Genomic DNA, 105,952 nt, shown 5'->3' with positions numbered 1-105,952 from the left:
GATAAATACAAGCGATTTCCAGGTTGAACCAGAAAATGAACAGGATAGGAAAAGTTGTGGTAAAAGTTTCCATCATTTTGTATTATAAAAGCATGAGAGCTTATCTGATATGCCAAATAATCAAGATAATAAACAGAATCCTTTGAATACGCTATTTCATTAGTATCATCGATCCACAATAGGATCAACAATTGACAGGAAACATTTAATCAAATAACCGTAGACGATTAATAAGTTGAGTTTTCAGAATAGGAATCTAATTATCACCGTCATTATAATTATCAAACTAATTATCTTTTAACGATGAATTTATTATTACAACTAATTACAAGAGTTTATCTCTATTCCAATTAGACTCTAAATCAGGGAAAAAAATTCTTTCATCTTTTTATTGATAATCATTATCATGGAAAACACTTATCCACCTTAGATATAATAGTCAACAATAACGATTGATGATTATGAGCAATATTTTTTTTGTACTCTTCAATCTCACTAACAATTAAATGTTACAATTGTCAAAGCTAATACATATAATGATGATGATAAAATTGTGACATTAATAACAACGAAAAGTAAAAGTCAATCAACTCTTAATTGTAATTGTTTGTAATGATAACAATGATAATAATAAAGGTTAAAAGTCAATTGTCAATGGTTAACGTTAAGAAGGTGAAATAATGAATGTTAATGTGAGTGGAAAGTGGCAGAGACTCATGAGAATACCATGATAAAAACAATAGAAACTGAAACAATAGTTGGATTGGAATCACTATGAAGATGATGAGATAAAAAAATTGGATAAAATTAACAAAATTGCGACTTGAATGATAAAATGGGAAAGGTGAGATTCTATCAACTCTTTACAATAAGACATAGGTAAAAGTTCACGTAAGGCTACCTCCATTATTCATGGCGGATATTCATTGAGTTGGAACTTTAATCATCGTCAAAATTTGGTTATTAATTTCACCAAAAAAAAAATAACGATTAGCTATTATGAATTTCGGTTAGAATCACAAATAAAATCAGCAGTCAACTAGGGACAGAATTTTCCATCTTTATCACGATCATGAATAGTTCGAATCGGTTATGGATGTGAGTTGAGTAGCCCGATAATTTAGTAGTTAGATAATTTGGTATTTAACTATCCACTCTGAGAATTCAATGTTCTGAATTACATTGGCTGATTCAATTTGTCCTAAAATTTTAATCGTCCACTGAATAAACTTTAATGAAATTTTCGATCAATTTTTCTGAAATTGAAAGTTTGCAAAATTAGTTAATTACATTCGCAATTAGCAATTTAACTTGTAATTTCCTTCTTCCAAAAGTAAACTCAATAGCAATTAACGAAGGTTTTTTTCAATTCAATTTACTTCCTATTGTTGCAAGTTTAAAATCTCTGAGCTTCATCATCAGTACCGTTGAATTCAATGATTATCATTATCATTGTGAGAAATGAAAATCTTTTTTATTGTTCTGAATACGATAAAAAAAAGCATCAATAATAACTGAGTTTAAACAATTTCAGGGGAAACTGAATCAACCAAAGAGAATGGAAAAATTAAGTCAACAAACAATTTTATACTTCGAAAATCCATTTCCTGAATCGTTGGAAACTGGTGTTACCTATTTTTTTTTTGCTTTACTATCCAAGTGATTTATCATCAATAACAAACGGTTTTTGCTACTGAAAATTGTAGTAGTAGGTTAGGGAATCATGAAAGAGGAAGAAAAATGATGAAGGAAAAGAAAATCATGATCATTAAACCAATGATATGATTAATTTCATCAAAAGGTAGATATGAGAATCAACTTGATGAGAGAGATTATTGAGAACTTGTTGATTGGCATATTGAAAATAATAATATTACACTTGGGTGGGGTTTATTTTCTTGATGATAATAATTATCGTAATCAGCTGATTACATCATAAAGATTAAGCATTGAATTTGTGTTATTATTACTACAATTTCTGATGAAAGCAAAAAAAATTGGTTATGTATTATTAATAATAACTAATGCAGTTTTATATATAACTTGGTTCGAGATATTATCTTTACTTGACCGTTATAAATGACCACGAGTTGTGAAACAAGATAAATAACTTTAGTCTAAGGTATATTTCGTATGATAATCATTAAGGATAAACTAATGTTAATGATTATGGTGACAGTATAATAATGGTAATGATATTGGGATTGATAATAGTTAGATAATAAAATATTAATACATTGAAGATGATCATCTTTCTGTTTGAACAAAAACTACTTATATACTATTAAAGGCTTGATAATATTCAGAGAGTTCATTTGTTTGTTTCAATGGTCAAGCTGAAATGATTAGGATGTTAATGGTTTGTCTTTACTTTTTTTTATACTCTGACTAAATGGACAATCAGCATTTATCAAAGTGTCACTAACAGTTTGATGATATTTTTATATTATTTTTTTCAATGATTTTCGAGTACAAAATCGGAGCTTTTCAGATCTCTAAATAAGCTAAACTTTTTTAGTCTTTCTCAGGCTATAACTATCTTGGAATTATCATGAAAAAATGTTAAGCCAGAGGATTGAGGATGAAATTGAAGTGACCAACAGCAAGAAAGAAAAATGAGAGAGAAAGAGATAAAGTGCAGATTCTGATAGTAAATATTTTGAAATGATCACAAAAAAAAATAAGAATGATCTGAGAAAGAATGAACATGATGATGACCAAGAACAAGATGATGATGATACCAATGATAAATTCTGTTTGTTGAATCCCGCCTTTTTTTGCTTTAGCAAAATGGTTGTGGAAAATAAAGGAAAAAAACAAGAATCAACAACAAGGGAGAAGAGATGGAAAAACAAGCAAAACATTTTCATTGTTTGTTTGTATTAGGATGTTGATGAACATGATGCGATTTTGGGAATTCTGATCATCTAAGATCATTTATGATTCCTGTTGACTTCAATTAAATCTGTCCAACAGTAAATAGACATATCAAAACCAAAAAAAACAATGATTACAAATTATGATAATGGTGAATCAAGAGACTCACCAAGAGCAATTGCTGATTTTATCCATAAAAACTCATTTCATTCTCAACTTATTTTGAGAAAAAAAAACTGAAATAGTCTTTTATCGTCTGAACAACACTGCCAGAGAAAAACAAAATTCATTTGATTTTATAAAAAAACGGCCCAATTAAGTACTTAAATTAAATCATGTCAATTCTTTGATTTGATTTAAAGCAAAAGATCATCAAAAAGATATCAATCTGACTTCGAATTAATGTTCAGACCTGGGTTTACGAAATGAATACAATACAATGTATAATTTAAATAGATAATTAGTTTCTATTTCTCCTAGTGTTTAATAAAACAAATTAAGGTATTGTAATCAGTGTCCATCATGATGGTTAATAATACATTTATTGTATTATAATAGTAAAAAAATGATTAGTTGATAATGTTGATTAAATAAATTCAAATGAAAACCAAACAAACTGAGTATCTAATTATTAACAAAATGAGATAGTGAAATTTTCAAGTTCAATGATAAACTATTGATATTTAAGGTAAGAAGTGAATTAACTGTGAGTTTGTAATCACTATTTAGATAATGAGTATTTTAATTAATGAAAATATTAACAGAAAACTTTGTTATCTTTTTTTTTGTTTCAAGCTTCATGATAGTTATTTATTTTCAACAAAAGACTCAAAATCTGTGAGAATCTGAATTCAAATGAATATAAAGCGGTAATAATTCATGATAAAAAGGGAGATATAAACCTTTTAATTGGATGAGCTTAATGATAACCCTTTGCATAAATAAACTTGCAGTTTATTACTAGAAACATGAAAATTTCCTCTGAAAATCAAGACTGTTGTTATAATTATGAATGGATTAAATTGTTATAATAATATTACAAAATTTATCGTTCGCATTTGTATCATCGTTCACGTTTTATACTGTCATTTTCTAGGATTAAATATGAATTTCTTTTCGTAAATATCTTCCATCTTTCATTAGAACTTCAATTAAATAAGAACAATAAAGATAAAGATTATGAGAATCGATGGATTTCCAAAACTAAGAGCTTATATTAATACAGAATCATGAGAAATATGGAGAAAAATGTCTCATATGATCATCACTCTGATGGATTGGAAGGAGAGATGAAAAATTCTCACCAATTCATCTACTTATTCTTATGTTTTTACTGCATCTTCCATGATAAACATGAGAATTTTGATTCTTCTTATGAATAGTAATCACCATTTGGATTATTATGAGTTCTTCCATTACTATTATTATTATCGTCACAAGACAAAAGATGATTTAGACGTGATAAATTGAGAAATATGATGCAGATGAAGGTACAAGATGAGGTGATTCTGGATAGTTTTTTTTCTGTTTCAGAAAAAAAGTGAGAGATTCGAAACAAGAAAAAATGATCAATGGAAGATAATAATGTATTCTGAGCAATTTGACACAAATAGTTACAAATATGTTTTTTTCACAGATTCTATTTACTTCCTACCTCTACTCTTCATCTTATCCTTTATCTCATCTTTTATGCCTCTCATACAAGCGTCATCATTATAATCTCTCTCTCTCTCTCTCTCCTTTTTACGCCTCCTTCTAATAGTTTCTTCATTATAAAACTATTCACAGGAATAAATGATGCTGTCAGTCAATGGGAATGGTAACAAATCAATTCAATAGCTAATGGACTGAGAATTGAGATTATATTCAAAAAAGAGAGAAGCGGGAGACGATCGAAAAGGATAAAATGTTTCGTCTTAGAAATGGGGAGAGAGGAAATAATGACGATATCATCAAAATGATCACCATTATCATGATAATAATGTATGTAAATCATGATGAAATTCTGATGATGTCGAATCCTGACAAAACTGATACTATTTATATGTAAACAGACAATAAATAAATAGAGAGAGAGAGAGAGAGAAATATGAGATAAAAAATTCATTCACAATGAGAAACATTCAAAATCTGTGACAATATAATTTTACTCAACTGAATTTCATGATAGCAAATTCATAGTTCCAACAAATTCAATAAAATCGATTCATTTCCATGCTCAATAAATATCAATTATTAAAATTACTGTAGCGAATGGAAAAGATGATAAATCATCTAATGATTTTAATTTGATTAAATGATTAAGTTTATTGTAATATATAAAAAGAAATATTCTTTCAATACTTTTCACTATAAACGGTAAATAAAACAATGAATAAGAAAATGAGTGAACATTAATAAGTAAAATAAAGTTACCATGGTGAAATTTTACTATATAATGAAGAGTGAAATCTAATACTAAGCAAGATAATATTATTTATTGGAAAGGAGGAAAACAATAGTAAGTGGAGGAACTGATATAAATTCTGTGATATTATCGATAAAAATACAATAGAAGAGGAGAAAATTTTGAATAAAGATAAATTTTCAATGTATTATTATCATGATGAACATAATATAAAACAAATGATTAGGTTGTTTGATAAGTTGAAAAATTTGTTCAGGAAAATTCTATCAACACTATTGGCGAAATTGAATTAAATCATAAAGATGGGAAATCACCAAAGGTATGAATGTGAGTGTGAGACGGAGAGAGAGAGAGAGTTTGATATAAATTCATACATGAAATTTTATCGATATGCAATTGTGAATGGGTTGAAGAAGGTAAGAAAATGGAGCAAAGAAAAGATGACATCAGAAAAAAGATTGAAGATAAAATTGGATCAAAAACAGAATAAGATTGAGAGAAAGATGATTTTGATGGTGTGTTGGAAGGATGATGAAGGTTGATGATATGAATGAGGTTAAAACTGGCGAAAAAAGGTAGTTGGATAAGGTTATTTGAGGAATTTCAATAAAACATCAACATCCTTGCACGATGGTTTATTTGATTGATGTAGTCCATTGGTGATGAGTGTTGGGAGTGTATGTGTGTGTGTTTATGTGAACTGGGTTGAGAAGATGATGAGCTTGATAGAAATTGATGAAGAGGAGTTATTCTTTCTATCTCTTCCTCAATCTATTTCTATATTAAATTCGATGAAAAGTGGAAAGGAAACTGGTGAAAAAAGAGCATGAGACTGGATATTTCAGTAAATCTGTAATACAATTTACAGTGATTACGTTACGATTCCTACTTTGCAATATTCTGAACACTTTCAGGGTGGACTCGAGTTGAATTTATTTTCTCAAATGCATTTCGTAAGGTAACATTTTATTGAAAGGTAAGATGGTTGAGGATAAACCAGAATTTTCGCTCCCTTGGAAGAAATAAAGTTGATATCATGGTAATAATTTGATGGATTCATTTGACTCAAATTTTTCTCATCTCTGAAGACGAAGAAAAATTTGTAGTAATTTATTGGAATTTTAGATTTTTTCTCTCCATCTTCCCTTTGATGGTCATCTTTTTCTGTTCATTAGATGACAAACTCAGTCATGGGCATGAAAGATACTTGTGATTACTTGTGATAAGTTTCAAATGAAATCTGACAGAGATTGAAAATTCATGAGAATGTCAGATAAATGATAGATAATTTATATGAGGAAGATGAGAAGAAGAAAAAAATCTGAAAGTAATGATATTTTTGTGATGACCAATTGTTTTTCCTTCTCATGTTTAAAATGTATTAATATAAACTCAGGAGAATGAGCAAAGTTTTCATCAAGAATTTACAAAGAGATTGAAAATCATTTCTTCCTGATTCCTTGATAAAGATCAACTGTTGTACTTAAGACACTACATGGTGTTTCATTGGTTATGTTCTTGTTCATTAACATGATTGTTAGAAACGGTGGGTTTTGTTGCAGGGTAAAGGATGATAGCAAGGGAGATAGAAATTGAGAAAAAAAAGGTTGTCAAGGTAACAAAGTGTAGTTTTGTAGGTTATTTTTTTGTCTATCAACCGGAAAGATTTGGTTGGATGGGTTATTCTTTGTACTTTAAATTGAAACCTTATTGAAGACTGATTGTGAGAAAGTTGAAATTAAGATGAAGATGAACAGGAAAAAGACGAAAACGGAAACAGAATAGATGGATGATTAACACTGACTTTGATAGTGAACAGTTTCAGAATTTTCATTGATACAAGACGATTTTACTTTACGATAATCATGAAATAATTTTTTCCAATTCTTCATCATGAGTATTAACATTTCCACCATGATCAATACACCAACTTAATCTGTATCTTTCTCTCTCTTTCTCTCTTAATTTATCAATTGTTGTCAAGTTTAAGGTAGTAAGCTTATGTTTTACCTCCCTGAGATTCCCACTCTCACTTTCTCACTCTGCCTTTCTCTCTCTCTATCTCATACTCAATACTTCATTTCTATATACAAGTATTAACCTGGAGATTCAAATCAAATTGGTAGTAAATCAATTGAAAAGAATTTAAAAAAAGAGAGAGAATCAGTAAAAGTTACATCTTTTAATTGCAAATGATTATCGGAGATAATTGTTTGCATTTCAATAGGTTTCGGGGCTTTACCTAAATATATTGCAATTTTATCGTCTTACTGAACAGTTCAAATTTTTTGTTTGGTTCTCGAAAAAAGACAACAAACTTGAAATGATAAAATAAACAATATAAATGTAATATGAAATAATATCGAGTCCGTTTATGATTAACATTTGACTTTTACAGGTAAACAAATTGAAATAATATTTTCCAATTGATGTTGTTTAAGTGAAACCTTACAATACATTCACTCAATTGACTATCGATAGAAAATGAAAATAACCAATTGGAACATGATGTTCATGGTGAGAGAGAGAGAAAAATATGAACATTGAATGAAAAGTTATCATAGAAAAAAAGAGAGGAGAAAAAAAATGAAAAGAAAAATCTTAAAGATATTTACTATTTTCCAAGAATTATTTTTCTTATTCTTCTTGAAATTGGAAAATAATCTTTCAAGTTCATGATAGATATTCTATTGTTTCCTGGTTTTCTTTATTTCTTTTTTGTTTCTTCTTTTTTTAGATCAATTTTTATGTGAATTGTGAAAACTTTACAAGAATAGAGAAAAACTCAAACAATTATTGAGCAAACAAGCTAAGAATTGAATTTGAAGAGCAAAATGCTTGATAATTGATAAAATCCTGATCAATTTTCTTCACTAAGATGAAAAGAAATGTATCATTTTTTCACCGAATGGGAGCAAACATTAGATAATATTGGAGTTTTTTTCTTAAGCAAATACAAACAAACGATTGTGTAAATATAAATGAATGAATAATGTGTTTAAAAAAATATTTAAATTGTTTTTCGAGCTTACCTGAGGTCGATGAGTTAAAAATTGTTTCTGACTTGAGGCTGGTACACCTTGTGATGCTCCCATTCCACCACCAACATTACCTCCTCCTCCTTGTTGTTGACCACTGGCCAATGCTCTACACGTTGATCCCACAGAGCCACCTCTTTCTAATAAGGGTCGTCTCAGAGTAGCATAGTGACCAACATGGGTTATTAATGTTTCATCTTGATCATCCCTTGAACATCCCAATGGCATTGATCCCATTGACCCTCCATGTCCACCACAATTGATTAGTTCACCTGGATTATTCATCATGAGGCTCCCACTACCTCCACTAACTAAACCACCCGAATCGTAAGTAACTAGACCTGAAGGTACACTTAGTCCACCACCTAAATTAGAGACACTTGTTAAGGTTCCAATTGATTGTTGATGTTGAAATTGTGAACGATGATGTTGATGAGAATGTTGTTGTTGGTGTTGTTGGTGTTGGTGTTGTTGGTGTTTCGGTACACTATTAACACCCACATTGGCACTTGCACTACAAACACTGTTACTAATTAGGCTACTTCCATGCAAGGCTGAATCAACAGGATTTTGTCCTGTTTGTTGATGATGATGATGATGTAGTAATAGTTGCTGTTGTTGTTGTTGTTGTTGTTGTAAATGTTGAAATGATGAGGCAGTTGATGTTGAAGCACCAACACCAACAGTTCCGGTCACTGATGAAGGTACAATGGATACTGTTGTAGGGGCATTTGTTGATGTTAACATGTTATTATTGTTATTGTTATTTATATTCACACTATTATTATTACTAATATTATTACTCGTATTATTATTATTGGTTGTGGTTGTGGTTGTTGTATTAGCGTTAGTAACATTGAAATTATTTGTATGATGACCACCAGCGCCACTCAAACTGATTGATTGGTCACCCGATGAGTGATGAATTGCTTCAGCTGCAGTGGTACATCCCGCCGCTGCTGCAGCAGCAGCGGCTGCCGCTTCAACCAATTTACGTCTTTTCTCTTCAGCCGCTTTGGCTAATTGTTGGAAACGATTCTTTCTCATAGATATACGTTTACCAATATAACCAACAGCCGCATATTCAAGTAAAGCGGCAAAAACCATAACGAAACAAGTCCCAAGGAAAACGTCGATACTTTTAACATAAGATATTTTTGGTAACTGGGAGTTTGTGCTTGACATTAAGGTGGTCATGGTTAAAACGGTTATTACACCCAAATGGACACGAGCTGGAGTTGCGTTACGGTGAAGCCAAAATGATACCCAACTGATGATCACAATTAAACTTGCTGGAACATAGATTTGTATCATATAATAGCCCATACTACGAATCAACTGGATCTCACACATGAGACGAGAATAGTTTCCTAAGAATAGAAGAATTGAAAAGAAAAGAAAAATATTAAAATTCAATTGAGATAATCAATGGAAGATATTTGTTGAAATCAAACAACACATCTTATATAACTCTATTGATCAAATTAGTATAGTGATTAATTAAACTTGAATCTCAATTAATTGAGTTGAAAGGTGTGATGTTTGTTTTTTTAATGAATTGAGGGAGAAACAAGTTGTTCAAATAGTTTGTAGAGTAATTGTAATTATCGTTGATTAAGGGATTTTAAATTGAACTTGTTGGTCTAATAGATGTTGACTTTTTTTATATAATCCAATGGATTGAGTAAGTGATTAATGTTTACACTGAAGGTTATCGAGTATTGAAAATAGGCAAATGATGGTCAGTAATTTGTTTTAATTGGTCCACTTACCTGTACTTAAATGTACATATTTCCAGCTTTGACGTTTACTGGCAATTGAAAATTGAGGAAGCATTAGATTACTATCAATTCTAACAGCATTTTCATCAACCCAATTGTAAATAATGTCCGTCATTGAATATCCATCTACAAATGAGAAGATAAATAGCAAACAAGTACAGTTAATTGGTGATCAGTAAAGGTAATTAAGTTAATCATTGGGAAAGATAATTGAAATTCACTTACAACTCTCAATTTCAATGTTACATTTTTGTCTGTCCATTGGAAAATATTGTAAATTCATTGGACAACTTGCAGTTACCGTTAACCTATTGGATAATTTGGAAAGAGAGAGAGAGAGAAAAGTGGGATAAAATAAGTTATTCTATTCTTGTTTGCAGATTAAGAAAGAAAGTGGTCATTCAGGGGATTAAGAGGATTAAGAGGGAGCATAAAAAAAATAATATAAATAATAATTTTCTTTTACCTGATACTCCGAAACACTTGACCATCATGACTTATCCGTAAGAAGGTATTTTTGGTTGTGGCCTCGTGGAAATAGGCTTGTTTTTCATTAGCAAAAAAAGTGTCCGGTACCCAAATTTTATCGGCTACTTCAGCACCAACCGGTATCTGTGAGATACCTGGTCTTGCTTTGAAGGAAAGTCGAGGATCTTTCCAAATTTGACGAAAATAAAAATCAGTTGTAAAATCCATTTGAACTTCCGATACTGAGCTAATTGTTAATATGTGCATGGTAACACCAACTTTAACTGGTGGACCACCATAATTGGGTCGTACTCTTTTATCATAACCACTTGAGAAAAATGAATCCAATATTTGGGTTATATTTAAGCCGATATCACGTCTAAAATTTAGGGGAGAAAAATAAACAAAATTTAGAACAAAATTTTACAGAATTTATCATCATAGTTATCATATTGGAAGAGGAACAGATTGAGAAAATGAAAACATTACAATGGAATATGAGGAGACAAATATTTGAATATATTAATCAATCAGTGAGCAGAATTGAATTGTAGTTGATGTGTATAAGAAATGTAACTTATTGGTTATTGAACTAATGATCGTTTTTTTGATTAATGGTGATGATTGTTAGGTAATTGATTGTCATTTATTGAAGGTAATCACTGATAGAGAGGGAGAAAGGTATCAAAAGATTAGATAACTTACCCTTCATCGTAATTATATGGTTGGTCACCTTGATATCCACTGTTGTAGGCTTGCCAATCGTGAGCAAAGCCTGAGGGTATCATGAGCAGAGTTAAAGATAATAATGATAGACAACACAATGAACAGTGAACAATCATCAACGAGATCGGCATCAACATTGACACAATTGTTATCATCATCATCATATCGGATGGGTCTGTGGGTAACTTTTAGGCACATTGATTTGTCTCTTCACATCTAACAGATAAGAAAAATTTAGACAAATAGAATATCAAACGAGAGATGAATAATCCGGGTGAAGAATAGAAAAAAAAAGAAAAGACTGATGAAAATCAACAGAAGAACAAAATTAACAGAGAAAGAGAACAAATCACAAGATTAAAGAATAAGAAGAAAAAAAAAGGAACACAATCAACAATTGTTTCTGTTTTTCTGTACAATTTATGATATAACAGCAATTAGAGAGAAGGAGTGAGAGAGAAAACGAGAGAGAACGAGAGAGAAATGAAATCACATTAGGAAGATGGAAGCTAAAGATGAAGCTTCTGGAGAGAAAGGAGAGAAAGGAGAGAAAGATGAAGATGATGATGATTCTTTTTTAGGTTCACCACTGGTTAACAGTAAATATCGACTGAGATGATCAAAAGTAAACGAAAACTCGAAGAGAAGAGAAGATGAAAAAGAGAGAGAGAGAGAGAGAAGATAAGTAAAAGAGAGACTGAGTAAACCGAATTAACTCCAGAAGAGAAAAATTATTTTTCGAAAGCAAAAAAAATTCTCTTCTATTTGTGAGTAGAAGAGAAAACTTTTTGGCGCATTTTTCGAATATTTTCTTCTTTTCGACTCATTTTACCGCGCTTTTTTCTAATCCATTCACAGATTCTTCGAATCAATAATCAGCCTCTTCTAAAGCAAACTAATCCAGATATTTGTCTATCATGTGATTTAAGTCCATAGACATCATGAAACAATCAGATACTAACATGAACAATAGAAAATTCAAATTCAATATTATCATCAACTCGGAAATTTCCGAATAAAATATTAGACCAAGTTTACTTTATATTTGTAATGGAAAAACGGGAAACTTTTCTACAGGGCATTTCACCATGTTTCCAACAAGTTTTTCTTTTCAGTTTTTTTCAGTATTCAGATCTTTTTTTCCGATTGGAAACTCTCCTTCACTTGTTATTCTTGACATTTTTTGTCAGAATAAAAATCAAACGTTTAGTTTGGAAAAAGAACAAAATGAGGCGCCACTGGTAAGACAAAATTCGAAAAAAATTTTAATTTTTTTTCTTTTGCCGGTTTTTAAATTTCTCTTTGGGTTTTCCTGCTCTTCTCTTTTTTTTTGTCACTTTTTCTGTCAGCTGATGATGACAATTTTATTTCTTATTTTTTATCACCATTTAGATGATTAAGAGAAAAGTATAAAGGTTAGTGGAGAATGTGATGATTGTTTCATTTGGTTTCTTTTCTTCCTCACTCACGTTTACCTTTAACCCTTTTTCCAATTTTCACCTTTGAGTTTACCTTTTGTCTCTCTCTCTCCTTGACTTAACCTTTGTAAGTGTTGATTTTAATTTTCTTTTTCATTTTCCATTGTAATTTTGTTAACTGTTTCTAGTTAATTGTTTGCTGATTGTTTTGTTTAAATAATTTTCTTCAACAGAATCAACAACATCTCTGGTTTTTGGTGAGAACTGTTTTACTCTCAATCTTCATGTATAAACCTTCATTGTTTTGGTTTTCCCTCCTTTTTACTGGCTTTCTGATTGTATTACCTTTCTCATCTTCTTCTGAGGATAATGATGATGGTGATTTTAATTCCAATTCAGAGGAATCTACTCAAGTAGAGGAAACATTTAATTCTGGTAAAGAGTTTATCAAGTCAACCATTGCTGCTGTTATCAATGAGATTAAATTTTCAAAGTTAAAGAGTCAACATAAAAAGATTGACAGTATTGATTATGATGGTGGTGATAAAATTGATTCTGGATCGTCTTTTGCAATTACCGATTCTGAGAAGGAAAAAATTACCTGGCTCGCTTTTCATAAAGTATTTGGTTCAATTGTGGATTCTCTTGAAAAGTCAATACTTGGAGAAGCGATTGATATTCTTCCTCATCTTACCTTGAGCTCTCCTTGTCTATCAACACTTTATCAACTTCTAAGTGCAATGAAACAGCAAAAATCATGGGTATTCAAGAGTATGTTCACTAATGTTCATTTTATTGGTCTCTTTTCACTTTTACATCTATTTAATTCTGTCATTATGTCTGTGTCTATGTACTTGTATAGTGATGGATGCTACTGGTCGGCCATTTTCAGCTGGACTGATGGACGGAACCATAACTGACTTTGGATCCTTTGACCAGTGTATTGGACTTCACATTCCATTAGTTTTCAATTCTGTTGGTGGAGTAGATAAAATGAATTCAGCTTATAAACCAAATGAGATGAAACAAATTCGTGGGCAATATTGTATGGTTCAATATAACGTCTTTCTACCTCCCAGGCCCAAACATTTAAATCTACAGACACGAATTTTCAATTTCACAAACACACCAATCGAGGGAACGGTAAGTTGTAACAATCGAAAGTATTATTATTATAACATTGAATATTTATTTTTCTCTTTTGTCCATTACAGTTTCTCGAAGATATTTCAAACCTTATTCATGTTTGTTACGAGCGTGTTGGTCGAGTTGGTATTTGTATGCCCTCTTCGTGCTCAAAAGATGATCTTGAACAGATTATCGATTATTGTAAGAGTTTTCGATTTCGATTTTATTGAATAATTCTCGCTAATTTTAAGTCTTTATCTTCCCTTTTTGTAGCTTTGAAAGATGTACACATGCATGCGAATGTTTCTCATTGTGAGGTTGAGAGAAATTTTCAATTCGATGGACTTCAGATAATCATTTTAACGGTTTTTGGATGTCTTTCTTTCTTTACTTTACTTGGAACCATGTTTGATATTATTAGCTCAAGAACTATTGAACTATCCGATTCAGTAGAAAAAGTTAAAATTCGATCATTTTCAGCTGTACGCTCTGATCAATTATTCTATTCATTTCTGATTTCCTTTTCGATCCCTCGAAATTTATCAATGCTACTTGACACTCGAACCAGAAAGGGTTCTCTTGATGCCATCAATGGAATACGAGTTATCTCCATGTCTTGGATTGTCTATACTCACACTTACCTGATACCAATTAAGGAAACTTTCGCTTTTGCTCGTAGTTACATTTTCGCTGTTGAAAGTTTTCTATTTCAATTTATTCTCAATGGTTGGGTTCTAGTTGATACCTTTTTCTGTATCGGTGCTTTACTCGCAATCTACACTACCCTTGGATCATTACACCGATCAGGTCGTATCAATGTTCTCGAAATGATTCTGAACCGTTTTATCCGTTTCTCTCCTTCCGTTTGGTTTACTTTGGCTCTTCTATTTTTAATACCTGCCATCGGCTCTGGTCCATTATGGTCCGAATATTTTGATTATCAACTTGATAAGTGTAACAATTACTGGTGGGGTACAGTTTTCTTCATCAACAATTGGTTTCCTGAGGCTAAAATCTGTATGCTTCATACTTGGTATATTGCTGCTGATATGCAATTGTATCTTGTTTGCATTTTATCATTAATTGTATTCTACAAGTAAGTTGACCAATCAATAGCAACATTTAACATATTTTGATCAATTTCAATTTCTGCTTTCTTAATCTTTATTCATAGGTATGGATCCAAAGCCTTATGGTTACCCTATGGATTGATTTTCATCTCCATGATTACCGTTTTTTCATTCACTTATTTCCAATCAGCTGCTCCAACTGTTATTTACAATTCACCGTCCGAAGTGATTACCGATGGCGCTGCCCTTTCAATTTATACTCCAACCTACATTCATCTTGGTCCATATTGTGTAGGTCTTATTGCTGGATTTCTTATTTATTATAAGAGGAATATGGTCATTCCATTTTCCATTTGCTTGACCTGTTGGATACTCTCAATCTCTGGTCTTGTTACCATTTTATTTTATACTTACACTTGGAATATCGGAAATGAGTGGACACCGCTATCAGCCGGTTTCTATGCAACTTTCCATCGAACCTGTTGGTCAATTTGTATCGCCTGGATTATATTTGCTTGTGTCACTGATAATGGAGGTAAGAGCTCATAAAATGATGAGAATATTAAAATTTCAAAGTTTCATGATGATTTATCCAATTTTTCAATCTTTTTCAATTACAGGTATGATCAATACTTTTCTTTCCTGGAAAGGATTTGTCCCACTGGCAAAATTAAGTTTCATGATTTATTTGTTACACTTTCCAATTCTATGGTGGAGATATGCATATCTCCGTGAAAGACTTGCTTTTGGTCATTATACTATGGTAATTAGTATTTTATTATTCAATTGATTGAATATAAATTGATTTTTTCTTTTTCTTTCTTTATTAACAGTTATGTGAATTCATTGTCAATTTTACGTTAAGCTCATTTGCAGCTCTTTTGGCTCATCTGGTTGTTGAAGCTCCAGCATCTCATCTGTATAAATTGTTCATTCAAAAGCATCTCGAATGGTCAAGGATGAAAATAACACGAAAAGAGAGTAAACAAGCTCCAAATCCCGATACTCTTATTGCTTTCAAATCCTAGTCTGGAAACGGAAATTTCTCCAAATGATAACTACAAACACACAAATCAATTATCTTTATTCAAATCACTCTATTTTTTTATATACTTTTTTAACCACAAATTCTTTGACCATTTACCTGTCATGTACAATTCAAATTGTTGTAAAATACTTTGCATTTAATTGTTTTTAGAAATTTATTATTGTTCCTTAACCTTTTATAGTCAAAAGTTGATCTTTTGTTAATTTGTTTTGTTTTCATATTCATTTTAAATCAACTACTCTCATTCCAAGTGGAAACCAAAAAATTTCATCACAATTAAAACACTCAGACTCTGAACGAACCAGATCTCCAATAATGTTAATAGATGGCAGCTTATGATCCAATTCAAAAGATAATTGCATGATCGTCACCTCCACAAGCCTGATTACTGGTTAATCGAAATCTCTTCGTGACAATTGTTTCATAAATAATTGAATGTGAGGTGATATTGTTCATTTTGTTTCTCAATATGAAAAGAGGTAAAGTTTTTATTTTATTTTACTTTTTTCTCTGTTAATATTTTTTTTTATTTATTAATATTCAAATTGATTCGCTAAGGATAAAAGTTTGAGTGATTTTTCATGTAACGATTGAGCGTACCCATGTAAACCCTTCTCAGCGTAAATTGTTGCCAACGATGAATAAGGTTCAGGAAAATTGGAATCCAATTCAATGCTTCGTTGAAGTAAATTAATCGCCTGACTGGTTAAACCTTTTTTACTGTTACATGGTATTAATATATTAATAGTGTGTGTTGGATAATGTAAAGGTAACGCCGAGGAAGACAAGAGAAGAAAAAAAAATGAGAAAGAAAAAAATTCGAATCAAAAAATTTGATAAATTAACATAATATGGAAATTAATTATTTCCGGTTAATGATTGTTGATGATTTATGATCCAGAGTTTCATGATAACTTTCATGTTAATTTGAATTCTCTCAGTTTCTGATTACAATTGAACTCTATCAACTCGATGTAAAGATATTCTCTCTCTCAATCTTGACCCAGTTTCCAGTTATAAGATTGAATTATATGATAATTAAATCAATTGATTATCACGCATCATCATCTTAATTGTCTATTAACAGTAATTGAATCAGTAATTATCTCCTGAGCCTTTTGTTATTGATTATTAATTAGCTTATCCATTGAGTTATTATTTTCATCATTGGTCTTATTTATTTCTGATCTATTTTCCTGTTAATCTGTATAAATGTATTTCTATTTTTATTGTTGATAAAATAGGATGAGGGATAATGATGAGGATGAGAAATACTCGTGAGCAGAAAAAATATAAAATCTATTATCTTATCTTTCTTATTAATATCATTTAATTTAGCAATTGTTATGATTTACACCCGTTGATTGTTTAATCTGATTTACACTCAAACTTATCCTCAAGATAAATCTGATTTACTGTTAATACACTTGGATGATGATGATGATGATGATGATAAACTGTATCAATGATGATTATCATTTGTATCTTATATATTATGTGATGATAATGTTGATGAGATATGATGATGATAGTAATTGATGTTGATATTATTATTTTTTGCTTCTTTTATTGGATAAATATTGTATATCATTAATAGTCTATTCTTATTATTGAATTTTCTGCTTTCGCATCAGCTGATTAACTGATGATTATTTATTAACATTTCTAATGAAACCTTGAGATTGATTGTTTCTAATATCATGATGATTATTATTATTCTGATGACCACAAGTTTCATTCTTACCTGTATATACATGCGAGATTAAAATGAGCTTTTGGATGGTATGGATTAATTTTAAGAGCTTGGATTAAGTGATATTCAGCTTCTTCCGGATCAGGTAACAGGGTAGCTAAATTGTTCCAAGAGCTCTCATGGGTTGGCCATAGTCTATTTCCAATTGATAAAATTACAATAAGAAATTGGAGTGAAATTAAATTTTCGAAATGTTCATTTGTTGAATTCAGTTGTTATTCAATTTCCATGATGAAACTCACCTTAATGCTTCACGATAATGATAAACTGCAGCCTCGTTGTTTCCTATGTCTTTCTGTAAGTTTGCATAATTGTAATGCATTTTTGCATTCTCAGGGGCAGCCAATAGTCCAGCTCTGTGTAATGGTCAAGGGTCATGAATATTAGAGGTCAAAAGGGTCAAATCTGAAATGTATTCTTACGTGAAAAGTGAGGCTCGATTTTGCCATAGACAATTTTGAGAAATTGTTTTCACCATGAAAGCAATTAGGACACTATGGAAAGCAATTGTAAGCCACTTTGATAGATTAACCTGATTAAATCTTGATCTAGTTTGAATCTGTTGTTTAATCAGATCATATCCCGCTATGATTAGCAAGCTAAATCCGACACTAGATCCATGGTGTGGTTGATTGAATTGGAAGAATTGAAAGAGAAAAAAATTTGATTAGTTTCTTACTTAGTAAATGAAGAATGTGAATAATTGTTAACCATTTTCAATGAATTTTCAGTTAATCAGTTACACGATTAAATCTCAATCTGTATGATTGATGTCTCACTACAGTTTCCAAGTTAATCATATTATCATGAGAATAATCAATTGATTACTTCAATTTGTATCATGTTTAATCACTGAATAAATTATCAGCTGATTAGAGAAACCGTTTGTTATCATTAGCAAACAATTAACTAGCAATTAATTATTGAAACATTGTTACAGCAAAAGTCAATCATTTGAAAGCAAATCAAACTGGTTGACAATAATAATGATGATCATCATGAGCATCAATTAGTAATTGTTTGATTTAATCAAAAACACAATTACAATTACAATTAAAACTTTTACATTGGTTATTTTTTTTTTATCTCCCTACTAATCTGGATTTACATACAATAATTAAAGTCAATTTAAAGTAATTACAATAATGATAATTTTACTATCTTCGTGGTTATAAGTTAATTGCTAATCGTAATCTGAAATTAGTGATCAAATTGGTGATTACTGGTTTATATTGTTAACTATCAGTTAATTCAGTAAATTTCATGATGACTGTCATGATGGAGATGATGATGATAATGGTAATGATATTATTCAATGGTAAATGTAAATTACTTTAATCATGCAAGGAGAAAATAATTTACACACAAATACATCGAGGTTCCAGTTGGATTTTCACCTTAATTGCAGTTAATTTGAATGTCAAGGGATTGATTTGAGAACGATTCATAAGCTATTAATATTTTAGAATAGTTGACAAGATAAAATTCGCAAAAAAATCGAGCAGATTCAGAAAGGTTCAGAATGTAAGGGAAAAAATCTAAATTCAGATAACGGAGATTCATTCATGTTACATTGTTTAATCTTCCACTTGAATTGGTTCCGTTATTTTCACCATCTAACCGGTGAAAGTTAATTAACTCACTCGAGTCCAGCATCGAGTTTATTTAAAAACTATTAACTATTTTTCGAGTGACCATTGACTCTTTAAACATAAAACTTTTTAATGTCTGTTGAAAATCAACTGACCATAAGAGGGAAAGGTCACTTTGATTCACCCTGACATTTTATTTTCCATGTTAAACTGTAATTCATTATTTTTTCTCAAATTTTGAATTTCGAATTTGCCATTTTTTTCTCACTTTACTCAGTCTCTCTTTCTCTCTCTCTCTCTCTCTCTCTCTCTCTCTCTTTTACGCTTTTTCTCTCTTTCTCTCTCATCCTGCATTTTAAACTGATGTTCATCTACCTTCATGAAGTAAGTTAATCATATTGCATGTTGCACATCTCTTATCATGCATGAGTCAAATGGTTATCATCAAATTACATGATGATGATGGGGGAATATTTTTCATGAGAAAACCTCCTCCCACCTCTTGATAAACTGTATCTCCCACCCTCTAAACGATAATATGTAATTTTCAATAATATTACCGATATTCTTGAAAAAATCTTGTTGCGTGTTAAATAATGCTCGATATGCTTCAAGTGGGAGTGAAATAATAATTGGTTATCATCATGATAAGTGAAAAGTATTGGAAACAAATATAGACAATTTTTTTGTATCGAACGGCTCTCTCTCTCTCTCTCTAGTCATTCATGTTACCATGAAACTATTGACCACTCTTAAAGTGATGATCAGCATGAAGATGATGATGTATCTTCATGATAACTTGTGAAACTATTAATACATTACAAGTTTTTTAACAAGCAAACTGGTGAGGTTGATAATGATTTGGGTTGTTGTTAAAATTTTCACTTTAAATTGTTGCGAACTGATTTATTTTGTTTTTTCTCTTACCTTGGTAAATATAATATACGTTCAGCGACAACAAAACCAACGGTCACCAAAAGGTTCGAGGCGGGAAGATAAGGTAATATCATGAAGCATAAGCCCATGAAAATAACTTCATGATGATCAGATCTATTGGTTTGTATTAATTGATTGCTATTTACATTGGTCAGTGAAGGTGGTGATGGTGTTGGTGGTGGACTCGGTGTTGGGCTTGATGTAAACTCCATCACCATGCAATTACATGTGGTTGATGAGGATGAATTTTTCATATATGATTTTCTAGTATTTTGTGAAAATGTTTTATCAAAAATAAGAATTGATTTTACTTCCGGGTTAACCTTTGGTCTAAACCAAGAACAAGATTGGGTTAGAATAAATTTTCCGCTTATAATAATGATTCCAATGGTGGAGATGAAAGTGACCAGTGTCTCCAAGTTTCGCCCGTCAATTAGATCGTTGACCAAAGGTATACTTCCCAATTGCCAATCATAAGATAAACGTGATGGACACAAAAGTAGACGAAAGTTGAAAGCACAAAGGTAAGAATAAGTCAAGAATCTATTTGTGGTTGGATTGAAGAGAGAAAAAAATTTTCAAAACAAAATTCGAAAAGAAAAAAGTTAATTTTTTATCCAATTTGATCTCAATTAGTTTCCTAATTCTGTGATAAACTTGCCTTGTTAACATGGAATTTGAAAAAGAAGCGGGATTATCTTGCCGAGAAAAAATTGGTAGAGTTCCATGTAACATTGAGATTCGAAACCAAAGTAAGGCTAAAGTCTAAAGAAATTCGAAGAGAATGAAAAAGAAGAGAAAAAGATTAAAAAAGAATGAAAATAAAATAAAATTCGAAAATGATTAAACTTTGTTGATAATCTTTTTCTTATTATCAAAGTTTCCATGTTTATCTTTGGAATCATGGTGTTCATGAGTTAGCTAAGTTCCAGATTAGAAGAAAATTAAACAATATTTTCTTTCATTTTCTCTCTATTTATTTGAAAGGAAGGGAAAAAAAAGTTCATTCTCTCGAATTTGTGAAAATTATTCTTGACCAGAAGACTCGTAGGAGAAGGTTATGAGTTTGATTGATGATTCAATAATGACACCAAAAGCTCAATCAATATATTGTCATGCTGATGATAATATTGTTCAGATGAGATTGATATTTGGGTGACAATAAGCTAACAAACATACAGGGTTAACATGGTGACAGGGAATGCAAAAAAAAACTCCATCATCATGACAAAAGAAATGACTGAGTATGAAAAAAAGCTAATACATGTAATAATAATACGAAAAGTATATATATTAATCTGTATTCTAGAAGGAGCAAAAAAAGTTGCAATATCATAAATTTCGAGTGGATATTAAATGTAATAACATGAAATCTATTTACATGTGTTGATAATTTTTGTGGAGGGTGGGAAAAGATTGAGAGAGTGGATGGAAATTGTGACAAGGAAAATGTTTCAATGCTGAAATCATTATCTTCATCATGTTAGGAGGAGGAGGAGGCTGAGGATAAATGATGATGATGAGTTACCATTAGATTGAGTATGAAAAGGTATCAATTTTCAGGGAAAAAAAGTTTTCAAAATATTTACCATGATCGTAGGTATTAATATTGGTCCATATAACCAGGGATTGAAAGATGATGATGATGATGATGTGGAGGAGGTTGATGATGATGAGGATGATGTTGATGGTGTTGGAGATGATGATCGCGATGATGATGAGGAAGATGAATAATTTGATTTACTTTCAGTGTAATAAATTGATGAAGATAAATTTCCATCAGGTTGATTACAATAGGACAAGTTGATTCTGTTTTTTTCAAAGGAACAAAAAAAAGTGTGAAAAAAAGTTCAGCTTCTGAGCTACATGAGCTTTAATGTTTAGTCATCAACAAGAAAAAGAAAAGGGTCAAAGGTGAGAAAATTATTCATATGCAAAAATAAGTTGAGGTTATTGAAAATTCTGGACTTTGTTGTAGTTATTCAGTTGATCATGGTAATGACAAAGATCTTTGGTGTTTCCATTGTTTTTGGAAAAGCAAAATCATGTTAATTCAGAGAAACATGGGAAACATTTACATGGAATCCGAATAATATGAGACAAAGTCATGATGTTCGAAGTGTCAAGCTGTTTATCATACATATTTATCTCCTTCAGAATTCAAGACCAGCCTTTGAACTTTTTTTTGTTCGAAATGCTAACAAGATGCTCTCCAGAAGGAATATTTTCTACTTTCAAACTTCAGTCAACTTTTATTCTTATGTTTTATTTGAATCTTCGTACATCATAAAGTAAAAGTGCGATATTATCATGGGAATAGATTATAATTCTTGTCCTTAATCAGAACTCTTTTTCATTGATTTTTCATTAGAAAAACATTGATTGTCTTAAGATGATTAAAATTGTGAATCTGATTACAAGTTGATTATCTAATCAACACTTTGCTTGATTAAACTTTCAGATTGTTGATTGATAATGTGTTGGTTGAAAAATCATTTAATCAATGTAGATAGTCAACCAAGAGTTAATTGTAGCTTTGTAGATGAAAATTAATCACAATTAACTTAATTGCCTTTTGGTTTCATTAAAATGCTGTTGACTTTGGTACATTCTGATCATCAGGTGATAATACTTACTTTTATAAAAGGATAATGATGATAACACTTCTGATGATGAGGATGATAATCATTACGATGAAAGATAATGATGATCACTACGATTCTGATGATCAAGTTAATAGTTAATTCAGTGATCATAACGATTCATTTGAAATGTCATGATGAATAAAGATTTGGATTAATCTTTTGATTGTTTATCAAAACTTTACCCCGAACATTCAGTTGACTAAATTGTTGATATTGAAGATTTAGAATCGTTCTCTCTCTCTCTCTCTCTCTCTCTCTCTCTCTCTCGAAAAATAGAAGAGATAACGATCAAACTATTAATTTCGAACCTTTTACTTTTTCTCTTTCTTTTTTCTTTCTTTCATTGAAAATCTCTCTTTTTTTCATCATCTTGGAAAGAGAAGAGAGCGAATTAAATTAGTGTTCTTAATGCTTATATGTGCTTATGAGAATGTGATCAGAATGGAACATGGAACATCATCAGAATCAGAATCATCATCAAGAAATAAAGAGTGAAAGAGTAGGAGGAGAAACTCAGTAAATCCCATGGAAGAGAAAAGTAAATGGTTCCTGATGAAAATCATCATGATAATGCTTCAGTTCAGTTCCAGAACTTTATCTCCAAGAATAAAGTCTTAAAGTATCTCTTCAAGTTACAAATCTAATCCATGATGATTGAGAGAGAGAGACGATAAAGGTAACTCTCTCTCTATCAAAATATATTGATGATTAGAAAAAGAGATGATGATGATGATAATGATGAAGAAAGATGAAAAGTAACCACCTTCATTGGAAATGCATGGTGGGTTGGAAAGATTAACTGATTTGTTTTCGGTTGGAAAAAAATTTTCCCTCCATTGGTTTAATTTCATCTTGAGTTTCAAGTTATCACTTGATGGAAGACACTGAACTTTCTGAATCCTTTTAGTTTATCATCATCATCATCATCATGGTGGTGATTATATTGATGATGATTAGCCCTGAAAATCAAGATAAGTTTCTTGAATTAAATTGTTAGGTAACTAAATTACCTTCTCCTCGATTATTTGATTTGTTGATCCAATCCTTTTTACTTTGAACCACATTAAGATGTTTACCAATTAATTAAATGTAAATATCGAGCAATTATCATTAATTATCATACATCTAAATTAATTGATGATAATGATAATCATTGAATCCAATATTTAATGGATCAGATTACTTGTCACTGCAAGAGTTTAGATTGTGATGATTAAATGGAATCAGATTGTACACTTTCATTGTGTCTGGTTAATTGTGATGATATAAAATCATGTTAGATAAAATCAATGAATAATTTAGTTGATTGTTTGAAAGATTTACTTTGAAAAGAGATTCAAATTAAGGAAATTGCAAAAAGAAGCGACTAATTAAAGGTCACTTTCAATTTCCAATCAATGAATTAACATCAACCCATCATCATCCTACTTTCACTTGATCCTGATGACTTTTCATCATCATCACCATGTTTATTTAGATTTATCTTCTTACATGAAACAGTTTAATTGCAATAAATTAACCTTTAACCCTCTTAAATAGTTAATTGGATTAACTCATTGAAGACTTTTTTCAATTAAATGGTAACAATTTAGACTCTAAGTTGGCTTATATACAGGGCATTTCACCAAGTTTCCAACAATTTTTTCTTGAATAACTTTTTTGTTTTTGAGTGTTTAGACACCAGCCTCGAGTTATGGTAGTTTAGGCCATACTCCATTGTCATATTAAAATATCAAGGTCTTTCCGGTCATTTTGTTAGGATACAGTTTCAAGGTCATTTGATGATCACAATTGATTTAAATTAAAAAAGGTTAGGAAGGATAGGAAGGTTTAGGTTAGATGCCAATTGATTGGGATATGTTCCTGACGGTTGTAAGCAAGTAGTAAATAAACATTTATATTGCATATTCATGGAGTAAAAAGACAACCTGACTCTTGTTGAGTATTCATTTTGCGACTCTGCAAGATTTTGTAAACTGAGTTGGCAATTGAAAATGAGTAATAGGAAGGTTTAGGTTAGGTCGGTTTAGGTTTAAGGGACATTGAGAGTTTGAAAGTCGAGAAATCTTTATGATTTAGGTTCATATTGGTTTTTTAAATTTGAATCGACTGTGATCATCAAATGACCTTGAAACTGTATCCTAACAAAATGACCGGAATGACCTTGATATTTAATATGACAATGGAGTATGGCCTAAACTACCATAACTCGAGTCTGAACACTCAAAAACAAAAAAGTTTAATAAGAAAAACTTGTAGGAAGCTTGGTGAAATGCCCTGTATTATTATAATAAACCAGCTGAAAGCTTAATCAACAAAATCGAGACAGAGGGATAAAAAAAGTTTTGAATGTACTGAGAAACAATAAGAAGAGGAAAAAGGTTCCCATACCATGGAAACAATGAACAGAACTGAATCTCAATTAACTCACAATGAAAAGTTTCATAAAACATGATCATCATGATGATGGAGAAAATAAAGGGATAATGAATTAGAATGATGATAAAATATTCAAGAGGAGTAAATAAATTTCCTCCTTCATTGGGAGTAGGTTTTGAAAGGACCTTTTGTTTTTTTCAGTCTCTCAAAATTTTCAAAAGGATTCACTGATTGAATCATTGAACCATCATCATGATCCATGGGAAAATTGAGGAAAAACTTTTGAAACAATGTTTGCATTCACTTATTTATATACACCAAACATTGTCTATGGTTCCAAATGAATAAATAATCATTTATATATTTGATCAGCAAGAAAATAGTATTTCCTTGTATATCTTTTTCATAGATCACCTGAATCATTACTGAAGGTGAGGTGATTGTTGATCGTGATGGTCTTGAAAATAAAGTGAAAGAAAAAGTTTAAAATAGAACAGAAATAAAAATTTTCCTCATGTTATCCCCTGAACTTTAATGTAACAAATGCATCTCCAAGCCAGCAACAAGCAGCCATATGAACAAAATTGACACAAATCTAGACAAATATTCATATGAATTGAGAGTTATCATGAATACATTCATATCCTGAAGGTGTGTATTAGAGTGGTAGAGGGTATTACATTTTCTGAAGAGTATGCATTAGTAAAAACAATCTGTAATGGTTAATCTATGGATAGGAAAATATTATCATTCCTGAGGATTTTCAGAATTCAAATTCTCTCTCCATTTACCCTCCCAGTGAATATAAATATCACTTATCCACCATAAAGATTGTGAATAATGTTTGCCCAATACAAATGAACGGATCCATTTTTCTGCAAAGTTATACAATATATTTGCAAATAAACTGTCCTAATACATTCAGATTAATGCAAATTTCACCATGAAAATCCCTAAGTAAGTTTTTTTTATTCATCCAAAGTATTATCAAGACAAAAAAAAGGTAAAATATTGTCACCATTGTGAAAACTAATCTCAATTGCAAAGGTAAGGGATATTTTTGCAAATTCAATTGCAAGGTGAGGTTTTTTTTATCACCGTTAATGCAATTTACACACTGAGGTTTCATTTTTTTCTGCATCATCATCATAATCATCATTTACTTGATTATCATCAATTTACCGCAATTTAATTTGCAGTTTTTTTTGTTCATGGGAAAAAATAAACAAAAACTGATTTCAACTCAGTTCAGTCTTTATATTCAGTTGAATGAATTTTTTTTCCTCATGATTATTTTTTTTTTACTTCGACACCCTGACAAATATTCAACTCAACTGAACTTTTTCATCATTATTGTCTTGTAATTTTTTCTACCTTGGTGTAAATATTAATGCTTGTTTATTATTATTATGTTGCTTTTTTCATCATAAATCATAATCTCATTATCTCATATTAAGTCACCATAGCATTTATATTAACTCAATCAAAATGAATTCCTGGGAAAGTTACAGCTGATTAACTTATAATCTGCTTCAAGATTGATTGAAATATTTCAATTGTACCTTTTACTTTTGTTTAGACTGGACAATCACTGAGACTATTAGAATGACCATTGAACAGATTAATTTGACCAATTGGATGATTGAAATGGATTAATTTTCCATTTTTAATTATCTTTCAAACTTTCTAATTTAGATTAAAGTTTACGAGTAATATTTTCCTACCATTTTCAGCAAACTGAACAAAAGTTCATAAGGAAATGAATTACCTATTGTTACACTTCCTGAATGAATTTAAATGAATATGAACAATGAGAGTTTTGTACATAATGATGATGAACAGGAAGAAAATCAATCAAGCCTTATTAATATGCTTTTGATGGCTATTGAATTTCCAATTTCTGATTCAATTTAAATTTCAATCTACTAAGATAATCAAGTTAACAATAAGTTGGATTAACAAGTGGAAATTATTTTCCCTTCAGCTTGACCAAGTTAATCCATGGTGATTAATCAATTCTAATCCCTTTTCGTAAAGATTAATCATAGACATAGAGAGATACAGAAAGTGAAAGTGATTTTACAAAACAAAAGAAGGAGAGAAAAAAAAGTTTCCAATTCTCAATATATATTCTGTATTCTATCATGATCAATTCAGCCTCCCTGACATTTATTACAACTCCTTTGACATAATAATTATCATCATGCGAATTAATATTTGAAATTAGTTTATATTCCCCCTCAATTCAGTATTTACATAGTAAATAATTATGATTAAAATGAGAGTAAAATATGATTCGACTTCCCCTTCATCATTATGAATACCTTGGTGTATATATTATATTTTTTTCAACTGAACTTTATTAGTTTCAGCTCTTTCTCAGGATTCGTGATAAATACAAAGTATCATGTTGATACAAGATTTATTAATACTTATGGATATTAATTTCTAATTTTTCTTTATGCTTTCTCAATACATTTCAGCTCACCTCATTTTCATTCATTTTTCAATTTCCATGTAAACAGAAAAATTTGTTAATCAGTTATAGTGGAAGTGAATGAGAAAACAATATGAAAACGAATGTATCAAAATGATTTATTTACCGTTACCTAGTAAATTAATATTCGTGAACTTATTGGATGATAATTTCCAGTGAAAGTTATTGTGGAGTCACGATAATGAACTTTAAGTTGAATCGGTGGATCGGTTGAATATTTGATAACAATTTCGGTCAATGAATTTACATCAGCATCTGATTAACATTCTCATGTTTAGTATCATCAATATGATTGACTTTTTTTTTCAACTTCTATGATCAACAAATGATAATCAATTGCTTTCTCTTTGCTATTTTGATGTTCATGGTGATAAACTGAAATTGGCTGAAATTGTTGTTCTGAAAATTGATAGTCTTTTCTTTTTACAATATCATGAAATGATTCATGGTAATGATTTATGAATCCAATTTATCTAGTAAAAGTTGAGTTGTTATCAACATGGAAATGAATTATTGAAGTTGACCAGTTGAAAGACATTTTCTAATCTTGTGATGACAATAAATCGTTACGATGGATACTCACCCTTTCCGAGTTATGATCAGTGACCCTGATTGGGACAATTTGAAGATATAATAGAGAGTACAAATCGGTAGAATCATGATTCCAGTTTCTTTTGAAAGTAATGCCAAAGTGGATGATAAGCAAGACCAAAAGAGATAGACTATCATCCTTTGATTACTTTTATCTTCCAGCATAAACTTCACAGCTCTAAAGGATAAGGAAATAAGATCATTGGTTAGAACTAGTAAATTTTTGTTTCCATTGAGATTCTTGTCGAAATGATTAGACATTCATAAATAATCATAATGCACACGTAAAGTTTCAATTCCTATCAATTCCATGAACACTGAGGAAAAATGCTCTTTCCATAAACTAATGATTCTAACGTGATATTAGGTGTATAAGATTCGGAGTTTTCTTTGGCAAGTTTTTTTTTCTTCATTCGATATATATTACTTTTCGTAACAAGATCTAACCAATTATCAGAATTCAGTGATAATCATGGTGTAATTAGAGTCATGAGTTAACATGATACTGAATAAATCTGATATTCATTTAAAATGAGATCAGTATTATGCTAATAGCACGCAATCTTATCATAAAGTTATCATGATAGTTACAATTGGATGAGTTTCTCCCTGTTGAAGTTGTTTTTTTCTGCTTCAAAGTTATCAGCAACTCTGAAAGTTCAGCATATTATTGAGTAAAGTATCATGCAGAGTTGAAATGATGATGAGAGTAAGAGTGTTAGCTAAGGTAAAATTAATCCCTGGTGTGAGCGTGCTAATAATAATAAAAGGAATCTAATCAATTCTCAATTCTGTGGATTATCATGATCATCTTTCATGATTTGATTGTTTACAATTAACTGGGTTTACATGCATATATTTATCTTCAGTTGATTCAGTTATAATATTATTATCGTTATTATGATCAGCCAAAATTGTTTACATTACCTGGTGAAAATGATTAACGTTATCAATGAAAATATACAACACAGGATATCAGCTCTTCCAACGTTACTTGAAACCTGAATTTATATAACCATGAGAATGAACAAATATTAATAGATCAATACAAAAGGTAGGAAATCATGTTCATGGTTCTTTGGTTGAAATTATCTTTTCATTGGTGAAAAATCAACTTACAGCTTCAGTGTGAATCGGGTGAAGGGCAAAGTGAAGTGAAATTAAAAGTGACATTTGATTGGTACAATTTAGTATTGAATGTGAAATATACATGATCAGTGTTGTGGTCATCACGTGAAGAATTACATTGACCAGTCGAAAATGCCAAGAAATACTCGAAAGTCCATTTGCTTTTTTGAGCATCATGTTCAATCTGGACAAAAAGGACAAAGAAAATTATTTTAAAAAAAGTTTACCAACAAGAGTCATTAATCTGGAACTCTTTTTGAAAGGGTTTTTTTTCTGATATTGTTGAACTTTATTTCAGTTCTTCATGTTAAAAATTCACTTTGCATCTGAATATACAGGGTGCTGGTTTAATTAATTGAATAATTATGATTGATTGTGCAATGTTGATGTTGTTCATCATTATCATCATCATCTGTATGTTTATCATGTAAAATTTACTCAACTTATTCATTAATCTGAATAAAAATGAAAGTTGTGACCATATTAACCTCAGATTTACTGAGGGAAGTTTTCATGGTGGGTATTATTTCAATCTCATCTCTTATTGTATTAATAATAACATTTTCATATAAGTATGAGTAATATTATTAATCCTCCATTAATATGATTATGATGTTTGCAGTGAACTCATTGTTTAAGATGGTTACATTTTTCATCTTCCTCATCTCTCTCTCTCTTCCTCTCATGGTTACCACCATGAAAATGATTCTCAACTTCCTGAAAGAAGATGAAAATTCATTGTAAGCAGTTTTTGGTAATTTGACTTGGATGATTGTTTTTTTACTCGCTCTTCCTCAGGACAAGTTTCAATGAAAGTGTTGATGTTTTTAAAGCTTCAAAGAGGAGTTGGTATTGGGAGGTGGGAAGATAAAAAGCAGAAAGAGGAAGATAAAATGTTTTATCTTCTATCAAATTAAATGACCAGGAAAAGAGAGAGACTAAAGACTCTCAATCAGAAGTTTAAACAAGAGAAAATGAAGATAAAGATGATAATTATAATGATGATAATGGCAGTGGGTGTGGTGATGGTGATGGCGGTGGGGTTGATGGAGTGGTACGTTAATTGAGAAGTTGATTTGAATCCAGTTTGGTTATTTATTAAGCAATTAAGTCAAATGAGGTGGTAGGAGGAGGAGGTAAAAGAGGAAGTGGAGAGATGAAGATGTTTAATAGATTTACATCATGAAAAGGAAGAGAGAGAGAAAGAGAGAGAGAGAGAGATGGAGAGAGTGTCAGAGTGGGAAAAATTCCACTCACTGTTTCATCTCCACGTTCATCATCTCCAATTTCTCTTCATTCTTAGCCCTATTCCCTCGTGAGATTAGAGACACAAACAATGTGAGCAAAGGGAACACTGAATTATCCACTTCTCTAGCATCCTCATCTTTATGCTTCTTCATTTAACTATTCCCACCCTCTCACATGAACTTTTGAAACCATTTACTTAACTCCACTGATTGATGATCCATTTCAACATATTACGAAAGTCCAGTTGATCATTTTACTATCTTCATCTTCATCTACTCATTCACCTTTCCATTTTCACTCTCTCACTTTTTGCCTCAGTCTCCATCCAATGTAAATAAATGTGAATCTTGAAATTACTCCCATGAGAGTTAATTGCTTATATAAGTTAAATTATCATAATAACAATAATTTAACTTTTGTTTTCTCATCGACATTAAAATAAGATGATCAAATTTTACTTTCCATTGAATTTACATTAAGAAAATTGTAAAATTCAAATCACTTCTTATTATTTTCATGGTTCAATTCCCAGAAATAAATATAAATCACTCCCAGTAGATGATAATAAAAATGTTTGATATAATCTTAGAAATTGAATCAAAAGTAAATATAAACAATATGAGAAAAACAAAGAGACTCAGTGGTCAGTTTTTTAAGAGTAAAAAAAAAAGTTTCTCTGTATATTGAACAAAATACCCACCGGTGGGTTGAGATTATTTTCTCACAATTTTTGACCATAGTTTTTGATATTTGATTTAATTGATTTGATTTTCATTTACTCAATAAACAGTAAACATTAATCAGTAAGTAAATGTTGATCATATCAAAAAAAACATGAAGAGAGAGAGAGGATGAGTTAGATTATCCACCCTGAGGGTCTAAAGAGATAACTTATTGATAACCATGATTCTAGTTCTTGGTTCGGGAATTTTATTAAAATTTACTCAACTTTTCATACTCTCAATTCCAAGATTTAAGTTTTCTTTTATTCCTCAATCATTCACCTATTCAGCATATCAACTTCGATCTGTATTTTTTTTTATCTTCTATCGGATTGAGAAGCAATTTTCATGAGTTTATATCCAATATTAGAGTAAATATTTACTCTGGATACTTGAGATAACAATAAACAAGAAATAACAACAATTTTACCTGAGAAAAAAAATAACAATAACCAAATAATATTATTACATGGGGAAAGTGGAAAGGTTTTCATGGAGTGGGGATTGATGTTGTAGGGTAAAGGTAATGATAAAGATAATAATATGTATTAAGAGAGAGGGATAAAGGTTAAACAAGGAGACCAATTTAATCCTTCAAGTTAGTTGAAGCCTAAAGAGATAAATACAAATCCAATATCTTATGTTTATCTAATATCAACATGAGGATTGATAATGTAACCATGAGTATAATGAAATATTATATCAACTGAGAGCAAATTTTGTAGCGCTTGATATAATAGATAAGAGTGAAAATCTTTGAATGAGACACAATTTTTTCCGTTCTACTTTTCCTCTTCCGGGTTCATGTTACTAATAAAATGAAAATAAATAATAATAAAAGAATTGAGATTGATCATTAATTGATTATCAGCTTTTGTTTCATTCGTTGTATATAATAATATATTATGAGAACTGTTCACAAACGAGGTAAGACTTAAATCATCATCATGAAGATAATGATGATGATTGAGCTTGAGATGTGTTCAGTCTTGGACGAGGAGTGAGTCGTTTCAGCTCATGGGATTTCAATGGTGTCCACCATGAGCTTCATGGTGAGAAGTGGGAAAAGTTTCATAATTGTTTTTTATTGAAGATACTTTTTGTCTTCTTGGTTTACTTTTTGATCAATATTAATTTTGTATCGTCATTATCATCATCATCATCCACCCTGTAATGTCAACAACACCTTACAGTTACGTGTCCAGTTATCATTATCAGTTTTCATGATAACTTTCACAATTTATTTGTCTACAAAATTTATTTTTATTTCTAATGATGATGATGATGATGATGATAATGATGACGATACTGAATACTATCATCGTCATGAAAGACAAATAATCAAATTAATTGCTATTATTTTATAAACTTTTTTTCTCACTCATCTACACTCAATTATTTTCCTTGAACTTTTTTTTTCCTATTACAAATTAAGAAATTAAATTGAATCGAGTTAGTTCAAGTGGTAGTAATTAATTCATTCATGATGGTGATAATTATCGTCACCATCATCATGGTAATCAATGAGTAATTTTTGCAAATGAAATTTGAATGGTTAAGACATTAGCTAATTTCTATACACAATTATGTGTATGTGAAAGCAAGAAAAATAAATTGCTAGCAATTAACAAGGGAAACAATTTACAATTGGGAGTTAACACTGAGACACACACAAATGATAATCATTAAATATGAAATATTATTGAACGTTACTCATTGTAAGTTAATTGTCAGCCAGTGCAATTAAATTACGATATAGCAATTAACAGATACAATTAAAAATGGACATTTGTCAATAATTCATTCAGAATATAAAGAGAGTTAATTTAAATCAATTATAATTAGCTGATCATTTAATGGTAAACTTTTCGTTCACAATCAATTTCAAACAGTCTTCTTGATATATACATGAGATAATCAAATGAACTGATTTATATTGTTACCTGTTTTTATCACTAACATCATTATGATCATGATGAAAATCAAATTGTTCAATTGACTGTTACTGAGTAGTAATCATCATGATCGTTATTGTTATTATCATTTATGCTATCAGAGTTATCACAATTTTATCGTCTTCTTAGTTCGGTTAATTTCATGGTGTATATATTTTTATCTCTCCCCATTTGGATAACATGAAGATACAAATGATTTTGTATATTGGAATGGAAAAAGGTTTAATAATAAGAAGCGGTGGGAGAAAAAGATATAATGTCTTGTATATGAAATTCTGTTGATGTTACAATGGAAACCCGCCCGGTGGGAATAATTAAGAGCATCTTTTCCAATTCCAATATCAGATCTTTTGTCTCTCTTACACCTTTTACCTTTTCCCTTTATGGCAACTATCCCACCCTTCACTTACCCACTACCCCAACATAATCAATGTCCAGAATCATCTTACATCAGCCTCATTTCATGGATTAATGGTAAGAACCTAATTATAGTGATTAACTTGTTCACTTTGATAGTCTATTAAGAAGTTAGAACTTGCACTTAGAACTTAAGAACTTTCTTTTTTTTTCTCTTCTCATTATCTTTCTCATTTTCTTTTCTTTTTACATGATGATGATGATGAGACGATGAAGGTAGTGGAAAAACTATTACTTTAGAATATCACCTTGACAACGAATTTCCTGTAACCGAATTCACTTCAAATTCATCTTAAGTCTTTTCTTTACTGACAACTGAATGGTCTTTACATGGTATTCAACCTTGGAGGGGTAAAGTCCCTTTCTCCTCCTTCTCATCTCATCTGTACACTTTATCATCCTCATCTTTTACATTCATCATCATCATCACTTAGCTTTACTGGTCATTATTGAACTTGACCTCTCATCCAATGTTCAAGTATTAACTGTTATATAGTGTGACCAGTCAGTCTTATTATCACAGTCCATTTAGCTTTTTATATAACAATGTTACTATTTATATATTATAAATATATTGTTTTCATTATCAACATGATACATGGTTAAAATAATCAACTTATATCATGACTTTTTATTGAATTATTTTTCCTGAACAAGTAGACAAAGCTAGCGAGAGAGAGAGAGAGAGATGACCATCCATTAAAATCAATTAGGATGGTCAATTGTTTTTGATTTGATTGGTCAGTTTTGCTTTTGGTTCAACTCAATTTTCATGATAAATTCTGGCTCACTTGTTTATCGGTGTTGAACTTGAATAGTGTTGAATGTAATTGGGTTAAACTTTGTGGGTTATTGAGGCTACTGATAATATCTCAGGTAATAATATTTCATTTGATTGATTTTAAGAATTACAATAACAATAGTAAATGTTCAAGGTGAATATTGGTTGATTTGGTTATCTACTGATTCCCTGAATGAAACCGGAATAAAGATTTATACATTTATATATTTATATACAGAAGTACTTCCGGAATTAAAGGTGAAATATTATATTTATGTCGGAAATGATAATAGTATTTATTTATATATGAGTATGATAATGATGGACAGAAGATGATGACCATTCTCATAGCGGTCAACTAGTGATAATGATAAATATTAATGACCATTGATTCATTGACAATCAATAGGTAGTTGATTTCTGTTGCCCTTCAGAAGATGTAATTGATTTGCCTATGATTTATCTTGACTATCATTCAATAAGCTGGACAATTTAGATAATTAACTTTCATTGGTCAGTGTGAGTCTGTGTTTTTTTTGTTCCTAATATTTACTTAATACACATGGGAAGTGACCAGTGAAAAAAAAAGTTTCCATACAATCTGAATTACGATTTGACTTGTATCATGTGTATATAAAATATAATCACGATTATTATCATTGTTACTTTTGTTACTATTTAACTGAGTAACCATTTTGGTTACTGGTCAACTCATGATGGACACTGAATTGTAACTGTAATCGATATCCATGGTTCACTGGACATTTACCGAGGTTTTTTTATACCTTTCCAATGTTCATGGTCACATGAACACCAGTAAACAATTAACCAACTGAATCAAATCAATGTAACATCTTCATCGATTGTGAAAAGCTTGAAATCTAAGCTTAAAAAGTTTAACAATCAGTGAATCATGAACAGGGAAAAAGAGCAAAAATAGAAAGAAAAAGTTCCAACCATAAATTCAGAGGGAAAATCATGATGATGGATTTCAAAAGTTTATCTATCAAAATGGTTGCAAGTTCAGATGAACTTTTCGATTTTATCGAATATCCTTTTTTTTGTTCTAACTTGAAGTTTTTTCTCTTCCAATGTTTTGGTTTTTAATAATAGAAAAGTTTTTTCTTCCTCTTTCTCTTTTTCATCTTTCAAAAATTCACTTGAATTTGATTGATTGACTTAATTCTGGATGAAAATCTCATGAATATGCTACTGAACTCTCACCCACCATATCAAAGCTTATCATACTTTTCCTCCTTGCAACATGATAACTTTTATTTTCATATCCACCCTGATGATGATGATAACATACTCATGTGTATGAGATAACGTGTTGTTAAGCTTCCCATCACAAGGAGTGGTCAGTCAGTTTACTAGATTGTTATGATGGATATCATGACCACTCACTCAGTTGTTGCTAATAGTTGTTGACTGAGATGCTAACTTAGTATTAAGTGAATGGTGTGATTATTTGTTGTGTTGATAGTGGGTAGAGTTTGAGGGTTGTGGTGGTGGAATAAGTTCACACTCACTTCGTACATGTGGATAACAGAACTGGCTATGGTTTATTTGGATAAGAAAATTCATATCACGCTCAAAAATTCATCTTAAGAAGATAATCTCGAGTTGAAAAGATGAAAAGAAATAAATCAACCCAAAGACTGAATTTCTCAACTTTTTTTTGCTGCTCATCCTTATCATCATCATCATCATGATTACCATCATTACGAAATCTTTACTGATACAAAGTTTAGTCAAGACGATATGATGGTCAGTTTTTTTATCGCTTTCCAAGTATTTACTGAAAGTTAAGTTTGTCATCTTTGAGAATGACCAGAATGATGAGGATCAAGATAAAGACTAGATGAGAGTGGGTAACAAAATGATAATCTTGACAACAACAAAATAAGATGGACAATGATTGACCAGGACAAGATTAGGACAAGGAAGGTAAGGAAAAAAAAGTTCTATCTCGTCCTAAATGGTTAAAGTCCTTATGGAGGGTACAAGTAATTGCGATATCATAGTGAGTGGGGTGGAAATGAGCTGGAGGAGTTGAAATCCAATCTAAGCTCAACGAGAATCCCGGTCAACCGTAATAAAATTAGCTATGAAATAATAACAATAATCCAATGGGCTAGTCAGGCTTAAAGTCTAAATCCCCGTAATGAGTAACAAAAGGAAACAGATTAGCCAACATGATACATCACTAATCCAAATCCTAATCTGATATTTCAAGTAATATTTATGAGTAAGCAAAAAAACAAAACAATAATAATCAATAACAAAGCCAATAACTCTGACCATAGATCAGTTGTTATTATTGACCAGAAAAAGTTGAAACTTTTAGTTGATTTTTATGCTAAAAAAAGTTAATCAAATTCATTTCATGAAGTTTCATCATGATAATTCAAGATTTCACAATTCTAATAATGAAAAACTTTGACCTTTCTTTTTGTATTGTCCATTTATGGACATTTAATATAAACTATTTTTACAGCAATAATCTCATTCTCTGACGGTGATTATGATATTACCATGTAAGTATCATTAATTTCATGTTATTAATCATTTACTTGGGTATATTTACAGGGTGGAAACTTATTGTTCCTCTGTGTATCTTAGTTTTTTTACCTTGTTATTATTTTTGTCTCTCGCTCTCTCAGTGAGTAAATAAAACATCTAGTTTTGTTTTTCTTTTCCACCCTACATTCAACATCTTCCCACTCCTTCAGTAGTTGACCTGTTTTCTTTAATATCTTTTAATATAACATATACATGTAGCTCCTCATGTCAACAGTAAGTGACTTGGAAAAGAGGGTGGAACAGGGTGGGAGAAGGTGGAAGAGAGGGACAAAAGGAAACTCATAGAATTCATTGTTATCTTGTTCTTTCTCTCCCTGTTAGTTAATCTTACCCACCCCACTCTCTATCTGATTCTCTCTCTCTCTCTCTTTAAATGTCACTATCTCTCTTTTCTCCCCTTTTTTGGTAGTTGATGTATTGCTGTTTGTTATTGATTCAAATTCATTATTTTTGAAAGCTTCTTGTGTCTTCCTCATCATCATCGTCCTCCAATTTTTGCTCTGGGAGGTGGAAGATAAGTTTTCCTATGGAATAAACTTCTAGATTCATTAGATTCATTTCAAATTATCTCAAACAATGAATATCCAAATTCATACTCTTACCTTTTTCTGTTTGAGTTTTTTTCTGCTTCTACAGCTAATTGTCTTACCCTTAAGGCTATTTCATGATATTGTTATCATTTAACCAGAATTTACATTTGAAACATGATTACTTTTTTGTTGATTGCAACTTTGTTTTATCTAATACATTGAAAGTGATTAGGAATTAAATCAATATTTCACCAAAACGAGGAGAGAGTCAAAGATATATGAACTTTTTACCCTCAATTCTGCTCATATTTTTGAGAATGGAAAAAGAATCTTAAATTTCTTTTCTCTTTTTTCTTGAGTTGGAACTTTTTTCATGAGTATTTCTGCCTCTTCCTTACCAACTCCCCTCTCTGAGTTTCAACTTGAACAGAGAAGCAAAAAGTTCAATATATAATAAAAACAACTCATTGAACTGTAATAATGATATTAAGGGAATACCTTGTTCCCTATGAAACGTTTTTCAATCGGTAACAGAAAAAAGGTAAGCTGACCAGTGAGATAATGACCATTACTCAGAAGGCAATGAGCAGACCAATAACTAGACCAAAGCTAATGAAACCTTTTGAAATCCATTTATTTAGCTGGTAGTGAGCGAGATAAAGGAGAGAAGTAAAGTTTTTCTTATTCTTTTCGTTTTCCTTTGTGGTTTTATTTTCATCGGTGGAAAATGTTAGATTTACACCTAAGAATATACACTTTCTTTTTATCATCTTCCACCTTCTCATCTTTCTCTCCCTAATTTTATCATCACTGAGAGAAATTGATGTTTTCTCTTCATCTTTTCTCACTTTGGACAGATACACAAAAGGTGAGAAAATGATTATGATGAGTGATAATGATGGAGAACAAGAAGAAAATGATGATGAGAGTGAAAGAAAAGGTGAAACTCATGGAAAAGAATTGTTACTTTTTTTGCTTTTCTTCATCATTCGACTTTTCGATTTCTGTTGTTATATTCGAAAGGTTCAAAAGATCGAGTAAAGTTCAGAGAAGAAAAAAACTTCTCAAAACACCATCATTATCTACATCCCCTGTACCTTATATATTTATAAATAAAGGCTTTCGATTGAAGAATCAACAATAAGAACTTTGTAATCGAGGTTCGAATGTGAGTTTCAATGACTTTCCACTTAGGTTTACAATTTTAAGTTAAATGGTCGGACACAAATGGACAAAATTGGCCTGGTAACGGTCAAAATAAAGGCGATAAAATAATAATAAAATTTTCCTTGACCAAAGATCTTCATTGAAAGAGGATAACAATCATTTGAAGTGCCCTCTTAATTATTAATTAGTAAATTAATCTCAATCTACAAAGAGATTTGATGTTTCAAATTATTGAATCAATTTAAATGATTAATCAATTATCGTGACTGAAGATTTTTTTGATTGTGTTAAAATGAAAGAAGAGAAAGTTAATTGTGGTGTTAATCCTTTTTTCCAATTAGATTTAATTAATTGTCTCATTATAAGTTTAAATCTTCATCAATTATTCAATTCTCACTAAATTATTCAATCTCTCGATCACTTATCAAATTGTGAAAGTGAAGTTTTTTCCATCATGAATCATGATTTCTCAGGATGAGTTCATATGAAACTTTTCACATGTCTTAGTCTTAATTACCTTTTTTTTGATGATGATTATGTTTTAGATTTAATCCTTTATCCGATTCATTGAATGATGAGTATGGGAAAAAAAGTTAATCATGATGATGATGATTAAGAAGATTGGATAAGTTTCGAATAAGGTAAATAAGGTTTTAGATTAAATGTGAATTTCTTGTGTTTTCACTTCATTCTGATTGCCTGAGGATGGATGATAAACACTTTAAGATGATGATGATGAGAAATAATCTTAATCGACTGATGATGAAAAAAGCTTTAGATGATGATGGAAGAGGAAAAAGAAATAGAAAACTAATAAGAACAAAAGGAAAAAAAGTTCGGACTTATGAAACTTATATACGAAAAACTCATGAACATTTATTGTTATTTTGTCTTCTAATTCGGTGTTGGTTTCGATTTCCACCATCAAATGAGAAGCACTTAGAGGTGAAGAAGAGAGGAAATTATTGGTTCTAAAGAAAAGCCATCATCATCTTTATCTGTCAAGTTATTTTCTCAACACGGATATTGACAGAGAGCTGATGATGATAAACAGGGAAGAGTGAAAGATGAAATTATCCAACATTTTATCTCCTTTTTTTTGGCTGTCGTTTCCCTTTCATATCCTAATCTATTTTCATTGTTCAGAATTGAATCAAGGATGGATAATGAGCTTTTGTTGTCTCTTTTACCCTGAGGGTTAATTGTTGTTCAATTTCAAAAAAAAAGTACATCATCTCGATGGTATTTTTATCCATGTTGTTCTTGTCTCTTTTTCTGTCTCATAGAACATATATGATCCTCAATATCATGATTCGATTTGATTCTTTATATATAAGATAACATCAGAATCATTAATATCTTTACAGAGATATCAAAATGTCCATTCACATGGACAGGGAGTTTTTTTTTATTTTTCCATTCTCAAAGAAAAATATCTACTGAACATCAGCTCATGAATCTTTTGAACATCTCAATTATCATGCAAATCTCAAGTTCTAAAATTTGAAAATTTTTGTACTTCAGGAGAATTGAAAAAGAAGAGGTAACAACAACAAAAAAATTCTCTCAGAACTTTTTTTTTGTTCTCTTTTCTTTTCGACAACCTTGAAGTTTTGAACATTTCCAAATGTTGCCAGATGAATGAACACTTACTCAGGCTCCAGTGTTTTCATTACCATGAAAAGGCATGAGAGTTATGGGGTTGATAGAGTTTCAGGGTAAGTATGATATTCATCTTTCCATGTCAAAGGAAAAACTTTAAAGGTGTAACAATGGAATAGCAAATGAGTGTTGTTGGAAAATGGTGCAAACTCGAGGATGGAGAAAAAATTTTTGAACATGTAAAACTCGAGATTCATAGTTTTGCATAACTTTCCATCCTTAAGATTATACATCAATCTGTATACATGGAGAACTTGTTACACTTAGAGTATTAAAATTGGAAAGAAAAAGTATTCTATCATTTTTCTTTCCAATTTTTGTTCTTTTTTTGAGAGATATTGAGAAAATCCAGAGTTTTGACTCTCTTTTTCATTCCAACAATTCAATTCGGATGTAGATTATCACTCATATATTTCGATAACTTTTTGCTCTGTTTAGCTTAGATAAAGAAAGAAAAATTCATAAAATCTTCTTATCCTCAATCGTAATGTTAACATGGTAAAAATATCCCCTCATGAAGATAGACAAACATACGAACAAATTGAAACTCGAAAGTGAGAAAAAAAGTATTATTATCATAATTTATTATATTTTCTTATTTTTCATGTCGACAGATTTTGACTCACCTGAGATATTTCAATATAGCCAATCATCAGAATAAATCATGGAATTGGAAAATTATGAAACTCTACAAGAACTCACCATAAAGTTAATATCGAGCAAACAAAGATCTGAACAACATTTTAAAGTGAGATTAAAGTTTCATTCATATTTCAATTCAAAGCTCCAACTCTCAGATTCTGATAACAATAATAATAATATAAAAATTCAGTTGATTCATTGAGTCAAATCCTCTATTTTATCATAAGGTTGACCTTTTTAACTTCAAGTTTTATATTTATTGTTTATCTTTGCCAAACTAATCCAAATCTATTTCCTACTCTGTTCATTATATTATCAAATTTTTCTCGTTTCTCCTCATCAAGATTAAGATTATAAATTGAAATGAAGATTTTGAATGAACCTTATTTCCAGATTATCAAATTAAATTGACTTGGCAGATACTATTGTCTATGGGAGTGTGTCTATGGGGTTATTTGCATTTTACAAGCATTGAATACATTTAATAACAATGTGTCTCTATTTCTGTGATAATATTATGCAAATCAAGTTAATCCAGAATTCACTATGATCCCTGTAACTCAAAGAGTAGCGCAGCATTTTGGCAAGAGATTGATGTTGATGTAAGCAGAAAAACAGAGAGAGAGAGAGAGAGAGAGAGAGAGAGGTGATCAGATTGTTTTCCATATGATTTAATACTACAAACGGTTGGTAAAATAGCCTGGAGGGGTTTGCATATCATATTCTCAATCTCTATTGATCATGATGATGAATAACATTAGTATTAAAGTTTGCAGGATGTAATGCTAATCATCTTCATCTTCATCATCATCAACATATTAATACATTGACTTGAGGATTTTTACATTATTTTAAAAATTACAATACAATGGATTCTGTATAATGATATTTATCTAACTGTACATGAGGTTGATTAGATCTTTTTTTTCTGGAAAATAACAATAACAATAAGAATTATAATATTATTATTATTGAATTTGAATTGAATAATGAATTGCAATTGAAATTGTAAGAGATGGGAGGATTTACAGGGTTATATGCAAATGATACAGAAAAAATTTATATAATGATAACCTTGATAAGTTATAACAATATCATTGTATTTTTATATGAATACATGATATATATATTATTTTGATTAGTTGCCTTTATAATATATTATACCCGCCAGGTATTTATAATAATATCTTTCAATTTTGATTCCAAAAGTGTATTAATATTTTTTTTACCTCTTCATGATATGTATTATGTTTCAATGTCTGATTCAGCTGAGTTACCTGTTGTTGTTGTTTTGTCCACTGTTATTATTTTGAATACAATGTTTCAAATTTCATGTACTATGAATGTGATATATGTATGATAACATGATAATGAATTGTCAAGGGACTTGAAACTGAGCAACAATGAAACCAATCAACTTTTAATCATGAAATATCATCATGGTATTATTAACATTTACAGACTAAACTTTGATGGGTTGAAATTAATTTGGAGTGAAAATTTTTCTCTCTGTAAATATTATCAAGTCGGTTAGGCAAAATGTTGTATCATTTGAATTGGAAAATTGTTGTGATTTAGTTTTATTTTGCAGAAGGAAAAACATTTTTCTTAGCATTTTATTTACTCGATTTTAGGGCAAAATTTTTTCTCTCTTTCTCTCTCATTTTTGTTCATTTCAAGTCTCCATGAGTTCTGAGGTAAATAATATTACATTGAAACCATTTCCTGACCGCAGAGATTGAGGGTTGGAACATTAACTTGAAAATATTATGCAGAAAAAGAAAAACAATAATATTATTTGGTAGAGTGAAAAAAATTCTGTATAATCATCATGCTAAATGTTAAACGATAATAATTGAATATACATCATCATCATCATCATCATGGTGGAAACTTTTGTCTACTCAATATTCAGCCAGTTTTTGGAAGAGGTTATTGCATTTCCATTGGTAAAAGGTTAAGTAACATAGAGAAATCCGTTTTCTTTTGCATTTCCTATGGTTGAAAATTCATTCAGGAGAGAGGGAATAAATTTTACCAGAATTTCATCCACCTTCCCTTTTTGTATTATCTATTATCATGAAGGCTCAGTAGTAAGGATATTATCATGACTATTAATTTATAAGAAATTTAGAATGTGATATTTTCTTGTTGGGCGAGGTCATTTCATTTGGCTTTAGGTTTCAGCAACTGAAAGGGTGGGAAAGGCAAAAAGAGGAGATAATTAATCTGAAAGTTCTTGAAATCCAATTGTTATCATTAGAGTATAAAGGCTGAAAAATAATTTTCAGGCTAAATTGTTGTTCCAATTGTTGGACAGATTAAGTTATCAAGTAGTTTTATTGAATTTATCTCAATTCCACTGATCAGGAAAACTTGATTTTCGTGGAAATAAACAAAAGTCAATTCGATCAATTTAAAAAAAAAGTTCTCGAAGTGAATGAACTTAACTATTTTTGAATTTTTTCTTCGTAAAAAAGTTTCCTATTTTTTATTTTTCGAATTCAAAATTCCATGTCATCATTAAGACTTGTAATTCTCTTATAATCATCATTATCGGCATAAGAAATATATATGATAATAAGTAACCATTAGAACTTTTTTCTTCCAATCTTATCAAAATTCACTACATTCGATAGTGTTAATGAATTCATTTAAATGGATGATTGAATTTTATGAAAAAAATCTGTTGTTCATAATGATAATTATCCACAGATGATACTTTCTGAATATCAAATTCAATAATAATCTGAAGAAATAATGAGTTTACATGGTAATGGTGATGGATTAATTCTGATTCCAAATCAGAATTGGAATTGGAATGGGGAGAGAAAGTTTTATCTCTCAATCTGAATAATATCTAAGGAAAAATGTTTCCCATTTCATGTTATTCTGTCATTAAATTGTCATTAACATTGAACTTTTAATGTTGATGAGTATTTTTCCTAACTCCAAATATGAAAGGGAAAAGATTCACCAGGAATTCATCATCAATTTATTATCATGGAATATGGGAAGCAATTAGCGAGTCAGAAAATTCAAAAAGTTCCAAGGACAGAATCAAATTGAGAAAGTAACAATAATTATCCATCAATGGTGACTATTATCATCCTCATCCATGTAATAGATTCATGAGTGATTACATCATGAAGGATGATTGATATTGTCTCGTCTCTTTCTCTCTCTCTCTTTCTCTGTTTTTATCATGATGAGAAGATGCTATCGAAATCGTTTTTCATCATGAAAGATTATTATTCATAACTAGAAAAGTTTGACATTCTTCATAAATGAAATTTTCTTCCATCATCATCATGGTGATCATCATGAAAGAGAAAAGAGGTTGAATGTTTTTTCTTGCATGTTTTATATTCTAAAAGGGTTCTTTTGGCTTCAACTCTCTATCTCCTCTTCCTCTTGAATACAACCAGAAATTCAGGTAAAATGAAATAAACTCAACTATTATTATTGTTGTTGGTGGTTGATGTTGATGATCAAATGAATCGTAGGAAAATAACAATGTGAATATCATGAATTCATTGGTGGTTCCGTCATGGAAACCATGAGAATGATTATCATCATGATTGTCGTCCTTGTTGATGATCATCATCATCACCATGATTATATGATAATGTTCATGTATACACATCATGGTCTCTGTCAATGTCAGTTTTTTTTTTCATCAACATCATCAAAATGCTCATCTTAATATGAACATTCAGAATCTTCATTTTTCTCATCATCTTTTTTTATCATCCTTTTTGATGCTCCATTTAATTGCAACTCTATTCTCGGGCACAAATATCCTTTCATACTCTCCCTCATCATCATCATCCTCATTATTACTATCATGATGCTTGATAATTTCATCCTTTTACTATCACAATGAATTTACATCACCATGAATCAGCCATTCATCATGATCCCTGTTTTTTTTGCCATCAAAAGGGTAAGTCTTGAGTTGGAGTTTTTTTTATTTCCTTTAATAAAATGTCCAAGAATATAAGCAATTCCTGATGATGGCGAAATGATAATGATGATGATGAATAAGATTCAGTAAAGTCTGAATTTTCTTTGGAACTTTTCTCTTCTCTCTTTCTCCTGTATCGGAAGTTGTAGTTCTCATCAGAAAAAGGAAACGGAAGTGATATGATTCAACTTGAATTTATGGACTGATTGGTCCGGAAAGGTTCATCAGTGAATTACACCAACGTTTTGGGTTGACATTTTTTTTGCTGTATCTTTAACTCACCATGAACTCATGTTCAACGGGTATTCATGGTTAATGAATAGTATTCACCATGAATAAAGATTGAATTTGACTTTTGCCACTTCATCATCAAAAATAACAATGGTGATGATGATGATGAAGATAATAACAATCATAATCATCAGTGATAACAATAGGTTTTCATATATACACAGTTATCTGATTCTTGATTGAAAATTTTGCATGGGGATGATCATTGATGATGAAATGATGATCAGATAATTGCTACATGATCAATCATGGTCAATTGATTGAGATAAATACACATATATGAATCACAAGATTGTGTCACTTGATATCTATAGATGGTCAATCAATGGTCAGTTGAAACTTTTCTCAAGTCAAAAATTTCTCAAAGTTTCCTCTTTTACTTCATATAATCATGAATCAAACTGAGAAGATAAATTATCATGAATAATTTTGATCACCTTATGCATATAAATATTCAAGATGATCACATTAATCAAAGAGAAAGATGTAAATCTTTTCTGTCAAGAAAAAAAAGAGGAAGGAGAAGAAGAAAAGTTCTGATGAAAAGTTTAATTCCATTCAGAATATGATGAAGATTCAAATTCTCAAGTTAAATAATCTCATCGACTCTCCAAAAAGCCTCCCAGTCAAATAATGAGAAAGACGAGTAACAGTAGCAAGAAGAAATATGAAAAGAGAGAGATTGAGACTCTCCATGTGAAAGAAAACCCTCCAAGGAAGATGGAGAACTTTTTTCTCGGGAAAAAACCACCTCTCACTCTTCTTGCCAAAAGTTGATAATGACAAAGAATCCACCCCCACCCTCTCCACACATGAGAAAAAGTCATAATAATAACATCAGAAATGAGCATTCAGCATAAGCCCAACATGTCAGAGCTTAATCTTGAATATATCGTATCCATTATTTCAGGGGAAGGTGAGAGTTGAGTGGAATTGGAGTGAAGGAAGGAAAAAAAATTCAACCAAAGATTTTTCTCTAAAATTTTTCGAAAGTTAAATCCTGCGAAATGTATATTATTTGAATATTGTGAATTCATGATAATGTTCAGTAGTAATTCTGAGTAGTTCTTAATGTGTCACATGATGAGAAAGAAAATGTCACCGTTATTTATAACTCCCGATCTCTTTTTCTCTATTTCTTTTTGGCTTTAACTGAGAATCGAGAGAATTCAATGTTATCATGAGAAAAGAAAAAAAAATTTCTTCATGGTATCAATCAATGTCTTCCAAATAAACGAGTAAACATGAAATACTCTGAATCATCTTATATATATGATGAATCTCAACATTTCGCTTATCCAGTTTCAATCCACTTCCAATGAGATTTTTATCCCTAATGTATTTCCGGATGTCATGATGTTTTTTTCCCAATCGTTCATGATCATTGTTATGATATTTTCACAATCATAATATCTCATTTTATTTCAAGGAAATAATTATCAAAATAGTTATTTATATGGATAAAAATAAATAAATATAAAAATATGGAAACGGAAAGTGAAATTGAGAGTAATCATCAGGGGGAAGAATGAAACAAAAAAAGTTATTTGATTGAAGAAAATTTCAAGATTCTTATTATTTATCTGATATCTCATTTGATCATGAATTGGAAATCTGAAAATTGATTACAGTTGATTTTCAGGGTATTTAGGTTTTCGTCTTAATATCTTGATATTGGTCAAGTATTTCTGATCATTATTAGCATCATCAAGGATGACCAATTGACCATGATAAATGTGAACCGGATTAAATAAGTGTATATGTCCAGTTGAATGAAACTGTGTCAAAAATATAATTGGTGTGTAGTTAAAGATCCAATGGTCATAGTTGGTCAAGATGAGAATGAGGATAAGGTATTAATTTTATCCAAGGCACAGAATTATAATCATTAAGAAACAGAGAGAGAGAGAGGGAGAGAGAGAGGGAGAGAGAGTGAGTGAGTGAGGTGGGAAATAAATAGATTCTCGTCTTATAGAAAGGCACAAGAAAATCCTCTTTCTTCACTGACCACACATAACCCCCACTGGTCATCATAATCATCATGTTCATAAGGAAATTGATTCTCATGAAAATCCTTGAGTAAATTGTTTTCACAAATAAATTGGCTTCTGGTTGGTTGATTTACTTTCAATTGAAAACTCTCATGTTATCCTGATTATCATCCTCATCCTCATCATTATCATCATCCCTATTATCTTTAAGGTGTCAATGTTATTATCAATTGTTGAAAGATAATGTTTATGATGATAATGATGATGATGATGATAAGGATGAAAAAGTATTATCTTTATGCCACTTTGAAAAACGGATTATCTTCATTGAGTCATGATAATTATTGATTAGTAAGTATCATCAGCATCGATGAAATAAAAAAAAAAGTTCATTAGGAAACTTTTTTTACTTCCAATTCTCTCACCATTGTTGCGCCAAAGTTTTACAATTAGTTGATTGTCAGCGAAAATTGTTCATATTAAAAAACATGATTATCGTGATAATTAACATGATGATGATAATTTTATCTTCTTATTCCAATTTTTCCCTGGAAAAGGCTTAACTTTAATTAGTTTTTTTGTCTCATCTTTTTCATCCACCCACACTCAGGATAATCAGGTAAACCTTGCGTGATACTGATTAACTGATTACTTCTGATAATTTGTATATCTAATCTTTGAAACGTTGATTGTTAATTTTTTTCCTGTCTTGATGTAACAATCAGTGGGTGATGATAAGATGATGAAAAAAATCTAATTAGTATCAAGTTTGAAAATGAAAGTGACAAAAAATTGGATTAATTATTCAACTTGATCATTCAAATGCTCAAGATTATGATTAAAATGTAATGATTATAATTTAATGGTAATCAGCTGATTCTTATCGATATCAATTGGTCAGATTGATGGTTTATCACCAATGATGATTTAATGATGACCATTCATATGATGATTACTCTGAATTTGATGATCTTTCCAATTAATGATCACATAATTCAAACTGTATTTCAATAATTGAATCTCATGAATTTTTGATTATCTTGATACTGATGATTTATTGCTAATTATTGATGGTAAAATATTCAAGATTATGATTTGATCGTTCTCATAATCCACATTATCTTAATCTGATTAATGAGAAGAGCCAATGGATTGGCTCATGATAATGAATCAGTTGATTGAAATTTTTTCATGGAAAATGATTTTGTCTCAGATTCAGTTGACTTGTTCAATTAACTTTTTCTTTACTTCGGTAACAATTAATGTCTCATTAATGAACCAAATCATCATCATCATGGTTCTAACATTGTTATTATAATAATTCAGTTTTTTTCCAAGTCAAACTTTTATTTTTCCTCATCTTTTTCATTGTTACCCACCCTCAGGGTACAACACACACACACAGAAATAGGGAACTGTAACAAATACAATCAAGATGAACATAAAATAATGATCATCATCATCATCTCTCAATTCATAGTTGATTCATTTTCTTCATCTCCAATTATCAAAGTTTTGGAGGGAAAATATAATACATACAACAAATTTTCTTAGGGTTTGCTACTGTAAACTTTTTCTCTCGCTTTCAAATGCTCAGCAGTTCTAGCCTGAATTTTCGTTCAAAAAATTTGGACTTTCTAATGATTATCAGGAAAGAGAGGCTATTCAACTCCATTTTAAAATTATTAATACTATTGTTGTAACTCGAGAGCTTGTTGACCTGAGGGGTCAAACTTCGTACTGATAAGAACTTGTTGCGGAAAATTTCAAGGTCAGATTTGATACGAAAAAATCACAACCTTAACATGTAAGTTTTAGGAGCCGAACGATTAATTAACTAATTAAAATCAATCATGAAATCTTGATAAACATTAAAATTTTTCTTTTAATAGTTGTGTCAGTAAGGAAGATGTTACCTCCGCCTCAAAATATCTACACCAAAAATTATCAGTGCAACATCAAATTGGTCAACTATCTAGAATAACATTTGATGCAATTAGGAAATTGAAATATTCAGCAAATATTTCCAACAAACAAATATCAGATAGATCGTTGAGATTCATGTTGATGAGATGATTAACCTAACTAACCCTGATGAATAAGGATGGATAAGCGTGGAAAATTATAAAATGACCATCAAATGACCTTGAAACGCGTTATTTTACCGATGACCTGAATGACCTTGATCTTTTAATATGACAATTATGTGTCGCTCATACTCATACCACTCAAGTCTCGAGTCTTTTTGTCTCTTAAATGCTGAGAAAATTGCAAAAAAACATTGGCGAAAATAGCTGAATAGCCCTGCATTAATCTGAAACATCTTGTTGCAGTTCTAGATTTTAAATGATGATTGTTCTCCAGCGTGAACATAATATTCAGTTGAATTTTCAATCCTCCATCGGAGGGATAAACTGAGTGGAGAGAGCAAAGAATGATTATTTCCAGTATTTTCCATTAATTCTGGTTATCTCTCTACATGATCATGAGCTTTGAATTTTATGTAATTTGATTAAAACAGAAAATGTTCACTTACAGATATGTATAAAGATTATTAAATGTTATAAAATGATGCTGAGGTTTTCTAAGTTTCACCTTCATCATACTCATTGATTCAGTGGGAATGCTACACTTTTCAGGTTTCTATCGTAAATCTCATGATTAGATTTGGTGTTTTTGTCATAAGTATCATCAACGTAATTCTCATTTGCAATGCTGATATGAAATCATATTCAGGGTAAATAATGAACTATTCTAGGGTGGAGACAGGTAGGTGGATAGTTGAGTATAATGATGGTGCAATGTAGGAGGAGTGGGATGAGGATAGGGAGGAAAAGGTTAAGATGATAAAGGTAAGACAAAATTGCTTTTTAGGTTATTAGTGTGTAAGAAAATGAATTGTCTATTAATGAGAGTATTCATATTCTGGGTTAAGTTGAGGCCATGATTCTGAATAAATTATTGATATTACTATTTTTCCAACAACATGAATCTGATTCTCTGAATAAATTCAATATGACAAAGATCAGTTGATTTTATCTCCAAGTTTTAATTACATTCACGTTTCAGATTTTCAGTAAATCATTAAACATAATGACCATCAAGCCACCATGATAATCAATATCTCTAAGCTCGTGATCTTGCAACATTGTGTCCAGTCTAAGATATTAGATTAAATTTTTGAAGTGATAGGGCATTTTTTATGCAAATAAGGTTCAAGGGTGAACCTGATCGTTGAGCATGATTAAGATACTTGTGATTAAGATGAGGGTGGAAATAAAGATTTCCCTGGACAGTTTGACTTTTTTGTCTCTCTGAGTGTTTGGTTGTCCAGTATTCATTAATGGTCAGAACAATGTGATTTACGAGAGAAGATAATTTTTATTTTCTCTCTCTCTCTCTCTCTCTCTCTCTCTCTCTCTCTCTCTCTCTCTCTCTCTCTCTTTCATTCCTCTTTGATTGACTTTATTGGTTCAGTTTATTTATTCATATGATTTAATGGTGGAAATATATTTGACTTTGTTGATACTTTGCCCACTCTCCTCCCAATTGCACTCTCCCAATTATCTGTATAAATACATGTGATTGTGTTACTTGTGAATTGATGGTGATTATAATTATGAAGATGAACAATTATTAGCCTTTATCATTTATTGTACCAATGTTTATACACTTGATGTTATCTTAAGATTATGATGGTGAAAAAAAAAACTAACCACTAGGCCCTCAGGCTATTTCATCTTGCTCTTCATATATTTAGACACAAACTCTATGGTTTTCACAAACATTTATCATCATCTTGATCATCAAGATCTCGAGGCTTAATTTTGCATCATCTTCATTAGTAATCCACAATTTTCACCCCACCCTGTTTGGTTCAATGAATTTTTATCTTCCTCATCATCACAATCATCTTTCATCTTCCTCTCAATTTCCGTTGAAATAGTTGAATGAAAAATGATCTCACATGATTTAATCTAAAAGGTGGAAAATTGTTACTAATGATGATTCAGTTGATGATGATGATGATCTAAAGGTAAGAGATTATTTCAAGTGAATTAATCTGATGAAATCTTGATGATCATCATCATGAAAGATTATGATGATGATGATAAATTGAATTTGAATATGAAATAATCAGCATAATATTTTTTTTTACTTCGATTCATCAAAATTTTTTCCTTATCGACATCATTAAAATGAGTGAATCAATTTCATCAAATTAATGGAAACTTTTGAGTCTCATGAAAAAAAACTTTATCATCAGGGTAAACTCTGATTTCATGTATATTCAGAACTGTAATATAATCAATTAAAAAGTAATAATCAGTGAATTAACTGTAATCAACTTGCAATCATGTGCCTTTTTTGCAATTAGATGTTTTTTTCTGATAACGATTAATCTGATTAATCTGATCAATCAAGAATTACTCCATGAAAACTCATCATGAAATTTATATGTACATTAACACATACAACAAATAGACAGAGAAACAAAAATTATATAAAAGCTTTTCAACTTCAAGGAACCGGAACCAAAAGCAAACAATCAAGAAATAATCATCAACAATCAACCAGCAATAATAATGTTGTTATAACAATCAACTTGAAAGCAACCATGATAATCAATCCTGATTGAAATTGTTCAAGTAGATAGCATGATAACAATGAATGATAAATAATCATAAGTATTTACATTGATATGAATTTAAATTTAAAGAAAGAAAGAGAAAATTTTCGCTCTCTCTCTCTCACTTTGGAAAAGCCCGCTAAATGCTGTGAATTTGAAAATAGAAAAGTTTTTTTTTATTCCAATTTAAATGAATGGTAAATGATTGTGATCAAATTCCGAAAACAAACAAGATGAGTGACTATTATAATGATTATCATGTTATTATTATCATGGTTGAATTGATATTAACTATTAGTTATTATTCAGTTGATTATTATTATTATTAAAATGTGATGATTTATTATTGATGAAACGTTTTCGCTCTCAATTTACCTTGATGATGATCATCCGTCAGGATGATGATGTTGAAATTTCTTCATCCATCTAATAATAGATAATAATAATGTATCATCTTCATGGAAGACAAGAAAGAGAGATAAAAATAACGGTTCTTTCATCTTACTATCTCTCTTTCTCTCTCATATTTTCCCCTTAATTCTCAGTCTCTCTTGTTACTATTCTGGAACGTGATTCAGTTCAGGTTGAAATGCTGTAAAAGGGGGGAATATTTTCATGGAGAAAATTGCTCAGTTTCATGGTATAAAGGTCATCATTCATTCAGTCAATCGTTGAGAAAAAAACTTTAGCTCACTTTTTTTTTGCTACTCTTCATCTTCGAGTTGAAAGTGTAATATAATATTCAGACTCAAAGCTGGAAACTGGGAGTGAAAGTGATGGAGTTCTAGATGATATTAATAGTCTAGAACTGTTCACAAACTCAATCGAAGCCCTCGAACTGTGAATTCTGATGATAAGGGTTGAATTATGATAATTTATTTTGGTAAATAATAAACAAACTCATATTGTTTTTTTCTTTATGAGCAGCTTTCAACTCGACAGATTCAGTTTCATAAAGTTCAGTTTAACATGAAAAGTTTCACTTTGTTTTCATTCATTTTTGTTTCTCATTCTCATCCTTTAACCTTTGGTGTATTTCATCATGTCAGTTGGAGGAAAAATAAAACTAAATCTACCAGCAATTCATCTTGTTTATCGTGATGATAATCATGATTGTTTGCTTACATGAGAACCTTGAAATTTCACACATTATTGCTATTTCCTTATCACCATGAGTTCTGATTGAACTGAGTATTCATAGTGACGATTATTTTAACTCACTATAATTAGAAAATTGTAAAATTCATTTTATCAAAATTGTGTCTTTCTTTTCTAAATACAATTTATATTTTCTTTATCTTTTTGCCTTCTTGTGATATTTTCATTTGGACGATAATCTACTGGACATTGGCTACTTTCAAGGTGACTTTTCATGAGGTAGAATATTGTAGCTTCCCCATGATAACATACTTAGAATTCTGATCAGAATTCTGTATTTGTATCTAGAGGTTGATTGTTACCTTTGGACAAAAATAACATTAAAACATTTTATTATTTCATCTGTTGACCATTGTCCAGAGCTTAGATCTTTACTGTTTTTGTCCATTTTATTTTTATATAACTTTACTTTTTCTTGTTTCTATTATTATTTGATGCTTCTGAATTTTGCTTTTTATTATCACTTGTGATGATGATGATGTTTCATGGTGATGACGATAGATTATATCATTCAACTTTTATCTACATATTTATTATTATATTGGATTTTTAGTGTTATCTTGGACATCAATTACTGACCATTTGGTTTGATGTAATATTATTTTATTAGTGGACATCATTTGCGATCCAATGAGTTTTATTTGATACATTTGGTCAGTTAAAGTCCGTAAAAACTGTTAACTCTTATGTTCCATTTCATGGTGATGGACAGAATTCTCGAAATTTTTTCTCATTCTATCGTTAAATGAAGTCATCTTACTCTCTCTCTTGGAAACTTTAACAATAAAACAATATCAACAATTAACATTTAATCGTCAATTTTATCGGAAAACAAAAGAAACTAATATTACAACAAACAAATGAAAAAAATTCTTGACCATCATGCTGACCATTCAGAATATAAATCAGCTTTATATTACAACATCATGATGTTACCTTGCAATATAAAGAAAGATGATGAGAGAATCAGCATTTCAATTTTTTTTATCTTAAGTTTCCTAATCTATTAGAATGTTACTCCATAGGATAACATGATAATTGATGAAATGATCATTATTATTCTGGTTGATTGAATAACAAAAAAGACCCAGAGATTGGCTAATTTTCAATGGAACCATATCTTTGACCATTTAGCCAGACTGGCAAGTTAATATATCCCAAAAACGAGATGATACCAAAGGAAAATTGTTATATCCATGATAATGAGCATGATGATGTGTCTGAATCTGATGACCTTAAAATATGATGATGATTAGAAGGAGGAACCACATGGAAAGAAAGAGAGAGAGATGGACAATGTCCATTCATCTGTATGGTAGTTATAATAGTGAGGCCATTTAAAGTAGTCAAAATAATTGAGGCGAGGTTAACATTCATCAAATGATATATATTAATATAATGATAATATTACATGGAGATACATAAAATCTTTGGGTAAAATGCTAAGGTTGATTCAGAGGATTGAATGGACTTTCCCCTTGACCAAACCAAGCATAGTTAACATATTAACCAATAAGCCAGTGTCACGGAAACTGACCAAATTCCGGGTCACACGAATTACTATAATTAATTATCTAAGGGAGAGGGAGAAAAGGTTATCATCTCTTTCTCCCTTAATCACAGGAAATTTTCATGATGATGATAAGCAAGAAGACAAGATGACCATGGGGTGAAAAGAGAGAGAGAGAGAGAGAGAGAGGATAAAAAGACACCTTGAATCTCCATTAATAACAGAACTCATGTCAGATCCACATTGATCTTTGGTTCCATTTCATGCTCCCATGGCTCAGAATTTTTTTCAGTATTTCAGCTGAACTTTTCGCTCCCTTCTCTCTCCATCTCTCTATCATCTTTATCATCACCATAATCATTATCTTCTTGCTCATTTATCCCTTTAACCCGCCCATAGTTGAGACAGTTACACCCTGTGTTAATAATAAGGTCAAGTTCCTAATTGAATATTTCCCAATTTTCCTTTGCTAATATTGACATACGAAACATTTTCATTACATGATAAGTTCAGTTTAGTTCGATAACATATTTATAATAATAATTATCTTTTTCATTTCTCTCTCTCTAGACCCTGAAAATTTATTACACATTCTGATGATTATGTTGATGACCAAATAGAAATGACCAGTGCTGAAAGTTTCCTTGTAAGACTTTGAATCATATCAATTATGGACTTGATTGCTAACGAAAAAAAAACCAATTACATGATGTAGACTTTTGGATATAAATGAGTCATCCCATGAACTAATCGTCCATGTAAGTATTAACCACCATAACCCTGTAAACATTATTATATACTGAATCCTAAATGTATATTCTTGTTAATGATAATCATAAATAAATATCACACATGATTGATAATTTGTAATACAATTTATTGTGATAACAAAATAATAAGTTGCTAACAATTTCCTAGTTGCATGATAATGATGATAATAATTCAGTGATGGGGATAAATTTTGATTTAATTAGAATCACTGAGAAGAATGATGATTTCAATAGGGGAATAAAAGTTATTCAGATGATGATTCAATGACCATGAACATGATATCATACATATATGATAAGGATGGAGAAAACTTTTTCCAACTCTTTTTTTGTTGATGAAAATTCACAGAATTAAATATTCATCTGATCAGTGATTAACATGGTGACATGGTTAACATTTGAATGGGAATTTATTTCAACAAGGTAAATGAATGATGTTGATTATCATCAGAGTTAATGGTTCATCCTGAAAATGTTTCAATTTCAACTTCTTCCGGTTGAATAATCTCCAATGATGCTCGTGATTTGCATGATACATATTTACTCATGGATGTATTGATAATAATATCCCATAGACATTATCATCATCAGCATGATAGTCATGATGATAAAGGAAGATGAAAAAGTCATTTTCTTCAACAACAACAAAAAATTATAAATAGATAACAACATATGCAACATTTCATGATAACTATTATTAAATATTCACATTCTGAATTAGATTGAACTTTTTTTTCTTATTCATTTCTATTACATGATAACATGATAATATCTTTTCTGGTTTACGTTAAATTATCATTGTTTCAATTCTGTGTTACTATTCATTCATTCATACACATACATATATATTCAATTCCTAGTTTCTTCCGGTTCAAAAGATTTGGAATCATTTCCTTCATGATGAGATTTGAAATTTACATTTACCAAGGAGGAATAAAATTCTGATGAAAATTATCATGATATTAAATCTGAATAATGTTTCTCTGTATCTCTTTTTTAAAAGGAAATCATAAATGAGATTTTCATCAGTGTCTACATGGGAAAATTATCTATCCATCTCTATCTCTCGCTCTCTCATGGAACCTTGGAATTGTAGAGAATTTAGAAAAAATTGTTTCAGAACTTTTTTCTTTTGTTTTTTCATAATTCACAATGAACTTTTCATCTGCTCTTCTAATTATCATCTCACATGTAGAATGCTAACTTTTGTTATTCTATTTTTTCACCTTTGAAAAAGAAACTGAATAATGTTCAATGATGATTCATGATCGAAAATTGTGATAACTTATACTCGAAGACATTTATTGTTTATTATCATTTTGATTCCATGAAGATTTTCATTATTATATTTTTCTCTTTTTTCCCTGATTCATTCAAGATGAGAATAAATTTTTTCTCACTTGATAATCTCATGAAATATATTACTCATTGTTTTTCATGATAAAATTATACGGATTGAAAATGAATTCATATTTCATGAAGTCAAAGTGGGTGGCAAATGCTGTCAATACATTGGGAGCTCATGTTATCGATACAATTTCCGCAAAATTTTATCGTTTATTATTGATGATGAAAAGGTTATGTTAAAATCTGACCGGCGATGAAACTTTTATCAAATTTTAACCACCGGGAGTTGGAAAACTTTCAGGGAAAAGGTAAGATGTCCAAGAGATAAATAGAATATATTGAATTGAATTCAGAATTTATCAATTGTTGTTGTTATTATTGACCTTTTACTTTGGTCTATCTACTTGAAAATTCATCAATTCCTTCACATGGAGATAATCTTCTTATCATGAAGGGTATTTTTATTTTCCATCTCCACCCCATGATACTTATATATATTTTCCTTCTCAAAATTGATTAGAAATTCATTGAATTGAGAAAAGAATTTTTTTTCCTCATTTCTCTTTCCTTTTCCTCTTTCTTATTTTCTGTCAACTCGACAACACAAAATTTGATAACATTTCATCAGTAATGTAACAATATTATTCCAGTAAAAGTGATACAATTGTTATCAGAATCATCAAAATGCTGAATAAGAGATGAAAAAATTATTCTTTCATTTTCTTCATCTGAATCTGTTTACATGGTTTAGGAACTACAAGTTATGATGATGAGGGAGAATGATGATTAAGAAATGAAATTTTCTCTTTGAATTAAATTGTAAAGATGGGAAAAGAAGATGAAGATGAGGATAATAAAGATTCTGTTCGGAAAGCTCAAGAGTGGGAATGAATTATTTTCTCTTTTGAATGTTTATCTCGAATATTTTTTTTCTCTCTCTCTTTATTTTCGTCGTTTTCTCAACGACGAAATGAGACACTTTAAGATGATGATGAGAATGATGATAAGGATGATGAGGAAAAAAGTTGCTCCCAAAAGGCTCATCACATTGATTCCTTCTTTCTTTTTCTATCTGTTTTTTCATCACAAAAACTTTTCCATCAACTTTTCCTTATCATCATCATGATGTTTATCACTAGTCGAGAGAGAGAGAGAGAGAGAGAGAGAAATTCAATAGATGAACATCAGATTTTTTCATCTTCATCTACTAAGAAAAGGATGAAAAGTAGAATCATCTTAATATCATCATTAATATCTAACGGTCCTAAATCTTTACCATCATCATCATTTCTTATGATGATGATTATCATCATTTTCTTCAAATTCAATAATGATGAAGTTAAATAGCTTGAATGTATTAAACTATCATCATCAAGCTCTCAGAATTATCATCAAAATGTTTTCAGAACTTTTTTTCTGTCCAAACTTTTTCCAAAAAAAATCGAGATGCAATTGTTGTTCAAGATTAGAAACTATCACCATCATGAGTCAAATGTCTCATCTTATAATGATGATAGTAAATGCATTTCATCATCATCATCATCATCATCCATGCCAATCAACATGCTCTGTTATTTGACACCCAACGTTTTATAACAAAGTGGAAAACAAATGATATTATAAATGAGTAACATGAAAATGTTGTCAACGAAATGATTACTTTTTGTAAATAGAACGAGAGGAAAAAAAGTTCTAACTTTTCAAATTCGATGGGAAGAGAAAAAAAGTTTTCCTATTCAACTAATTCAAATTGTCAGTTTCCATCATCATTATCATGGTAAATTATTATATATCATTAATGATTATACACTTAATGAGGCTTCTTGATTAAGCTTATTAATGTATCTCATTATCATGATCATCATATTGTGTAAACAAAAACAATGTTACTTGTTAGTTAATGAAAGAAATGAATGAGGAAAAACAAAAAAAAACAAAACAAAAGTTAAATTACTTTTATTAATTAACTAACTGTGATCACCATAATGATAAACAATTAACAGTTATGATGATAATTAACTGTTGAGATGATTATGATAAATAAAAGATAATCATTTGGTATGAGAGAGAGAGAGTCGTTGTTTTATTCAGCATGAAAGTTTTACATTTACAATTGGGAAATGTTAATAGTAAAAGTTACAAGGAAATAAATATCACCATAATCTGGATTTTTGAATGAAAAAATAATTCCTAAAGTTCTGAGTGCTCTGAGTTTAGAGGAAGGGAAAATATGTCACCATGAAATTATTATCATCATTTCTCTCTCTCTCTCTGCTTATTACTTTGCTCCTTCTGTGAATTAATTGAGGGGGTGGAAAGAGAATGAGAAACAATAGGATTTTTACATGGAAAATGAACATTTTCATTACTCTTTCACTCTCTTCCATGAGACATTACGTACTTCTCCTCTATTGTTACTACTCTCAGTTGATTAAGAATTTTTTTCTCCTTCCTAAATCATATTCATGATGATAATTCATGATAAAAGTAACAAAGATTTAATAAGGAAATGATAATCTTTTATCCTGAATTGTGAGTTTGGGAACTTATGGCTGGAAAGAAGATGAGAAATCGACTAATGAAAAGAAAAGAAGCAAAAAAAATCCTCATGATAATCCCTCTTAATTTCAAGGTACATCTTTAAGACTTTTTCCCTCATCATCATCAGCAAAGAAACAATTATGATAATCACCCTGAAAACTATAAAAAGAGTCTGAAAATTCTGGTTAATTCATGGATAAAGTGATAAACTAAATCAATGGAACTGGTTAGTTACCTTGGTGAACAAATTTTTCTCATTTTATTATCTTTTCACTTGTTCAGATGATGAGAAGAAGGATTTTCATGGTAAGGATAAAATTCAAGAGTAATTTCGGTCGAGGTGGCGGTGGGAAATTCAACCAGAAACACCTCATGTCAATCTAATATCAAATTATTATCAAATCAAGTTGAAAGTCTCATTATCATTTACCGGGGATTTGATTATCTCTACCATTGGATTGTTATATTAAATTAGTTGAATGGAAAACCTTAATTTCCCATATACGAGAAACTTATAGACATTTTTTTTCAGTTATTAAACATTATCATCACAGAAATGTTCATGAGCATCATGGTGATGGTTGAGAAAGAAATTTGTTCTTGTGATTGATAATAAAAATGAACAAAAAAAAACTAATAATCAAAAGTATTAAATGTCAGCATTAAGGCTTAGATAATTTGATGAATTTTTTATTCCCACTTTTCAGGTTGATTGTTTCAGATATAAACCAAAATAAGATTAGATTATCAAAACCTCATCATCCATCAGATCTATCCCTTCATCATCATTGGGTATTATCATCATGGAAACCATAAGGATGCTGATAACTTATTAAAAAAATGAGATTCCCTTGAATCAGCATTCTTGAAAATCCTTGTTATTTTTTCGCATTGTTAACCATTCCCTATCTTCATCCCTTCTCATCATCATCCTCATCATCTTATTAACGGAAACCCTTCAACAATATGTGAATGACATGATGATGATAAGGATGAAAAATAAATTGGAATGATGAATTTTTCAATTTTGGACTTAGCATTAAAGAGATGAAGGAAGAAATTGGGTCAAGAATTTTTTTTCTATCTCAATTTCCGTTTCCTATGCTTTCTCTCTTTCTGTTCTTACCTTTATCGTATTATAATAATTGCTATGTAGTGATAATCTTATATTGCTAAAGATATTCACTCATATTCATGAAAACTATGATGGGAAATTTACTGTTGATATTTTTTTTTCCTGGAACTGAGCATTTTCTATGGGGAGCGAAATGTTTACCATGTTATCAGGAAATTATTGGTTTATTATTGAATTTAATTACATAATCGTTAGGTTTACATTAGCTTTTCATCTGATATTTAGGTAAAAAGGGGGAGTGAGACTTGAGTACAATTACATAATCATTTTCCAATGGAATATTTATTTTCTTCTCTCTCATCAAAAATGATATTATCTTCTAGTCTCTCATGAATTTGCAATCAATTCTATTAGTTGAATAAATGTCAATTCGATATTGATTAGAACATTTTGTTTCTCTTTCTCCTCAACTTATTCCAAGTAGAAAAGATATTATTTTGAGTATTTTTTTCCCTATTCCATTCAAATTCTTGACCCAACAAAGTATCAGAATTTTTTTATCTCTTTATCTTTTAGCACTTCGATTTTCATTTATTCGAAACTTTGAGTCGAATTTTTTTTTGTTCGTTCTTTTTACATACATGGCAATCTCGAATATGTTAGAAAATCTGAACTGAATACGATTCAACAGAAAAGAAAAGTGGGTAATCGGAGTGGGGAAAAAAGAATTGGAGGGAAAATGTTATCCTGAAATGTTTCATTCGAATGTCATAACTCATCATTCAGTTTCCATCGATATATCGATTTAACCCAATTCTTTATTTTCTTTCTGTCTCTTGATTTTTACTTAGAACTCGAAGAAAAGAAAACGATCTAAAGACGATACATTCTCTTCAATTTTCTCATTTCTCTTTTTTATCTTTCTTTTTTCGCCATAATCATTTTCTCCCAGTTTGTCTTCCTTATCATCTTCATTTTCATCATGAAGGATAATCTTTCATCCTTACATAATGATATTAATCTTGAAATGTCAAAGTTAATAATGTTCAATGGATGAAGAAAAAAGTGGAACATGAAATTCAGAGGATCGACCATCGTACTAATCTTAAGATTGACCTTCGACATTGAAATAATATCATCTGACAGAACTTTTTTTATTTCGACAATTTGAAAAAAAAATTCTCTCTCTTTTCTTTTAATTTGATGATAAATTTTGAAATAAAATCAAGAAAAAAGTTGCAGCTCTCAATTTCTTGAAGCTGCTTATCGATTCTACTAATTCAATTACCAGCATTATCATGAATTGTCATTATCATTCAAATTCTGTTGAATAATAATAGAGGTCAGAATTTAGTTGTTGACTTAAATGTAAATACGATTCATCATCTTAGACCAGAATTTTCATCTCATTTTCTGCTGATCAATTTGACTGAATAAATGAAAATTTTCTTGGCCCTTTTCAATATCATTTCCACCACAGATTCAAACATTCAATTCAAATATTCACATAGACTTTGTATCTATTATTTATATCATGTTATTATCATAACGTAATTGTTATCCAACCATCAATTCATCAAGCATCTTGATAATATAATCAAAATTAATTTGATAATGTTTCCATCTATGTGAATATATTATATAATATATCTGAAGACATTGTAATACAAATGATGATAATGATGATAATCATCATGATATTAGATTCTGTTGCGATAAAATAAATAAATTGTAATGAAATTTAATCTTAACAAGTAATAAAACAATTTACTTGGTAATTAAATCACATTTATCCAATATTTTTAACTTGATAGAAAATGAAAACCTAGAAACAATCTGGATTGTGTATCAACAATTAGCTAATTGCTGCACTCATAGAACCTAGAAAATAAATCTAATCAGTGATTGATTAAATTGTTTTGAATATAATACTTGGTACCCAGAGGTTTAGATCTGGCTGATTGTTTATACACAGAAACTAAATCAAGTTAGTCTTTGATTATAATCAATCGTTTCCCCTGGTTAATTCAATAGGGATATATGATTATGATTATCAACATTTTCATCATTATCATGATTAATATTAGCAAGTATTTCTCAGTTTTAATTAGTTGGCTCATTATCATGATAATATTAACTAACTGGTTGATTAACATTTCACAATTTCAGGCAAAGTGACATTTGGTTACCTTTTGTTTGAATAAATTGAATCTTCAATTTCAATGTTTTTTTTGGGTGAAAATTTTGTCATTTTTATATTTTTGTTACATTTCATCATCATGATTATCTCTCTAGCTGAATATCTTTGAGTATCATTGTTGTATTTTCATGGTAAAAGGGGTGAACTGAATTCTGGGAGTGGAAGGTTAAAGTTTTCCACTTTGAGTGGAAAGAAATTGAACTTTTTTTTCCTCCAAGAGGGAAAGTTTTTCGTCTCCAATGTATTCACATTTCTCTATCGAAGATTATTCTATTAAAATTGTCTCGATTCTCTGGTGAATTTTTTCTCTACCTTTTCACTTACGAAAAGTTCTGAAAGTGTTGTCTCTTTGTTTCGAAACTTTTTTTTTCTCCAACAAAGTTTTCTCTTCTTTTTTTCTTCTTTATTTCAATTACTATTATTTGTCTTGTTTATATATACTGGTGTCTCTTCATCTTCCTTCATATTCTTGCGAAAGGCTGAGAAAAATGTGATCTTAAGTATGAACTTTTTTTTCCAAGGTTCAAGGTGTAACCTTTGAATTCTGGTTGTTGTTCATGATGATGATAGTTTTGAATCGTTGATTGTGATTATTATTATTGTGACATGATGAAAACCCTGAAGGTTTGTCATGGCTTCTCATTACTTTCTTTTAATTTGATGACTGACAGGCCGGAAATTTATTCTTGAAATTTTCTGCTGCCCACACCTATGAGATGAATATACTACTGGTTTATATTGTATCGATGAACTTTTCATGGAAATTCATTTGAAAGAATCATAAATTATCATGTAATAGTTTCTACCAAATGATATTTACTTTGAAACTTTTTCAAATCAAAAGATCACTAAGATAACAAGAAGTTATTGATTTCGAAAGATATTTAATTGTAATGATTCATGGAAAATGTGAAATCAAAGTGGACACACTGAGTGGACAGTAGGTGAAAGTTGCAAGATTTATTTTCATGAAATGTGAATAAGAAACATTTGATATAATCAACGATTGAAAATTGTTGTTGTTTCAAGTTTTCAAGAATCGAAAATCTTAAATTGTCAAAAGGTAATTGTTGGTATACACAATTGATGATGATTTTTCACACCACAGGGACACTTATCATGTTTAACTGAATTCATGGTGAAAGTTGAATCGAGAGAAGAAGAAATGAAAAAAATGAATCGAAAACCATTTCAATTCCTTGGAATGAACAAAAAAAAACGAAAAATATTTTTAACGATTCCAAGGCTCGTTTATTATCGTTATCATCATTACCTTGATTATTATTGAGACAATTTCTATCAATAGCAATTCAATATAAAAAAAAATTCTGATGATGAGACTAAATTGTTGTTATACTTTATTGTTGTTGATGATGATGATTATCAAGCTGATGTCTCCATGATTCTCAGTTCTTTCATTCTTAAAGTCATCATCAACACCCATGGATTGAATCACTTTCTTATCATGGGATGAAAGATAAATAGAGATGATAATGATTGGATAGAAGGGAAGAGAAAATTTTTCTTTTTTTCGAAAAAAAAAGTTAAATACAGAATAGAATCTCTTTTGATCTTCTCATCTTTCCTTCTCGCTCTCTCTCTTTCTCCCTGTGTTTATCCTCTCTTCCATATACCACTTCCCACTCTCTCATTCTCTCTCTCTCTCCCTGTCAATATCATTTGCCAGTTTATATCTTGATAAATAAGGATAAACAGTATATCTTGAGATAGTTTAGTTTTCAACTCAATCCCTTTTGTATATTATATCAATATCAATGTATTCTTAACACAATAAGCATCATTTATAACAGATTTTAGGTTCACTTATTTCAAGAACTTTTTTCTTCTTCTTCTGAATCTCTTTTCCTTTTTCAGGGTGGGTGAAAGTACGGTGGAGATTTTTTAACGTTAGGGTTTAAAGGAAAAATAGTGATCCATATTTTGATATGTGTTCATTTGACCTGATTTTCCAATCGACGAAACAACAAAGTTTACAAAAGTTTTGAACTCTGGTTTCGATTTTTTTTTCTCATGTCCATGTGTAGGATTCTGATGGTGATGATAATGATTGAGCTTGAAATGTTTGTACAAAAATCTGATCAATCAGTTTTCGACTCAATGTAACTATTTGTATATTTTGTTTGTCCTCATCTCACTCAAACAAATTAGGTCACTTTCGTCATAATGATTGTCATGATCATGGTGGTTGTAGTTACGATGATGATGGAAGAAAAGAAAAGTTTTTTTTTCTTTCCTTCTAGGGAAATATTAAGTTAGAGAAAGCGAAAAGAAACTTTTGTCCAGTAAGTTGAGAGATGAAGAGACTTTTTCTCTGGCATCATCTTCATTTTCCATGGTTTCTTTTACTATTTTCTTCTCACAACATGAACATGTAATTGCTCACAGAACATGAATCCAGAAGAGGAAGAAAAAGAAGAGGCGGTTGAAGATATTGGGGAAAAAGATGAAGGAAAATCCATCTGAATAGAGAAAAAAACTCATGTCGAAATAGGAAATAAGTCTTAAATTCTGTAACAAAGAAAACTGTTCCCTGTCCATCAATTTCCGTCCGAAGCCTTCCCATTTCCACTCCCAATCCCTACTTGAAATCTCCTCATCTTCCTTATTCTCAACATAAGAATAATTATCTCTATCATCCTCATTCATTGTCACCTTCCATTCATAAATACAAATCTAATTTTTTTTCCTCTTCCTCATCTTCATTTTATCTTAAAAATACTGACCATTCATCATGAACAGTTCACCTTAAAGGAAAAGTAAATAACTTTCAGAATCAACAAAACTGTGATTCCAATTAAATATCATTTCTCTACCAAATGATTGAAGATGATGATGATATGCTAACATTATCATCATCTATTACATGGATGATGATAATGGTGAGCAAAAGAAAACACTTCATCAATAGATATCAATCAATCGGATAATATTATATGTACTTTGATTGGTCAGTTATTTTGTTTTTTCAGGGAAAAGGAAAAAAAATCCATGATAATTGTGAATTGGAACTTGGATTTTTTTCCTTCCTCTTCCATCATATCACTCATATTATATCTCGATCCTTTATCTTCACCTTTTTTGACAACATTTCACTTGTAGAAATCTTATTATTAATAGATTGATATAATGATGATGATGATGATGATACGGATACGGATACGGATGAAGGTGAACAACAGAAAAAGAGAGAGAGAGAGAGAAAAAAAAAGTTCTAACTGCTAAAAGTAATTCCCTTTGACTGGAAATAAATTGCACTCAATTTAGTTTATCTTTTTGTTTCCCTCCATCAACTGAGATCTTTTACTTTTTACCACCACCACCGCCATCAATATCCACCTTCTACCTTTATCATCCTCTGAACAACGCCTCAGGGAATGATATTTACTACTGATGATGATGAAAACCAGAAAATATGAAATAATGTTAACACGCGTCAATAGTCAATGTAATAATAATCACGCCACCGAATCGAGGATTGAAAAAAATAATAATATAACTTTTTCCTTTACTTTTCATGAGAGTAAATTCCCACCGGTGGGTTGAATAGTCAAAAGAGTTCCTGTTCATTTTAGATACATGATTAGTTGTAAATTGTTGTTGTGAACAGATCTCATTCCATGTAATATACAAGTTTAACTGATTATCTTCATCATCATTTTATTACATTACATTGGATATTATTCAATTTCATGTTGAATCTCATGGAAAAAAATTATTAAGGTTCAGGTAAAATGTTCATTCATTATGATTTGTTGCTGATCTACCTGAAAATTAATGAACATCATCTGAATGTAAATGTTGTATTACTATGATTATGATTATTATTATTATACCCTTAAGGCTTTTAGTTTTATCATCATGATATAAATACTACATGTTTCATCATTTATTAGGTTTGAGTTATCATGAAATTTTCATGGATATTGGTCTTGATTCATCCTTAAACTTATCTCATCATCATTTTCATCCTATTGCCTCATTTTTGGTTTTCAAAATTGAATCAAATTGTTATCAATGTTATCTGATTTTATTTCATTTGACTGGCTCACTGAATTGTTGATTGGTAAAAGTTAATCAAACAATTCAATCTGATTCAATTCACGTTTTCCAAAGGCATCAGAATTGATTATCATCCATGATTGAGATACATGAATCTTTGGACAATGTATTTATCGTATTTGGATGGTGAAAAAAAAACAACAGCAACTAATTGAAAATTCTGATTGATTGTGGATTCAGATTGAATCTGAAGGAATCATGAAAACCATTAATATTATAATGTCTTAATCATCAATGAAGCTGATAATCATGATGTTGGTGATGATCATCATCGTGAGATCAATCAAACTTGTTAAGGTGATTAGGAAGATGATTGATTTAATGAATAGTTAATTAGGTGTGATAATCTGATGATGATAATATAATGATGATTATTATTATTATTTTCTTAATGTAGTCACGATAATAATGTTATTGGTAACAAAAATAATTTCCGATACAAATGAGTGAAAAGATTACCATGAATTTATATATATTTATTACTTTATGTAATCATGATAATGATTCTGAAAGTTCAGAATGATGATTCTGTTATTTATGTATATTAGGAATAATATATTTACCATGAACTTTTTTTTACTTATTTTTTTCTTCTTTCTCTTCTCTGCCATTTAAATATATTTATCATCACAAAAGGTTTTTCTTCAGGATGTTGTACAAGTGTCTATGTTCAGCTGAAACTGAATAAGATAAACATTCAGGGAATGAAATTTGCTCAAATGATGAAAGCGGAAGTTTGTGCTCTTCCTCCATGATTATGATCAGAAGCTTTTGATTCCGGAAACGCAAAGAAAAATATTTAGAGAGAGAGAGAGAGAGTGAGTTAGTGAGAGAGAGAGCAAAATCTATGAGATGAACCCAAAAATTTGAATATTGAGCTTGAACTTTTATCACCCAGTTTCGATAACCAGGAAATTAAATAGAGAACGAAAATATTAGTTGTAAATTTCGAGGATAAATATTTTTCCAAAGTTTATTTCATCATCTATGATGAGATATATATACACACACACTCTTCCTTATCATCATCATTATCATCTTCATGATATTCAAAGCTCATTGTTCAATATCTGAAAGATAGAATTTTTTTCGAACAGTTTTTTTTTCTTCTCTCTTTTGCTTATGTAAAGATGATCCAAGATGATACTGTAGATGATGATGAGAGGAGAGTTTGGTGGGAGGTGGAAAGATGTTGAAGATGATAAAGAAGATGAAATAAAATGAGTTGGAAGAATCATTTTAGCGGAAGAACCCAATTAAGAGATGATATTTTTTTTCTTTCTCTCTCTCATCATCATCTCAAAGTATTTATATTCAGTTCTTGAGAATTTTTGTTTTCTGTTCTTATCGATTTTCGATTATCATTCAAGGGGTGAAGAGAAAAGGACGAGAGAGAGAGAGAGAGAGAGAGAGAGAGAGAAGATGTAAGTGTATTAGAAGTCGATGGGAAGATAAAGATGATACAACAACAATGAGAAGATGAGGATGAAAAGGGAGAGAAAAGTTCGAACTCAATGAGATGAATGGTAAGGAATAAGAAATAAAAAAAGAATAAGAAAATAGAGAGAAAAAAAAGAAAATAAATGTTTCGAATTGAAAATAATATATCGAACTTGAACTCGAAAAAAAATTGATTCATGCTAATCCGAATGTTCCTCCTTCTCTTTCTCATGCACCATGGAAAAAGAAGGTAAGTATTTTTTTTATTCTTCAAATAATGAATTGGAATTATTTCGACTGAGGGTTAGAACTTTCTTATTCTTCGAACAAATTTTTTCGTTTTTTCTCTCTCTAAATGATAATCTCCTATTCGAATTGGATTTTCAGGGTAAATTATCTCATGTTCTTGTTACTGTGTCTTGATGAGGTTGAGATAATGATCTTGATGATGATGAGTTTGGAAACTTTTATCTTCCAATTTGAAGTAAAAAAAACCGATTAAATTGTTGAGGAAGTTTTTTTTCTTACTTTGCCTCATCTTCATCCTTCACCCACCATGAAATTGAAACAATTCAAAACTAATTCACACGCTTTAAGAAATCAGATTAACTCAGCAATTTACTAACTAAATTAACGAGCCACTTTGTTGAACAACAAAGGTGTTAATTTCAAATTGATTGTTTGTCTTTATTGTTGACAAATTTAGTGACTCATCTTATTGTTATTACATTGAGAGTTTAAATTATATTATCTTTTTCATATGAATCCATGATAGGGACTCCATCATGGGAATCTGGGTGATGATGATGATTTGTGATTTAGGTTCATATTGGTTTTTTAAATTTGAATCGACTGTGATCATCAAATGACCTTGAAACTGTATCCTAACAAAATGACCGGAATGACCTTGATATTTTAATATGACAACGGAGTATGGCCTAAACTACCATAACTCGAGTCTGAACACTCAAAAACAAAAAAGTTATTCAAGAAAAACTTGTTGGAAATTTGGTGAAATGCCCTGTAGTTTGAAATTTTTTCCAATGAAAGTTTTCACTTAATCACGATTAAAGTTAATTACCCTTGGTGATAATCCATTCAATTAATCATGATTAATGAATTCAATTGGTTTTATCTCTGTAATTTATTCAAGAGTAAACTTAAAATCTGCTCGATGTTTTGAATATTCATTTGGATTGAGTTACAATTTCAATCATGATTTTGAATTATATTCAAATGATTTACATGAAATTTTACGTCTTTCAAATTGAATCTGATATTTCTATCAATTCATGATTCCAAAATTTCATTTTTAAAGTGAATCTCTGTGTGTGTGTCCTTAATGTTGATGATTATGAGGGTGGAAAATGTCATCATTGAAATGGAAGAAGTAAAAAAGTTGGAAATTATTTTGAATTATATCGAAAAGTGAACTTTTCCCTAAGAAAGTTCTGAAAGATTTCATTCTGATAGCAATTTCCTCCTTTGGATTCCATGTAAAACATTTGAATCACTTTAGTAATCATAAGTTTACTATTCGTGGTTCATTGAATTCACAGGAAAAAAGATTGAATTTTTTACTCTATTTCCAGTTATCATTATCATCATGTTAGTTTGAAGATGAAAAAAACAGATGATAAAAGGTGATTGAAAGTGAGACTCAAGTTGTTGTTGTTGTTGTTGTAGTCGATAAGTTGTATAACTTTTCATGTACGAACTTTCAATTGAAACTCAATTTGTTAGGCGTAAGAATTATAAAAATGATGGTGGGAAAACATGGCGAATGAAAATCTGGTTACTTATATGTGGAGATGGGACAGAGAATTGGAAAAGAAAAAGAAGAAAAAAGTTCTGACAAAAAAGTCTAGTCTATTCAGTTGGAATAATATGAAACCCTCATTGAATCAAAGATTCTATTTTGGAAAGAAAAAGAAAAAGTTAACAAAATATTTCACCAACATTTACTTTTATTCACCTTTCCCTGATCATCCTTCATCTTTAATCATCAACAATCAAATTAAATTCTCACAATTTATAAATTGGGTCAAAAGTTTTACTTTTTTAAACTCAATTGATACTAAAAAAGAGAGAGAAACTTATTTCATTTAGTTGGCTGATTTTCTGAATCAAATTGGATTTAAAGGATTTCTGATTTGTTTCTCTTGATGATTATTTAAATTGTTTCTTAATTGTTTCAATTAAATTGTTCACTCATAAGGTGGAGAGTTTAATTTGTATGAAAATTGGTTTTTTTCAATTAACTTTGGGCTACATAATAAAAGGTGAAAGTTAATTAAAGTCGAGAGTAAATTGTTAAGATGATTCGAGGATTTTTTTCTCATTTCATCTAAATTCAAATAAAATGAATACAATGGTTTCTAGGATGAGGAGAAGAGGAAAGTGGAAGGTGGAAGGTGGATGGTGGGTTAAGATGATGATGATAAAAAATTTAGAGTCAAGATGTTGAAAGAGAGAGAGCGAGATGATAATGATGAAGATAAAGTTGATTCTCTTAACTGATTTATCTCATCTGATGATTGAATAATATGCAACAATCAAGAGGAATGAACAAAAAGTTCACCATGTAAGATGATAATGATGTTGAGAATGATGAAGAGATGATAATCGTGATGAGAGAAAGAGAAAGAGAAAGTATGTCATTATCTTATCATAGAGAAGCGGGAAAATTTTATCACCATCATCATCATGACTCATATTCAGTGTCATCACCATAAATCTGTTAATCATCATTATCTAAATCTCTGAACTTTTTTCATCTTTGTTTTCATTGGAATATGTGATTTTTTTTAATATATCACTTGATCACTTATTAGGTTATCAATCATTGCAGTTATTGGGATAAATGAGATGATGAAAACAACTAAAGGATGAAGTGGGAGATGATGATGATGATGATAATGTTCATCAAGTTTTTTTCTCTCTTCTCTTTTTCTCTTCCTCATCTTTCCCTTTGCTTTTAACATTGGAAACAATGAGGATGAGCAACTGATGATGATGAAAAATGTTCAAGGTAATTGACCAAAAGAAAAGGAAGATAAAGAGAAATGATAAAAGCAGAGAGAGAGAGAGAGAGAGAGAGAGATAATAGCTGATATGGAAGATGAATATTGAAGATAATTCTGTGATTTTCTCTTACTTTTTTTCTGTTCTCTCCAAATGGAAAAGGGAATATCCTGAAGACAGATTAAGATTCTGATTAATGAATGAGTAACAACAATTAACCAGAACCAATTACATATTGTCATCATTAACATTATTATCATCATCATTCAAGCTCAATGAGTAATTATCATGTTCACCCTGAAAAGTAATACTGTTTATCTCAATTCTGGTAACTCAAAGTTAACCTTGAACTGTAATCTTTGAATACCATGAATTTCATAATATCCTCCACAATGATTATAATTATTACTTTTCTCTTTCTATCTGTCTGTCTTTTTCTACCCCATGAGTTTCATGGTTATTGTCATTATTGATTCGAATGAAAATTTTTCGTTTTCTCTCCTTTCGAAAATTATTTTCTCTCTTCTCTATTTACAAATTTACTTTCTTTCTACAACCAAAACAAAACCTCTCATGAAATGTTATCACTGTCATTATGTTTCTCCATGTTGTCTCAACACACTCTGAATTTCCCCTGAATTTATCTCATGTGAATTCTCATTCATCATTATGTATTATGATTATTGTCAAGTTGTTCTCTTCTCTCTCCTCTCTCTTTCTCTCTCTTTTAGAACAAAATTTTCAATCTCTCTTTCTCTCCTTTCATAAGTATCATTCCAAGAGAATTCATCATCATTTCCAGACGAAATTCTGTTTCTCAGAAGAATAAAACTTTTCCACATGAATCTCGAATTTCCACCCGATGCATTATTCATCTTGTCGTCAACTTTTTCTCTTTTTTCCACCTTCCATCCTTTTCCTCCCATTGAATTATTATTACATTTTCTCATATACATGGATTTCCACCTCAGCCTCTTCATGGTGAATCATTTCCGATACCATTTCAAGTTTCAAGAATCTCCAATCATCAGAATTTCCCATTCATCTACCAATAAGATTTTCAATTTCAAACGAAAACTTTGTTACTCTCAAAGTTACATTTTCTTTCCTTGGTGTTAATCACTTGGAAAAGTCAATTGTAATTAGTTTAATCACTTTTACTTCTTTTTTTTGCCAATGGTTAATTTGATTAATTAAATCAACTAATTGATTAACTAGAAATTAGCGTAACAATTAGTGGTAGTTTAATTTTCCCGATGAAAGTAAACCAGCAAAAAAAAATGTTGATTGAGTTTTTTTTTTGCTTCTTTTAACTTGATTACTTTTTGTTACTTTCATCGGTTCACTTTAATTGATTAATGTAATTAGTTAATCAATTGTTATGTATGATTAACTGAATCATTTCATCTGAATGAGTGTGTGTGTATGTGTTATTTGGTTAATTGTTACAATTAATTGTTGTCAGTTTGAACCTAATTGTTGACGATCAAGAAAATGATCATATCTCTCACTTGGGAAATAAGAAAACAAAAAGTTTCATCAATATTGACAATTAACTTTCATTAATCAATTTGACATTTTTGTTTCACAACAATTCAAATCAATTTTGATTAATCATCTTCATTAATAACAAGATCAAGATGATAATAATAATCAAACTCAAGATAATCATTCACAATCAATACATTTAATCATCTGATTAATTGTTTTCCTTTACCCAAGTGATTGTATTGAAAATCATTTATATTGATTATCCATTGGATAATTGGGATTAGTAGTTAATTGTTAACAATCAACAAATTTAAAACATATTTTAATTGATTAAACCAATTAGTAGTTAAGATTTATTATTTTCAAACCATCACAATCAAAATGTTAAACTGTTACATTGATAAACAATTGATGATGAACAATAAAAACAAATGACAATTAAGGAAAAGGGTTTTAATCAATAAGAGTTGTCGGATTAATTTGTTTTGAAGGATTAGATTTAATTGTTCAACTGATTGTTGTCTTACCTGAATGTTAGGATGGTCAAGGGTCGATATGATTTATGGCTCAAGGGATCGGACATTGGGCGACCCCAGAAATCATTTAACCAAATTGCTGACCAATTGTTGGTTCCAATTACATCCGGGTTTCGGACAATCGCCTCAATATCATCATGAACGAAATCACCAGGAATTGAATTAGCATAAACACTGAAAGTGATTAAAATGATGATGAGATAAATTTTGGTTAAACTGTTACAATAATGTTGTTTTCGTTGATTATTATCATCAATAGTTGATCCAGTTAATTTTAATGAAGATTTAATTTTGATTAAAATTTCACCAACACTAAATTGAATATGTTTGGTTAATGATGTTAACCATAATGATAACGATGATGAAGATGAAGATTGTGATGATTTATGATTAACAAATTTATTAAATCCATTGTTGTGTTTGTTAAATTTATGATTTGATTTACGATTACGGTGATTATGATGATGATGATTGTTATTATTAATCCAATTAGTTGATGAGACACAACAACAATATTTACATTGACGTGAGATACACATGATGATGAGGATTTGATTACTACGATAACTTTTTTTTTCGATAATTAAATGTACAATTGATTAGAAAATGAATTTTAATTGTTTACAATATCACTTGATGATCAGATTATCATTTGATGACGATTAGTCTTGATGGTTACAAGTTAAGTTTACTTGACAATGTCTCAAGTTGATATGAGATCCACTTAAATAAAATCAAATGTTTCCTCATGTTTACTTCACTTCTCTTCCTCATCATTTGAATCATTTTCTATCCTCATCATCATCTCTCTCACTCTCACTCACTGGCTCTCTTGTTTTCCTCATCTTTCCATTCATTGTTATCACAATTTGGGAACAAAATCACTCCCTGCAAGGAGCGACATCTGTTGAGCGGAAAAAGAACTAAAATTAAATTTTCTTTTTCTCGAAAATTTTTTTTCTCTTAATTTAATTATTAGAATTAATTGTTAAAATTTGAGAACTTTTACAAATTCGTTGGCGTTGTGATGCTTTTATTATTATTATTATTATTATTGTTATTCTAATAATTGTTTTGTCTAAATGATAATTGGATTTGATTATCATTAAAATCATTTGAAAATTAATGTTTGATTAATTGATTAACATTAATTTGTTTTTGTCTTTAAAATTTTGAAGATTAAATTGTTTTGATATCACACCAATGTATTTAATTGTTGTCCAAACTAAATTGTAATCAGGATTATCATATATGTTGATCATTAGGCTAAATTGTTGATTTAATTGTTTCTGTAATAGAAAAGGTGAGAAAAACAAAAAGTTATCACAATTAATTTCTAATAATAATTGAGTTAATTGTATACTCCAAAAAATTGTTCATCAGTTAATTGTGTTAATTGATTGATTAGATTCTCAAGGATTTGAAATTTGAAAACATCTATTTTAAGGTTTTATTGTTAAGAGAGTTAATTGTTACTGTTTATAAATATTGTGTTAATTCATCTCACAATTGGATTGCTGTTAATCAGCATTAATTAACACAGAAATTAACAAATTGTAGTATATTTTTTTGTCATAAATTAGGATTATTAGAGAGACAATTAATATTACAGATTAGGAAAGAGAGGGAGAGAGAGAGCAATCAAGGTAAATTGTAATTTGATTAAATGGGGGAAACATTTTGATTGTTTCAAGGAAAATAAATTGCAGCAATTAAAGTATTAAAAACATTAATGCTTTTTGTTACAATTAAGCAGAAAAACAAAACTAATAGTTAATAAATTATTTGAAAGGGAGATGGCAAAAGATCACACTGAATCATTTTCATTGATTCTTTGTTAATTGTTTAAATCATTGAGGAGATTAAGGGGAATTGATCAACTAATGATAGTTAAATTGATAATTAGAGTATAATAGTTATAGTAATCATGGGAAATTGCTGAGATTGATAAAAATTATGGATAACAATTAATTAGATAAGGTAGAAAACACCTTATAACTTTAGCAATAAATTAAATCAATTTAAATTAATTTATGGACAATTAACAGGAGGAAAATAGAGGTGAGGAAAACAGGAGAGATTGATAATGAAAAGATGATGATAATGATGATGGGGATTTGGATGATTTAGTTAATTGGAAACGATACTTGCCAATCATTAAGAAAGCAAAGGATTGTGTCTATATGGGTGGAAATATGTGAATATGAAACATAATGAGCGGTTCACTTGGTAATATCATAGATTGATAACCATGCATGAGGTGAAATAATAGAAGCTAAATTGTTATAACAACGATAGTAATTAGCAAGAGAAGGAAGGACAATTTGGAGGTCTTGATTTTTCAATAGATATATAGATAGTTTCTTACAACACCTTAATTCCTTAAGAATATGGAAGCGGAAACGTTGAAGAAAAATATTGTCGCAAGAGAAATAGATATTATTTCTCTCTTCCCTGTATATCTCATGACAATTGGGACCAAAATAAGGAAGGATTATCTCAATTTAATGTGTGCATTTGGATTGTTTAGTGATGATTAAGCACAACATAAATATTTAGTGTTGTCAATAGAGAGTCAAAGGTGATTAGGTATAAATCTAATAGCGATGGTGAATGATGAGTGTGTGAGATTGGTTGGTGATGATGATTGGGTGTGAGCGTGTGATTGTGAATCGTGTGTGTGTGTTTGTGAATTGTATGTGACAGGAGGGAGAGGGAAGGTGGAAAAAGAAAAAAACAAAAAAGAAAACAATTATTAGAGGAATTCTATGTCTTCAGGTTCAGCGGGACCAACTTCAGCCTCCTTCTCGTAGCTTGAATCATGTTGAGCCAACATACGAAGAAGCGGTCGGAGTTTGAGCCACCATTGTTTCTTGGAGATCCTATGACTATAATTAAGAAAAAAAGTTCAATTAGAATGATAAAATAGACCAAAAATTATATACGAAACATTGACTGATAAATTGTCTCAATTGAATTTACCTGAAATCAGTTTCAGCTTCCAAATCAAGAACAGGAGTAAATTTATATTGTCGTCTTATTAAACCTAATAATGCAACGGAGTCTCGAGATGCTGAATTGCCGCTTGTTATTTGAGAGATTAACCAATCGGCAGCCTTAGCAGCCATTTTGGTTCCCAAATTTCTGTCAAAAGGTGATGGTGAGCCTCCTTGTTGCATATGGCCTAAGATATTCATTCTTGTTGTGAATTTGTCTTTTCCCTCTTCGGAATAAAGTCTATTCAGGAAAAAGAAAACAATTAATAAATCCAATTAGAAGAAACATAAAACCATAGATAATTTTATAGTAAAGATGAATAATTAATGAGAGATTAGATTACAATTAAGCTGCTAACTTACCGATACATGAAGTCTGTTGAATAGTTTGGATTTGCACTCTCATTTCTAGAAAAACAGAAAGAATATAAAAAATAATTAATATGCAAAAATTAATGGAAGCACATAAAATATTGATTGAAAATTGTAAACTGCCATTTGAAAATAGCCTAAAGGGTTAATTAAGTAATCAGTTAAATTGTAAACCTTAAAATGAGGCCTCTTGAAACTCCTTCTTCCATTTTTGATTGCATATGATAAACATCATCCATTAAATTTCTAATGGTAATTTTTTCCTCGTAAATGTAAGCAGCATCGGCACCACCGGCAAGTCCAGCGAGAGTGGCCAGGTAACCACAATAACCTCCCATGGTTTCAACGATAAACACTCTTCTTTTGGTACCTTGAGCTGATTGTCTGATTCGATCACAGATTTCGGTAATTTCATTGACAGCGGTATCGGCACCAAGAGAAAACTCTGAACCAGGTACATTATTACTAATAGTTGCAGGGACAACACAAATTGGTATATTAAGTGCTGGAAATTTGGACCGACTTTTGGCCATTTGAATTGCTGAATGAAAAGCTTCAAATCCACCGATAATAAGTAATCCCTGGATTCCAAATTCTTTAATTTTCTCAACAATTTTAGCCTGATTGTCTCCTTCACCGAAAAGGGTTCGACGGGTGCCCAATACTGCACCTCCTTGAGCGACTAAACCAGTTACATCGCTCCAATGGATTTGTTTTACATCTCCAGCAATTAGTCCGTCAATTCCTTCATTGATACCTAGAACTGTGTCCCCACGGTAGATCATATTACGAGTAAATGATCGAACAGCGGCATTCATACCACAACATGGAGCTCCAATGTGCATCACTGCTACTTTAAAGCCGTGCTGTTGAAGGTCAGCTTCTGATAGTTTTGGTGGACGAAGACGAGTTAACATTTTATAAGTTTCAAGGTTACGTTCAAATGAGCGACCACGAAGTTTAACCGCTTGTTCCCAGTGTTTCTCAGCCATAGCGGTGGCCACAGATTTAGTTTTCTCAACACAAGCCATTAAAGGTACTCGAACTGCTTGATTACCATCAAGTGAAACAACAACAGCCTCAGAATCGGGAGTAGCATCCATTAAAGCGAGAACAGCTTCAGCTCCCATACGAGAGCCAAGAATACGATCAAAAGCACTTGGACTACCACCTCTTTGAACATGACCTAAAACGGTTATACGTGAATCTTGTTTCAAATTATCGACGATCACTTTTTTCACTAATTCAGCAGTTATGGCATTTCCATCACGATCAATTGCTCCTTCAGCAACCAATAAAATATTTAATCGTTGGCCCAATTCACGTTCTTGTTGCAATTTTCTACAAAGACGTTCTGGCCAATTTTTCTCCGGTGGCCATTCAGGGATGAAAACGAAATCAGCTTCACTAGCAAGAGCAGCAACTAAAGCAAGATAACCACAGTGTCGACCCATAACTTCAAGAATAAAAGTTCGCTGATGACTACAAGATAAAAAGAGAAACAAACATAAGTAAAAAGATAAAAAATACTCTCTATTTGATGGAGAAGTGCAAAAATAGAAAAAGAGAGAGAGAGAGAGAGAGAGAGAGGAAAAAAAGCTAAAACTGACCTAGAAGCAGTAGTAACAATGGCGTCGATTGATTCTAAAATTCGATGAAGAGCAGAATCTGTTCCAATGGTCATATCGGTTCCACAGAAATCGTTATCAATTGAACCAACCATTCCAACGACATTAAGATGGATACATTTTGCTTTTTGTTCTTCAGTAATTTTCCCTGTTGATAATAATTCATCAATAAGTGATGTCCACTCTTGACGAAATAGATTGGCACCAGTAAGCGATCCATCACCGCCAATAACAACCAGATCAGTGATTCCAAGTTGAACCAAATTATTAGCAGCTTTAAGACGACCTGGTCTCTCACGAAATTCTGAACATCGAGCAGAACCAATAACAGTACCACCTTTATGAATAATTCCCGAAACGGAGATCCAAGAAGCTTCAACAATATAACTACCACCATCAACCATACCTTGGTAACCCTCTTTAATGAAATAAGCTTTACACCCAAGGTAAAGTGCTGTTCGTACAACCGCTCGAACAGCAGAATTCATACCTTGACTATCACCACCACTGGTGAAAACACCGATGCTCTTTTTAGAGCCAACATTACGATTTGGTGGTTCCATTCCTTCACTACCGAAATACTCTGGTGAATATAGAGTAATCCTAGAAAAAGACCAATAGATTGTCAATTAGTTAGAAGAGAAAAACAAAAACAACCAGAGTAAAAGAGAGAGAGAGAGAGAAGAACAAAATTATCAATTAAATTATCTAATAAATTGAACAATCAAACATAAACACTCATGATGAGGAGAAAACAAAAGTAACAACAATTAACGTTCAAGGAGAAAACATGAAAGTGAAAATGTTAATAAGTGAGAGAATCTATGAGACTGGGGGACGAAAAATAGACAGACAAGTAGACAGAGAAAATCGATTCTTTTAGAGGGCAAAGAGGCGTTTCCATAGAAACCACTTGTTTTCCTGATGTAACTTTGATTCTTGTGAGGTCATTTTTCTGATTGTGTTTTCATTTAATTCCCACAATTAATTAACTATTTCCTACTCTTTTTTTCTCATTCAATGTTTAACAATCAATTCAATTCACGATTAATATACTAGCTACTATTGATTACGATTAATTCTGTTCTGTGTTGATCAATTTTCTTTTGCTACTTTAACCGGTCACCGGTTCTTATATTTGGTTAACTAACATCAAACTTCATTGATTAGAGATTCAATTTTTGTTCCTGTTATTGATTATCATTGATTTAATCATCGTCATCATCTAATTGTCCAGATTCATTTAGATGTAAATAATTCTGGTTGTATGTGATTTCTTAATTCTTGTCTGTTGGTGTAAATTTTATGTCTGTACATCTATTTACGTGTTGAGATTGTTGATTGTGATCAACTTGAGATTTTTGATTAATCATTTGTTTATAATGCTATTAATTACACCTTTAAATATCAAGCTAACTCTGTGAGATTTTATTGATTGTTAAACCAATTCATGAGCATTTTAATAACCTTCAATTCCTGATGTTTTCGTCTACTTGTTTTTTTTTGTCTTTTTTCCCCCACAATCAACTGATTACACTGGAAATGCCTTTTGGTTGACCTTTGTAACAATTAAAACACATTCACAGAAAATCACTAATTGTTGAATAGGAAATAATAATAAGAAAATCAATTAGAAATGATATTTACTCGCTCTTGTGTCGTAATAGTGACAAATTGCTTTTCTTTGATCTAATAGAATTTTGAAAAATGGAGAAAAAAAAATGCTTATGATTAGTTGATATCAAATTTAGAATAGAAATTAAATTGTTCATCAATTCTCATACTTGACACTTTCCTTGGATTTAGATTTTGTTTTTGATTTTTTCTTCACATTTTCTTTAGACTTTTTCTTAACTTTTGATTCCTTTGATTTAACAGTAAGTGATTCTAATGATGGATTACTTGATTTAGATGAAGTTCCACTTTTCACTTTTCTTACAGGTGAATTGGATGTTGATCTAGTTTGATGTTGATTACTGTTCTGTCTTGATTTACTTTCACTTTTTTTAACCGATTCAGCAGCTTCCTGAACATTACCCATGATTAGCGAAGCTCAAAGATATTTTAAACGAAAGAGAAAATGTTTTTGGTGCGATGATGATGATGATGGAACACAATCACTTTAACAATAGAATAGCAAATCAAGTTAACACTTTAAATTAGTTTAAAGGACTTGAAAGATTAATAAAGAGAATCAAAGATTCTAAAAGTTATCATAGCATTTAGAAAGGAGTCTAAATGTTGACAGTTTGATTTGGTAAACACAAAAGGTTTAAAAACCTTAATCACGATTGAAGATTTAATTTTCTGTTTACTTTTTTCGTTAGTTGTTTTGTCTATTTAATTTTTGCCTTAGAAAATAATTCTCTTTTGATTACTGCATTCTTTTCATCCTTCTATCAAGTTTCTTCTGTTTCTTCTCATTTACTGGCCCTTCTTCAGGGGCTGGAGCAAATATCCATGGTCCAAGAATATTGACCCAAATCAGATAAGAAGCATAACCAGGAGCCTAGAAAAGGGAATAGAAAAAATTGTTATTATTAAGACGATAACATACAAATTAGTTGATTGAATCGAAACAATTGTCAACAGAAAACTCACCGCAAACCATAGTAGGATAAAGTAATTAGAGATTAGTGATAATAACTGGACACCAGCAGTTAATATGACAATATCTTTGGCGTATCTGGAAATAAAGAGGAGATTTTAATTGTTTGCAGATGATTAAAAGATTGATTAGAAAGAAGGTTAATTTACTCGGCCATTCCGGCTTCCATGTTAAGATCAAGCCCTCCATCAACTAGGGATCCTGTCTCTGAGTATGAGGGTTGAGCCATGAATTTCATGAAACCAATTGCTCCAATATAAATGATTATTGTTAGAAATGTAAAAAACTATCAAGGAACATTGAAAAGAAGAAAAAATTGAAACAGAAAATTGTATTAGAAACTATGAGACAACCAAATTAGAGTAAAAAACAATTGAAAGGTTGACTCATTTATGACTCTACACTTACCATATATCTAAAAGTAAATTGTTGAAAAAAGAATATGAATGTTACGAGAAGATAAGTAATCTGGTCAAAAAGAAAATTAAAAATAGAATTAACATTTCAATTAGTAAATGAGACCGTTTAAGGTAAAAAGAAAAGAATAAAAATTCAACACTTACCAGAGAAACTGAAGAGATACCCAAGTACAATTTGATTGTACTCTTATTATCTTCTAGAATTTGTTTCTGTCCTTTAGTTGCCGTTTTCTGTGAATCAACAAAAATGCATAATTAACAAAAAAGAAAATTCAATCAACAATTAAAAAACCAAACCATAAGAAAACCGAAACAGGAATGAGAAAAGAGCAACAAAAAAGCAAATCAAATATCGTAAACTTAACTTATGATTTACATGGAATTTATTACTTACCGCCATTTTGAAGGACCTGTTGATTGTCTAATTAGTTAATGTTCTCAATAATTAATAAAAGAATAGAAAGATTTAAGGAAATAAACTAATCGAGATTAAGAGTAACCAATTCAATAGATGAAATGAAAATTGTTGACAACAACTTGTCATGAATTTGAAGCGATGGAGAAAATGCAAGATCGATACATCGATACATCGAACTTTTGTCAATTAAATTGTGAATTTAAATTTGATAGAAATTAATTCAATTAATTTAATTGTTCATTTTTCAATTTCTATTTAGATTTTTTTTGTGATTTATTCGATTGTTTTTCATTTTCTGGTTTGATATTTATCGTGGATTTGAATCGAGAAATGCTTGTCTAAGCTCGGACATCGGAGGATTTGTGATGATACGTCCCACTTTGAACTCGTCCAGATAAACAATTTAGATTTGATTGATTGAAAATATTTAATAAATGATTTTTAGTAAATATGGGATAAGTGATTTTACAGTAAAGTTTTGTTTAAGAGTGGAAAGTTTCACTGAAAATTAATTCTACTGCAGCCTGAACATCTCCGTTTGTTGCAATAAGAGCTTGAAGGCAAACGTTTTCATCAGTTAATCCAAGCTCTCTCATCTGACCAATTTGATGGGACATGTCACTGCGAGAAAGTGATTGTTGAGTTGATTGTAATAGTGGTGCTGATGATGCTTGTGGTGTTGGTTGGGGTGGAGTGGCAGTAGCACCTAATTGACCAGAAAGAGGATTTGAGACTGAAGATGTACTGGAATTGTTTCCTTGTTGACTTGTTGAAGGTTCAGTTAATTGACATGCACGTCGTAACATTTCAAAATCAATGATTCCACTGTTATTACCAACTTGAGGAGGTTGTTGAGTTTGTTGTTGAGATGATTGTTGTTGTTGTTGTTGTTGTTGTTGCTGCTGATGTTGGTGGTGTGCTTGTAATTGTGCTAATTGAAATTGCTGTAATAGTTGGGGTGTTGTATGGAAAGGGGGTAATGAAATTGAGGATGGAGTTGGTGGATGCGAAGATGAACTTTGTTGTGATCCTCCGGGCTCTCCTGCTCTTCCTCTTCTGGCGTAAATTGCTTGTTGAATTAGATCAGCAAAGGCCGAGACTGTTGTTGGTGACCTTACATGTTGACCATTTGGTGGAGGTGCATCCACCCCACCAGTCATATCATCATCTTCAGATAAATCATCCAATGAATAGGAGATAAATTGTGATGAATCAACAGCCATAGCTGAAGGTAAGACACGACCACCGGATGTAGCGTTTTCTTCATGAAAAGCAGTTGCTAGATGAGTAGCTGCTTCTAAAATTGCTGGATGTTTATCTAAAACCTTTTTAATGGTTGGTGAATCTAATAACATGGATAAAAGTTCAGCATCATGAAGAGCAGCTAAAATAAGGAGAGAACAAAAAAAAATAAACACATTAGAGAAAAACAAAAGAGAGAGAACAAAAAAAAATGATTCGATCAGTTAAAATTATCATACCAATTGCAATAAGATCGTCTTTAAGGCCTGGAGTACATTGGATTAGATTATTACGGAAATCGGCCTCAAGGAGACGGGATAACATTTGACGGAAGCTTTTATTCATAAGAGCAGTTTTAGAAGCGATTGCCATAGTATGAAGTTCCACCTCCATTTCCATAGGTGAATTTTCAAATTTAGCTTTTTTTCCTTTACCTTTAGAATCAGAATCGTCCATTTTTCTATCAGAAGTTCGCTCTTCAATACTTTTAAGAAATAGGTGAACAACAGCATTACTTTTAATTCCATAATGAGACAATTGTTTATCACCTTTCAATTTTTTACCATAACAAACCAATTGATAGTCTTCAATGGAACCAGTAAGTGAAAGTTTCTCTTTAATGGCAACCATTAAATTATCAACAGTCAACTTATTATTATCATTACAAGAATCATCTTGTTGTGTAAGATCCAATTTAACGGTTTCATTAGAGGTTAGAGAAACAGTTTTAGAGCAAACATAGAGGGTTAACATTATTTTAGACACAAAATTATTAAAACTGTAAACCAGTAGAGTGAGAAAATTGTAGAATAAAAATGAAGAATTTATCAAATGGGGATAACAATTAAAATAGAAAAAAAAATGAGAGATAGAGAAGAGAAAAATCCAATAGCAATGTTTACGTTTTTATCAAAATCATTCTTGTTAAGGTAAGAGAAGGATAAGAGAAAAGAAAGAAAGAAAAGAGAGAGAAAAGAAAGAAAAAGAAAGAGCAAGTTCATTGACTATGGATGAAGGCGCATCTTTTAAATTGGTGATGCAAAAGAAAATGTTTCATCAATTACTTGGAATTTTGCCTTAATTGTCAATGTCCCGAGTTATCTGAAGATTGAATTTAATTGTAATTCAATAGATTAAAGTGATTAAAGTAAATTGAGAGATGGATGAAAACCGTAAAAAGGCTCATTAAGATTACGGGAAAATTGTTGAATCCATTTTGTATTACATCAATGGAGAGATGATGATGATGATGATGGTCACTGACGTTGGTAATTTGTTGATTTACCTGATAATTTATTTATTTATTTCTTTATTCAATCATGAGATTGAGGTAACCAGAGATTAGAACCAGAAAATCAGCTTGAAAAATGGTAAACAAAACGAAAACTGGTTCATCGGGTTCAAAGGGAGAAATAAATAACAAGAGGTTCGGTTAAAATTGGATGAAAATTGTGAGATAAATCGATTCTTTGATTTTTGATTAAAATTCCAAGGTAAACATGTTCTCTAACAATTTAGTTACTTTAATTTCTTTGGTAAATCTTATTAATAGTAATTAACAAGTCGTTTTCTTAATCATCTTCTACAGGGCATCCCACCAAGTTTCCAACAAGTTTTTCTTGAATAACTTTTTGTTTTCGTGTGTTCAGACCCCAGATTCGAGGTCATTCCGGTCATTTTGTTAGGATACCGTTTCAAGGTCATTTGATGATCGATTCTTTTAGAGGACAAAGAGGGAAACTTGTGACATTGAAACAGTTTAAAAATCAAAACAGTAAAGCATGAGAAATCTTTGTGATTTAGGCTCATGTTGGTTTTTTAAATTTAAATCGATTGTGATCATCAAATGACCTTGAAACTGTATCCTAACAAAATGACCGGAATGACCTTGATATTTCAATATGACAATGGAGTATGGTCTAAATACCATAACTCGAGTCTGAACATTCAAAAACAAAAAAGTTATTCAAGAAAAACTTGTTGGAAACTTGATGGGATTCCCTGTATGAAAGTTTCAAAGAGAAGATGAAAAGTGTTTTCTTTTTTGTTTCGCATTCTAAAAGCGACAGAGAATCAGAAAGAACATTTGAATTTATTTTCTTTTCTAATTTCTCATTGACACAACCAAATTGTTACTCTTTTCTATTTAATTGTGATTTAGATTTTTGATCGATCGATTGTTATTTAATTTACTTTTCTTTTTGGTGATATAATAGTTGGAAATAAAAAGGAAAATCGTTACTTAATCAAAAGTAAAAATCAAATTCTATTCGTTTCGGTTATCACAATTTTTCGTCGTTTTATTTAATTTCTTTGGTTTTAATTGTTGGAGTTTTCTTTTGATTTTGGTGATACAGTTTTTATCTTCAGTGAAATTGTGACTTTTTTGTCATTCTAAGGATTAACTGTTCTAATTGTCGACATGTTAATTTTGGATGGTCTTCTTTCTACTTTACAATCAAGTTTACAAACGATTTATGGACTAGTTATTGGATCGGTGGCTGTTTTCAATGGTAAAAATGGTAAACAAATCAACACTTCATCTTCATCATCATCAAGTTTACAAGAAAATGATACAATTGATTCATCTTCAGTCGATTGTGGTGAGATTAGAAAAAAAGATTTGAAATCAGTTCCAAATACAAAGAGTGGAGTTGACAGGATTATCACTGATGGTTTAGCTTGTTGGCATTTTTTGGCGACACTTGGACATATTATTAAACGAGCGGTTGCTGTTAAAATCTATATTGTTAAACCAGATAAAGTTGTTCTTAATCAACGGAGAGTAATCAATTTATCATCTAGATTACATGAAACAATATTTAAAAATTCATAACGATTTCAATTGTCAACTTTAAATGATTAATTTTCACAAATTAATCTAAAATTCTTTGAATATTTTTGCTATTTATGGCTCAGTTGTATATTAAATTAAATTAATACACTCAATTGAAAGGCAATTTCAATACAATATCAATCAACTGATTGTGTATGTGAGTGTTAAGTTGTTACGTTGATTACTTTTCAAGTATTGATCATCAATCTCAAAAGGTTTACTCAACAATTTAACTTGAAATAATCAACTTACCGGTTCACCAGGAGATCCTATTAGATATTATCAAAGGTAAGAGGTAAAAAAAACAACAAGAGAAATATAATCAATAAAAGATAATGTTAATTTGATTGTTGATTATGATAATTAACCACAAAAAAAACTAAATACAAGGTAAAAATTAAAAGTTAATCATGATAATCCAAGAGATAATCTTGAAACTAGTGATTTAATGAAACAAGTTCATTGACATAAACGTTAATCTTTTCAACATTGATTATCAAGATGATGAAATATTTGATTAATTTGAAAATTTTATATCAAAGTAAATTTGATCAAATGATTAAATGATTAATTAATTGAATGATTAACTTACCTATTCTGCCATCAAAACCAGGTAATCCAGTTAAACCAGGAGGACCAGGGGGACCCGGTGGACCAGCATTACCAGGTTCACCCTTTGGATGATTAAGAAACAATTAACAGTTAATTAAACCCAATTAAGAGTACGAAAAAAAAATCAATCAAAATTATTGCAAATTGTAAATAATTAAGTAAACAAATTACAATCAAGGAAGGAAAAAATGATAATAAGAAAAACAAATCAAAATTAACAACGGAATTAAATTTACAATCTAAAATAATAATAAGTATAAATTGATAATGACAAGTAAATAAATCAACAATTTAATTGTAATAAAAAAAGTTAATTGAATGAGAAAAAATAAATGAATGAATGTTAATTGTATGAATGGGGCGATAAAATTAAATTGTCATCAAGCTAAACAACAATTTGATTAACTTACTTTTAACAATAATAAATCACCAGGCGATAAAGTAACACCCAGACTTGCTAATCCCTAATAAGAGTTAATTAGTTAATTGTGGTAGAACATGTTAATTAGATGTTTGATTACAATTAATCAACATGAATCAAATGCTAATTCAAACCTTTATAATTATTTGTTTATTAACTAATTACTTATCAAGATGAATATTATTTACATTCAGTTGATGGATGAAACAATCAACTAATTGGATAAAAATTGTCATGACAGAAATTGAATCAATTGTCATAATTGTAACTTGATTTAAATTTTAATTTGATTATTCTCGAGATAATTTAACTTTTCGCTCAATTAGATTAACCTGAACTCCCACCCTTTCGGTGTAAACTTCATTCAACCCACTGATTTACTCTGTCATTCTGTCAATTTTTACCAAACTTACTCTCTCACTTACTCACTCATCTCTCTCTCTCTCTCTCGATTTTTTATTAATCGATCGAATCGATTCGATTCGATTCTTTTTGAGGACAAAGAAGTGTTTCTTTTCCTGATGTAACAGATTCTTACCTATTTAAATCACTTTCTCTTTCACCTCACTTTACTGTTTTGATTTCCAATGTCACAAGTTTCCCTTAAACCTTCACTTAAACCTACCCCAAAACCTCCCCGTTTCTCATCTTCAATTGCTCTCTCAGTTTACAAAATCTTGCAGAGTCGCAAAATGAATGAAGTACTCAACAAGCATCAAATTGTGTATTTACTACTTGTTTACGCCCGTGATGATCATATTCCGATCAATTGGCATTTCCTTCAAACAAATATTGATCATTTTCGGGATCTTGGATCGACTACTCATGATATGGAGAGCATTAAACGACACTACAAATTGGTCTCCATGGTCTATGATGAAGCGTACAGTCGTGAATGGAATTCATACCCCCATGAGGAGTTAGCAAATCGTCGAGAGAATGATTTGCTATTGCCTTGACTAAAGCCCATTCACCGTTCACATCTCATTTCTAGGATTTGTTTATTCTCTTTCATTATTCTGTATGTGTGCTACTTGTTGATCGTTTTCTATTATTTTACTTTTCTCCAGATTTCTCTGCTCATTAATTTTCACAAATTAATCTAAAATCCTTTGAATATTTTTGCTATTTATGGCTCGGTTATATATTAAATTAAATTGTAATCTCATTTTTTACAATCAAATTCCCAAAAACTAAACAAGTAATTCATACACAATAATCTATGGAATCCAATTAAATGTATTAGATCAAATCACCTAAAGTTGATTAACACAAAGAAGAGACTAGAAAAACTCTTTCAATTCATCAAAAGCATCTTTCAAGTGACTTTAGGCAAATTGGTTGATTAATTAAAAAATTCGAATCGATCAACTGCTCCACAAAACGTCCAGTAGTTTCAAGAAACAATTAAAAAAAAGAATTTCAAAATTGAATTGAGGTCAAAAAAGGTCATTAGTATTCAGAGATTAGAATTGAGATTGTCAACTAATTGAAACTAAATTAGAATGGAAATTCCAACTTCGAATACATGAAATTCTAACAGAAAACTACCTTGCATCGACAAAGATGAATTTTTCTATGCAAACATTTCACTTCCCCTTCGAATATGAAAAAAGAAAAAAGAGAAAAAAATTAAAACCAAATAGAAATTGACACCAAATGGAATTTCTAAATTAGAGACAATCGACAAATCATTTTTTTTCTACTCTAGTAACAAGGAACACAAAGGAAGACAAACAGATTCTCAAAGACAAAATAAAAAAGGTTAAAGGGTAACAAGAAATTGAACTTTACCCGCGTGATCTTTTTCCCGCTGACCTGATGACCTGAGGATAAATCCACTTGTTTGGGTTCGGAATGGAAATGAACCATTTTGATAGAGAAAAGAAAAGAAAAAAGAGAGAAAGCGGAGAGTCTGCGCATGCGCATGCGCAAATGCGATTCTCCAGCTGCGGTTAATTCAATTTCGACGCTTTCCCGGTTACTAGGATTCGGTTTCTCAGTTGACTAAAAGCCCGCTCACTGTTAACAACTCATTTCTAGATTTGTTTATGTGCTACCTGTTGATATTATTTATTCAATTATGGATATTCCTAAAACACCAGCACTTAATTCCCGTCTTGTGCTTAATTGTTCATCTAATTTTACCTCTGTTCGGGTTGAGAAATGTAAGTGTACCTTTCCTGTTTTTCTTGTTGAGAGAAAGAGAGAGAGAAATTTTGATATTTTCGGTGGTCTTAGTGGTTGACATTCTACTGGTTTTCCCTCTCTTTATCTGTTTTCTATGTGCCTTTATATTGTTTTTTCTCTTAATCTTATCATATTTTTCTCTTGTTCTTTTTTTCCTTTGTTTAATTTAGCTTCTCCTGAAAGTGAAAATTGTCAAGTTCCAAGGTTCCTGTTACAATCTATTCCTGAATTGACCAAGCATTTTACCCTTCGAGAGAAAATTGGAGAAGGAACTTTCTCCAAAGTCTATCGGGCCAAATTAATCAAAGATCCAACTAAAGAATATGCTTTGAAATGTATTGTCCCGACAATGAAATGGGATAGAGTAGCTGATGAGCTTAGATATTTACGAGACCTTGGTGGGGATTCTAACGTTATCGGTGTTAAAACTTGCCTATTTGGCAATGGGTTCAGTGTTATTGTGATGCCCTATTTTCGACATGATAGATTTGTTGATATACTCAAAGATATGACTTCCTGTGAGATTCGTGATTACATGAAAAATCTATTCATCGCCCTGGAGAAAGTGCATAAACATGGTATCATCCATCGTGACATTAAACCAAGCAACTTTTTGTTCAATAGAAAATTAAAATTATATGGACTGGTAGATTTTGGACTTGCTGAGGATGAAAAGTATCTGAGAAAACAAGCAATCAGTGCTCAAGTATCACAATTCCATCAAATTGCTCCCAAAAATAACAATACAAGAGCCGTTTTTAAAGATTTGACCAGGACAAATACCAATCTTGCTCTTTTAGGTAAAGATATGAATAAAAATCCTTTAATGGTTAAGAAAAGGACTTACGAAGCAATGACCACAAGCCCAGCTGATGCTAACATCATAACAAAAAAGATCAAAGTCGATAGAATGAATGGTAATCACGGAAATTTAAGTGCAGTAAAAGACTCTAATCAATTAAATCATCACCACCAAAATAATACATTAATCATTCCTGAAACACCACCAAAAAATATCATTGAACCAAATAGGATTGAAATGAAGACACCAAAGTTAATGTTAAAACCTTCATCCATCTCTAATCCATGTGCTTGTTACAGTAAAGATCAAATTTGTAATAATTGTTCAAACAGAGCTGATCTGGCCGCTCCTAGAGCGGGTACTAGAGGATTCCGAGCACCCGAGGTTTTATTGAAACATCTTCAGCAAACAACAGCCATCGATGTTTGGTCGGCCGGTGTAATAATGGCCTGTCTTTTGTCCCGTCGTTATCCTTTTTTCAGCACATTTTCCGATGATATGACTGCTCTCGCTCAAATGATCACCATTCTAGGAAGTAAAAGAGTTTGCAAGGCGGCACGTGAATTAAATCGAACCATTACTCTAAGTCCAAAGAAAATTCCACCTCTCGATTTGAAAATTTTATGCTGTCAACTTCAAGGCAATAATAGATTAGAAATCGACGATTCAGCATTTGATCTGTTAAATCGTCTTCTCGAACCTAATCCGAAAAGACGATTAACAGCATCTGAGGCTCTCAAACACCCATTCATTGTTCAACGAAGTTAATATCTATGTGATTATTTCTTTCTCTTTCATCACCCCCTCTCTCTCTCTCTTTCTCTCTCGCTCTTTCACTTGCTTCTTTTTTTCTGCTGATTAGAATATATCTTTTCAATATTTCTCATCATTTTGTGTAGTCATCATATCATTATTTCCAAATATGTGTCAATATTTATCATCTTATTCTCCTCCTTGACAAATAATTAAATGGAATATGATTTACTTTGAACGAAAAACAAAAGTTAACTCTAATCCACAGATCCAAAAAAAGAGGCTCCATTAATCCCCAAATAAGAGATGATCTCAATCCAATCAACTGGTAACGGATTTGATTCCAAACACATCTTTACCTAAATTAATAACTTTCATCTAAAACAAACAATTCCTCTTCCATCCATTGACCGATAACAGTTATTAATAATATAATCATCCAAAACAACAATCAACAATCAACAACAAAAAAATGACCAAATAAGAAAACGAGATTATAATTAAGAAAATAAAGATGAACAAATAAATTATAAATGAGAAAACAAAAACAAAATGAACGAAGTCCAAATAATTTAAATTCGCTCCAATAGATGGAGCCACTTTTTTCGGCGGAAATTCTATTCTATTTGAGAAATTTTCAAGTCAACAGAAATGATAACATTTACTCTTAGACTCTGCCAGTAGAAACTGTGAATGGTGTTATGTTGTTTTTTTATTAACTATTAATTGTACGACATTTTTAACCAAACAACAAACTATTTATTATAAATATTAATGTATCTAATTAGTTACCTAATTGTTTATACCTATCATTTAGTGATAGTTTAACTAATTGTGTGAGTTGTCATCATCCTTCTGGACGCGAGGGTCGATCACCTTTTTTATTATTATTATTATAAATCATCAATCATTTTTCATCTTCATCTTTAATCATCATCTTCATCATCATTGATACAACATCTTATTATTAACTAGTGTCTATTTCTTTCTCTCTCTCTCCATCTTAACATTTTCTAAAAGAAAAAAAATAATACGATGGTCAACGTTCCTAATCATTCAACCATTTTTTTATCTCTTCTGTGTCTTATTGCTTGTAGTATATCAATTTTCACTCTAATCAGAAATATTCAATTGGAGAAGCGATTGGCTTCATTAGAGACTTTACCTGTTTCGTCCAGTAGGATTAAACGATCAAATCCAGAATGTAATTGTCCACAGGGTAAGTAGAGAAGTAAAATGTTTCCAATCTCCTTCATTTATTTTTCTTCTTCTTGTCAGAAAAATACAACAAGAAAAGGAGAAGAAACAAATTCAATACCTGACAAAAATGTAGAATCATTTTGTTCTTTTCTCTTTTCTTATTTATTCTCTTTCGTAGAATATTATATGTATTTTTTTCTTCCATTTTATGTTCTATGTTATTTTATTTTCTCTCTCTCTCTCTCTCTCTCTCTTTCTGGTTTTTCTCTTAATACCTTATAGTCTCTATTTCACTTTGGCAGAGAGAGAGAAAGAGAAAGATAGAGAGTGAAAATGAAAAACTTCTACAACAAAGTAACGGAGAGAAAAGAGAAAAAAAGAAGCGAGAGAAAAAAATTATTCGTTAATTAATTATATCTCTATTCCAACGTAATCCTATCTCTCCATAATCTGTGGATTTTTTTTCCATTCAAAAAGTATCAGCTTAGTTTTTTGTCTTTACATTGAATGTAACCAATATTCCAATAGAATAGGAGAGAGAGAGAGAGAAAAAAATTGATGATAATTACAAAAGTTCCATAGATATTAACATCTCTTTGTATTAGAATTTGTGATATCTTTTGCTTTATCCTTCGCTTCCTCTCTAATCTTTAATCTTCTCTCTCCGATTAATTCAATCATAAATAGAAGCGATTTATGATTAAGGATATTTTCCTTTTTTTAGCATCTCTCTAGTTGAGCAAAAGATTCAATTGATTAATAATAATAGTGACGTTAATTGTTCAACTCACTTTTCGTCTTCGATATCAGTTTTATCTCCTATTCTCATCATCATGTATTAATTCATAACAATCTTGATTAACTCTGAGAATTAGAATAGAAAAAGAAAGAAAATATCTCATGTTTATTTTAATCATTACTTAGCAATCTAATTGATGATTTACTTTCATATATTTGCATAGAGAATTCGTTATTCTATTATTTTTTTTTCTCTCTTAATTCTATTCTGTTCTTGATTTCTTTTCTGTTTCTTTATTATTATTACAAGATTCATTCTCTTAGTTAATCCTGTTATCTGAATATATTGCAATTCTTTTTTCATAGAAAAAATTATTTACATTTATCATTAGAACAAATCATTCTCATCATTTGATTATTAAATTGTTCATCTAATTGTTTCCAATCATCTTTCTCTATTACATTTACCTTTAAAGGTCCACCCGGTAAAAGAGGTAAACGGGGTAAAAAAGGTGAATCAGGAACAATTGGATCCCCTGTAAGTATTGCAATTGATTAGAAGCCATTAATTTAATCATTTAATTGTTTACCTTTAGTTTATCATCATTAATAATTGTAATTTACTAATTTCTTTATAATATTTGTCAACATTTTCCATTAAGGGACCAGTTGGACCGCCTGGAAAGCCTGGTTTCCCTGTAAGTATAATAATAATCAACTTAATTAGTTGTCATCACAAAAGTTTACACATGAACAATTAATTTAACTAATTAATTATGAGAAATCTAAAATAATTCATACATTTCTTTTCCTCCTTAACTGAAAAGGGTGCTATTGGAATAGATGGTCCCAAAGGTGATCCTGTAAGTTAATTGTTACTATTTGTTAATTGTTATTTTCTTTAGATTTGGTTAATTAGTTTGTTAGAAACATTATCATTTTCATCAACATCATCATCATGGGTAAATAAGATGATTCTCAAGTGATTATTATCAACAATTTCATCAAAAAACATTGTGTTCAACGTTACTGTCTTAATAGTAACAAAATCATCATCATCATCATCAACATCTTCATTAACATTTTCATCTCTTATCATCTTGTTGATCATCAATATAATCGTTATCATCTGTTGGTGTATTGTTTCTTTGATAAATTTCTCAGTGTTGTGTTTATAAGTGATTCTGTTTTCTGCATCATCATCATCATCATCCTTTATGGGCTCCTTATCTTCATCTTTATCATTGTTGTTATTGTTTCTATCATCATTATCTACTTCCTTTGAATCAACTGATAATCATCTTTAATCAGCATCCTACATCTTCCAACTATGTATGTTTTAACCAACAGCTTCTTCATCATCCCAAGATATTGCTCATAATCATGATAATAATCAGCAATCAACATGCTCTCACAAACATATATACTTTCATCTTATTATTGCAAATTAAATCTTCATCAATTTCTGTTCATCATTGGTGCAATTGGTTATTGTTGAGTGAATTGTTAACACAATTTTTTGTTTTCCAAGCTTCGTTTCAACTTACATCATTGATTCAACTCTTATGTATCTGCATGTTATTATCATCGAGAAAGCAACAAGAAAAAAAAATGGAATAATTTTCAACCAAACTGTCAATCATCAGCTGATTATTTAGGTTTCACTATTTATCATGTGTCTCTGTAGCTTTAATTTAATCTCCTATCAAATTACCGTATAACCTTTAACATCTCCCTCTTCTTCTCTCTCATTCTCTTTCTGCTCTCTTCCTTTACCATGAAAATAACATTCTGATAATAGTTGGATCGTTAATAATCACATACATGTGATTGCATGTTACAAACCCTTACCCATGATGCATGATTCTTATTCTCAATCTCTATACATGAATCTTCACTCTATTATGTTTATAAATCTTTAATCGATGATGTGATTTTTGATAATTTGTTCAGTCAAAGATAAATGAATTTCTTCATGTTTCATCATGTTTATGGTGAAACTAGTCTATTGATTTTCCAATTTAAATTAATACAATTTAATTCAATTGTGTGTTGTGTATATTCAATGTTTTCTTTTCTTCTTTTCCTTTCTTATTATTATTCTTCATCTTCTAATCAATAATACCAGGGAGAAAAAGGTGATAAAGGAGACAAAGTAAGTTACTGTTTTAATCCATTTATCATTTTCATAACATTATCATCACCATCATCATCATCATCATCACTTTATATATCTCATGTATTATTATTATTAGATATTGAGTTCATAATATCATTTTTTCTCTCTCCTTCCTCATCTTCATCCCTACCTCCTCCTCCTCTTTCTCGTATTCTTACACCTTATCATGTTTTCTCATCTTTTCCTCATCTTTTTTTCATCATTGGTTAATATTGGTTTTCTTATACTTTTATAATATTATTTACTATTTTCTTTGACAGGGAGAAAGTGGATTTGATTTATTCACAACAACCAAGGTGAGTGATAAGTAAATATTTTGATATGTGTTATATTCACAATACTACATATACACTGAATGAATCAAATGTAATTCAAACTTTACTTTTAAACAATTAACTAACAATACTAATACAGAAATTGACAATTTGCAACTTTTTAACTATTTTACATGAAAACGAGTTGTTTACATTTAATTAATATTGTTATCTTTTAAATATAAGATTAATATACTAACACTTTTTATCTAATCTCTTGTTATGTTTACTTGGATGGTTACTTGTGATATTGATTAATTGGTATTAATACCTTTAAATAAACTTGGTTTTCCTTTTGATTAGCTTTTTGATTGTTATTACGTTATTTTTTTTTTCCTATGAACACAATTAATGTTCAACTTTTATTTTGATTAATTATCAATCTAGGGTGGAGTTAAACGGTCAGTCACTCAATTACAAGGAGGATCACTCGGGTATGCTGAGATAATTGCTCTCAAGGTTAGTTAAACAACATCGTTTGTATATTAACAGAATAGTTAAGATATAAATCCAATCAGAATCAATTATTTATTGATGAAAAACTTTGATTCCAAGTCCAGTAATCATGATGATGATGATGATGATCCATTTTCATCAAATCTTAATCATAATCAGTCGGTAAGATGTTGATGGTATAGTTTCCACTATTAATATCAAATAGATTGATGAAATAATTATTTATATTCAACAATCAACTTGTCAATAGAATGTTAAAAATTGTGACATGAAGAAATGACATCTTTTGGGTTATTCTTCAGGCAATTTATTCAATCTATTATAGTCCCGTTATCTTCATCTTCATCTCCATCATCATAAATTGATTCAATTTGAATCATCGTTTTGTCAATCTAACCATTTTAAAAGGATCCTTTTCCGTTGCGATTATCATAACTATTTTCATTGGTAATGTTTAACAGTTAAATTGTTTAGATATTGCCTCCTACTCCTCATCATCATCATCATCACAATCTCTAAATCACATCTTCCTTTTATCATTATCCATATCATCATCATCTATTATCCAACTTTTAACTGTATCTTCGTATCGAGTCAATGAAATGAAGACGAGAAAAAAAATAGATACAATTAATTTTATTGACACTGTTAATCCAATATAATCGACTCTTCCTCTTCCTCCTATTTCCTTATCCCGCCCTCCCTCCTCTTCTCATTGAATTTCTGCTTATTTTACCAATGAATTGGCACGATTCTGGTCAATCATTGAATTAACCTGTCACTGACAATTTACCAACAATCAGAATCATGTCTCTTTTCATGAGAGTTGATTTTTCGTCCCTCTTTTAACAATTGTCACTTTAAGCTGTTAAGTGTTATCATCTTGAAGATGATAAAGTGTACACATAAACTTGTATACACTTTATCACCATACTCACCAATTTATTCAAGGCCTAATTGATTCATATTCATTTAATTACTTGAATAAATCTTAATCAACTAACCATTAATATTATCATTGGTAACACAAGTCTGGAAATAAATTCAAAAATAACCCACTCACAGTTTCCTCGCAATTACAATAATAATAACTTTTCTTCCGTTTCCTCCTCAAGCGATATTGTAAAATTCAAGATTATCATTTTATCTCCGAGAAGGGAGAGTAAAATAGAGAGAGAGAGAGAGAGAGAGAATGAGTGAGTAAGTGAGAGAGTAGGTTTGGTAAAAATTGACAGAATGACAGAGTAAATCAGTGGGTTGAATGAAAATTACACCGAAAGGGTGGGAGTTCAGGTTAATCTAATTGAGCGAAAAGTTAAATTATCTCGAGAATAATCAAATTAAAATTTAAATCAAGTTACAATTATGACAATTGATTCAATTTCTGTCATGACAATTTTTATCCAATTAGTTGATTGTTTCGTCCATCAACTGAATGTATATAATATTCATCTTGATAAGTAATTAGTTAATAAACAAATAATTATAAAGGTTTGAATTAGCATTTGATTCATGTTGATTAATTGTAATCAAACATCTAATTAACATGTTCTACCACAATTAACTAATTAACTCTTATTAGGGATTAGCAAGTCTGGGTGTTACTTTATCGCCTGGTGATTTATTATTGTTAAAAGTAAGTTAATCAAATTGTTGTTTAGCTTGATGACAATTTAATTTTATCGCCCCATTCATACAATTAACATTCATTCATTTATTTTTTCTCATTCAATTAACTTTTTTTATTACAATTAAATTGTTGATTTATTTACTTGTCATTATCAATTTATACTTATTATTATTTTAGATTGTAAATTTAATTCCGTTGTTAATTTTGATTTGTTTCTTTATTATTATTTTTTTCCTTCCTTGATTGTAATTTGTTTACTTAATTATTTACAATTTACAATAATTTTGATTGATTTTTTTTTTTCGTACTCTTAATTGGGTTTAATTAACTGTTAATTGTTTCTTAATCCTCCAAAGGGTGAACCTGGTAATGCTGGTCCACCGGGTCCCCCTGGTCCTCCTGGTTTAACTGGATTACCTGGTTTTGATGGCAGAATAGGTAAGTTAATCATTCAATTAATTAATCACTTAATCATTTGATCAAATTTACTTTGATATAAAATTTTCAAATTAATCAAATATTTCATCATCTTGATAATCAATGTTGAAAAGATTAACGTTTATGTCAATGAACTTGTTTCATTAAATCACTAGTTTCAAGATTATCTCTTGGATTATCATGATTAACTTTTAATTTTTACCTTGTAATTAGTTTTTTTTGTGGTTAATTATCATAATCAACAATCAAATTAACATTATCTTTTATTGATTATATTTCTCTTGTTGTATTTTTTACCTCTTCCTTTGATAATATCTAATAGGATCTCCTGGTGAACCGGTAAGTTGATTATTTCAAGTTAAATTGTTGAGTAAACCTTTTGAGATTGATGATCAATACTTGAAAAGTAATCAACGTAACAACTTAACACTCACATACACAATCAGTTGATTGATATTGTATTAAAATTGCCTTTCAATTGAGTGTACAAGTTACTTACTGATAATCAAATTACAATTTCAATCACAATTATTGATAATCATTCATCAAATTGTTACCACAATTAGTTTTTCATCACTCTGTCAATATCCAGCAATTAATCATTTTTGGATAATCTCTTGTTTACCTTATCCAGGGACCCAGAGGTGAACTTGGTCCACCGGGGCCAACAGGTCCTCTTGGCCCAATAGGTAAGGATGGTTTACCTGGACCCAAGGTAATTATTGATCAATTTAAATTTTACACGTAACAATCAGTTAATTGTCTATAAATCCAAATACCATCTCTCCATTAAGATGATTAAAAGATAGATGCAAGTTTGGTAATAAAAAAGCAATAATATTAAGAAGACGAAAACTAATTGGTTGTTTAAAGAGTAACTTAATAGTAGTAAGAGTAGTTGCAATCATTAAGAAAATTAGATTATAATTTGAATTTAATTTAAATGATGATAAGTTAATCTGTTCAATTACTGATAATTTCATTCAATTAGAAAATTATCTCGTGTTGATTTATACAGGGCATTTCACCAAGTTTTTCTTGAATAACTTTTTTGTTTTTGAGTGTTCAGAACCCAGACTCGAGTTAGGGTAGTTTAGGCCATACTCAATGGTCATATTAAAATATCAAGGTCATTCCAGTCATTTTGTTAGGATACAGTTTCAAGGTCATTTGATGGTCACAATTGATTTAAATTTAAAAAACCAACATGAGCCTAAATCACAAAGATTCCTCGACTCTCATGCTCTTTGTAACGAGCAAATTAATGAAAGTTGAATGAAAAGGATTCCACCTCAAAAACGCTATATCTCAGCAACTAAGAATTTTCAAAAGTTGTAAACTCGTCAAGCTCGTCAGCAAATCATTCTCTCGACGATTTGCTAACTCCTCATGGGGTGATGAATTCCATTCACGACTAGTAGCACACATACAGAAGAAATGAAAGAGAATAAACAAATCCTAGAAATGAGATGTGAACGGTGAATGGGCTTTAGTCAAGGCAATAGCAAATCATTCTCTCGACGATTTGCATACTCCTCACGGAGTGATGAATTCCATTCACGACTGTACGCTTCATCATAGACCATGGAGACCAATTTGTAGTGTCGTTTAATGCTCTCCATATCATGAGTAGTCGATCCAAGATCCCGAAAATGATCAATATTTGTTTGAAGGAAATGCCAATTGATCGGAATATGATCATCACGGGCGTAAACAAGTAGTAAATACACAATTTGATGCTTGTTGAGTACTTCATTCATTTTGCGACTCTGAAAGATTTTGTAAATTGAGTGAGAAATTGATGATGAGTTGGTTTTTTAAATTTGAATCGATTGTGACCATCAAATGACCTTGAAAACTTATCCTAACAAAATGACTGGAATGACCTTGATATTTTAATACGATAATTGAGTATGGCCTAAACCACCATAACTCGAGTCTGGGGTCTTAACACTCAAAAACAAAAAAGTTATTCAAGAAAAACTTGTTGGAAACTCGGTGAAATGCACTTTACATATGAACAATTTAAATTGTAATTCATAGTTTTGGTTAATGTTTTGAGGTTCAATTTTTATTACAAACGATTTGATTACAATTATAGTTGATTAATTGTTGTTTTAATTTCTAACAATTTAATCAGGGTGATAAAGGAGACAAAGGTGATCGAGGATTAACAACAACACTAGATGGTAATGCCTTCCCAACGGGATTTATTGAAGGACCTGCAGGTCCACCCGGTCCTCCTGGACCCGCTGGACCCCCAGGGCGAAAGGTACGTCCTATCACTTTGTCCACACAACCTTTGACCTCAAATGATTCAATGATATTGGTCGCAGTAACCTCACCTTTTACCCACTAACAATTAACATCCACTACTAGAAAACTAACCCAATTAACTTAAATTTCACTCTCTCTCTCTCTTTTTTCTTGCTTTTCCAAATTAATGGATAATTTTGTAAAATTAAACCTTTAAATTGTTGTGATTGCTTAATTGTTGTTGGTGTGTTAATCAAAAGGGTGATACTGGTCAACAGGGACCACAAGGTGAACATGGAGAGAAAGGTGATAAAGGTGAAAGAGGACGAAGGGGCAAAAGGGTATGGACTCAGTTATTATCGATAATAGAATTGATAAAATATCCTTGCATCTTTATTTGCCTGAATTACTTAAATTTAATTGTCAATAATTATCCTAAATTGTTTGATTTGTTGCTTTTATCATTAATCAAATTCTCATTTTTTGTTTATTGAGTGAGAATTGAACAAGCAAAGAAAAGCATTTACCTTGTTGATTTCAAATGAAATGATTAGCAATTAAGGTGTGGTTCCGTCAATGATTACACTAAATGATTACATGGTGATTAATTATTTACTTACATCAACTGATGTTAATCTGATCTTGAAGAGAAAAAAAATTAAGAGACTCTCTAATCAACTAATCTACTAATCCACTGATTCCCTAACAATTTAATTGCGATACTGCGACCAAGCTTTTAAATTTTGTCTGTTTGATTTCAATGCAAACCAATTACACAAAAATTGACTTTGCAAAAAGTAAGTATTACAAAAATCATGTTTTAATCATGATTTATGATTTAGATTTAAATTGCAATCTTGTCTTTAAGTGTTTGAGTGAGTGTGTGTCTGTGTGCATGGGTTGATTGTTAATTCAGTTGAAATTAATCTGTAATCATTTTTTGCGTTTTTTTTACCACCAAAAATTCAAGGGTAAACCTGGTAAAGCTGGTCCACCCGGTGACGCAGGACCCAAAGGTGAGATCGGTATTGGAGCTAAAGGCGAGAAAGGTGACATTGGATTACCTGGTCCTCAGGTAAAGTTTGGGTTTCGTTTTTTTAATCTTTAATCTGTTCATGTCTAAATTCAAACAATTTAACTGCTTTTGACATTGAAATGAAGGGAAAAACGTAATTGAAAATTGATTTTACTTTTTAACAACAACTCGGTTGGAAGTCACATAAATCAAATCACAGTTAACGGATTACCTTTTCCAACAATTTAAATACGTTTAGATGGTTATCTTACCTTTTCAATTTATCATCATCATTATCATCTCTCTCTCTCTCTCTCTCTCTCTTTGTATTTTCTTTATCTCCATCTTCATCCTCTTCTTTTGATACTTTCCTTCATTTCTATTAGATTGAAGATCATTCAAAATGTAATCAATTCTCAATCAATGTTACGATTTAGAGAAAATTGTAATTCAAGTGATTTGTCATTTTGTTTTCTCTATTTGCTTTTGTATTGACAATTTTGTTTTTTTTTTCGTTTGTTAATTGTAACAATTTAGGGTGAACAAGGTCTTCTAGGTCGAGATGGGCTGGATGGCACAGCGGGACCTCAAGGTCCTCCTGGACCTCAGGGTGAAAGAGGCGATAAGGGTCATCAGGTTTGTTTGAATATCTTATTACATTGTTTACCAATTAGCTCAATTTTTTTGTTTATATTTAACTTTTTGATTATTTTCAGTGATAAACTTAAAAGTTGAGACAAAATTTAATCATAATTATCAACTAAATTGACATTTTGTTTACATTTAATTAACAATTGACTATCTTAGGGTGACATGGGTCCACCAGGTATGATGGGCCCACCTGGTTTACCTGGACCACCAGGAACAAATGGAGGGAAAGGTGACAAAGGTGACAAAGGTGATCTAGTGGTAAGTTACATTCAATAAATTGTCATATTAATAATAATCATATTGATAATAATGAGATAAATCAAACATTGATTATATTAAGTATTATTGTTAAATCAACTTTTCTGTCTCTTGACAATTAAGGATACGAAAAATAAACAATCAACTTGTAATCAGTTGCATTATTAATAAGCATTGATATAAGATTATAAATGATCCATTAATATTAATACATCGATTGAGATGTTAAGTAATTAATCCAAGTGATGATAATTGTGATTAACTAATTGGTCTTACCTCTTTGTCTCAAAATAGCCTCAAGCAATGAGATACATCAAAGACTATGAAGCATTTGGTGATAGGATTGAATCTTTATCAGGACCACCAGGCCCTCCAGGACCACCGGTAAGGAGATAATTATATACTCATTTGAATTTCTTTTTGTGGGAATTTCGACTCCATTATTACTAAATCATCATCATCATCATCATCTCTCTCTCTCTCTCTCTCTCTCTCTCTCTCTTCTGCATGTTTTGTGAATATTGAAAGAAAGTGGGTTGGTTAATAATACATAGATGGTTTTACCTGATAATCTATAAAGGAAAACATTGTTATCCAAACAAAAATCAGATCTTTTTTTCCTCATTCAAAGATTGACCTTTTCTTCAGGGAAACGCCTAATCTTCATTCATAATACACGCTGGTCATCATAAGAATCACATTTTAGTGTGAGAGTTGATGTTTTACTTGACCGTACAAGAGAGAGAGAGAGAGGGAGAGATGCATCATGGAAGCAATTTAGAGCAATCTTAATTGTTACCCAGTATCTTTTATGATAATTTAGGTAATTGCTTTCTCTAAATCATATTGAAGTAATCATGATTATCTTTAATTATTTGGAGAAAAAGTTTTCGTTTATTTTTCAAGTAGAAACGGAAAAGGATGATGGAAAGTTAATTATGTCTAATCTGACCACTAATCTTTGCTTTTACAATTTTAATTAAATTGTAATAACTTTCGTAATTGCAAATTGTTGTAATCTTTGTGTCGGTATAATTTGTTTTTTTACTTGATACATTTTCAGGGCTTACCTGGTATCCATGGTCCTCCCGGTATAAAAGGTGATCCTGGAAATGATGGATTAAGAGGTTTTCCAGTGAGTATATATTTTTAGTTAATTGTTGATTTACATGATTGATTAAACTTTAATCAAAGAGGATTTAACTCAATTCTATCTCTCTTTGTTTCAAATCTATTTCAATTCTCAGGGTGAAAAGGGTGACAGAGGTGATCAAGGAGCTATGGGATTACCTGGACCTGAAGGTCTTAAAGGTGAACAAGGATTAATGGTATGAAATAACAATTATCTAATTGCAATTAACTTTATTACTAACTCTTAAATCAACAAGGTAATCTACATCATTGACGGTTAATCAGTTACAATTAAGAAAACGTTTCGAAAACTAAATCAATGCTTTTTCTTGCAATCTCGTTCTCATTCATTTCCATTGGTTCCCTTTCTTGTTTTTTTTCAAAAAAAAAATCCTCTCTTTCAATTTACAATTAATCCAATTTAATTTACTAATTATGATTACTATTATCACACTATATTAATTTACTTTTAAAACAAAAAAACACAATTTATTATGTTTAAATTATTGTGGTCATAAAAAAATGATTTAATATCAAGGGTCCTCCTGGTCTTGACGGGATGAAGGTGATTATTAACTAATTAACTAACTAATTGCGACTAAAAAACCACTAACATTTTCCCCCTTACCTTGACTACTGGATTAACCATGTTAATCTTAATCCTAATCCTAATCCCTTTTTCCATTCATCTAACCCGTTAATCCAATTGTTAACATCAGGGTGATCGTGGTGAGACTGGACTTAGCGGAGAGAAGGGTGTTACTGGATTTCCGGTATGTCCACTATAAATGGTCAAGCCAAGTTTGTCCAGTTTATTGATTATCCAAAAAAACATCTAACCCATGATGAAAAATCATTAATCATCAATTAGTTTGATTAAGTAACAATTAAGTTAATAACAAGGGAGGAACCATTGAAATTATTATCAAGAGAGACAATTATTTTCGTATATTATTGATCCGGATTAAGTTTTGGATAAATCTTAACAATTTATTTATATATTATTAGTTTTAATAGCTTATTATTAAGATGGATCATCAAGTTAATTGTAACAATTTAATAGTAATCAACTAATGATGATGATGATTATGATGATAATCTTAATCCTAATCTCTTTCTTGATGTTTATCTCTAATTTTTTGTTAATCATTTCTTTTGCTTCCTTAATTACCTAACACTAATTGGATGAATATGATTATTAACCATTGGCAAAAATTAAATTAATATTAACACAAATAACAATTTGTTGATTGTTACGATTAATAATAATTAATATAAATAAAGGGAACTGATGGAATCCCTGGCTTACCGGTAATTAACTAATCAACCAAATCAGAATTAACAAAAATTGATCAATCCAAATTGTTTAATCCCTTCAGATTTTGTCACAATTAATGATTATGTTTTTGTTAATTGTCTTCATATTAATTGAACTGGATTAGCATCTCCCAAAATCCTGCATTGATTAAGATTAATTATTTTCCATTTTCTTTTAATTGTTTTGATTATTTCTTTTATTTAATATTCTTTTGTTTCTTTTTTTCTTGTCATTATTAATCTTTCAAAGATAATCCATCTTAATCCTTTACCTTTAATCGGTAGATTTAAATTTGTTTTTTTTTCTTTTTCTTTTCACTAATCCATAGGGACCCAAAGGTGACAAAGGTGATTCAGTGTTAACGGTAAGTGAAAGATAATTACTTGAATTGTTTCACTATTATTGTATTCATGTGAATAGTTAATCAACAATCAACTGATTTAGTTGTCAGTGTGGTTGAAAAATGATTCTCATTGTGATGATAATTTAATATTTACATTGATTGTTGGAAAACTTGGTTCTCAGTTTGTTCAATTCAATGTTCATCAGGAGTTTATCTTTTCCCCTGAATATTTTTTATCTTCATTCAGAATTGAAATGATTCTGATTTAAAAGCATTGGGAACAAAATATAAACTACAATTGGGATTGAAATTGGAAATTGATTTTCTAACAACAACTCAGTTGGAAATCACATAAATCAAATCAGTTGACAGATTATTTTGCTCAATTTAAATACGTTTTTTCCAATGTTTATCTTACCTACTTTTACATCCTTCTTATTTTGCTCATCTTCATCCTCTCTCTTTATCATCCTCCTCTTCATCTTTTCATCCTCATCCTCATCTTCATTTCTCTCTCTTTCTCTGGTACATTTTATCATTTTCTTGAGTTGTCCTATCAAAATATAAAGTCTCTCTCTTTACCTTGATTTAATTATGATTTATTTTTGCTTGTTCAATGTCAGTTTGAGGCGTTTGATGTTTTCAAGAATTGCTCTTGATTGCCTGTTAATTGTTGTTAATTTAATTTCACATTTTCTAACAGGGTGATCAAGGTCTTGTTAATCGTAATGGATTAGTAGATGAAGGATCGCCACGGGTTCAGGGTCCTCCTTCTGGTCTTCTTCGTGGTGAATAAGGTGGTGATGTTATGATGTGATTCGAGTCATCAGGTATTCTTATTAACCATTCATTTGTTTTTCTTTCATTTCATTAAATTGTCACAATTAATTTTTTTCTTCTCTTTTTTGTATCAGGTTAATTTATCACATCGATTTTGATTGCCAACAAACATATCAATCTATCAACTCTCTCTCTCTCTCTTTCTTTATCTCTTTCTCTTAATCAACTCTTATTTTGAGCTGTAATTAAGAACCATCATCATCTTGTACAACAATATAACACATTGTTGAGATTAACTTTTAATTTCAACAACTTTAATTAACTTTAATCTTTTTGATAATAAAAAATTATTCGATGCCAATGCTGCCATCTCTTGTTTTTATTTCGTAGCTTTCGCCTCCGAAAATTAATCAATGAAAAGCAAATCAAATCTTTCTTCATTTACTCTTCACAGTTAGAATCCAACCAATTTGAACTGTATTAGAAAAAAAGAAAATCAATCAATTAACCTGTTTAAGTATAACAATTGGAAACAAATTAAAATCAATCCAATTTTATTTACGCCAGTGGCTAATATTTCATACATAAACTCCAGGCTGCCCTGGAGGCCCGTTAGGACACTGAGCTAGTCGCTCAGTTCTGTTATTCATATATTTCATTTATTGTATTTTGTTTATTTCATTCAAATCTTCATGTTTAAATATA

The 105,952-nt window shown here is 30.4% G+C and overlaps 8 protein-coding genes and 1 long non-coding RNA gene across 20 annotated transcripts; 4 read left to right on the top strand and 5 right to left on the bottom strand.

Moving 5' to 3' along the window:
* Positions 1-5,424: 5,424 nt before the first annotated feature.
* Positions 5,425-11,972, bottom strand: LOC128387356 (gamma-aminobutyric acid receptor subunit alpha-4-like). Of its 4 annotated transcripts, none has more exons than XM_053346540.1 (6): positions 11,277-11,972; positions 10,570-10,950; positions 10,329-10,411; positions 10,095-10,229; positions 8,317-9,692; positions 5,425-6,524 (listed from the first exon to the last, which is right to left on the bottom strand). In XM_053346540.1, exons 1-6 carry the CDS (start codon positions 11,459-11,461, stop codon positions 6,498-6,500), a joined length of 2,187 nt encoding a protein of 728 aa, XP_053202515.1. In that variant the 5' UTR covers positions 11,462-11,972; the 3' UTR covers positions 5,425-6,497. The 4 variants fall into 4 exon arrangements, with proteins under 4 accessions (XP_053202515.1, XP_053202516.1, XP_053202513.1 ...); XM_053346541.1 differs by lacking the exon at positions 5,425-6,524 and adding an exon at positions 7,668-7,755; XM_053346539.1 differs by lacking the exon at positions 5,425-6,524 and adding an exon at positions 7,978-8,228.
* Positions 11,973-12,663: 691 nt separating this feature from the next.
* LOC128387355 (nose resistant to fluoxetine protein 6-like) lies at positions 12,664-16,258 on the top strand. Its single transcript, XM_053346537.1, has 8 exons — positions 12,664-12,842; positions 12,949-13,486; positions 13,578-13,858; positions 13,930-14,044; positions 14,117-14,939; positions 15,018-15,448; positions 15,534-15,676; positions 15,747-16,258. The coding sequence occupies exons 2-8, from the start codon at positions 13,000-13,002 to the stop codon at positions 15,939-15,941; spliced, it is 2,475 nt and encodes an 824-aa protein (XP_053202512.1). The 5' UTR covers positions 12,664-12,842; positions 12,949-12,999; the 3' UTR covers positions 15,942-16,258.
* Positions 16,259-16,422: 164 nt separating this feature from the next.
* Positions 16,423-75,749, bottom strand: LOC128387354 (protein O-mannosyl-transferase TMTC1-like). Its single transcript, XM_053346536.1, has 12 exons — positions 75,612-75,749; positions 73,235-74,532; positions 29,474-29,666; positions 29,282-29,355; positions 28,347-28,532; positions 21,832-22,051; positions 20,904-21,007; positions 20,234-20,785; positions 18,137-18,325; positions 17,957-18,070; positions 17,706-17,849; positions 16,423-16,681 (listed from the first exon to the last, which is right to left on the bottom strand). The coding sequence occupies exons 2-12, from the start codon at positions 73,780-73,782 to the stop codon at positions 16,495-16,497; spliced, it is 2,511 nt and encodes an 836-aa protein (XP_053202511.1). The 5' UTR covers positions 73,783-74,532; positions 75,612-75,749; the 3' UTR covers positions 16,423-16,494.
* Positions 74,663-80,695, bottom strand: LOC128387353 (ATP-dependent 6-phosphofructokinase-like). 3 transcript variants are annotated; one of them, XR_008325019.1, is made up of 8 exons: positions 80,024-80,499; positions 79,887-79,928; positions 78,222-78,842; positions 76,786-78,093; positions 76,603-76,647; positions 76,226-76,480; positions 75,617-76,131; positions 74,663-75,518 (listed from the first exon to the last, which is right to left on the bottom strand). XR_008325019.1 is itself a non-coding variant. In XM_053346534.1 (8 exons), exons 2-8 carry the CDS (start codon positions 80,278-80,280, stop codon positions 75,999-76,001), a joined length of 2,661 nt encoding a protein of 886 aa, XP_053202509.1. In that variant the 5' UTR covers positions 80,281-80,359; positions 80,555-80,695; the 3' UTR covers positions 74,663-75,998. The 3 variants fall into 3 exon arrangements, 2 of the variants coding, with proteins under 2 accessions (XP_053202509.1, XP_053202510.1); XM_053346534.1 differs by adding an exon at positions 80,555-80,695 and having other exon boundaries at positions 74,663-76,131; positions 80,024-80,359; XM_053346535.1 differs by having other exon boundaries at positions 74,663-75,840; positions 76,038-76,131.
* LOC128387361 (transmembrane protein 208-like) lies at positions 80,511-81,821 on the bottom strand. Of its 2 annotated transcripts, none has more exons than XM_053346551.1 (6): positions 81,661-81,821; positions 81,411-81,497; positions 81,256-81,315; positions 80,997-81,133; positions 80,841-80,925; positions 80,511-80,748 (listed from the first exon to the last, which is right to left on the bottom strand). In XM_053346551.1, the coding sequence occupies exons 1-6, from the start codon at positions 81,664-81,666 to the stop codon at positions 80,614-80,616; spliced, it is 510 nt and encodes a 169-aa protein (XP_053202526.1). In that variant the 5' UTR covers positions 81,667-81,821; the 3' UTR covers positions 80,511-80,613. The 2 variants fall into 2 exon arrangements, with proteins under 2 accessions (XP_053202526.1, XP_053202527.1); XM_053346552.1 differs by lacking the exon at positions 81,661-81,821 and adding an exon at positions 81,564-81,634.
* A 271-nt stretch (positions 81,822-82,092) lies between these two features.
* LOC128387360 (ubiquitin-like protein 7) lies at positions 82,093-84,326 on the bottom strand. Its single transcript, XM_053346550.1, has 2 exons — positions 83,166-84,326; positions 82,093-83,068 (listed from the first exon to the last, which is right to left on the bottom strand). Exons 1-2 carry the CDS (start codon positions 83,677-83,679, stop codon positions 82,167-82,169), a joined length of 1,416 nt encoding a protein of 471 aa, XP_053202525.1. The 5' UTR covers positions 83,680-84,326; the 3' UTR covers positions 82,093-82,166.
* Positions 84,327-85,915: 1,589 nt separating this feature from the next.
* LOC128387363 (uncharacterized) lies at positions 85,916-86,563 on the top strand. Its single transcript, XR_008325020.1, has 2 exons — positions 85,916-86,050; positions 86,376-86,563. It is a non-coding gene; the product is annotated as an uncharacterized LOC128387363 (long non-coding RNA).
* A 1,993-nt stretch (positions 86,564-88,556) lies between these two features.
* On the top strand, positions 88,557-90,991 carry LOC128387359 (uncharacterized). Its single transcript, XM_053346549.1, has 2 exons — positions 88,557-88,963; positions 89,156-90,991. Exons 1-2 carry the CDS (start codon positions 88,879-88,881, stop codon positions 90,553-90,555), a joined length of 1,485 nt encoding a protein of 494 aa, XP_053202524.1. The 5' UTR covers positions 88,557-88,878; the 3' UTR covers positions 90,556-90,991.
* A 224-nt stretch (positions 90,992-91,215) lies between these two features.
* LOC128387358 (collagen alpha chain CG42342-like) lies at positions 91,216-105,608 on the top strand. Of its 6 annotated transcripts, XM_053346542.1 has the most exons (24): positions 91,218-91,759; positions 92,955-93,016; positions 93,141-93,176; positions 93,306-93,341; positions 94,607-94,633; positions 94,918-94,953; positions 95,359-95,430; positions 97,010-97,063; positions 97,414-97,495; positions 97,818-97,834; positions 98,130-98,210; positions 99,636-99,767; positions 100,722-100,826; positions 101,304-101,402; positions 101,574-101,675; positions 101,970-102,059; positions 102,739-102,810; positions 102,923-103,003; positions 103,345-103,371; positions 103,526-103,579; positions 104,091-104,117; positions 104,453-104,488; positions 105,171-105,297; positions 105,382-105,608. In XM_053346542.1, the coding sequence occupies exons 1-23, from the start codon at positions 91,576-91,578 to the stop codon at positions 105,261-105,263; spliced, it is 1,605 nt and encodes a 534-aa protein (XP_053202517.1). In that variant the 5' UTR covers positions 91,218-91,575; the 3' UTR covers positions 105,264-105,297; positions 105,382-105,608. The 6 variants fall into 6 exon arrangements, with proteins under 6 accessions (XP_053202523.1, XP_053202517.1, XP_053202519.1 ...); XM_053346548.1 differs by lacking the exon at positions 99,636-99,767 and having other exon boundaries at positions 91,216-91,759; XM_053346544.1 differs by lacking the exon at positions 104,091-104,117.
* Positions 105,609-105,952: the final 344 nt, after the last annotated feature.

Source organism: Panonychus citri, unplaced genomic scaffold, assembly GCF_014898815.1.
Source record: "Panonychus citri isolate SS breed McGregor unplaced genomic scaffold, ASM1489881v1 Contig00083, whole genome shotgun sequence".
NCBI classification, from domain to species: domain Eukaryota; kingdom Metazoa; phylum Arthropoda; class Arachnida; order Trombidiformes; family Tetranychidae; genus Panonychus; species Panonychus citri.
Note: the sequence above shows the minus strand (reverse complement) of the source record. Positions and strands in the feature narration are given on the sequence as shown.

Excerpts from the sequence above, each read along its gene's own strand:
- LOC128387356 (XM_053346538.1), bottom strand. The coding sequence starts at position 11,461 with ATGATGATGATGATAACAATTGTGTCAATGTTGATGCCGATCTCGTTG. Across the intron at positions 10,230-10,328 it reads TAACATTGAAATTGAGAGTT|ATGGATATTCAATGACGGAC; the intron begins GTAAGTGAATTT and ends TCTCATTTGTAG. Across the intron at positions 9,693-10,094 it reads ATATGTACATTTAAGTACAG|GAAACTATTCTCGTCTCATG; the intron begins GTAAGTGGACCA and ends TTCTATTCTTAG.
- LOC128387355 (XM_053346537.1), top strand. The coding sequence starts at position 13,000 with ATGTATAAACCTTCATTGTTTTGGTTTTCCCTCCTTTTTACTGGCTTT. Across the intron at positions 14,940-15,017 it reads TCATTAATTGTATTCTACAA|GTATGGATCCAAAGCCTTAT; the intron begins GTAAGTTGACCA and ends CTTTATTCATAG. Across the intron at positions 15,677-15,746 it reads CTTTTGGTCATTATACTATG|TTATGTGAATTCATTGTCAA; the intron begins GTAATTAGTATT and ends CTTTATTAACAG.
- LOC128387354 (XM_053346536.1), bottom strand. The coding sequence starts at position 73,782 with ATGTGTATCTCACGTCAATGTAAATATTGTTGTTGTGTCTCATCAACT. Across the intron at positions 18,326-20,233 it reads CGTATATTATATTTACCAAG|TGTCGGATTTAGCTTGCTAA; the intron begins GTAAGAGAAAAA and ends CCATGGATCTAG. Across the intron at positions 17,850-17,956 it reads CATTATCGTGAAGCATTAAG|ACTATGGCCAACCCATGAGA; the intron begins GTGAGTTTCATC and ends AATTGGAAATAG.
- LOC128387353 (XM_053346534.1), bottom strand. The coding sequence starts at position 80,280 with ATGGGTAATGTTCAGGAAGCTGCTGAATCGGTTAAAAAAAGTGAAAGT. Across the intron at positions 76,648-76,785 it reads TCAAGAGGCCTCATTTTAAG|AAATGAGAGTGCAAATCCAA; the intron begins GTTTACAATTTA and ends CTGTTTTTCTAG. Across the intron at positions 76,132-76,225 it reads GAAGCTGAAACTGATTTCAG|TCATAGGATCTCCAAGAAAC; the intron begins GTAAATTCAATT and ends TCTTAATTATAG.
- LOC128387361 (XM_053346551.1), bottom strand. Across the intron at positions 81,134-81,255 it reads AATTTACTTTTAGATATATG|TTTTTTACATTTCTAACAAT; the intron begins GTAAGTGTAGAG and ends GTTCCTTGATAG. Across the intron at positions 80,926-80,996 it reads ATGGAAGCCGGAATGGCCGA|ATACGCCAAAGATATTGTCA; the intron begins GTAAATTAACCT and ends CTTTATTTCCAG.
- LOC128387360 (XM_053346550.1), bottom strand. The coding sequence starts at position 83,679 with ATGTTAACCCTCTATGTTTGCTCTAAAACTGTTTCTCTAACCTCTAAT. Across the intron at positions 83,069-83,165 it reads AGACGATCTTATTGCAATTG|CTGCTCTTCATGATGCTGAA; the intron begins GTATGATAATTT and ends TCCTTATTTTAG.
- LOC128387359 (XM_053346549.1), top strand. The coding sequence starts at position 88,879 with ATGGATATTCCTAAAACACCAGCACTTAATTCCCGTCTTGTGCTTAAT. Across the intron at positions 88,964-89,155 it reads CTCTGTTCGGGTTGAGAAAT|CTTCTCCTGAAAGTGAAAAT; the intron begins GTAAGTGTACCT and ends TGTTTAATTTAG.
- LOC128387358 (XM_053346542.1), top strand. The coding sequence starts at position 91,576 with ATGGTCAACGTTCCTAATCATTCAACCATTTTTTTATCTCTTCTGTGT. Across the intron at positions 100,827-101,303 it reads TTGGATTACCTGGTCCTCAG|GGTGAACAAGGTCTTCTAGG; the intron begins GTAAAGTTTGGG and ends GTAACAATTTAG. Across the intron at positions 104,118-104,452 it reads ATGGAATCCCTGGCTTACCG|GGACCCAAAGGTGACAAAGG; the intron begins GTAATTAACTAA and ends ACTAATCCATAG.